The sequence below is a fragment of the Vicia villosa genome, unplaced genomic scaffold, assembly GCF_029867415.1.
Source record: "Vicia villosa cultivar HV-30 ecotype Madison, WI unplaced genomic scaffold, Vvil1.0 ctg.000030F_1_1, whole genome shotgun sequence".
In the NCBI taxonomy this organism is placed as follows: Eukaryota; Viridiplantae; Streptophyta; class Magnoliopsida; order Fabales; family Fabaceae; genus Vicia; species Vicia villosa.
This window is the reverse complement of record NW_026704964.1, coordinates 842,006-986,184: the sequence shown is the minus strand read 5'-3', so window position 1 is coordinate 986,184 and position 144,179 is coordinate 842,006. Positions and strand designations below refer to the sequence as shown.

Here is a 144,179-nt window from a genome sequence, read left to right as displayed (position 1 = left end):
ATTTACGAGCTAAAGTCCATTTTTCCTCTTTCATCTACATTTTCTGAAAACGAGCAAGCAAAGCAATTAAGAGCCCATGGAAAACCATGGATGCAAAGGGTGCCTTACACCTTCCCTTTGCATAAATTACCCCCCGAACTTAGATTTCTTTAAAAGGTTTTTTTCTGTTTCTTTTAGCCTTTCTGATTTAGTTTGGATAAAATAAAAGTCGGTGGCGACTCTTGCTTAACCGCGACATTTCGATCGATTATAAAAGTCAGTTCACCGTATTACAGAACTGGCGACTCTGCTGGGGATTCTCGATAAAAAGAGGGGTTACCTTAAAAGTTTAGGATCACTTAATTGTATTCTATTGTTTGCTTTGTTGCTTTATTTTTCAGGGCTGTTTTGGGAATTAACTGAAGGACGAATCCTACACCCGGATTCAAGTACATCTAAGATAGGAAGTGGCATAGTCATGGCGACCTCCTTCATGTATGTGGAGGATTGGTCAATATGAGAGTTCACGCTTAAGTTAGGCCTCTATGGGTGTTTGCATGCTTCTCTTGTATGAGGGAGGTTCGTGCGGATGTCCGTGGGTGAGTCGGAGCTTAAGGACCTTTAGTTACCTTTAACCCATCTTGACTTTTAGGAACGTAGTGGGGGGGCTACTCTTGATGTATGTTGAGAGCATAGTCGCTACCCGATACTACAACTCAGATAGGTTCTTTCTCAAAGTATCATTGCATGGTATGTATGTATCATGTTCGAGGGTGCTTTAGGAGGGCTGACAATTCTGAGTCACTTGTTAGAACCTGTTGCTGAAATCTTCTTATCCATAGAAATACCCTTGGGAAGGACACCTGATCAGACTCCATGCAAGCCTTAAGCCAAAAATTGTGTGACTTGTGTGACTTGTTTGTGTTTGCTACTAACCTTCATTTCCTTGCAGGTTTTGTTAAAAGGACTTGTTTGTCCTTACTATCTCACACTATGCCAAATGAACTTCATTCGCATAACATCATGACATCATAAGCATAACATGATTTAACTAACCCTTTCAAGGATCTTAGGAATTTAGGGCGCGCAATTTCAGGTACTCTTATCAAGGACTGAATTCCTAATCAATGGGCAAGAGGATTTATTTTCCTCTAGCCACATACCTTCCAATTCAGAGACTCAGTACCTATCAAGGGGCAAGAGGATTTATTTTCCTCTAGCCATATACTTTCAAACTCAGAAACGAGTATCCCGAATCAGAGGCTATGACCCACTGGATATGGTGAGCTTGATTCTCAAAGAAAGACATTCAAAGACAAAAGTCAGAATTCTTCAGACAAAGACGCGACCAAACTATTTTCTAATGTTGCTAACTAAATTCCTAAAGATCCTTGAAAAGATTGCATTTGCATTCATAACATCACATAAAGCTAACTTTTCCTTTCAGGTCAACCAACTGGTCAGAAAAATACCATCAACAAATCAATCCCAATCAGATGAACATTCTGGAAGCTTGACCCCCAGACTTCTGAAACATTCCAATCAGATATACATTCCGGAAGCTCGAACCCCGGACATTCTGAAAGTTCCAATTAGATGAACATTCTGGAAGCTTAACCCCTAGACTTCTGAAACATTCCAATCAGATATACATTCCGGAAGTTCGAACCCCGGACATTCTGAAAGTTCCAATCAGATGAACATTCTGGAAGCTTAACCCCAAGACTTCTGAAACATTCCAATCAGATATACATTCCGGAAGCTCGAACCCCAGACATTCTGAAAGTTCCAATCAGATGAACATTCTGGAAGCTTGACCCCCAGACTTCTGAAACATTCCAATCAGATATACATTTCGGAAGCTCGAACCCTGGACATTCTGAAACATTCTTATCAGATACACATTCCGGAAGCTCGAACCCCGGATACTCTGAATCTCTACACCAGTTCCACAACAACGACGCAAGCCAGATGCACCTAAGCGTCAATTCACCAAAATCAATATGTCGTCGGCTCAAACATTACAACATCTGTTGAAGATCAGATTGATTACTCTGAGGGATGCTCCTAAGAATTCTAACACCTCTGGCTATAAACTCAATACGAGGTGCGCATACCATTCCAACATTCCTGGACATTACACAAACAATTGCTGGACATTGAAAAACAAGATTCAAGACATGATCGATGCTGGAGAAATTGAATTCAACCATCCGAGAATTCCTGTGGTGATCATCGCTCCTATGCCTAGTCACGACAAGACTGATTAATGTCTAAGTGGATGAACTTTTAATCATAAGATTTACTTTCATGCGCAAATGTTATTCTGTTTGTTTAAACATTCAAATCATGATAGACATTATCTGTTTTAATAATTATCATCAGTGCATTGCATATGTTTGTCTTGAATACATTATTTCGTTATCACTCATTTTAAATTACGTATTTACTTTGCATATGTTTCGTGATACTCGACTCCTGCTAAGCTGTTAGCCTTTTGAGGGAGGATGACGAAAACGATACCGCAACCTCATACAGTATGCTTTTGAACAGACTATGCTGACGATGTACAGGCATTGTTTCAATTCCTAAACAGTGGAGATATAAGGATGTTAATCCCTCGTCAACCCCTTTGAGCCTAAGAAGTAGAAGTTTCTTTCTTGTGCTAATTAAAACCCTTGATCATAACCTGGGGGCAGGGTAGTTCTCAGTTAATTTGGTTGTGCATTATATTTTAAGAGAATCATTCAGTACACCTTTCAACAAAGGTTTCAATCGCAAGCGTTCATCCGCACACATCAAAGAAGTGTTGGAGATGTCAATCAAAAGACAATGACGGTTCATCAATCATCAAACAAGGCAGTCAATATCTTTCAAAAAAGAAAAAAATGGAAAAAACATATATACAAAGAAAAGCCTGCTAAGTCAAAAATAAAAAAGAAGACTTAGGCAAAAATCAAGGCGTCCCGCTGACTGTAAGCTCAAAAGAGACAGTTCAGGCAAAATTTAGGGATATCAAAAAGATGAAAAAAGAAGTCAATAAATTCTTGAACAACTCAAAGTTGTGACTACCAAAAGGAAGAAGTGACTGCCATCTCAAAAGTTCTCTCTGCTGGTGAACCATCATCATTATCAAAGGTACAAATCCAAAAGTCTCTCAGAACCTGAATGCATAAGTTGAAATAACTGAGCTTAGGACTGAAGATCATCACGAAGAGGGGTGGGTGCAATCAAATTTTGAGCATTTATCCTTTGTTTCTTAAACCGTGAACCAAGCCACGTTACAACCCTTGAAAGTCCTAACTGAAGCATGGTTAGTTCGAAAGCATACTGTCACCGAAAGGTATCCCGACTCCTTAAGGTTTACTACAAATGTTAAGTTGATATCCTGTTTTTTACAAACGTCATGTTTTTATAAACATCCTGATTTTACATCTCCAGTTTTAATGTTTTTCAAAAACTCAAGACAGACGTATGCATTGCATCTCATGAATTCATTATTAAACATATTCTGCTACATAATTTCAAAATGTTAGCATCAGAATAAACTTGCACAGGGTATGGCTAATGACTGAAGGTTATCCCGACAAACAAAATTACTCCAAGAAGCCATGTCTCTTACGTATACAAGGGGCATGACATGTTTTGTCCAATCAATCTGGGGCAATCAAGTCAAGATTCCGAGAATCTCTCATGGATGCTCAAACAATCAGGGGCATGCATCCAAGTATATCTAAAGCTACTCCCCAATCAATGTGAGACATTGTCATGAGCCTATGACTACTGGGGGCATATCGCCCATAGTAAACATCTCATAAAGTCCTCGCGAGGCGAATCTTTCCAAAGTTCCTGCTAACTGGGGCAAATCTATGCAAGTCCAGTTCAACATCTTGATCAATACTCAGTGGCGTGTCCTGAATCAAGTAGTAAGTTACCATGATACTGGGGGCAACTTTCAAGACACCCACATCTCCTCACAGAGCCACGTTCATAAGATCATATCCCCACAGAGTAATCATTAAGAAGATATCTTCAAACATACTCGTCCCGACAAAGACATGGCTCCCCAACAGAGCTTACATCTTCAACACTACCGGTCATCCAACATGTTGCTCTTCTCCAACATGGGTTATTAATATCTCTAAATCAGGGTACATCAAAATACTGATCATCCCCAAGCTGAAACCATAAATCCCCAGTTAAGCATCTTCAAAACAAGATCGGACAATAAAATCACAAGGATACAGAGATTTATTTTCTCAATCAAGACAACATAAATCATATTCACATATCACATGTCATAAACATATTCATACAATTGCATACACGTTCATACATAATACATAAAGCATCGCGACAAGTGCATACATAACATGCGAGGTTCTCATTTATTTTGAGAATCGCGTCACATAAACGCATTACATGCATCATGACATAGCATAAAAAACTAACTTTACCTTTTTCACGTTACTACTGCAGTCAAATAAACATTATTTACCTTCAGATCTAAGTCGATACCTTGGACGGTTCCTTAATGATCTACCTTTGGAGTTAAGTCGATACCTTGGACGGTTCCTTAATGATCCACCTTCAGAGTTAAGTCGATACCTTGGACGGTTCCTTAACAATTTACCTTTAGATCTAAGTCGATACCTTGGACGGTTCCTTAATGATCTACCTTTGGAGTTAAGTCGATACCTTGGACGGTTCCTTAATGATCCACCTTCAGAGTTAAGTCGATACCTTGGACGGTTCCTTAACAATCTACCTTTAGATCTAAGTCGATACCTTGGACGGTTCCTTAATGATCTACCTTTGGAGTTAAGTCGATACCTTGGACGGTTCCTTAATGATCCACCTTCAGAGTTAAGTCGATGCCTTGGACGGTTCCTTAACAATCTACCTTCAGATTTAAGTCGATATCTCAGACGATTCCTTAAACAATCAACTTTTCAAAATCTAAAAGCAGTTCCGTAACGATCAATTGTTTCTAAAGTCTAATTCAGCTACTACGAACGGTGCTGACACGACAAGAGATCTAATTATATCATCACGAACAGCAAACAACTACTTCTCAAACACTCCAAACATAATCTAATGCATGATTTACTGGATGTCATCTTCAAGCCCATCTCCGACAAAGGTCCCTACTTCAGCTAGGGCAAATTTCTTGGTATTCTAGTGTTCAATCATCTTCCACCTTCAGATATCGACTGGCATACAAACCACTCTACATCTTCAGGTTTAAGATAATTGAACAGGGGCAGCTGTCATACCCCAAAATTTGCCCTCATATATTTGCGAATGTCATTTTATTCCTAATAAGTGACATGGTCCAGTCGGTAAGACTGTAAGACTTGCAAGTACAAGGTCCTGGGTTCGAATCCTGCTTTTCGTATTTTTTTTATAGTTTTATTCGAAAAAATCACGAAAATACTTTTTTATCATTTTAATTGTTAATATTAATTTTTTAATTTTCCCATTTTATTCATAAAAAATATCAAAAAAATCATAAAATAATTTTTGAAAGATTTTGTTCTCCTTTTCTTTTTTAGATAGTAATCTTTATTTTAGGAGAGAATCCATATAATTGGTTAAAATAATCATAAATTTAAATCAAATAATGTTTGATTTTGAATTTTAATTATTTTAATTGATTATTGATTTTATTCCTTTTAATCATTCTAACCTAATTTTTTTCTCTTATATAATAACAACAATGAATCCTTATTTGGGAGAGACCACTCTCTCACGTGAACACAACAACATCACCATTGTTATCTATTTTTCACTTTCACCAATTCTAATACATCATTACAAAACCAACAATACCATCAAGAATAACACCATTCTTGTAAATCTTTTTAACATCACACAACCTGCAAAAGTATTCATCATTATATTGTGTTGTTTGTATTTGGTCCTTGTGTTTTGTTTTTTGCAGAAAAAAGAAGAGCTGGAAACGGAACAGTGAAATATAGTCATCTCCGGCGACACGGTAGTTGTGATTCAAAGCTCACAAAGACATTTTCATTCACATTTATATTTGCAGGGAGGAAAGTCAGATTCGAGGAGCGGAATGGACAAGGTTTGGCAGCCAAGAACACATAAATGAAACTCAAGTTTTTTCCATGAAAGGTGAGATTCGGATTCAAGGATTGAAGGCAATTCAAGGGGATTCGAAGACTGAAATCCATTCTTTGGTGTTCCCTGAAGCTATCTGGATAATCCCCAAGGTCTCAAGCACTCGGAATCATCACGCATACGGTTACGGTTTGGTCCCTCTAACTTAAAACCGTTTTCGATAATTCGGGCATGATGAATGAAATTTGAGTATGTATTCGTGTTATTGATGTTGTTGCGAAGCTTTCTGTATAGATCAATTGGAGTTTGAGTGCAGGATGGAGATTACACCATGGCTAGGTTTCGAAAGCTCGAAATTGGGGATTATTGTTACAGGCGAAATTAGCCCCAATAATGGACACCGTTGCGTTCGGTAGACAATTTTACATTGATTTATTGTTTTACCTGAAATTTATTTGCACTATTTTATGAATTGGATTGGTGCAGGCCTATAGTGACGGAAAGAAACTGTAGGTAGAAGTTCTGGGTTTCTCAGAACATTGATGGGGAAGATGAAGACTCCTTGGGGCGCGCGCATGGTTGTTTTAAAATTTCTGGAAAAAAGTTGTTTTTAAATATTATATCATTAAGTTGGTTAAGTTACAGCGAATACAACATGGCTCGATGGCAAAAGAAGGACTTATAAAGTCTTGACCCGTAAAGGGGTGGGATCGATCCCCAACTCTGGCAATTATTTTTCACTATTTCTTCCTTAATAACTTTCACTTGCAAATCAGGTACGCGCGCCTCCATGCAGGATCACGATGCATCTTCAAAATCTCACCATCGGATGGACGGGTGATCATATCCAAAGGCCCAGAAAGCGCTGCTGCACCATAGGCACTCCTGGATCTACCACACCCAAGCAGAAGCTGAGTTTTCTTCTTCTTTTAAATTCTTTCTTTTTTATTCTACTTGTTTTTATTTTTCTTTTCAACCACTAAACTTTTCTTTCTCAATTTTTTTTTCTTAAACTCTTTTAAAAAATTAGATAATTAAAATTAGCTTTTTATTATTAGATTAATTCTTATATATTCTTTAAATAATTAGAATAGGTAATTTAATAATCAATTTAGGTTCCAGTTAATAATTTTTTAATTTAGATTTTAATTAACTAGTTGCTAGGTTAAATAATTTAGGGTTTAATCGAATCAGGATTAATCAAATTAATTAGGTTCATAACCAATAGTTAATTTTTAAGATGTGTTAGCCTTAGAACCCTAGTAGCCATAGATGTTTGAGGTAGGTGTTGTCCACTAACTTAGCGTGTAGCCATAGATGTTTGAGGTAGGTGTTGTCCACTAACTTAGCGTGTCGATATTTCTCATAAAATTCATAAAATTCATTCCCTAAGAATCAGGGTTTACGAGAATTTGCTATACATTAAAAAATACACTTTACTTTCTGTGTCTTTTCAGGGTCGACTTTCCAAATACCTTCCGACTACGCGCCCGGTCAAGACTCAAAGCTAAGTACCCTATTTTATTTTGTTTTCCTTTTGATTTTAGGGTTTGCCCTTATATTTCTTGAACTGTGCATACATTCACTCCCTGTGCATACATTCACTCCCTCTATTTTTCTGCCTTTGCCTATTTTCAGGGTTAACCTTAAGGCATCCTCCGACTATCAATCACGTCAGATCAAATGTAAAAAGATAAGTGCCCTTCATTTAATTACTTATTTCAAATTATTGTCTCGACCTTCTTATTTTAGGGTTAGAAACGTTCGCCTCTGAATTAGCCATACACTCACCCTATTTTTGGTTTGTTTGCCTTTTCAGGATTCGTTGATTGCCAAAGCTACGAGTTTGGTATCCCTAAACTCTAATCTTTTATTCTTTCTGTTTAATTATTACTTATGTCAAACCCTATTAAGGGATCCGCTGGTTTCATTGTCCCCTCCCCCATATTACTGTTTCTTGCCTTATATTATCTGCGTGGTTAGTAAAATAGGGAGTGATAACTATTAAATTGAATTAGCCTCATTAATTTACAAGATAATATAATTGAATATAATCACGTGATTGGTGCACACACGCACGCTTTTGGGTAACCCTCTCTGTTGCCTTGTTGCCTGTTGCCTGTTGCCTGTTGCCCGCTGCCTGTTGCCTTTGTGTTTTTTGCAGAATAAGCCACGTCCCTCGAATACGAGGATACCTCAGCCATGCTGCCTCGATAAATAAAGGTCATACGACCCTAAATGATGCTGCCTTCGATACACAAATATGACCTCGACCCTCGGAAGTTGCCTACGGAAAAAGGCTGAGGTATCTTCTGGCTGCCTACGAATAAGGCTTATTCCGATCCTTGCCTTAGACTACCTGCCCTCCTATGACATGGGACAGTCTTATGGCAAAGGATATTTCGATGACCCTTCTACCTCCAAATGAAAGGCTTCCTGCCCTCTTATGGCAAGGATTGACCCTTTCATTCTGAAAGGCTAAAAAGAGACTTATCATCTGAGTTTAAGGTAATTGCCCCTAATTGCCTTGCCATGCTCTATTTTCTATATTCTTTCTCAAAATTCTTCAAAAACTGGCTACGCTCATTTACGAGCTAAAGTCCATTTTTCCTCTTTCATCTACATTTTCTGAAAACGAGCAAGCAAAGCAATTAAGAGCCCATGGAAAACCATGGATGCAAAGGGTGCCTTACACCTTCCCTTTGCATAAATTACCCCCCGAACTTAGATTTCTTTAAAAGGTTTTTTTCTGTTTCTTTTAGCCTTTCTGATTTAGTTTGGATAAAATAAAAGTCGGTGGCGACTCTTGCTTAACCGCGACATTTCGATCGATTATAAAAGTCAGTTCACCGTATTACAGAACTGGCGACTCTGCTGGGGATTCTCGATAAAAAGAGGGGTTACCTTAAAAGTTTAGGATCACTTAATTGTATTCTATTGTTTGCTTTGTTGCTTTATTTTTCAGGGCTGTTTTGGGAATTAACTGAAGGACGAATCCTACACCCGGATTCAAGTACATCTAAGATAGGAAGTGGCATAGTCATGGCGACTTCCTTCATGTATGTGGAGGATTGGTCAATATGAGAGTTCACGCTTAAGTTAGGCCTCTATGGGTGTTTGCATGCTTCTCTTGTATGAGGGAGGTTCGTGCGGATGTCCGTGGGTGAGTCGGAGCTTAAGGACCTTTAGTTACCTTTAACCCATCTTGACTTTTAGGAACGTAGTGGGGGGGCTACTCTTGATGTATGTTGAGAGCATAGTCGCTACCCGATACTACAACTCAGATAGGTTCTTTCTCAAAGTATCATTGCATGGTATGTATGTATCATGTTCGAGGGTGCTTTAGGAGGGCTGACAATTCTGAGTCACTTGTTAGAACCTGTTGCTGAAATCTTCTTATCCATAGAAATACCCTTGGGAAGGACACCTGATCAGACTCCATGCAAGCCTTAAGCCAAAAATTGTGTGACTTGTGTGACTTGTTTGTGTTTGCTACTAACCTTCATTTCCTTGCAGGTTTTGTTAAAAGGACTTGTTTGTCCTTACTATCTCACACTATGCCAAATGAACTTCATTCGCATAACATCATGACATCATAAGCATAACATGATTTAACTAACCCTTTCAAGGATCTTAGGAATTTAGGGCGCGCAATTTCAGGTACTCTTATCAAGGACTGAATTCCTAATCAATGGGCAAGAGGATTTATTTTCCTCTAGCCACATACCTTCCAATTCAGAGACTCAGTACCTATCAAGGGGCAAGAGGATTTATTTTCCTCTAGCCATATACTTTCAAACTCAGAAACGAGTATCCCGAATCAGAGGCTATGACCCACTGGATATGGTGAGCTTGATTCTCAAAGAAAGACATTCAAAGACAAAAGTCAGAATTCTTCAGACAAAGACGCGACCAAACTATTTTCTAATGTTGCTAACTAAATTCCTAAAGATCCTTGAAAAGATTGCATTTGCATTCATAACATCACATAAAGCTAACTTTTCCTTTCAGGTCAACCAACTGGTCAGAAAAATACCATCAACAAATCAATCCCAATCAGATGAACATTCTGGAAGCTTGACCCCCAGACTTCTGAAACATTCCAATCAGATATACATTCCGGAAGCTCGAACCCCGGACATTCTGAAAGTTCCAATTAGATGAACATTCTGGAAGCTTAACCCCTAGACTTCTGAAACATTCCAATCAGATATACATTCCGGAAGTTCGAACCCCGGACATTCTGAAAGTTCCAATCAGATGAACATTCTGGAAGCTTAACCCCAAGACTTCTGAAACATTCCAATCAGATATACATTCCGGAAGCTCGAACCCCAGACATTCTGAAAGTTCCAATCAGATGAACATTCTGGAAGCTTGACCCCCAGACTTCTGAAACATTCCAATCAGATATACATTTCGGAAGCTCGAACCCTGGACATTCTGAAACATTCTTATCAGATACACATTCCGGAAGCTCGAACCCCGGATACTCTGAATCTCTACACCAGTTCCACAACAACGACGCAAGCCAGATGCACCTAAGCGTCAATTCACCAAAATCAATATGTCGTCGGCTCAAACATTACAACATCTGTTGAAGATCAGATTGATTACTCTGAGGGATGCTCCTAAGAATTCTAACACCTCTGGCTATAAACTCAATACGAGGTGCGCATACCATTCCAACATTCCTGGACATTACACAAACAATTGCTGGACATTGAAAAACAAGATTCAAGACATGATCGATGCTGGAGAAATTGAATTCAACCATCCGAGAATTCCTGTGGTGATCATCGCTCCTATGCCTAGTCACGACAAGACTGATTAATGTCTAAGTGGATGAACTTTTAATCATAAGATTTACTTTCATGCGCAAATGTTATTCTGTTTGTTTAAACATTCAAATCATGATAGACATTATCTGTTTTAATAATTATCATCAGTGCATTGCATATGTTTGTCTTGAATACATTATTTCGTTATCACTCATTTTAAATTACGTATTTACTTTGCATATGTTTCGTGATACTCGACTCCTGCTAAGCTGTTAGCCTTTTGAGGGAGGATGACGAAAACGATACCGCAACCTCATACAGTATGCTTTTGAACGGACTATGCTGACGATGTACAGGCATTGTTTCAATTCCTAAACAGTGGAGATATAAGGATGTTAATCCCTCGTCAACCCCTTTGAGCCTAAGAAGTAGAAGTTTCTTTCTTGTGCTAATTAAAACCCTTGATCATAACCTGGGGGCAGGGTAGTTCTCAGTTAATTTGGTTGTGCATTATATTTTAAGAGAATCATTCAGTACACCTTTCAACAAAGGTTTCAATCGCAAGCGTTCATCCGCACACATCAAAGAAGTGTTGGAGATGTCAATCAAAAGACAATGACGGTTCATCAATCATCAAACAAGGCAGTCAATATCTTTCAAAAAAGAAAAAAATGGAAAAAACATATATACAAAGAAAAGCCTGCTAAGTCAAAAATAAAAAAGAAGACTTAGGCAAAAATCAAGGCGTCCCGCTGACTGTAAGCTCAAAAGAGACAGTTCAGGCAAAATTTAGGGATATCAAAAAGATGAAAAAAGAAGTCAATAAATTCTTGAACAACTCAAAGTTGTGACTACCAAAAGGAAGAAGTGACTGCCATCTCAAAAGTTCTCTCTGCTGGTGAACCATCATCATTATCAAAGGTGCAAATCCAAAAGTCTCTCAGAACCTGAATGCATAAGTTGAAATAACTGAGCTTAGGACTGAAGATCATCACGAAGAGGGGTGGGTGCAATCAAATTTTGAGCATTTATCCTTTGTTTCTTAAACCGTGAACCAAGCCACGTTACAACCCTTGAAAGTCCTAACTGAAGCATGGTTAGTTCGAAAGCATACTGTCACCGAAAGGTATCCCGACTCCTTAAGGTTTACTACAAATGTTAAGTTGATATCCTGTTTTTTACAAACGTCATGTTTTTATAAACATCCTGATTTTACATCTCCAGTTTTAATGTTTTTCAAAAACTCAAGACAGACGTATGCATTGCATCTCATGAATTCATTATTAAACATATTCTGCTACATAATTTCAAAATGTTAGCATCAGAATAAACTTGCACAGGGTATGGCTAATGACTGAAGGTTATCCCGACAAACAAAATTACTCCAAGAAGCCATGTCTCTTACGTATACAAGGGGCATGACATGTTTTGTCCAATCAATCTGGGGCAATCAAGTCAAGATTCCGAGAATCTCTCATGGATGCTCAAACAATCAGGGGCATGCATCCAAGTATATCTAAAGCTACTCCCCAATCAATGTGAGACATTGTCATGAGCCTATGACTACTGGGGGCATATCGCCCATAGTAAACATCTCATAAAGTCCTCGCGAGGCGAATCTTTCCAAAGTTCCTGCTAACTGGGGCAAATCTATGCAAGTCCAGTTCAACATCTTGATCAATACTCAGTGGCGTGTCCTGAATCAAGTAGTAAGTTACCATGATACTGGGGGCAACTTTCAAGACACCCACATCTCCTCACAGAGCCACGTTCATAAGATCATATCCCCACAGAGTAATCATTAAGAAGATATCTTCAAACATACTCGTCCCGACAAAGACATGGCTCCCCAACAGAGCTTACATCTTCAACACTACCGGTCATCCAACATGTTGCTCTTCTCCAACATGGGTTATTAATATCTCTAAATCAGCGTACATCAAAATACTGATCATCCCCAAGCTGAAACCATAAATCCCCAGTTAAGCATCTTCAAAACAAGATCGGACAATAAAATCACAAGGATACAGAGATTTATTTTCTCAATCAAGACAACATAAATCATATTCACATATCACATGTCATAAACATATTCATACAATTGCATACACGTTCATACATAATACATAAAGCATCGCGACAAGTGCATACATAACATGCGAGGTTCTCATTTATTTTGAGAATCGCGTCACATAAACGCATTACATGCATCATGACATAGCATAAAAAACTAACTTTACCTTTTTCACGTTACTGCTGCAGTCAAATAAACATTATTTACCTTCAGATCTAAGTCGATACCTTGGACGGTTCCTTAATGATCTACCTTTGGAGTTAAGTCGATACCTTGGACGGTTCCTTAATGATCTACCTTCAGAGTTAAGTCGATACCTTGGACGGTTCCTTAACAATTTACCTTTAGATCTAAGTCGATACCTTGGACGGTTCCTTAATGATCTACCTTTGGAGTTAAGTCGATACCTTGGACGGTTCCTTAATGATCCACCTTCAGAGTTAAGTCGATACCTTGGACGGTTCCTTAACAATCTACCTTTAGATCTAAGTCGATACCTTGGACGGTTCCTTAATGATCTACCTTTGGAGTTAAGTCGATACCTTGGACGGTTCCTTAATGATCCACCTTCAGAGTTAAGTCGATGCCTTGGACGGTTCCTTAACAATCTACCTTCAGATTTAAGTCGATATCTCAGACGATTCCTTAAACAATCAACTTTTCAAAATCTAAAAGCAGTTCCGTAACGATCAATTGTTTCTAAAGTCTAATTCAGCTACTACGAACGGTGCTGACACGACAAGAGATCTAATTATATCATCACGAACAGCAAACAACTACTTCTCAAACACTCCAAACATAATCTAATGCATGATTTACTGGATGTCATCTTCAAGCCCATCTCCGACAAAGGTCCCTACTTCAGCTAGGGCAAATTTCTTGGTATTCTAGTGTTCAATCATCTTCCACCTTCAGATACCGACTGGCATACAAACCACTCTACATCTTCAGGTTTAAGATAATTGAACAGGGGCAGCTGTCATACCCCAAAATTTGCCCTCATATATTTGCGAATGTCATTTTATTCCTAATAAGTGACATGGTCCAGTCGGTAAGACTGTAAGACTTGCAAGTACAAGGTCCTGGGTTCGAATCCTGCTTTTCGTATTTTTTTTATAGTTTTATTCGAAAAAATCACGAAAATACTTTTTTATCATTTTAATTGTTAATATTAATTTTTTAATTTTCCCATTTTATTCATAAAAAATATCAAAAAAATCATAAAATAATTTTTGAAAGATTTTGTTCTCCTTTTCTTTTTTAGATAGTAATCTTTATTTTAGGAGAGAATCCATATAATTGGTTAAAATAATCATAAATTTAAATCAAATAATGTTTGATTTTGAATTTTAATTATTTTAATTGATTATTGATTTTATTCCTTTTAATCATTCTAACCTAATTTTTTTCTCTTATATAATAACAACAATGAATCCTTATTTGGGAGAGACCACTCTCTCACGTGAACACAACAACATCACCATTGTTATCTATTTTTCACTTTCACCAATTCTAATACATCATTACAAAACCAACAATACCATCAAGAATAACACCATTCTTGTAAATCTTTTTAACATCACACAACCTGCAAAAGTATTCATCATTATATTGTGTTGTTTGTATTTGGTCCTTGTGTTTTGTTTTTTGCAGAAAAAAGAAGAGCTGGAAACGGAACAGTGAAATATAGTCATCTCCGGCGACACGGTAGTTGTGATTCAAAGCTCACAAAGACATTTTCATTCACATTTATATTTGCAGGGAGGAAAGTCAGATTCGAGGAGCGGAATGGACAAGGTTTGGCAGCCAAGAACACATAAATGAAACTCAAGTTTTTTCCATGAAAGGTGAGATTCGGATTCAAGGATTGAAGGCAATTCAAGGGGATTCGAAGACTGAAATCCATTCTTTGGTGTTCCCTGAAGCTATCTGGATAATCCCCAAGGTCTCAAGCACTCGGAATCATCACGCATACGGTTACGGTTTGGTCCCTCTAACTTAAAACCGTTTTCGATAATTCGGGCATGATGAATGAAATTTGAGTATGTATTCGTGTTATTGATGTTGTTGCGAAGCTTTCTGTATAGATCAATTGGAGTTTGAGTGCAGGATGGAGATTACACCATGGCTAGGTTTCGAAAGCTCGAAATTGGGGATTATTGTTACAGGCGAAATTAGCCCCAATAATGGACACCGTTGCGTTCGGTAGACAATTTTACATTGATTTATTGTTTTACCTGAAATTTATTTGCACTATTTTATGAATTGGATTGGTGCAGGCCTATAGTGACGGAAAGAAACTGTAGGTAGAAGTTCTGGGTTTCTCAGAACATTGATGGGGAAGATGAAGACTCCTTGGGGCGCGCGCATGGTTGTTTTAAAATTTCTGGAAAAAAGTTGTTTTTAAATATTATATCATTAAGTTGGTTAAGTTACAGCGAATACAACATGGCTCGATGGCAAAAGAAGGACTTATAAAGTCTTGACCCGTAAAGGGGTGGGATCGATCCCCAACTCTGGCAATTATTTTTCACTATTTCTTCCTTAATAACTTTCACTTGCAAATCAGGTACGCGCGCCTCCATGCAGGATCACGATGCATCTTCAAAATCTCACCATCGGATGGACGGGTGATCATATCCAAAGGCCCAGAAAGCGCTGCTGCACCATAGGCACTCCTGGATCTACCACACCCAAGCAGAAGCTGAGTTTTCTTCTTCTTTTAAATTCTTTCTTTTTTATTCTACTTGTTTTTATTTTTCTTTTCAACCACTAAACTTTTCTTTCTCAATTTTTTTTTTCTTAAACTCTTTTAAAAAATTAGATAATTAAAATTAGCTTTTTATTATTAGATTAATTCTTATATATTCTTTAAATAATTAGAATAGGTAATTTAATAATCAATTTAGGTTCCAGTTAATAATTTTTTAATTTAGATTTTAATTAACTAGTTGCTAGGTTAAATAATTTAGGGTTTAATCGAATCAGGATTAATCAAATTAATTAGGTTCATAACCAATAGTTAATTTTTAAGATGTGTTAGCCTTAGAACCCTAGTAGCCATAGATGTTTGAGGTAGGTGTTGTCCACTAACTTAGCGTGTAGCCATAGATGTTTGAGGTAGGTGTTGTCCACTAACTTAGCGTGTCGATATTTCTCATAAAATTCATAAAATTCATTCCCTAAGAATCAGGGTTTACGAGAATTTGCTATACATTAAAAAATACACTTTACTTTCTGTGTCTTTTCAGGGTCGACTTTCCAAATACCTTCCGACTACGCGCCCGGTCAAGACTCAAAGCTAAGTACCCTATTTTATTTTGTTTTCCTTTTGATTTTAGGGTTTGCCCTTATATTTCTTGAACTGTGCATACATTCACTCCCTGTGCATACATTCACTCCCTCTATTTTTCTGCCTTTGCCTATTTTCAGGGTTAACCTTAAGGCATCCTCCGACTATCAATCACGTCAGATCAAATGTAAAAAGATAAGTGCCCTTCATTTAATTACTTATTTCAAATTATTGTCTCGACCTTCTTATTTTAGGGTTAGAAACGTTCGCCTCTGAATTAGCCATACACTCACCCTATTTTTGGTTTGTTTGCCTTTTCAGGATTCGTTGATTGCCAAAGCTACGAGTTTGGTATCCCTAAACTCTAATCTTTTATTCTTTCTGTTTAATTATTACTTATGTCAAACCCTATTAAGGGATCCGCTGGTTTCATTGTCCCCTCCCCCATATTACTGTTTCTTGCCTTATATTATCTGCGTGGTTAGTAAAATAGGGAGTGATAACTATTAAATTGAATTAGCCTCATTAATTTACAAGATAATATAATTGAATATAATCACGTGATTGGTGCACACACGCACGCTTTTGGGTAACCCTCTCTGTTGCCTTGTTGCCTGTTGCCTGTTGCCTGTTGCCCGCTGCCTGTTGCCTTTGTGTTTTTTGCAGAATAAGCCACGTCCCTCGAATACGAGGATACCTCAGCCATGCTGCCTCGATAAATAAAGGTCATACGACCCTAAATGATGCTGCCTTCGATACACAAATATGACCTCGACCCTCGGAAGTTGCCTACGGAAAAAGGCTGAGGTATCTTCTGGCTGCCTACGAATAAGGCTTATTCCGATCCTTGCCTTAGACTACCTGCCCTCCTATGACATGGGACAGTCTTATGGCAAAGGATATTTCGATGACCCTTCTACCTCCAAACGAAAGGCTTCCTGCCCTCTTATGGCAAGGATTGACCCTTTCATTCTGAAAGGCTAAAAAGAGACTTATCATCTGAGTTTAAGGTAATTGCCCCTAATTGCCTTGCCATGCTCTATTTTCTATATTCTTTCTCAAAATTCTTCAAAAACTGGCTACGCTCATTTACGAGCTAAAGTCCATTTTTCCTCTTTCATCTACATTTTCTGAAAACGAGCAAGCAAAGCAATTAAGAGCCCATGGAAAACCATGGATGCAAAGGGTGCCTTACACCTTCCCTTTGCATAAATTACCCCCCGAACTTAGATTTCTTTAAAAGGTTTTTTTCTGTTTCTTTTAGCCTTTCTGATTTAGTTTGGATAAAATAAAAGTCGGTGGCGACTCTTGCTTAACCGCGACATTTCGATCGATTATAAAAGTCAGTTCACCGTATTACAGACGCCCTTTCTAGTACAATATAATCATAGGGCAATCCGTTTTGAATATCCTAAGAGCCTCTCTGTGAATGTTATATTTATGTATGAAGTACCAGCTTCCCAGCAGCCGTGTGGGGTTTGTCTAGGATGATCAGGATACCGTAGAGAGGTGCTACCAAAATAGCTTGGGGTTGAAGAAGGCATCTGTAGGTGTGGTCCACGCTTAGCAATCAGATATACATAAAATGAACGTTATGGATTTGAAATCAGGAGCACAACCCCGAGGAGAGAAGATGGTGCCTCTAGGAGAACGCACCATCAATAAAGGGGGCAACGCTTCAAGAGTTGAAGAGGAATAGTTAAAGGGGGAACCACTCAAGGTTAATTTTTTATTATCTATGAATGATAGCTTGAACATGAAACTATTGCTTGAAGTTTGGTTTTATCAATTATTTTATCAAAGCAAGTTAATGAAAATCAGAATCATAAAAAGTCTAACAAAGTATAATTGTGTGAAACCTCATGCTTTATATATATATATATAATGGTAAAAAAAATACAAGTGTGCATGTTCCCTTGCAAGGGCACGGAGACTCAAAGGCCTTAGTAGGTTTATAACACGATACGGTGGTTAGGGCTTGCCCACGACGCGGGAAGCCCTATATGGTGGTGTTTTAAGATATTTTAATAGACTAGCGCATGTGAGATGAGAAGCTTTGATGATAATCGTTGGTGCTTTATAGAAAGCGTATAGTTACAAGTAGTCGTGTGTTAAGAATGTAGTTAGAAATGTGCTCTTTAAAGTGTAGAAATGGTGTATGACTTAGGGTTTGTCTCTTCTCCCCTTCAAGGGAGATATATTTATAAAGACCTTTAGGACTTAGGGTTTGAGTCATCCTTAGTGAAGTCAATTGTTTCCTTCCCATCACAAGAGCTTATTGACCAACTATATTTCAGAAGTTAGTGGAGACTCCTTCTTTCTTGACCCACACGTCTGGGATACTCCTAGGCGAGTCTCTGGATCATCGCCCGACGACACAACTCCTGGACAAGTGCGCCCTGACTTAGGACTTTTATAAGCATGCATATAACTTTATTGATGTTGCATAAGAGAAATGCTTGCGTCAAACGCTCAAACACACTCTTTTAACACCCTCAAATAATAAATGAACACATCGTCCATTTTTTATCACTTTAACCAGCAACCGGTTGTACAAGTTAAGTTGGTAAAAGTTGTAAAATAAAATTGGCACTATTTTTTTGTTGCATTGTCTTTATTTCCTTTCCAACAAAAACAGAAGTCAATTAGAAAGCTAAAAATGAAACCGTAAGATGGAACCTGCAACAAAAAAACTAATATGGAATCCAACTTTAAATATCATGGTTAGATAGCTATCTATAGAAAGGTTTTACGCGACTTAGAATTCAGATCGTCAACATCTGGTTTTGTATACTATAGCAAAATCTATATATATATATATATATATATATATATATATATATATATATATATATATATATATATATATATATATATACATATATATATATAGAGAGAGAGAGAGAGTGTGTGTGTGTGTGTGTGTGTGTTTGTGCGTCAATGCCGCTTTGCACTAGTGGCGGAGAAGAATGCAACTTATTCCGGCAACATCAAGCTTAAATTTTATATTTCATGTTATTTTTGTTAATGTGTTATACAAAATTGGAGATTGGTTTTATTATTGAATATACTTGTGAATTAGTTTTGGGAATTTTTATCTAACTATGACTTCTATAGTTGGATTCCATTTTAGTTTTTGTTGTAGGATCCATTTTTATTTTTTCAATCGAGTTACATTTTTTATGTAAAGGGGGAGAAAGACAATGCAAAAAAATAGTGCCAATTTTATTTTACAACTTTTACCAACATAACTTGTACAACTAATTGCTTATTAAAGTGATAAAAAAATTGATGATGTGTTCATTTATTATTGGAAAGTGTTAAAAGAGTGTGTTAAAATGTTTGACCCAAACATTTCTCTCTTTTTTAATTACATGTTCAACATGCTCAACATTTGTCAATATTCTCCAACTATCTTGGAATTCTGTTATTCGGGATGTGAGTGGATATGAGATTTTTCTTTTGCTATTGGATTGGAGCATATTATATTCTTGATATTTTTCCCTCTTTCGAGGATGGTGGACTTCAGGAGGAGTGTGATTACTTCTTCTCTTTTGGAATTAAAGGAAGCATTCGGGTGCTGATGATGTCATCGACGACTCAAAAACTTTTGGATCTCTTTCGACTCAGTGAAGGATGTTTGGCTCCTATGTGAAATTGCCTCTTGTACAATGTTGTTCCTCGAATTGTCATTGTGTAAGTTTTCTTCAATCTGGAATACCATTTCTACTAAGGCCTAATATTTCTATTGGTGCACCATGTGGTAAACATTATTCACCAAGTCATTGGCTCTCTACACACCAAGGTTAGCATGCAGCAGTTGAATGGCCTATAAACATTTCTTGTGCAGGCATTGTAGACAGTGGTGGAAGTTTGAGTGAAGGCTCACACTAGTGAAACTGTGGCATAGATTCGAGGAATGGAAGAAGTTGAAATGCTTCTTTATTTGCCCTAGGTTGGACATGATCTTGTGGTGAGAGTATGGATGCAGACGTTACCAAAACTTAATTATCTAATCTTTCAGGATGAGGTGGGGGATTTTTGACAGCTTCAGCGGCGACGGGTGCATCGGGTTGGCACTGAACGAAAAAACAAGTAGTCTTGGATGTTGCCATAATCGACACATACCCGATGGAGGATTTGAAAGGGGAGAATTTGGAACTCGAGAGAAGTGATCAAAAAATGGAGATTTTCACTTCGAGTGGATGAGAAATGTATTTCTGACAAAGGAGATTCGACTGAAGAGGTTCAGTCGTGGAAGATAGTAGGAATCAAAAGTCGATTCTCATAGATAGCGACAATGTTCCATTGTGGAATTGGAGTTGGTCGAAAAGTAAGACTGCATGGTTGATTGTGGTGATCGTAGACTTTTGATGCGGTGAAGATGTGACTAACCTACAAAGTTAACATTTTAACGCTCAAGTCACTATGAGAGTGAAAAGTGATGTTGGAATGTGGGAGAATTTGAATACCTGAGAAATGACGCACTTTATTCTTTAAATAGGAGAAACAATTGACAACATAATGTGTGACAAGGCGTAGATTGTGGTCGACCGTCAGATTGATCTGAACGGTTGGTAAGGTCTCCGCGGAAAAAATTATCCATCAAATAGATAAGATGTAGAGTAAGTTACACTAACTTACTCCTGCAATAAAAATATCGATCATTCTTCATATATATATATATATATATATATATATATATATATATATATATATATATATATATATATATATATATATATATATATATATATATATATAAAAGATGTGAGATATTTTAGACTTTATAGTTTTTTATAGATTTTGTAGTTTTTACATGGGAAAAAGTGCACACTTGAGTTATAAAAATAGACGAGGTTGTTTATATGGGAGTTGGTATTGATGCTATAAGTGCCAGCAGGTATGACTATTTTCTTATTGAAAAGTATTAAACATCGTCTAACTTGTTTTTTACGCCAACAACTCTATCGTGTTTTTTAGCGTCTTCTTCTTTACACGAAACACTTTTTATTATATACAACTAATTGTAAGCCATATTTTCTATGATAAGATGGAATATAATTAAACGTATACGTTGATTTTTGTTTGAAAATTATTATAACATAGATATTATACTTTTTCTTTAATTTCAAAATACTACTTTTTTTTATCAGCCATTCAAAAAAGCAAAGAAAGAAAATTCCACGTACTTTAAATAAATTTCTAACCACCAACAGTATGAACCTTGAAAATGAAAAGGACATTGTTGCATTAGTCTTCTGACTCAAACTATATAAAAGCCCCACGTTGTTGCACATAATTGCAAACATTAATTGTCGAAACCAAAAGGAAAAAAAATGAATCCACTTGGTGTAATAAGTTCAAGAGCTTTTTTTTGTTGTGTGGTTGTGTTTGTTCTAATTGGAGGAGTACCTTTCTCTTCAAATGCACAACTTGATCCATCTTTTTACAGCACAAGTTGTCCAAATGTTAGTTCCATTGTTCGTGGAGTTCTAACAAATGTTTCTCAGACAGATCCTCGTATGCTTGCTAGTCTCCTCAGGGTTCACTTTCATGATTGTTTTGTTCAAGTATGTATTAATTTACCTTCTATATTTTCCTTATGTCATTTATGTAGCACCGACACGACACATGTAATTACATTTAATTAATTTATTATTATCGGTTCATCGCGTCCGTGTTGGTGTCGTGTTACAGAGTTCAAGTATATAATAATTGTTGTGAAAATTTTGATGTAGGGTTGTGATGGCTCAGTTTTGCTGAACGATACAGCTACAATAGTGAGTGAGCAAACAGCACCGGCAAATAATAACTCCATAAGAGGTTTGGATGTGGTGAATCAAATCAAAACAGCAGTGGAAAATGCTTGTCCCAATACAGTTTCTTGTGCTGATATTCTTGCTCTTTCTGCTGAAATATCCTCTGATCTGGTGTGTATATTACCTCCTTCTTAGTCCTATACTTTTAAATTAATTTCATAACTTCACTAGTTTGTGGGGAAAAAATTGATTATATTAGACATATACTATTTTGTATGTATAATATTTCCCAATAAATAGATAAATAATAATATAATAAAGATTATACAGAAGAAAAAAAATAGAAATTAAAGCAAACAGTTGGGTCGCTATAATTTTTAGATGGTGAAATTAATTCTTTAAAAACAATATTTATACTAAGGAGACACAACATTGATATGCATGAGTTATTAACTCTGTAAAATGTCTACGGTTACTTCTAGTGTTAGTAAATCAAAAGTGTCAAGACAAATGTACGAAAGAATTTTGATTGTCAGGACATATTTTTTCATTTTTACCACTTTATCTGAAATGATTTTAAAGATTGTCTGTTCTACCGTAAAATCTTCGATTTTCAGTCTTACATATATGTTTCATTCTATCTACCCATTCTGAACATTTGGAAAATAAATAATGCATAAAATTATTGGCCAGTCTTTAAAAGAATTATTAAATTTAAAGAATTATTATTGTTTCTAACAATTGCTTAGTTGGTGAGTCTTTACAACCTTATAAACCCCATTTTTGGGTAAGGTAATGCTTTCAAATTGTGTGGTCCTACATTAATCAACTTCTTATCATTTTTGTTTGGGCTTGGATTGGTTTGAATAATTGATAATTGCACCCCTATGAATTTACTAAACTAGAATGAAAAAATAACTTGTCTGTTTTTCAATATGCAAAAACATTGCAGTCTAATGGTCCTACTTGGCAAGTTTCATTGGGAAGAAGGGATAGTTTAACAGCAAATAAAACCCTTGCTACTCAAAATCTTCCAGGCCCCAATTTCAACCTTACTCAACTAAAATCTATCTTTGATATTCAAAACCTCAATACAACCGACCTAGTTGCACTCTCAGGTATAAAATCTTTGTCTCATAAGAACATGTTACATATGTTAGAACAAAAAATACTCATAACATGATTGCATTAACTTGTTGTTTGATCATTTTTTAAGGTGGTCATACAATTGGAAAAGGACAATGCAGATTTTTCGTCGGCCGATTATACGATTTCAACAGCACCGGAAACCCTGATCCAACTCTCAACTCAACCTATCTACAAACATTACAATCAATATGTCCAAATGGTGGAGCTGGTACAAATCTCACAGACTTGGACCCTACCACACCAAATACATTTGACTCAAGCTATTACTCCAATCTACAAGATGGAAAGGGTTTGTTCACGAGTGACCAAGAGCTTTTTTCCACTACTGGTGATGATACTGTTGCTATTGTCAACAGTTTCATCAACAATCAAACTCTCTTCTTTGAAAACTTTGTGGCGTCGATGATAAAGATGGGAAATCTTGGTGTTTTGACTGGAACTCAAGGTGAAATTAGGACACAGTGTAATGCTGTGAATGGGAATTCTTCTTCTTCTTCTTCTTCTGGTTTGGCTTCTGTTGTTACCAAAGAATCAGCAGAAGATGGCATGGCTAGTTCATTCTGAATATAATGTAAACAAATATGATATGTGCATGTGGTGGATCATTATAATCTACTGCTACCTCTTTATTACAATATACTACTATATGGCTTGAGTCATTATGCATTTTCAAGTAAGAGCAAAGCAATTTTCAGGTGTCAAATGGGTGTATCAATATATAGTGTACATGTATCACACTATATATTTAGAAGTGTCATTTTGTTATCATATATTAATGGAATAATAATATCAAATGGAGTTTTTATCTAACTTTTCTTCTAAAGAGTGTTAATTATAGTGTTGAATTTTAGTAGTAAAAGTAAAGTAAAAATATTAAGGATAAAATTTGATAGAAAAAATAAATGATTTCATTCTGTGTGTTTGTGAATAAAATATAATGTGATATTAAAGACAAAACTAATCTTATACCAGCTAAAATATTGTGGTACGCAGAATTTAGTTTTGTTTGACTATTTTTTGGAGATAATGTGTGATACTTCTAGTTGTTATTGGGTAATGGAAAAGAATTTTGTCAACTTCATTTCATATTGATTAATGGAAGTTTGTTGTCTACAATGTCATAGCATTTATATATAGCTTTTCATGTATGCTTGATTTCACTGCATACGTACATGATAAATATTTTACATATGCATATTTTGTAATTGTTAAGAAATGTGTTAGCCTAACTCAACCCTACAAAATCGGCTTGTAGGGTGAGGATTGTCCCCATTTATAAGGACATGTTCAGGCCATATATTGTCCGATGTGGGACTCTTAACACACCCCCTCACCGGATCTTAAACGAGACTCTTGATACCATGTTAAGAAATGTGTTGGGCCTAACTCAACCCTACAAAACCGGCTTGTAGGGTGAGGATTGCCCCCACTTATAAGGACATGTTCAGGCCATATATTGTCCGATGTGGGACTCTTAACAGTAATGCATGCTATACTTCGCCATGCTTACTAGAGTTAAGTCATGCTGCATGATACACTACACTCTATTACTCCCTCACAAACTTAAGGAGGATTGACTTGCATGACTTAGGCTTTGAGTTTGGTACGCAAGTCTTGAAATGCCCTTGTACCAATGGCTTGGTGAGCGTATCAGCCATCTGAAAAGAGCTAGGAATGTGTTGGATTTTCATATGTTTGGCAATCACTCTTTCTTGTATAAAGTGAATATCGAGTTCAATGTATTTTGTGCGAGCATGGGTAATGTGATTGTGTGAGAGAAGGATTGCACCGAGGTTGTCACATAGAAGAGATGGAGGGAAGAGTGTCACATCAAGTTCTTTAAGTAGAGACTATAGCCAAAGAAATTCTGATGTAGTGTGCATTAATGTCCGATATTGAGCCTCAATACTTGTTATTCCTTATGGATTGGCTGCATTATACAAAACAACTTGGAGTATATTCAAGTTGTTTTTGGTGCAAAAGGTACCCATGTGAAACATGATGTTCTAACATGTGTGCTGCAACATCTGGTATCTGGAAATAGACAGATGTTATTGTAGTTTTGGTTCACTTATTCTATCCAAGATTCACTCTACAAAGAAGATATATGAAGAGAGTAAATTTGGATGTTATAGTGCAACATGTGGAACATGATGTTCCAGCATGTGTGCAGTGCAACATCCGGTCCTTTTTAGCAGGTCATGATGGATGTTGCTAGGTGCGAAATTTCTTATTGAGATTTAATCAGAGTTGTTGCAAATTGTTTAACAATATTTGCGTGATTTATTTGATAGTTGTGAAGATCAAATCAAATTTAAATGGACATTTAAATTTGAATTTTTGAAATATAAGAAATCATATCTTTTGTTGGAGATTTTTATGGAGCAAATCAAATCCAATAGATTCAACTATTATTCTAGACGAAATTAATTCAGAAATCCAAATGAGAAAAGCCCAGAATGCATTATTATTTAAAGGGACTTAAATCTCATGTTTAAGACAAGTTTTGTGCGCTGGGATTAAGTTCTTTGTGCTAGGATTTTTCAGTCTGTTTGTTACTTGTATTCCACGCTAATTCCATCACTCATATCATAATAATTAGTGTTTGATCTTATTTGTTTACACCACATTATTGCTTCAATAATTTGACATGGTTGTTGGTTTGTCTTACTTGAGTTGTAAATTCAACATTCATTATTGTTGTTATTGAAGTTGATCACTTGGGATTAGTGATTGAGAGAAAGTGAGAGGGGTTCTCATATTTAAGGGGAGTCCCAAATAGAAAGTCACTAGGATTAAGAAGATGCATTAAACAACATGGGGTTGTTGTTCTTATAAGACTAATTATACTAAATTGAAGTAGTGAATTTCCTTTCTTGGATAAAGTTTCCTCCATATGTGGTTTCACCAAACGAGTTACCAATATCTAGTGTTCTTTATTATTTTAGTTTGACTTTGTGTTGATGTTTGTCATGTTGTGCTTAAATCTGGTTTAACTTGTTGGACCAGATGTCTCAACTTCGTGTCCAACATTTGTCCCCTAAAGAATAAAATTTCAATTGGCATAAGAGCATACACCCTGTTCTATTTGGGTGAGCTCCAGGGAAGATATTTTTTGTTCAAATGGACAACACGAAGGATGGAGGGTCAGTCAGCATACCACCTGATTGGATGGCACCAACCATGATTATTAAAAAGCTAAGACGGTTGCCTTTATCAAATCCATAGACGGTAACTTGAAAGGTTGTGATTAAAGGTTGGAAACACCGTGTGATCACTGCACAAGATGGTACTACAAGATTGATGCCTGAAGTTGATTGGTCTAAGGATGAAGATGATGAAGTTCTTGGAAACGACAAAGCCTTGAATGTTATATTCAATGGTGTTGACAAGAACATGTTCATACTAATCAACACATGTACCGAAGCTAAAGAAGCTTGAGAGATTCTCAAGACTACTCATGAAGGCACTTCCAAAGTGCATATGTCAAGGTTATAGTTCCTCACAACAAATTTTGAGAATTTAAGAATGATGGAAGATGAAACTATATCTAACTTCCACATTCGTCTTTGTTATATAGTCAATAGGGTGTTCACGGGCCGGTTTGGTTTGATTTCGAGAGAATCTGCTGCCTAAATCGATCAAAATTATAAGGATTAGTTTAGATTGAATTTGTACTTTTTTTATAAAAATCCAAACTGAGAAACAATGGGTTTGTTTGAGTTGGATTGATCGGATACATTACAATTAATTGTGCCACAATATTGAAATAAAATATCTAATTTACATCACTTAATTTTCCATAAAAATATAAAATCCCTAATTTCTTTGTACTTCTATATAGATTGTGAATGTCAAAAATGACTTTTCATTTTTTTCTTATAGTTGAATACCTTATACTAGTTTTTATGGTAGTGATGATATAAATTATACAAATTAATTATGGTTGGTTCAGGTAGATGGGCTCACAGGTAGAATATAAGAAAGTCATTGCTCGAACAAATTAACATTATGTTTCATTAGTTTGACTCGGTTTTTTCCCGAACTAAAAAATGCTCAACCCAAACACCATGATTTGGTTTTGATTCTGGTTTGGTTCAGATTTTCCTGAACCAATGAACACCCTCATAGCCAATAATTCTTTTGCCTTGAGAGAGAAGATGTTAGAAGAGAAGTTGGTCATAAAAATCCTCAAATCTCTACCTAAGAAGTTTGACATGAAGGTTACATTCATTGAAGAAGTTCAAGACTTAAGCAACATGAAAGTTGATAAACTCATTGGGTTTTTATAAACCTTTGAGATTGCTCTAAGTAATAGATCTTAAAATAAGAATAAGAGCATTGCCTTTGTATCCAACATTGAAGATGATGGAGATCAAAGTGAAGAATTTAATCAGATGCTATAGCTTTGGTTGGTAGAAAGTTTAACAAATCCTTGAGAAGGGTGGACACACAATGGAAGACAAATCTGCAAGACAAGAGGTCCGACATCAGTTCCCAGAGTAAGAGCAGATATGATGACAAACCTAGCTAAGGCTAAGGTGTCTAATGTCATGAATGTGAAGGGTTTTGTCACATCAAAGTTGAATGCCCTACTTTTCTAAGTAAACAGAAAAAGGGATTGCCTTACTTTAGTTTAACCGATTAGAAAATATCAAACTTACACCCCCAAGATATTTCTACAACTCCTAAATGATTGGAACGGATCTTTATCACAACCTTCCATTTTGAAAATCATAGCACGAATATTCATTTAAGTTAATCGATCCAATCAATCGATTAAATATTTAATGAGGCCTATAGATTATTTCCTTATTGAGTGATGTTGACTACTATGTAAAGGGGTGACTTCCTCCTTCGAAATCATGCTACTTTCCAACATTTCATATTTGTTTGAAATTTATCTCTATTCTCTCCTTCTCTCTCTAGAAACTTTCTTCATTTTTTGGTTGCCTTAGTGCTTTGGAGTAAAATTTTATTTGTGAGGAGAATGTCATTTTGTAAGTGGTTGTGCTGGTCATTGATAGTCTTAAAGGTTTGATACCTTTAAGAGATTTAGTTTTGGTTCTTGAGATCAACCATAAATATGTGTTATTGGTTTATTAAGCTTAGTCGGTAAAAGCTTTGGTTTTGGTTAAAGAGATCATCCTTAAATCTCTAAACAGTTTCATTAGAATAAGTTGGGGGTAAAAGTCATCCATAGGTTAAGAATATGCTTGTTCAAATTCAAAGGTCAGATTGTATTAAGGTTCGTGGGCATAACCGATAAAAGCTTACAAGTCTATAGTGAAAATTTTCAAAAAGAACTATTGGGGACAAGACTAGGCCAACGTTTAGCCAAACCTGGATAACTCTCTCTATCCTTACTCTCTTTAATTTTTTCAATATATTTTATTTACTTTACTTCCGATATGCTTTACTACTCAAAAACATTACTAACACGGTCTTAATCGAGAAAGAGAAAAATATCCACACTTTTCAAAAACCACAGTTCACCGCCATCTTGTGCTTGAGATCACTTGTTCAACAAATGACATTAGAGCCTAACTCTTATTAAGTACTAATCATCTCAGGAGGAAGGATGACTTCAAGCTATTCACTAAATAAACCTTCATCCTTTATTTGAGAAGGGTATGGGTTGTGGAAAGAGAAAATGAATTTTTTATAGAAGGAATGAATCGTGGTATTTGGAAAACTGTGGAAGATGGACCATTTGTTCCTACACACACAATTGATGGTGTTGTAGTAAACATACATGAGAAGGATTGGTGCAAAGAAGATAAAGAGAATGTGCAACGTGGTTTGAAAGCTAAGAATATCATCACTACCGCATTAAGTCTTGATGAATTCTTGTGCGTTTCTCATTGCAAAACTGCTAAATAAATGTGAGACATCTCCAAATCACTCATGAAAGTACTATTGAGGTGAAGAGGGAAAGGTTGGGCGCATTAGCCCTTGAGTATGAATTTTTCTTAATGAAACCTGAAGAGAACATAAATCAAATGCAAACACGATTTACTCATATCGTGAGTCATACGAGGACTCTAGGGAAAATATTCTCAGATGAAGAATTAGTTGTAAAAATTCTAAGATGCCTGAATCACGATTGACAGCCAAAATTCAATGTGATTTGTGAATCTAAGAATTTTGAGACTATGGACACACACACTATTTGGAAAATTGCAGGAACATGAGATAGAGCTAAAGAGATTGGCCATGGATGAACAGGAAAGCAAGAAAACTAAAATTCTAGCACTCAAATTAGTATAAGCCTTCTCAGACGATGACGTAGCTTTCGTAGTAAATAATTTCAAAAGATTTAAGAAGAAAGAGAAAAAGGAAGCTGAAGAAGAAGAAGAAGAAGAAGAAGAAGAAGAAAAATATGAAGAAAAGCCACTCATTCCAACTTGCTACAATTGTGAAAAGAAATGACACATAAAACCTAATTGCCGCATACTCAAAAGAGCTAATTAGATACCAACAAAAAATCAAAAGAAAAAGAAAGCATATGTTGCATGGGAAGATAATGATACAGAATTGTCAGATGATGAAGAAAAGGCCAACATCTGTCTAATGAAAAAACATCAAGATAACAAGGTAACTTCCAAATTCTCTTACAGTGACTTATTCAAAATATGCAAGGAATTATCCAAAGAAACAAATAAATTAGAAAAAATCATTTTGAAATCAAATGATAAGATATCTCTTCTTGAAACTAAAAATATAACCTTAGAAAGAGAATTAGATCATCTTAGTAAAAAGAAGAAGAACTAAATCCTTCCACTTCCAACACATGTAATGACTGCAATATCTTAAAAGAAGAAGTTTGTAACCTTCAAGAAACCTTGGTAAAATTCACCGATGGAAGAGATAATTTGGAAGTACTATTAGGAAATCAGAAAGCCTCTTACAATAAAGCAGGATTAGGATATGATCCAAGAAACAAAAGCAAGAAAGTAGAAAGTATGTGTATGAGTGAAACAACATCACATTTCACAAACTTTAAATGTAATTATAGTATGAAGGAATGCCATCTAGAAAAAAATTTCGTCTTAAAGAAAAGTCATGAAAGCAAAGAAGGACACTCCCCTTCATATTTCTATAGGAAATATCTTGAACATAAAAATAAAACATCATCTGAAAATACATATACACTGCAACCAATAAGAAGAAATGCTTATGATACTAACAAAAAAGGACCTAAGATGTTATGGGTACCTAAAGTTAAGAACTAACCCTTCGTTTGCAGGAAAGCTTTACAATCTCATACACTAAATGATATCTTGATAGCGGTTGTTTAAAGCATATGATAGGTGACAAAACCCTATTTTTCACCTTTTTCCCAAAAGAAGGAGGATATGTCACACATGGAGATAATAAGGGAAAATATTATATTATCGAACCATTGGTAAGAACCCTAATCCAAATATTGGGGAAGTCCTCTTGGTAAAAAGACTGAAATATAATTTACTCACTATTAGTAAACTGTGTAACAAAGATAACAATGTAAATTTGATTCTTCTGGTTGCAGGGTTATAAAATCAAAATCAAATGAAACTTTATTTACTAGCTCAAAAAGTGGAAACACCTACATAGTAAATTTAATCAAAATTCCTTTAAATGATTTATGTCTCTTTAGCAACGATGATGAATCTTGGCTATGGCATAGGAGAGTAACACACATACATATGGACCACTTAAATAAACTGGTATAAAAAGAGCTTGTAGATGGTCTGCCAAACTTACGTACAAACCATGTGATGCGTAAATTTTGATATTTAAAATTCATGATTAAATTTAACCTTTCTCGATTAAGATCGTATTAGTAAGTTTTTAAGTGGGTAATCGCAACGAAAGCAAAATGTGGAAAAGTAAATTACAGAAAATAAAGAGATAAGGTTAGAGAGATTGTACCATAGATTTATACAGATATGGGCGAACATTGACTTAGTCTTGTCCCCAAGAGATCATCTTGAGATTTTCAGTATAAACTTTGAGCTTTTAAAAGGTTATTCCCATGAACCATAATACAATCTGATTTTGAGGTTTTAACATGCTTATCCCCAACCAAAAGACAACTTTTACCCCAGGCTATGCTATCGAACCAATTAAAGATTTATGGTTGATCTCTTTAACCAAAAAAAAAGCTTTTTTCAACAAAGCTTAATAAACTAATAAAAAAGATTTTACCACATGTTGATCTCAATTACCAAAAACTCAATCTCTTAAAGGTATCACTCCTTTAAGAATTTAAATGACCAGCACGACCACTTATAAAAATATCTTCCTCACAAATAAACCTTCATTCAAAAGCACTTAGGCAACCACAAGTGAAATATGAAAAATTTTAAGGAGAGGAAGAAAGATAAATTCCAAAGAAATATGAAATTAGTGGAAAGTGGTGTGATTTGAAGTGAGGAAGATCCTCCCTTATATAGTAGTTGGAAACTCCAAGAAAAGAAATTATCCATAGGCCAAATTTATTATCTAATCGATTATCAAAATGCTTTAATTGATTAAACAATTCAATTTTAATCGATTGTAAAGTCCATTTAGGAAGGTTTTGATATAGAGTCGTTACAAGTCTTAAATGTGTTATCTTTGTTGATTTCACAAACATTGATCAACCTGTAAATCGATTATGCAAGTGTCCAAATCGATTAAATATATAAAAATTTCGCTAATCGATTGACACATTGTTAATCCTCATTTTGTGAGTTAATACATGTTTTAGTATTTTCAGTTATTAATAGATAATTGCTTTTTAATTATTAGTTTATTGCATTTTAGTTGTTTTTAAATGAATTAGCTTGGAGCACGGGATCCCTTTTATGTTTTAATGTGTTTTTGTTTGAATTAAGGGTAGTTATATCGAGCTAAGGCAAGACTGCAGTTGTCTGTAATTAGAAGCGCAAACTAAAGAAAGAAGATGGACTTAGTAAGGGAAAAAGAATGATAAAGTCAGTTGGTTTCTAGGGACAACGTGAAAAAATGGAAGCATTGGAGAAAATTTTGTTGTGCTTAAAGAAAAATTCATTTGAATGAAAGTGGATAAAGCTTGGAGGCGCTAGAGGATAAAAATAGCAAAATAGTACTTTGAGCAACCTGCACAGCGCCATCTGCACCTGCTATGGTAGTCTGCCACAATACACATTGTCCCCCACCAATGTTCCCTTGTACCTAATTCTTTGTTGGCCAAGCTGAAAAATGAGGTGATGACGTTGATTATTACAAGGGCTTGATGTGATTTCCTCATACTAGGCCCGTGATCCAAGAGATCACAAGAAACCTTAATAAAGGAATATATATAGGACCTTGAGGAGAATGAGAAAGAAGTTCAGCAATTCCAATAGAAAATACAAAATATATTAAGTGTGAGGAAAGTGGGGAGCAGAAAGAGTTTTTCTTCTTCTCACCCAATCTATAATATTTCCACTCAATCATAGCTCATATTAACTTTCATAATATTAATGGATCATAGCTCAACTCAATCACTCTTGATATGTTTCCACTCTCAACTTGCACTATTTTAAGATATGTTTACTTGAACACTAAACTTGATACCATCAACTATTATTTCTCTCTTTGCTCATTCTCAATCTCAAGGATAGTTATTTGCAAAATCAATCTCAGTAACAATTTCACTCCCTATGGGTATGATACTCTTATCTTTATCACTTGCTGCAATCAAACATACATGTATACTTGCATGTGACATAAATTACAAAGCAACACACATATATTTAATTGATTAGATAGTTTTAAAAAGGTTTGGATAACTTTGGATTACTTGTTTTTTGGCTTAAGAAATTATTTGAAAACATTTTAAAGTGTGTGTGTGACTTGCCTTGGTACTGTGAAGTTACTACCTTACTTTTACAATACCGAGTTCACTCAAACTGACTGATAGACATGACCTGGCGAGCTTTCATAGTTTTGACCAAAGTAGCTTTAAGATTTTGCTGGATAATATCTTTTTGTATACCCACTTGATCTTGAGTTCTCTTATATGATGCTTTGGTTATCATTAGCGTTGATAAGGTATTTGTCATGCATTATCATCATCAAAACTTCAGATGTCGACCTTCATTACCTGCAAGCACATAGATCCACAAGGGCTTTTGGTTCCATCTCACCCTCTCGAGTTAGATTTGTTTGGCGAATGGGAGAAGTCTCCCTTCACATATTTCTTGAGGCATCCCCCCTGTATTAGTCTCCCGATTTCCTTTTTGAGCTAATAGCAATCCTCGGTGTGGTGCCCATTGATTCTATGGAACTTGCACCATCTTCCTGGTTCAGAACACATCACGCCCATCTTAAAAGCAGGCGACATAGGGATGATGTGTAGGTGGAGGACTGTTAGAATAAGATTTGGTTCTGCATTCAATCTTTAAGTTTTGATGATAAGAATACATATATTTTTTATGTAACAATTTTGTAATCTAATAGTTTCTTAAGTGTGCAGATTCACTATTTTGATTGATTAAGGATTATTGTCCAGAAGATCATCAGAATCAGCGTTAACACACGTGAGAAGAACTATTCATCCTTTTCTAAAGTGATATCAGTAGTTCTGAAGAATGTTGAATGCTCAACAGAAAAGGTTTCTTGAAAATGTTTCTAAAGATAAGCTTTTATCAGATCAGGAGTCAATATTTCAAGGCTTAGATAAGCTTTTGCTTTCAGCTTAAAAATCAAGATTCGTCGTTTAGATAAGCTGCTGCTTCAACTCTAAAGACTTCATTTTGACTCTGAAGAGTCAACTTTCTTAGGACGTCTATGTTACCTGATCTTTTCCATGCTTTCTTCACTTCAAATCAAAAGTACATCTCAAAGAAGAATGGTCAAAAACTTGCGCTAGAAGCTAAATTTTGTACAATAGTACACCATCTTCTCCACTACTACAAGGACGTATTTTACGAACCCAATTTTAGTGTGCTTCTTATCCCCCATGATCATTTTGAGCCGTTACATTATGTAACACCCCTCTAATAACCCGCGGCAATAGAATAAATATTAATCAGAGTTAACATGCAAGAGGTGTCACAATTCATAAATAAAGAAAATACACGTCGGTACATGTCATGCATTCACTGAAAACATCTGTAATTATAACTCAATAAACAAACCATGTCTACACAGCGGAATTAAAATCATCAAGTCAACATCCATCATTAATGTATCAGACTTTAACAACAAAACAAATAGAGTTATAATCGAACTCTAAAAACAACGCGTTCCCAGTGTTACATCTACCAGAGCATGACACCGACACAATACTAAAAACCGACTTATGAGCTAATCCTCACCAAGTCGCGCCGCTATCCTCAATCTGAAAATGACAACAAGTAAGGGTGAGTCTCATCACAGTTAACCAATGTTATTGCATCACAAATAATAACATATCATAGTGATATCATTCACCAACTGTTTCATATTCAGACAAATCATCGTTCACACATCCACAGATAAACAGACAAGTCATCTTAAAACATACACCATCATGTTATAAACAAATCATGCACATGTATGAAACTGACACTATGCATGTGGTACCAAACATCACCAGTGGACATCATCCACCGACCGATCTATCATCATCCAGATACGGCCCTGCCAGCACAGATTCCACACAATGGGAATCCTGCCCTTCACTGCATCCTCTCATCTTTAGGATACAGCCCTCATACTATGACTATGAATGCATGCAACATATATATAACATACCATCATCATCATCATCACACAATGAGTAGCCTCGTCTATACTCATATATCATCATTCATCATCATCATCATCAACAAGTATGTTCATATATATATAAATTAGATTGCATCATTCAAATAATCATATAATAATAAATCATACAGATATACCAGCTCGAAAGTTACACGCCATTAACCTTCCAAAAATCACAAAACAGCAAAATCTGTCAATCACGCTGGCCATACGCGTACCATACGCGTACCAACAGGGCCAGAACTTCACAAAAACACGCCCCATACGCGTATCATACGCGTACAGGCAGAAGCACAACTTCAGACAAAACATACACACCATACGCGTATCATACGCGTATGGACAGAACCATATTTCCACACAAAACAACATCATACGCGTATCATACGCGTACCAGCAGAAGGGCACATTCTGATGCACCATGGGGAGCGTACCATACGCGTACCACACCCCCCATACGCGTATCATACGCGTACCATACGTGAATGGACAGCAGTTCACAGAAACCTGCAACTTACCATTCATCTTCCTCGCGATTTCACCTGCACAATCTGCGATTTGGGTCTAAAAACCAGAAAATTCATCTCATAACAGCATACGAATTCACCTAGAAACTACAGTATATGATCCAATAATCAATTTCGTTCATCATACTCTAGATCTACTCAGTCATTAGGGATTTATCAGTCCAAAATTTCAATCCAAAAGATGAACACAATACAGAACATAGAAACCATTGATCAAAACAATACTACTAATCTATACTATTACCTATAACACGATAATAGAGATTAAATGGAGAGTCTCCCCTTACCTTAGACAATTGTTCTTGATCCTTGGTCTCTCCCTCTACAGTTCTCCTTCTCGTTCTTCGTGTTCTCAACCCTCTGTTCTTTCACGTTCTTCCTTTCTTCCCAAATCCAATTGTTTTATGAAAAATAATAATAATTTAGTAAAAGGATTATAAAATCACCCTCCCCCTTTTACTATTTACTCACATGGCCCAAATGCCCTCAACCATCATTTATTCATTATTTTCACAAAATCCCTAATAATTCTAATTATTAATTCAATATTCCAATTAAATTAATAATAAAATTATACGGGTGTTACAACTCTCCCCCACTAAAAGAGTTTTCGTCCTCGAAAACATACCTCAGGTAAAAAGTTCTGGATAAGAGTCATTCATCTGACTCTCTAACTCCCAGGTAACATTGCCTTCAGCTGGTCCTCCCTAAGCCACTCTGACCAAAGCTATTTCCTTGCCTCGCAATTGCTTCAGTCTTCTATCTTCAATCCTCACAGGTAAAGTCTCAACCGTCAAGTTATCTTTCACCTGTACATCATCTACTTGGATCACATGGGACGGATCCGAAATGTATTTCCTCAACTGAGACACATGAAACACATCATGCAAATTTGCAAGCATCGGCGGTAGAGCGATACGATAAGCCACTTCCCCCACTCTTTCAGAAATTTGAAATGGTCCAATAAAACGCGGAGTCAACTTCTTTGACTTCAATGCTCGACCAATCCCCGTCATAGGAGTAACTCTCATAAACACATGATCTCCCTCTTGAAACTCAAGTGTTTTCCTCCTTTTGTCGTGATAACTCTTCTGACGACTCTGAGAAGCCTTCATCTTCTCCTGAATCATTTTAATCTTCTCTGTAGTCTGTTGTACAATTTCTGGACCAATCACAGCACTCTCACCAGATTCGTACCAACACAACGGCGTCCTACACCTCCTACCATACAAAGCCTCAAACGGAGCCATACCGATACTCGAATGATAACTGTTGTTGTAGGTAAACTCAATCAAAGGCAGATAACTATCCCAAGTACCTCCTTTTTCTAACACACAAGCCCGCAACAAATCCTCTAATGACTGAATTGTCCTCTCAGTCTGTCCATCAGTCTGCGGATGATAAGCAGAACTCAATCTTAGCTTAGTACCCAAAGCTTTCTGCAAACCTTCCCAGAACTTAGACGTAAACCGCGGATCTCTGTCTAACACGATACTTGAAGGAATACCATGCAGACTCACTATCTTCTCAATATACAATTGAGCCAGCTTTTCCATCGGATAATCCATTCTCACCGGTATAAAATGTGCAGACTTCGTCAACTTGTCCACCACGACCCAGATAGCTTCACAATTTCTGACAGTTCTTGGCAAACCCGACACAAAATCCATTGAGATGCTATCCCACTTCCACTCAGGAATAAACATCGGTTGCATCAACCCAGACGGTTTCTGATGCTCAATCTTTGACTTCTGGCAAGTCAAACAAGAATACACAAACTCAGCAATTTCCTTCTTCATTCCAGGCCACCAAAACAACTTTTTCAAATCATGATACATCTTGGTAGCACCAGGATGAATACTCAATCCACTACGGTGTCCTTCTTCCAAAATACGCTTTCGGAGTTCATCAATATCAAGAACACAAACTCGGTCACCAAACCTCAGTATACAATTCTCGTCGACTCTGAATTCACTACTCTTGCCTTGATTAATCAAAGTCAACTTATCAATCAATTCCACATCAACTTTCTGACCTTCTCTAATTTCTTCAAGAATGCCACTAGTCAGCTTCAGCATACCCAATTTGACACTAATAGGAGTACCTTCACACACTAGACTCAAGTCTCTGAATTGTTCAATCAAATCCAATTCCTTCACCATTAGCATAGACATATGCAAGGTCTTCCTACTCAAAGCATCAGCAACCACGTTTGCCTTACCCGGATGGTAATTCAAACCAAAATCATAATCCTTCAGAAATTCTAACCACCTTCTCTGCCTCATGTTCAACTCTTTCTGGTCAAAGAGGTACTTCAGGCTCTTATGATCACTGAACACCTCAAATCTCGAACCATACAAATAGTGTCGCCACAACTTCAACACAAAAACCACAGTTGCCAACTCCAAATCATGAGTCGGATAATTCCTCTCATGCACTTTGAGTTGTCTCAACGCATAAGCGACCACTTGTTGATTCTGCATTAATACACCACCTAAACCCATTAGTGACGCATCACAATAAACCACAAATGATTCTGTCGGATTCGGCAAAATCAAAATAGGAGCACTAGTCAACCTCCTCTTCAGCTCTTGGAATCCCTCTTCACACTTTGCATCCCAAATAAAAGCTTGTCCCTTCCTGGTTAATTTAGTTAACGGTAATGCTAACTTTGAAAACCCTTCAATGAACTTCCGGTAGTAACCTGCAAGACCAAGAAAACTACGAATCTCTGACACTGACTTCGGAGCTTCCCACTGAGACACAGCTTCTATCTTTGTAGGATCAACATCAATACCATTCTTAGAAATCACATGTCCAAGAAAACTGACTTCTTCCAACCAGAATTCACACTTCGACAGTTTGGCAAAAAGTTGCTTCTCTTTCAACAGCTCCAACACAGTTCTGAGATGTTCCGCATGTTCTTTCTCACTCTTAGAATATATCAGGATATCATCTATAAATACCACCACAAACTTGTCGAGATACGGATGAAAAATCCTGTTCATATATTCCATAAAAACACCAGGTGCATTAGTAACTCCAAACGGCATTACAGAATACTCATAATGTCCATACCTCGTTCTAAAGGCAGTCTTCTGAATATCGTCGTCTTTCACACGAATCTGATGATACCCAGACCTCAGATCAATTTTACTAAATACACATGCCCCAACCAACTGATCCATCAAATCATCAATCCTCGGCAATGGATACCGATTCTTGATAGTAACCTTGTTCAATTGTCTGTAATCTACACACAGCCTCATCGAACCCTCTTTCTTTTTCACTAGTAACACAGGCGCACCCCACGGAGAAACACTAGGACGAATGAATTTCTTCTCCAGCAATTCTTCTAATTGCTTCTTCAGTTCGGACAACTCAGACGGCGACATACGATACGGTGCTATCGACACTGGACTAGTTCCCGGAACCAAATCAATAGAAAACTTCACTTCTCTTTCCGGTGGCAATTCATTCACATCTTCTGGAAAAACTTCTGGGAACTCACACACAACAGGCAATTCGCTACTCGCCACTTTCTCCTTCACATTCATCAATGCAAACAACATAAACACTGTTGCACCATCTCCGATAGCCTCATTCACCTGTCTAGTTGCCATTTCCAGACTATCAGAACTAACCTCTTCAGGAAAAATCACCGTCTTCGTAAAACAGTTGATATGAACACGGTTGAATTCCAACCAGTTCATTCCTAGGATTACATCGAGTTGTTTCAACGGAAGGCACACTAAGTCCATCCCGAATTCTCTACCAAAAATATCAACCGGACAATTCAAGCATGCAGACGAAGTAGTTACTGAACCCGATGCAGGAGTGTCAATAACCATACTTCCATTTATGTCAGATATCTCAAGATTTAACCTCATAGCACAATCCAAAGAAATAAAAGAGTGAGTTGCTCCAGTATCAATAATTGCAACCAAAGGTGTGCCATGAATGAAACACGTACCTTTAATCAACCTGTCCTCTGGAGTAGTCTCTGACCCGGTCAAAGCAAAAACCTTTCCTCCCGATTGGTTCTTCTTTGGCTTAGGACAATTAGGACTGATGTGACCCTCTTCTCCGCAGTTGTAACAAGTCACAACCCTCTTCTTGCAGTCAGCAGCAATATGACCCACTTGGTCACACTTGTAACACTTCTTTTGATCAAGCTTGCACTCATTCCTACGATGTCCGATCTCACCACAATTGTAACATCTGATACGAGCACTGGAATCTCCCCCACTGGGTTTCTTCCAATCAGCAGGTTTACCTCTACCATATGGCTTACCTCTATCCATATGTTTCTTCCCTTTTCTGTCAACCAACTCGCGAGAGTGAGATGACCTCAGCTTGATGTTATCTTCTTCGAAAATCCTGCTACAATCTACCAGATCGACAAACCTCCGGATTCTCTGGTACCTGATACCCTGCTTGATCTCATCACGAAGACCATTCTCAAATTTGACACATTTCGAGAACTCACTGGCTTCATCATCATTGTAGTGCACATAGTACCTTGCCAGTTCCACAAACTTGGCAGCATACTCCGGTACTGACATACTGCCTTGGACCAGTGCTAGAAACTCAACTTCCTTTCTGCCTCTGACATCTTCAGGAAAATACCTCCTCAGAAATTCCCTTCTAAATACAGTCCAAGTAATTGCTGTACCACCAGCATCCAACTCAGTTCTGGTTGACATCCACCAGTCATCAGCCTCCTCAGATAACATATGAGTACCATACCTCACCTTGAGGTCCTCAGCACAGTCAATGACTCTGAAAATCCTCTCGATCTCCTTAAGCCATTTCTGAGCACCTTCAGGATTATGCGTGCCCTTGAACAATGGAGGATTGTTCCTCTGAAAATTGTTCAGTTGCCTGTCAGCACCAATCGCAGCTCCATTGGCATTCCCCCCCAGCACACCAGCAATCATGCCCAGAGCCTCAATGATAGCATCATCGTTTCTTCCTCCTCTTCCAGCCATTGTTCTGCTTAACACAAACAATCCAGTCAGAACAAAAGTATCGACAAATAACTCGTATTAGTCGCATACACGGAAAGACTGACACTAAGACTCTGATCACAACGATCAACTATGCTCTGATACCACTATTGTAACACCCCTCTAATAACCCGCGGCAATAGAATAAATATTAATCAGAGTTAACATGCAAGAGGTGTCACAATTCATAAATAAAGAAAATACACGTCGGTACATGTCATGCATTCACTGAAAACATCTGTAATTATAACTCAATAAACAAACCATGTCTACACAGCGGAATTAAAATCATCAAGTCAACATCCATCATTAATGTATCAGACTTTAACAACAAAACAAATAGAGTTATAATCGAACTCTAAAAACAACGCGTTCCCAGTGTTACATCTACCAGAGCATGACACCGACACAATACTAAAAACCGACTTATGAGCTAATCCTCACCAAGTCGCGCCGCTATCCTCAATCTGAAAATGACAACAAGTAAGGGTGAGTCTCATCACAGTTAACCAATGTTATTGCATCACAAATAATAACATATCATAGTGATATCATTCACCAACTGTTTCATATTCAGACAAATCATCGTTCACACATCCACAGATAAACAGACAAGTCATCTTAAAACATACACCATCATGTTATAAACAAATCATGCACATGTATGAAACTGACACTATGCATGTGGTACCAAACATCACCAGTGGACATCATCCACCGACCGATCTATCATCATCCAGATACGACCCTGCCAGCACAGATTCCACACAATGGGAATCCTGCCCTTCACTGCATCCTCTCATCTTTAGGATACAGCCCTCATACCATGACTATGAATGCATGCAACATATATATAACATACCATCATCATCATCACACAATGAGTAGCCTCGTCTATACTCATATATCATCATTCATCATCATCATCATCATCAACAAGTATGTTCATATATATATAAATTAGATTGCATCATTCAAATAATCATATAATAATAAATCATACAGATATACCAGCTCGAAAGTTACACGCCATTAACCTTCCAAAAATCACAAAACAGCAAAATCTGTCAATCACGCTGGCCATACGCGTACCATACGCGTACCAACAGGGCCAGAACTTCACAAAAACACGCCCCATACGCGTATCATACGCGTACAGGCAGAAGCACAACTTCAGACAAAACATACACACCATACGTGTATCATACGCGTATGGGCAGAACCATATTTCCACACAAAACAACATCATACGCGTATCATACGCGTACCAGCAGAAGGGCACATTCTGATGCACCATGGGGAGCGTACCATACGCGTACCACACCCCCCATACGCGTATCATACGCGTACCATACGTGAATGGACAGCAGTTCACAGAAACCTGCAACTTACCATTCATCTTCCTCGCGATTTCACCTGCACAGTCTGCGATTTGGGTCTAAAAACCAGAAAATTCATCTCATAACAGCATACGAATTCACCTAGAAACTACAGTATATGATCCAATAATCAATTTCGTTCATCATACTCTAGATCTACTCAGTCATTAGGGATTTATCAGTCCAAAATTTCAATCCAAAAGATGAACACAATACAGAACATAGAAACCATTGATCAAAACAATACTACCAATCTATACTATTACCTATAACACGATAATAGAGATTAAATGGAGAGTCTCCCCTTACCTTAGACAATTGTTCTTGATCCTTGGTCGCTCCCTCTACAGTTCTCCTTCTCGTTCTTCGTGTTCTCAACCCTCTGTTCTTTCACGTTCTTCCTTTCTTCCCAAATCCAATTGTTTTATGAAAAATAATAATAATTTAGTAAAAGGATTATAAAATCACCCTCCCCCTTTTACTATTTACTCACATGGCCCAAATGCCCTCAACCATCATTTATTCATTATTTTCACAAAATCCCTAATAATTCTAATTATTAATTCAATATTCCAATTAAATTAATAATAAAATTATACGGGTGTTACACATTAGCTGCAAGAAAAGATACAACTTGTCCTTCTCAACGATCATCTTTATGGGACTATATATATGAGACACTATCCTTTGAAGAAAGTTGTCAATTCACTACTAAAGCAACTCAAATGTTTCAAACATATTCAAACTCAGCATACGAATCTTTAAAGAGAAAAAGAAAAAGAAAATCATTAAGAGATTGTTTCTAAACACTCAATTGTGAGAAATCCAATTCTTAGAATCTCTAGAACACCAGAGTTATTTTTCATTAGTTGTGTTATCTTTTGTTCTTAAGTTTTTTGTTTCAATCTTCTTATTTAGAAGCAATATCTTGTAAACATTTTCATTTGTAAATCGGTTGAAATTTGTATTCCAGGAGTGACTAGGTTGTTAGTCTGTATACTTAAGAGGGGTAAGGTGTCTTTCTAGACTCTTAGAGGTTGTGTGTAATCTTTCAAGATTAGTGGATTATGTCCTTTTCTAAGGTGAAACCACCTTGGAGAGTGGATAAGATTATCCTTTTCTAAGTTGAACTTGTATAAACCAAACATGTCAATATTTCTTATCTATATCATTGATTGCGGTGAATAGTTTTTCTAGAAAAAAAAATGTTTAGAAAACTCAATTCAAACCCCCTTTCTTGTGTTTTTCCCAACCTTCAAGGACCTCGCGCCTGATCTTCTCACGACGGGTATTTAGAGGCGGGAAGTTCTCATCCGTCTTGCCTACCATTTTGAACACAGACTTGTCCTTTATGGGCGAGGTATATTTGTTCTTCCTTTGGTGTTACGAGCCCACGACGTAAGGAACGCGCTCTTTGATGTCGCGCACCTTCTTTTCGGCGTTGCTTTCCTCACCTTTTATTAAGCACTCTACTTTGGTGATCACTTCTGCCAACGGAAACATTGGCTTATGGGCGAGGTATTCGTTGAAGTGTCTCGCCTTAAGCATATTTTGGAACGATATCATGAATATTTCTTGGTTTGGTGGAACAAACCTGGTAGTGGCCTCGTTAAAGTAGGTGAGATAATCCCTCAGTGATTCTGATGGACCCTGGCGTATATTAAACATGTTAAATATGGACATCTTCATGTGGCAACTAGCAGTGAATTGATGCAATAGCTTCTTTACCAATTACTGACAGTTGTTGATAGAGGCACGAGGTAAACCCATATACCATCAAAGGGTGACATCCCTGAAATTGCCAAATAACAACTTGCACTTCAAGGAATCAGGCGCTCGTATGATGACCATTTGTGTGTTGGTGGAGGCGACATGCTCGTAGTGATTGTTGCGCCCATCAAACTTGGCCAAGGAGGGAGGTTTGAAGCCCTCGTGAACAGGTTCCCTTCATATCTCGTATGAGGGGGACTGAATTCTTGTTGGCGATGTCTGATGTTGTGGACGTCATCCTCTATTGTCTGGTTATAGTGGCGTAACTTGTCCATTGCAGCATGCATCTCCTCCAGGGCGTCGACACCAGTGTTACCGTCGGTACCTTATAGAGTAGAGGATGAAGCTCTCCTATTAACCATGGTTGAAGATGACTAAGTGTAATAGTGAAGGATAACAACGAGCAAGGTGATGGTGATGAAGACGTGGACCCACGGTGGGCACCACTGTATTGGTCAAAAAGTACAAGTTGCATATTCCCCCTGAAATGGTAGGAAGACTCAAAGGCCTTAGTATGAATATTATGTTGTATGGTGGTTAGGGCTTGGTTTTAAGAGTCATGCTCACGTGAGGTGAGAAGCTCTACAGATGAACAGTGTGCTTAGGTATAAATGTATGTGGGTGTGATCAATATAAGTTGTGATCTTATAGAGGTCTACTGGGCCTAGGATTTAGGTAACCCTGGGTGGCGACAACTGCTCCCCCTGTTCAGGAAAAGTTATTTGACCACCTAACCTTTCAAGAGTAATGACAGACTTCTTCCCTTTTGATTAACGACTGCACACACGTCATCAACATCAAGAGCGAAAAATTAGATTATCGCTTAGTCAATATTGCTCGCTATTGGGCAAAGGCACTCTAATTTATAACTCTCATAAATATATAAAAAATATAAATAAAAAATATATAATTGAAACTAGATCTCCATTTTAGAGAATTTTTAATTAAAATTTTTTTAATTTCTTTAATTGTAATTTTAGTAAAATTTAAGATATAAGTAAAAAATATTGTAAAAAAACATTTGTAAATTGTGCAGCGTTCAGCCGATAAACCTAAACCCACTCATCTCTAACGTTGTTGAAACTTAAACCCTAGCAGCAACCTCAGTCCCTTCTCACCAAAAACCCTAAAAATCCCAATCTCTGCAAACTATAATCATTCATTCGTTCAACCATGCCCCCCAATAAGACCCGCAAGAAGAAGTTCCGTGACCCTTTTTTCGATGACGACGATTCTACAAAGCGCCGCAAAGTTGCCGCCGACGAGGATCAGGATGCCGAGATTGACAGTGACTCCGACGAAGACGGTAAAATCTCTTCCGGAGATGAGTCAGAACAGGAATCCGATAAGGAAACCGCTGATGAAGCTAGGAAGAGACTCACTGATGACTTTAGGCGAAAGTATCTTGAAAGTGCTAAGAAAGAGAAGGAGCAGAGAGATGAAGATGGTGAAGGAAGTGATGATGATGAGGATGAAGGAGCGAGAGATTCGCTTTTAGTTCAGAAATTGATAAAGGAGCAGCAAGAGGAGAGTGGGCGCATCAGAAAAAACATTGCTTCAAGGTCTGATTTTGGGATTCAATTTTATACATTGTTAGTTAATTTTCTGTGTTTGTGTTATGAATTTTGATTTAAATGTGACCCTTTTGGTTTAATTGGTTAGGGTTGAATTGGGTGGTGATGGTGGATTTGAAAATTTAGTGAAGCATAAGCAATGTGTTACTGCGGTGGCTTTGTCTGAGGATGATGTAAAGGGGTTTTCGGCTTCGAAAGATGGAGGGATTGTGCAATGGGATGTTGAGAGTGGGAAATGTGATAGGTATAAATGGCCTAGTGATTCGGTTCTCAAGTCTCATGGCTTGAAGGATCCGCAAGGTTCTGCTAAAAAGCAAAGTAGACAGATATTGACTTTGGCTGCGAGTTCTGATGGTCGTTATTTAGCTACTGGAGGCCTTGATCGCCATGTTCATATTTGGGATACCCGCACTAGGGAGCATCTTCAGGTATTTGCCTCTTTGGTCTCTTATAATTTGGAATAGATAACCAATGTTATAATGTGAGCATATTCAAGAATAGAATTGTTGGGTGTTCTTCTGGAGATGGGACTAACTAGTAAAGATCTTGGTGCAGTGTGAGATGATTTATTGTTTATATCAATTGGTCGAAGGGAATTTTTTTCACTCTTTTAACTTGTTTGGTTACATTCATTCTTTGATGTAAATTTCACATGGCTGTTGTTATATCTATTTGTTGAGAATTGTGTTAGTGGTACTTGGTTCGATTCAAATTGAGCAATGTAAAGCAATTAATTTACTTTAATTTGTATTTTGTATTGCTTGACAGTTGCAATATTACAGCCCTATTAATTAATGGCCAAATATTTATGATTTTGAACTGTTTACATGGAAACTTGCTATTGTTGGTGTTTGACTTTGCCTGATGTCTTTTACAGGCTTTTCCTGGTCATAGAGGCCCTGTTTCTTCTCTGGCTTTTAGAGATGGAAGTACTGAGCTATTTTCTGGTTCGTTTGATCGAACAGTTAAGATATGGAATGTTGAGGATAGAACTTACATGAACACTCTGTTTGGCCACCAAAGTGAAGTATTAAGTATTGATTGTTTACGCAAAGAAAGGGTATTAGCTGCGGGACGTGATCGTAGTATGCAGTTGTTTAAGGTAATCTAATCATGGTTAATTAAGTCTTAAGTATTTAGCTACAAAGCTACATTGTATATTTCTCGCAGTTGCTCTATTTGTGGAAAACAATCAAGTGATCAATTAATGGGATACTCTATCATCAAAAGCTGTTTTTTGGTTTTTTCCATTTCATCAGTTGGCTTGTTTCTGACTATTTACTGATGTATAATCTCTATTTTAGGTTCATGAAGAATCACGTCTTGTATTTCGCGCTCCTGCATCTTCCTTAGAATGCTGCTGTTTTGTTAATAATGAGGAATTCTTGTCTGGTTCGGATGATGGAAGCATTGAGCTTTGGGGTGCAGTACGGAAGAAGCCAATTCATATTTTGAGGAATGCTCATGCCTTACTGACAGATAGCAAGAAATCTGACCTCAAAGACAACGGAAAACTCCCAAACGGTAACCTAGGTAAAATTTTATATACTTGTTTATATAAACCTTTCAAAACAGTGTTAATATATTTTTCTACTAAGTCTATTGCATCTAAATTTTTAAATTTATTAGTCATAGCAATTACATAAATATATGTTAATTTGTAGCGTGGCTGAGTTAATAGTTAGCATCACTTGTTTGGATCATAAAATAATAACCGTTATCTTCATTATGCAGAAAATGGTTACCACCATCTCGAGAATCATCATTGTTCGTCAGTACACTCTTGGGTCAGTGCAGTTACTGTTTGTAGGAACAGCGACCTTGCTGCATCTGGTGCTGGTAATGGTTTTGTTAGATTATGGGCAATTGAAAATGAGACCAAAGACATTAAATCTCTTCATAATGTACCGTTGGTAAGTTAACAGAATAGCCGCGTAACTCAGTTATGGGATTAACATTCATGCTTAGTTTTATTTGCAGTTGAAAACTTCACTGGTATTTAATAAACCTTTTGTATCACAGGCTGGATTTGTTAATTCTATGGCTTTTGCAAAATCAGCAAAGTTCCTAGTTGCTGGAGTTGGGCAGGTACTTAAACTGCTATATTCTGCCTCTATTACCTGCTTATTCGGTTAAACTCTATTGACAGAAAAAGCAATATAAGCCTAAAATATTTCTGACATCTGATTTTTTTATAGAACTACTTTGTATGTTAGCATGACTGAAGCAACACTTTCAATTAATACCCGTCTAGTTTTGTGTTTCTTCAAAATTTCCGCTTGATTAATAAAATGTCTGTTTACAGGAACCTCGTCTAGGAAGGTGGGGAAGAATACAGGAAGCTCGGAATGGAGTTTCAATCCTTCCACTTAAATTGTCATGAGATGTGAGGCAATGAGCATTGTACCTCTTCAATTTTGACTGTAATTCCTAATGCAACATTGAGTTGAAAGATATATCTCTGTTCGTGATCTTAATTATTTGTATCAATTACATTTGTTATTATCAGTGCCCTATTGTTTTAGATTTTTGAATCATGAAATGCCATTCCTCTAAAAAAGTTTGAATTGTGTTTAATTTATTTGGATACAAAATATCACTCATCTTTACTTAACCTTCAGGTGTGTTTGGATATAGTGAAAGCCAATGGATGGAAAGACCAAAGGATAAAAAGTTTATTGAAACATGGGATTCCATTGTTTGGTGTCCATGTTTGAAAGAGGGTGAAATAATGAGTAGGAGGTTGCTCATAAAAAATAAAAAAGGAAAATATCATTTTTTGTCCTTTAACTTTGCCTCAGGATTCATTATGGTCCCTTAACTTTTAAAAACTTTAAATCAATCCTTTAAGTATAAAAAATGGAGCACGTAAGTCCTTTCTGTCTATTTATTGCAAATGGATGTATGGGTCTGCAGATGACATGGCATGCCTCCTTTTTCCTTTGTCTATTTTACCAACATTGTCTTATGCGTTCGTATCCACTATCTAGAGTTAAGTTGATTTTGATTTTCAAAAATTGAAGATTAGGGTTCATCCTCCATGAAATCAGGTTATGCTTCTTGTGGGAAGCTTGGGATGGTTGGTTTGGGGAAGGTAGAACGGTGGTTTCAGAAGAAAATATGGTGTTCATGATGGTGATATGTTGTGGATCAGAAGTTTGTTGTAAGGTGGTTGGATATTGTTATGTAGTCACGGTGGCGCGGTGATCGGAAAAGATATGAGGGAGACGGGGAGAAACCGAAGTGGTGGTGGTGCTTGGTTATTGTTAGTGTGTTATGGTGGTGAATAGTTTTGTGATATGATGTAGTGAACAAATCGAAGTGGTGGTGGTGGTGGTGCTTGGTTGTTGTTAGTGTGTTATGGTGGTGAATAATTTTGTGATATGATGTGGTGAACAAATTGTTGGTTGAAGGGAGAAAGGAGATGTGACGTGGTTTTTGAAGTGATGAAGAAGATTGTTGTACTGTGTGCCTATTCAGCTGTGCGCGTATTCAGCAGGTCCACTATCATCACGAGGAAGAAGAAAATATAAGATGTTTATGTTCACAACTTCTCCATTTAGTTCTTTTTCTTTCTGAAAAGTTAGATTTGGTTTTCTTTTTATAGCTGAGAAAGAGGCTCGAGTTTTGTTTTTTGGTTGAGAGAATATTCCCCTTTGTGTTGTTAAAAAATAAAGGAGTTTTGTTTTTTGGTTGAGAGAATATTCCCCTTTGTGTTGTTAAAAAATAATGGAACAAGAAGTTGTCGTTATACTTTTTTTTTTACTGGAACAAACTTCACTGCTTTCATTAATCAAATAAGAAGTGATGCAAGGAGGAATCTCATCAAACATACAACGTCGAGTCCAAGAATTGGCCGCCTTAGCTAAGGTGTGAGCAACCATATTCGCTTGACGCTTTATAAACTTAACCTCAAAGTTAGGGAACTCTAGTAATAACAACTTAATCGATTTTATAATTGAAATAAAGTCCGGATTACCAGTCGAATTGGAACTAAGGGCTTTGACCATCTGTTGGGAATCTCTTTCAAAAATCACCGGTATATTATAAAGTGTAGTGGCTGATCGGATAGCTTCTGTTCTAGACCGACCCAATTACTCCAATTAGGCCAATCCACTATGTGGCCCAAAGCATTCTGGCCCACACACGCGACAGCCTTCCCTGTCCCGCTCCGGGCAAACACAAGACATAACCGAGCACGTTAAAGCCTCGTGCTCGGCAACAGCCATCTCGCGTGTTTCCTAGCCTGGCGCCTCGCATGGGTCCTCAAAAAGTGAAGTCCTTTCTGCATGGAACAATCATATAAATAGCCCTCTAACCCTAGAGGGCAAGGTAATCTCTTTTTCACCCAAAATCTCTCACTTTGTTGTTGTACCTTATTGTCCAAACACTTACTTTGGCATCGGAGCACCTTGCAGGTACAACCACCCTTTTTCTCCTCCGACCGTACGGATTTCAAGCTTCACCGTTGCTGGCCACCTGTTCTGCTCGGAAAGATCAGCTTCCTTAATGGCTAAGGCCTCCTCCTCCAACACAGAGAAAGTGCAATTATCCCAAGCAGTACCTACAGCTACGAAGTTACCATGATCATTACGAATAAACCAACCTCGATCGTAGTCCTGACACGCTGATTAAAGGCGGCATCAACATTACATTTTAAGCAACCAATAGAGGGTGGGTTCCAAATAACCAAATCCCCGTTATCTGAATGTGTTTCCGGAAGATTTTGTGCTAGAAACCAATCTTGCCACTTATGGAATGCTAGCCAACCAAGCTTAGATGAGTCTTCCTTCTCATTGTGCCAAACAAAGTCGTTCCTATTCTTCCATAAACCTTCCAACATAACCGCAACTCTCCCCGCAATTTTCCTATCCTCCTTAGTACAAATGTCAAGGATAAGGGATTTGATATCATGAAAAGTATGGAGGGGGGTATAATATCGAGAAGTCCTGCCGTCTGCCAACAAAAATTAGTTTCCAAACAATAAAAAAACATGTCAATCGTCTTCATAATTATTACCACAAAGTTGACAGGTTGGAGTACACGGCACATGTTGATGAACAAGGCGTACCTTTGACGGGAGACAATCACTACAAATTCTCCAAATAAGATGTTTTACTCTGGTTGGGGCTGTAATTTTCCAAAAGCTACTCCAATTTAATCTTTCCCTTCCCGAGCTAACCCTTTCCTGACTCTTCCTCCAAATCCTATAACCTGGCCGAACACTATAATTACCGTTAACATTTTCTTTCCAAATCAAGCCATCTTCCGTCACTTCTTCTGCCAATGGAACATGTAAGATAAGAAGTTGTCGTTATACTAAATGCTAGAATTGAGTGCCTTATGGAAGCCGCCGTTTTACTATTCGTTGGAATTAAGTGCCTTATGGATGAAATAGCTATTGGCTTAAAATGAGAGTGGTGATTGTGGTTATTGGTTTCAAGTTGGTGTTTGGCCGGAATGGTAGTGATGATGATAGTAGAGCTTCAAACGGAAAAAAAAATATAGGAGTGGCTTAAGTGTTTCGTGGTTAGGCTTAAGGGTGTGAAGGGAGGATTTATGGTGGAATGTGAAGGGAGTTGTCGGTCGGTTTTGTCATCATGGAAGAAGGGTTTTGGTGGCTCAGTCTCACGAAAGAGAAGACAAGATATTCAAATAAGAAAATGAACAGTATTTAAAGATACATGAGAAATGGTGGAATTAGGTAAAACTACCTTCTTGTGTTGTTAGAAGTTGTATGGTCCACGTGTATTCCACTTCCTATTGTTCACAAAAGTTAAAGATATAACATGTAAATGTCACGTAACACACCAACCATGCCATATATACACTCATTCTGAATCCTCGCCAACGGAGATAGACGGAAGGACAAATGTGCTCCGTTTTTAAGATAGACAAAGTTAAGAGATGAAAAGGATATTTTTCCATTAAAAAAACCAAATTGAATCCATTGTTATAACACATGTGCTAATGGATCATAACAATTGGTTTTACAATATGTATGATGCACCTTGACTTCTCAGTTCAATTTCAATAAAAGAAGAATTTGTTGGATAAATTGAAAATTAGCAACACCGATGTTTCTATTATTGCTTAAATTAAAATTAGAGGGAAGAACTAAGAATTTGGTGGAGTTCATCTTTTTTTGTCTGTCTCCTCTATTTCTTCACTAATTCAATTAGAAGTTGTTTATTTCTCTCTCCCGTCTATTTCTATAACAAGCATATCGTATAATACACTAAAACCAGAATACATAGCCTTACGACTACCTAAGAATTTTAAGAAATTACATAACCATTCTCATATATCGCATCATCATAATTGATTTTAACAAATTCTATCAGGGAAGGCTTTCAACCAATAATACAATGGTGTCTTTTCGGCTCTCTTCAGACACAAACTAAAGATAGATTTCCTATAGTGCTTCATAGTATGAATAATATGATGCCACGAATGTCAGGGCCTCTTAAAATCAACGCAATGGGCCTCTTGAATATAGATTTCCTATACTAACAATGTTACTATTGGAAAAAAAACAAATGAAAAAAAGAAAAACAATTGAAATAGAATTATAAAAAATCTAAAAAATACAATAAAAAATCAAATTAAGAGTCTACAAAATTTTTCGGATTGGATGATTTTCTGGTGTGGATCATCTCTCACTTTTCTCGCATATTCAGGTGGCAACCTGAGATGGCCTACATTGAGTATTGGCCAAGTGTTTGCACCTTTGCCCCATACAAAGGGAATCAAGCCATAGAGTCGCTTCGTATGTTTATTGATCGCGCTATAGTAGATGACATATGCTTCTGCCTTGGTTTGTCTCTCTCAGTATGCCTCTGTTTATTAATTTTATATATAAGTTTCAAAGTTTAGTAGAATTTTCTCATTTTATAATTTGTATGTGCAGTTTTGTGTTATCTAAATCACACATATATAGGTTATAATGCTATTATTCTCAACAAGGTCTTCTATTCTACAACCTTTTATTCATCATTAAAGTTGTTTGTATGTATGTCATTTGATTTGTCTGAAATGTTTGTTATACTTATGATTCTAGGTTTCATATAAGACATATTCAATATACCACTCTATTGGAAATTTAGAAAGTATAGTCAGCCAAACACCTGGCTTCAAAATTGGTTAACAAGAGAAATTCAAGCCCTTACCGAGGTTAGTTGATTTTCCTTATTACCTATTAGTGTATTGTTTGTGCATTCCCTTGGGTTATATATTTGAATCTCTTGGTTTTTGCCTGAATATCATCTATATCTATTTTTATGCCTTACGATGGCAAATGTCTTGGTTTATTCCTTGCTCAATGCACTGCCCAATTTGGCGGGTTTATTTTATTGTCATCATAAAAAATAACAATTTGTTTAAATGACTTCTTCAATGGAATTTAATTCTAACTTAACGTAGAGGAGTTTACTTTATATTAGTTAGTATTTAGATCCAATTTTTTTACAATGTAGAATGTCATAAGAGTAATTTATCAGTACAAATATTTAGGTACAATTTTAACGAATATGCTCCAGCAGTGTAACCGTCCATTTTGTTCTCCATTTTTTCTTTTCTTTCTACTAATTGAAACAATCTTCTTCATTAAAAATCTTCAATATCTTATGTGAAGTGTTTTCTTTGTATGACATAGTGAAGTTGTTAAAAATAAATTCACTTATAAATATTATAACATTTTATTATAATGACAAATAAAATTTGGTTTTTATCTTTATAATATAGTATAAAATGCACTATTTTTTATTCTTAAAATTTTATAATATAATGAAAAAAATTATGGATGATCTTTTTCTATATATAATATTTATTTTAATTAATTAAAATACTGATACAATTATTGTTGATACAATTATTTTTATGAATGAGAATAAGTTAAAAATATTTTTATAATTTATATTTGACGGAAAACTGTTATAAATTTTAGGCTTAGAAAAATTGACTAATATCTAAAAAGTAAAGTTATTTGAATTGGAAAAATGATTTTATTCAAATATGTAGTTTTAAAATTTACTCATCTGGATTAAACTGAGTTTTGTTAACTCATCTACATTCTCAGGTAGATGTAAATGTATCTATGAGATACCAGATGTAGTGTAGATATTCATTTAGAACTAAAATTTGACGGGGAACTGTCATATATTATAGGTTTGTGAAAATTATAAATATGATATAATAAGAAGAAATTAAAATTGATATTTGACGGGAAACTGTTATAAATTTTAGGTTTGAAAAATTTGACTAATATCTAAAAAATAATGTTATTTGAATTGGAAAAATAATTTTATTCAAATCGTAGTTTTAAAATTAACTCATCGGGATTTTGAAGAATTTTGTTAACTTATCTAGATTTACAGGTAGATGTAAACATATCTATGAGATATCAACTGTAAATTGTTCATTTTAATGTCCATCTTATAAATAATTCTCTTGCGGTTGTTTTATATATTTAAAGCTAGAGAATCAACTGTACAATTTATTGTAAGTACGAATCAATGCTTAAAAGTTGGGTATATTATTAACATATATCTATCATATAAGAAAAGTCTACCATTTCCTATTCAATTGGCCTATCCACATCAGCAAGTCACTCCATAAAATTCCACGTCAGCCTCCATCTGCTTCCATTCTATTTGATTTCTACAAATCCTTCCGCACAGTTACAGTTTGTCTTTCAGTGGTAAATCAAAGAATGTTAATCTGATTGCCCCACTCCGAAGCCAACGTTCAATTCATGCAATAGAAGAATCAACATAATTCAGCAGTGAAGTCACAATTGATGTTGCAATTGAATACAAATTGATTTGGCAATGTTTAATGGAGAAATCCTGTGTCAGGTATATCGAATTCCTTTTCAACCGGTGTTCATATTGATTTCAAATTTTAATACCTGATTTCTATGGATTTGTTGGTTGTTTATCATTTGTGTGGTTAACATCAAATTCAATCTTCCTTCTTCTGTAACAAAAAGAACATGTACTGCTCAATCAACGGGAACTGACGCTGGTGTTTCAGAGGATGATTCTTCTTTTGATGACTTTTTTTAATGTTGGCAAACAGTTTATGTTACTTCAGGGGATGACATTGCTTCCGCAGGGAAATCATGATAGAACTACAGAACCAATTCTCTCTTCAAATTCAGTTTTATACTTGACATGATTTGATTTATTGTAGGTTTACAGTCTCCAACTTGAGGCCTTTTCAGTTGCCATTAAGAGATTAGATCCCGGCTTGCCGAAACCTAAGCTCCAGTTTGTCAGCAGATGTAGAAATAAATCAGATGAAGATAGACTACGAATCTTAAAAGAGAAATCAATTGAGTTGAATGTGAATGAACAAGTGGAATTCCACAAGAATGTAACATACAGGTTAGTCCAATTGGCTTTTTTTCTTCCATATTTTAATCACTTCCAAATGGTAAATGATTCCAAATGTACAGAGGATTGTTGGAAATTGGATTGTAATATAAGAAGAAAATATTTAATCATCAAATCTGACTTATGTTTTCATGTAAACATGTTTTGTGTCATCTCATTAAGTCATGAATGATTTATAAATATATACACAATCACACACTTCCTACTTGCGGTTTCAAAATTGGAATTTTCTCATTCCAACCCTTCTGCCTCCCTCCCATTTGCAAACCGTGAGATTTCATTTGAGAAGGCGATCCTCACTCATTACAATCACTATTCTCTCTCTTTTCCCATGTCTCGGATCAATCTCCTCACTCATTAACACCATGATCCTCTCTATTTTTGTTCTTTAGACTGCTGAATGTGTTTAATTTTTGTTATGCAGGCTTATAAATGGGAGGAGAAGCTGAGTTGTAACCTGTTTTGTGCAGGTAGCACGTCCTGATTCTGTGCAGTTTGTTGTAATGGATTACCGAATGAATGTGATGATATGGAGTTATTGGATGCAGAGTTTATAAGGGTTAATAACAGTTGGGGAAAATGAAGGTTAGTTAGAGTTTATTTTCTGAAATGGTTAACTGTTAGTTTAATTTAGTTTTGAAACTGTTATTGCTCAAATCAGGGATTCAAATAAGGTCTAACTCAACCTGTAAATGGTGTAAGTTCTGTTGAAACAAAATTTCTTTTTATATCTTGTGATTATGAATGCTAGCCATCAAAGGAAAAATGTTCCAGTTGAACTTTTCTTCATTGAAATAGTAATACTTTATTTAACCATCGTTGTCTGATGTCCGATAATGTTCATTCCCCAAACTTGACAGATTATGCTGCACGACACATGGTCCTCGGATTACGGTAAATAATATTTGAAAGATTTCTATATTGAAGGAAGCATGGATTTCTAATGCTTAAGTTGCAAACGAGGTATGACGGTGACAAAGGGCTTATGATAGATCAAGGGGAAACAAAATGAATTAATAATGATATTTTTGTATATTGTTGTCATCATGTGGCAGGAATGAGGAGTTCTTTTATTCCTGACTGCCGTGTTAATCTATTTCTGAATGTGAATGCAGTTTATTTTATGATCCCTTTGCCAATAAAATTTATGATTATGCCAATGGAATTGCTGCTTTGAGGTCTTTAAAGGTAATTCTTTTTTTATTTGTCAAAGTATTTTTGGCCTTCATGATTGAAAGTATGCTGATATATGTGTTCTGCTTGGTCATATGTATTCAGCTAGAAACCATGATCCCAGCTCAGCTGTCATTTAAAGATTATCCTGGTAGGTAGGATCATACTTTAATCAGAATTTTGAAATTAGGACCTCTGAACATATTGATAAACATAGAATTATATTTCTACTTCATTTGTTATTATTCTGAAGTTCTTACACATACACACAAACGCGATGTTTTTGATTTTTAGGATACTCTACCTTGATAGTTCCATCAGCATGTCCATTTAAGACATGGCCATTGAGGTAAAGCAAAGAAAGCACCTCCCTGTTTGAGGTCAATGCACAATGGTGATGTCATTATAAAATTTTTCAAAAATTCAGCTGACCTCTTAATTCTTCCCTTTCCGCCTTTTTGACAGTATTCAAATTCTGATGTTGTTATTTACGTTGGCTGTGGAGAACGTGTGGAAATGAAATGGCTGAGGTATGCTTCCTTTTAAGTTATTTCTATGAAATATTTGTACTTGGTGATATTTGAAACAAATGGAGGATAGCAGCAGACCGAATTTCATCAGAGGGATTATGGTTAATTGGGTTAAGAAATTATTGGAGTGAGGTATGCTTCCTTTTAAGTTATTCTCATTTTAAGCTTAGAACTTTTTTTGTTGTTCTCATGGTTTTAGATTAAGTCTGCTTTGCAGTTGCAAGTGAGCGTGCAAGTAGATAAGCTCAAATAATTGATTTCAACGTTTCTCATTTTAAGCTTAGAATTTTTTGTTGCTTCTGTTGTCATGGTTTTAGATTTAGTTTGCTTTGCAGTTACAAAAAGTGCAGAAAATCACTGCAATTGTTGCCACAGTTGTAGTTGTAAGCTTGTGATGTGATTTTGGAAAATGTTGCTTTTCTAAATTGTAGAAAATAACTGCTATTGTGGCTAAGTTAAGGTTGTAATGTGATTGTGGAAACTTAAGAATCATGACATGGTGGTTGTATCTGTTATTTAGAACTTCTGTTTACTACCAGTGCATCTTTTATTTCTAATGGCATTGAACAAAATATAGTTATAAGGTTTTGCATAATATACACAAAGATGCGTTGTGCTCTCATTTGTGAATGTGTAATTGCTTATGAGCGATTTTTCTCTTCAACATGTTACTTCTAAGGAACATCTTCAACATGTTACTTCTAAGGAACGTCGCTCATCTTTTAGTTAAAAATTTTGCTTTGTGAAATTGATGGACAGGTAAAATGTGAAAAGTGGATTCGCGATGAAGATAGTCATTCAGAGGAGTCTAACGCAACATGGTGGTTACCTAGACTGATAGGGCAGGAACACAACATCACTTTAGATTGGCCATACCCTTTCGCAGAAGGAAGATTATTTGTTCTCACTTTAACTGCTGGCTTGGAAGGTTACCATGTTATTGTGGACGGAAAGCACGAGACATATTTTCCCTATCGCACGGTATGTACAATCGACATTTTTCTACATTTATTTTTCAAATGCAGAAGAAGTCTCTAAATCGTTTTATGTTATATTCTCAGGGCTTCTCTCTTGAGGATGCTACAGGTCTATCTATAAAAAGGGATATCGATGTGCACTCTATATATGCTGCTTCTTTACCAACATCACATCCAGTTTCTGCACCACAGATGCATCTAGAATTACTTCCTCAATGGAAAGCTCCACCTATTCTCGATAAGAATGTTGAGCCCTTCATTGGAATACTTTCTGCCGGCAACCATTTTGCGGAACGAATGGTAGTAAGAAAATCATGGATGCAACATAAGCTAATCAAATCTTCACATGTTGTAGCTCGATTCTTTGTTGCTCTGGTAAGAGAAGTCTTTAAGCATCTGCTCAGTGAAGTCTTTAAGCATCTACTGAGAAAAGTCTTTCCCTACAAAGATCCGTAACAATAAAGATGGTTTATAAAATCTTTCATCTATGATAGAAACTGCATGGATAATATGGGATTTGGAAATGACATCCCAATTTTTTATTGATATATCACATTCAATGCATGTTCTACTAAGATGTAATTGATACTTTTATAATAGAAACATATTTTTTTCAATTTAAAGATTAATTGTACTATCAAAGTTAAATTATCCCACAACTTTTGTATTCAAAAACTAACTATTATGTTATGTTCAGTAGAAATATTCTCCTACAGACAACCATCTTCATGTTGTAACAATTCCACTGTAGGGCTTAAGTTAACCCCACATCGATATGATTATGTTCTGCCCCTAACCGACTTACGGTACACTTAATTTTAAGACTTTTTTTTTGGTACAACTTAAGTTATCAAACTTTAGTCAATATATTTACCACTTTGATGGAATTGGTAAATATAGAATTCAGACATATCAAATAAAAGCCTGCGTAAATTCGCAACTTCAAGATAAAATAAAGCAAGTCAATAGATTTGGTACATCAAATTAACCAATGGATAATACCTTTAATTTAAGTTTTTAATATTGACATATTTGAATGGATATGATATCAACTTCATTTTGGATCTTAACTTTATAATTAATATTTTAATTTTTTTTCAACTTCATTTTAGATCTTAACTCTATAATTAATATTTTAATTTTTTTTTCAAGCAATGATATATTAACGGGAGAACTAAGGATTCTCCAACCTACACCCTAAACCCTAAAATTAAAATTAAAATTTAAACGGGTCAATTTCATCAAAATACAAAATAATATAGTACGGATACACACGGGTACTTATATGGTACGCGTATATGGTACTGATATTAACACATTTAATTAAATATTGAATAATAACAAGAATAAATTTACTATTGATTTAAATATTTTTATAGATATTGACGAAAACATGAAACTACTTATCAAAATATTGTATATTAACAGGAACATGAAATTATTCATCAAACTATTAAAAATTAACGCGAACATGGAATTATTAATTAAAATATTAATTATTAACGGGAAGCGATGTTAATATGTTGAAAGTAAATGTGACTAACTTTATTGCATTGGACAATCGACACTGTGTTGTGTATTCTTTATGCAAGAACATGAAGTTACTGATCAAAATATTAATATTAACGGGAACGTGAAATTACTGATCAAAATATTGAATAACAACGGGAATATGAAGTTACAGATCAAAATATTGAATATTAACGAAAACATGAAGTTACTGATCAAAATATTGAATATTAACGAAAACATTAAGTTACTGATCAAAATATTGTATATTAATGGGAACATGAAGTTATTGATCAAACTATTAAATATTAACGGGAACATGGAGTTATTAATTAAAATATTCAATATTAACGGGAAGCGATGTTAGTATGTTGAAAGTAAATGTGACTTATTCTGTTGTCCATTCTTTATGCTGGCCACATTTTGTTATACCGTCGGTAAAACAATAATAATTTAAGTCGAATATATATTATTCAATCTAAAACAATATAAACTTTATTTTCTTAATTATTTTTTATTTTCAATATTCAATTTTTTTAATATTAGTATTTTTGTAACTTTTTTCATTTTAACCAAAATCTAATCTTTTACTAATACCTTTTATTTTTCTCAATCTCAATGCGCGAAAACGACGGGTACCCGTGCGAACGCACGGATAAGACACTAGTTTGTAACTATGTGAATGTGAACCAATTGAAGAATCAATTTATACTTTATAAATGATGGTCTGACGTGTAATGTAAATCCAGACGTGACCTCTGCGACAGCACGGGTTTCTTACTAGTATGAATAATATGATGCCACGAATGTCAGGGCCTCTTAAAATTAACGCAATGGGCCTCTTAAATATAGATTTCCTATACTAACAATGTTACTATTGAAAAAAAACAACTGAAAAATAGAAAAACAATTGAAATAGAATTATAAAAAATCTAAAAAAATACGATAAAAAATCAAATTAAGAGTCTACAAAAATTTTCGGATCGGATGATTTTCCGGTGTGGATCATCTCTCACTTTTCTCGCATATTCAGGTGGCAACCTGAGATGGCCTACATTGAGTATTGGCCAAGTGTTTACAAAGGGAATCAAGCCATAGAGTCGTTTCGTATGTTTATTGATCGCGCTATAGTAGATGACATATGCTTCTGCCTTGGTCATCGTCAAAAACGTCCTTTGGATGACATATCTTTCTACTCTGGATGATTGGCTTGTGGTTCGTTCCAAATGTATCAACATCTTCCTGAGCGGATCATGTGTTAATTCTAAGTTCTTTAGATTATTCCAAGACATCCATTTGTGTCTGCTCCTCCGACAATCCACCGCAGAGTTCTTAATGCCATACTCGATGATTTCTATAATCATTTGGTACCTAGCGGGGCACGCAGTGAGCCAACTCCTGATTCATGGTTTTATATACAGGGCTATATCTAATGATTCTATTGAGTGTCACATCCTTACCTGACACCATATGTCATGGGAGCACCACTTAGACCAGCTCTTCAGAAGATATTGGAAGAACAACGAGTTAGGGATGGCCACACAACAAACTTATTGTCAATCAGTCATCTTATTGTGACGATTGCGACAGATGCCATAGAAAGAGAAGACATTGCAAAAGACAGTCCTAGTATAGTCGTCTTATAAACAATCTTACTCGAGACACAGAATGCATCGGGGTACACGTTGTGGCAGAGGGGAAGTAAGGTGGTTATAAATACACAATATTTTATTTTGATAACAGTTATATTTTCTAAACAAATCATGTATCGTGTTAGCGTTTTTTATTAACTGATTAATGTTTGGATTTGAATTTATATATGCCATATTTGAATTACATTAATATACTTAGCATGGTGTTAATATATCTTTGGTGTAAATGGCCTAAAAAATATCAATTTGGAACACTTATGGCCACGTGTCAATAACTAACAAATTTTTCAAGAGTTATTCTGGAAATGCATCTACGAAATCACCCCTAAACAATTACGGAGATATATCTTCAGTCTAATTTTTTTGACAATTTTGGGGTGGATGGTTCACTTGTGAAGCACAAAGTGCTTTCAGGAATTAATTCGTAAATGCATTTTCGTAATTTTTATGAGTGATTTTGTAGATGAATCTTTGAACCATTATTTTGACAAATGAGGTGCGACTCACTTATGAAGTGTTGTGTATATTTTAGGTACTTTCGGAAATGCATTTCAGAAATATTAAAGGGAAAATTTGAGTTTTCAACTTGTTCACCTCATTCCATGGGATGGGTAAAGTAATGCCCATTAAATGAGGCAATATTGTCCATGCAAATCATAATTAGATAAGAAGATATAGAGACATCTTGTTTAATTCCTCGTCCAAAAGAAATTAGAGAAATTAACCTGCCACCCCCACAATTATGCCCCCCCCCCCTAAGTGTATGAAAAGACTAAAATACCCAATCCAAAAATTTTACTATTTTACAAAATTTACAGGAGAGTACTGAAATTTTCAAATTCTAGGGGTGATATCAGAAATTTTGCGAAATAGTAAGAATTTTCGTTGATTTTAAGAAATTTCCGTAGAAATTTCAAGAATTTCCTATCAGAACTATCAAAATTTTTTGTGCTTTTTAAGGCATTGGTACCAAAAATTTTGGTAGTTTAATTGTTTTTGAAAAAATACCGGAAATTTCAAAATTTTCGATAATTCATACATTTTTTTAAAATACCAAAACGTTTTAAAATTTTTGGTAGTTCATTTTTTAACATTTTGCCTTATTCATTTTTTCAGTGAGGACCAGGGCTAAAGACGATTTTGTTGCGGGCAGGCTTGTTGATAGAGCGGAAGCTGAGGCCCGAAGGGATGAGGCAAAGGCTTCCTAGCTACGGGCTGGAAGACATCCTCCGACCGGTTCTCATCAAAAACAGTTGGTTGAGCAGGCGTGGTTCTGCACACCCGGAGGCCAGACTGCTAGAGTTGCTACTATGAAGGAGGCACCTGTACTTGTCTTCATGGCTGAGCAAGTACTTGTGGAAGAGCCAGTTGTGCATGTATACTCTTTGTAGGAGCCAATTGTGGAGGTACCCGCTGTGCACGAGCAAGTACCCGATATGGAGATGGTTGTTGAGGAGGCTCCTGCGATAGTTGATTAGGTGTCTCCTGCTGATACAGACACCACAACATGTGCGTCTATAGAGCCATCAGTTCACACTGATGGAGCTCTTCTAGAAGGACCCACTAACTGGTCCGTGCTCACGTGATATGTTGACCATGTCGCATTCCGTATATGGCAGGACGAGGTATATATGTTATATTTTTTATTGCAAATTATTCATTATTGCTCGATTGACTATCTGAAAGTTTATTAATTCTTTTCTTAATTTTGTTTCTTACAATAGCGTTTGACGCTGAAGGTCGAATCCCATGGCTCGAAGTTAAAGAACTTTCCAGAGGGGGGTTCCTGAGCAGGTCAGGCATTTTGTTACTGACTTTAGCCTGCTAGAGTTCGTTGAGTGCTCACTTACCATGCTCGACGCCTCCCTCCTCTCAGATTTTGTTGAGTGGTGGCATCCTGAGGCATCATCCTTTCATCTTCCATTTGGGGAGATGACTATCACATTTGATGGTGTCTCTTCGTTGTTTCTTATTCCCATCATTGGTACATTCTTCATTGGTCCTCATATTAACTAGGGGATTTAGAGGTTGATGAGGGTGTGGTGCTTGAAGATTTTACCTTTAATAGGGGCTTGCACCTTCATATGTCTTGGTTGAGGGATAGGTACAATAAGCTTGTGGCGGCAGAGATGAATGAGGTTGCCGCTAGGGCGTACATGCTACATCTAATGGCATGTACTCTCTTTGCGGACAAGTCAGGTATTTATATAGATGTTCGCTACCTTTGGTTGTTCAGTATCCTAGACACTCCAAACTGGGCTTGGGGAGTGACGGCATTGACTATGCTATACACGACACTTGGAGTTGCTTCCTAGTTTGAGACCAGACAGCTAGCTGGTTATTTGACCCTATTATAGGTATACTAACATTTTTTTTATTTTTACTTTGTTATTTGAATCTATTAGTTATTTTTTGGATAAATCATTTTTTATTTCTTCAGTGCTGGATATACGAGCATTTCCCACGTATTTGTGATAGAAGATTGTAGCGTGTCCCAACGAGTGTTCCACTGGCGAGGAGATGGAAGGGCAGACAGACAGTTCGTGGTGGTGTTATGGAGTACATGAGAAGGTTTGATGCTTTGACATTAGATGATGTCGTCTTGATACGCTGCTCGGTGCACCATCCTCGTCACCCATTTGACGATGCAAGATTGTAATCATGGCATATGAAGTGGGAGAACCACGTGGCTAGACACCCCCAGCCTGAGAGGTGATTGCGACCATGTGGTTTTGTCCAAGGCATCCCTCGTCTAGTACCTGAGGCTCCAACTGGTGGGATTGACAGATGGATTCAGAGTCACACCATCAACTCTGCTTGTAAGATTAGAGCTAACATCGTTTCGATACAGTATCCTTCAGAATGCGAGGATGGTTACTTGGAGTGGTACCACAGTATATCACACCCTCGCCTCATACCACTGACTGCAGGGTCTTTTGATTTTCTAGGACCTTGTGGTGCTATGGTTTCTTATGCTGAGGTACAGGCTGACGACGTGCCACCACTACCACATCCACCTCTCACAGAGGACCAGGATAGCCGCCTCTAGTTGATTGTCGTTCTTACAAATAACCTCACAGGTTTGATAAACCAGGATGGTGAGGTTTTTACAAGATTATCTAGGATAGCTGACATAGCCTGTGGGAGGCCGATGTAAGTGTATTATATTTTTCCTGTGTATATGTATATTTTATGACACTTCTTATCACCGTACTTATTTATTGCATAATATTTTGGGGATTACATGATTCGAAGATGAACACAACATAAAACAATACAACAAACATAAATTAAAAAACACTAAACATGAAAACCTAAGTACTACCAATTGATTATGCATGGCCTTGATTGGGCCTTTAGTTATCCGAAGGGAAAATGATTGTCATGTGGCCTTGACATCTTCGTCGATCTTCAACTCAATCAAGTTGTATTTCACCCTCTCGTTAATATAAATCCAATCTTCACGAAACTCGATCTTTCTCACCCTTCTGTTATCAGTATTAGACAGTAATTCATTCAACTTGTCTGTCAAATCGGCGAGAGATGTGGCGCCATCTGGAAGCTTGAATTCAACCGGAGGATTGTTTCTGTTGAAATACACTTCCGCCTTAATCAAAAATTGAGGAAGAGACATTTTTTAAATGTATTTTTCTATAACATATGCCTCTATTTATACAAATGGTGATTTATTCTAGACCACACAAATTTGTCGGTGCAATCAGAACCCTCCACATATGTCGGCAAAATCCTGATCGTTAAAAAATTCCAAATGAGTACACTACGAGAAATTTCAGTATACCACTAAATTTCCGGTACTAAGAGGTAAATTTGAAATCTCCGGTAAAACTTTACCAATACTGAAAATTTCAAATGCACTACCGGAAATTTTAACGTACCGGATATTTCGTCTGAACTACCTGAAATTTAGTCAGTGACGAAAATTTTGTTTTCTCTACCAAAATTTTTGTTTGGAAAAACTGCTCCCCCTTTACTAAGGGCATTTCTGGAATAATGAAAAATGGGGGTGCCAGTATAATTTGGGAGATGGCAAGTAAATTTCTCAAAAAATTACTGCACTCACCATTTCAAAAATTACTGCACTCACCATTTCGCTTCACATTTGAGCTAACACTTGTATTGGAATGCATAATATCTGAAACTAACTCTCCTGGAAATCCCACCTCATATAAAGTGTTCAACAATTAAGCATATCAAAAACCTTAGTAAGATTGATATTGTATAGCATTTCTTGAGCCACAATAACACAATACTAAATCCCAGAACAAAACATGTTTGGAACGACGACATAATAATTGAAGCAGTCTCTTTAAATCTATGGACAACCACCTTCTCACTACTTAGGGAGATAGAACGAAACTGATTCATTTCGGGATACTTACCACAGAAATAATACAAATATTACTCCACTCTTCTCGAACAAAATTACAAGCATTTTTACCAATCACATCTCAAGCTTGTTTATAAGGAAAACTACCAGGTTCTGGAGCCTTCCAAGAGTTCAAGCTAACAATTGTCTCTAACTTTCTTTATCCGACCAAAATCTCTTGATCAATTCCAGGAAAAGTTCGTGGAGCAAAATAAATCATGGAAAAACTTGTTTACCCCTTCAAGGGCTCTAGATCTTCCACCCAGCTACCATCGCTATTTCTATGCATAATTATTCTATTGCACCGTTTTTTATTAAGGGTTTTTAGATGATAATATGTGGTATTTCTATCACAAATCACAATCTTTCAACCATTGAGCTCCTTCTATTAATGGTTTTTAGATGATATTCGTGGTATTCCTATCACAGTCTATCAACCATTGAGCTCGAGATCTCTGAAATCACAACTTCTCCTAAGAGAGCATAACTCAACTTCTTTGGAAAACTTGCTTCATCTTTCAATAAATATTTATTCGCATGTCCTTCATACACTAAATAATTATAATGCATATTTTTACTTTCCGTTATGACTTGAGTAACATGCCATTACCACCTCGCTGTACTCTATAATCTCTAGTTACAATATCTGAAAACTTAGTTACATAACATGCCACCTCGCCATACTTTAGTTATTACTCTCCTTTCAGCATGATTAAATAAAATCATATCAGGTCAGTTTGAGAGATCTAATATGCCGGACAAAATAATCATTTGCATGCTAAAAAATTTAGAAAAGACGTACTTGTATGAACATGAATAATTAAACAGTAAAAACGAGAATATTCAGTAGCACCTAATTGGGCGAGCTAAATATTGATATGAACAGGTGAAGAATTCAGTAGCACCTAAACAGCATGAGCTAAAACATCATCAGGCATTGGATTTCTAGCTTCAGAAGTAGGCGGGAATAAAAGAATCAATATTATTCCTATAAAAAATATAGCAGCGTGCAAAGAGGTACTAAATACTCTTGCCGAGCCAGACTCCAAATTTTATCTTCCCACCTGGTTAATTTTGCATAATCACCCAAGCCAATTCAGAGGAATTTACATTAGCTACTCATTTCTTCAATACCTTTACTGTCATCTGTCGTATCCTTGTTACTGTCTCCTTCAACTTCAGCCGTTGCCTCATCCTTGTTACTGTCTTCTTCAACTTCAGCCGTTGCCTCATCTATAGAACTAGACGCAGACGGAGTTGGAATTTCACTTTCTGTTTGAGTTGGATCAGGGATACTGAGGTTTTCATCCAGTGATGCTAATGGTGCAGCATCGATCTGCTCATCCTTCGTTAATGCAACGTTGGATGCCGGAGATGAAGAGTCGGGAGCATTAAGATCATTGTTCCCTGATTCTGACTCAAGTTCTCCATTGGGAAGAACCTCTGAAGGGTCACTGGCATCTAAAGACTCCCTCCATTCAACCCACTCGACGGGTTTATCAGTTCCAACAGGTTCTAATTTCAGTTCTGGTTCAGGTTCTGTTTCTGGAGAAGAAGTTGCAGTATCAGCCAAATCTTCATCTTCACTAGCAGCCACGTCTCCACTGGCATTTTTAACATCCTCCTCAGCCTTAGGTGATGGAGAAGCAAGAGAGCCAGTTGACCTTTCCTTGGCTACTTGATCTCTATCCTCCTCAAAAGCAAACCAGTTGGAATTTGTGAAGAGAGATCCACTGCTCTTATACCAAGGCAAAAAATAAGGTTATATGTCAGGTAAAAAATAGGATACCAGGTATGACAGTTTACTTTGAAGTAAACTTGACTGACACGAGAATGATCAACAAAGGTACATAATATTTACCTTTCATGGTCATCTCCTAACCGCAAAGAAGATATAACAACCTCCGCAGATTCATCATCAAAATAAACATCCTGCCAGATATATATTATATCAAATGTTTTACAATTATCAACGAAACAATCTCACCTAAAGATCATATGTGATAGAGATAAACATGAGAATGTAGTAATTTGAAATTAGCAATATTTGAAGGGGAAATAAAAGTATACCTCATCGTCACGTTCAAGAGAGTGAACCTGAAACACAAATATAAATCATAAATCCAGAGCTTATGAACACATCGATTAATGTCACCAAATCATTATAAACAACAGTACCAAACCAAACAAAAATTAAAGAAAAAGGCCATAGTCGAAGAATCAACACAATTAAAATGTAGGTCACCAGCAGGAATTTATATTTCAATATAATAATTAAACTCCTAAGCTACACATAAAAGATCAAATAGGCCGTTTGTTGTTGCACAACTTTCACCAGAAATTTGGCATAAAATGTAGCAGCTGTGGCAATAGAATTTGAGAACCGATTGTGTCAATTGTGGATAATAACATCATTCCTATAAAAGGACGTTGAAGCCAAGCAAATTCCCGAACACTGGAAAAACTAGTTATTTTCCTCTCTACTATTAAAACTATTACTTTTTTATGTCTTTTTCAATTCAGACTGAGCCACTCCCTTTTCAGTTAAGTATTTTTTTTTTTGGTTATTATGAAGAAAATTATCAAGAGCTTTTACAGTCAGTGACTGCTAGGACACATCAAGAATCAATTCCAACTGAGACTGGAAAACTAATACTCGTATAAATCCCAATGAGAATTTACAAATGTCTCAGTTTTTCCATCCAGATCCGTAAAACATTGATATTTTAAAATACCATACAGCTGCAGATACAGAGCTGCTTCACAAAAATTATTGTACCTCGTCCATGTCTTCATCATTATCATTATTATAAATGTCATAACGGAAGGCCTGACTTAAGTTATTTGCCAAGGCTGCCACGTCATAATCCCGATCCTGGAAATCATCCTCGTCACTATCCCTATTTCTGTCATGCAATGCTGTCGGTCTCCTATAAGATCATAATTTTAAATAATCAGAAGAATCTTTAAAAGCGCATAAGAAACAGTGTTCTGAGTTTTATGACCAATACAGAAGATGCCCAGTAACAAACAACAATGAAGCTGCCTCAAAATTTAAAAACCTAGACAATCTTAATACAGACACATACAATTTTTTCTTGAAAAACCACTATTAGATGCTTTGGAGCCCAATTTATCATATGGTTGTGTGGGCAAACAGTCTTCGTTTCTAATAGAAAATATTAGTATCAATTGGAGAAGATCAAGACATAGTTTGAAGGTTATATCAATTGCATCATGTTTATTTTTTGGCTCAAGAAATGAGGATAACTTTTTACTATAGTGATAACTCTAAATATATGCTCACCAAAAAAAAATTTAATGCATGATGCAATTCAGAAGGAATATCTATTTTTAATTTTTAAGCTCATTCAGATAGTGCAGACAGAGACCAAGTGATCAACCATGCGATAGAAAAAGATGCAGGTCAAGAAATACCACATACCCACATGCCCACTGAGATACATTTTCCACAGCATTCCGGTTTGATAAAACATTCATGTACCAATCTGTCCATTCACTAATTCCCTGTAGATTTTAAAAGTCTGAAAATGAGCTTCATGACTACACAGTTTTCTAACATGAATTTTCTATAAAATATTGAAACAGATGGCAACTATCGGGATTAGGGAAGAGAACAAAATTGATCGACAGATAATAAATAGCAGTATAGCAGTTTGAGTTTAAACAGTAATAAGTCATCACAGAATCGTAATAGACCTGCAGATGCTCCTGAATCACACTGTTGTTATTCCCTAACTGGATGAGTTTGTTAGATATCCGGGTCAAGTGACCTATGATCCCTATCCTAGGTGGTGATTTATCCTCAGCTGGTGATGTCGGCTGCATAAAATATTTTGCAAAAAATAATTTTAAATTAAAATATATATCATAATAAAATACTAGGGAAGTTGAGTCATTATTTCACTCATGCGGTTACAATTTTATTTTTCGGGAGAGTGGAAGGGATCTTGACCTTATTTGTACCGGCTTCTAATGTTAATAGCTTTTCTGCTCGAATAATTTTCCCAACAAAATCACAATCACGGAGAATATGTTCCTGAAGAGAAGATCTCTTGCTCTCCAAGCATGATATTATAATGTTTTCCACGTGGTGATGCAGAAAGTTATTGTAAGGATACCTATGACATTCAAATAGTGTATCAAGGCACGAGATCAAATTACTTCAGCACAAGATGATAACAGAAATGTTGAACGTACTCGAAGAACAAGTTTATAATTCTTTGTACTGCTCCAAGATCAATCAATTTCTCCTCAGCAGCTTCGCTACCAATAGTTAATAAGACTGATATAAACTCTACAATCTGAAATAACCAATGTTCAGTAAATACAACAGAAGTGCTGCAATATAAATTTCCAACAGTTATGAAAGTAAATTATAACTGTTATGACAAAAAACATTCAAAACTCGACAACCAATTGTCAATAGAATTAAATAGTCAAATGCAGAAAATCCCGATTAATTTGTTAACCTTCAAACGATGTTTTCCAAGAGGTGGTTGTAACTTGCCATAAGTAGTAGGCAAAAAATTTTCAGCTGAAGAAACGTCTAAAAGCTTTAGTAGATCACCTGCAGAAGAAACATCTTTATAATTACTCAGAGATTAAACCAATATAAAGATGCATATGAAAATGCGAGTTAAACAGCATATTGTTCATTGACAAAACTATCCTCCCTAATTACATAATGTCAAGCTGCTCAGATATGCTTCTATAATCAGCAATTGTGCACATATTAGAACCATCTTCAACCCAAGAGGGCATAATATATTTGCATAGGTCGTCTGTCTAAGCAATCATGTAAAAAATGAAAACCTGCTACTCAATACTTCTCAAATACTTCCTCAAAATTCAAATAAGGGAAAGGCTCTTAAAAGGAATTGGTAATTCAGAGATCAATGTAGCAGGTATGTTCCATGTTTTAGACCTTAAAACATTGCCAAGTGCCAATTGTAAATGAACCTGCTCCTAAGGGATATGTTGAAGCTACAATTCAAAGCAGTCATGAAACTCTTGGTAAGTTTCCTTGCCTTAATATAGAACGTATTAGCCCCTACATCCCTCCCAGAAAGTGTGATAACCATATTCATGACTTGATTGTTGAGGATTCTAACAACAGTTTAGTTGTTGTGAGTGATTATGCAAGTCAATGTCAGATGGCAACGAAAACCAAGGTTTCATTGGAGCATGTACCTAATCCTAATAACAAGCACCCTAGTCCAGTCATCAATTATATGAATCAGGGCATGTGTGGACAGGTATGGCAGCTGCTAGCCAATGTGGGCTGCTGCATAACACTAGTAATGACTCGGATGACGCTATTTGTGAAACGTCTGTTCAAATGTCAGTCATGGAGATGGTATGAAAGTACTATCTAAGCTTTGGGGAAATGGGGATGAGGAAGATAATATCTCTCTCTGCAGAACAATTGAATAACGACAATTCTACTGAGGTTGGTAATTTTAGTGATTCTGTCCAATGCCTCAAAAGCATAACTTGAGAAAGAATAAAATACTTAATTATATATTTAAATGACTCTTATTTATTTTGCATGAGTTTTGGTTTGTCTCAACATGATTTTATTTTCTCTGTTTTTCTTCCTTTTTTTCAATAACCTTATGGTGAAAGTGGATCACCTTCCCTAAATAAACGCATCCTTATTATGGATTGCTAACTACGGATAGAATTATTACTCGTCTTAGATATTTCTCAAATACATCCGAAAATTTTGTATCAAGACTGGTGGTATCTTGACAAAATTTTGTATCCAACATAATTGTGCCCATATGTGTGTGGGTGTGTGCTAACTTATTTAGGCCGTGTCTCATACCTTGACTTCATAGAAAAACTCCAAGCCCGTGTATCAATAACTCAACATTAGTATCATACACATCGTATTATGCATCTGGCATACTTATATGCTATATAGAGCCCATGCATGATAATACTAACCAAATGATAAAAGTTAATGAGTTTAATTTTCATACACTAACAGCATAAAAAGTTCTACAGTATCAGCACATCACAATCATTCATATGTGTGACTTTAAAAGTATTATGATAAATAAAAGTCAATATTATTGAGGATCTGATGGTTATGACTGATTGACAGTGTCGAAACTCTTTAAATTGATAGTGTATATGAATTAAATCCAATGTTTATTTCTAATTTCAGGCCAAAAAGTAACAGGTTATTTGAAGGTCATGGTTGATGGTGGAGTTTACCTAAGCTTTCTAGCATGCCTTCAACAATCTCGGGCTTTGCAGTAACAGTGGATTCGTTAGTCATTTGACGGTTATAGGAATGATAAGCTCCGAAAGAAATTCTTCTCGGGTCTAGCAAAGATATGCATATAGATAACGAGTTAACGAGAACAGATTTTGGCCGAGAAACTTCTAGAGCATGACAGAATAATCTTCCTATAAAGCTGCAAATAGAATATGATATCAGTTATCACTCGGAGAATAAATGCATCAACATCAAGTTATGAGAAACTAATGCAGCGTTGTATTGGTAACAAGAAAATCTATAAATGTTTTTACCTTGGACTGGAAATTTTGGCAGTGAGCCCCGCTGGAGCAAATCGTGTAATGGCACAAAGAGTTTCTGCTGTATTAGTATGCACTTCTGGAGAATCCTATGCAAGACACACCAAAGGAATGTACAGTCAATGTGAATGTATGGTCTGGCCTTCTCAATAAAGAGGATCTGGTTATGCACAATGTATGTTCTGGCCTTTATAGATTGGAGTAGGTTTAAAGGAGAAGTTTTATCATAGGAAAGTGGTAGTATAAGTAACACTGATAAGATATCATCAGTAGAAAAAACAAAAGTTCAACATGAGTGAATATGCTCAACAGTGCAATACAGTTATTAAATCCTATAACCTTGGAAAGCTAAGGACAAAACCATGACACACACACACACACCTCCCACAAAAAAAAAAATCTTCACAACCTCATTACAGCAGTAAGGAAAACAAACTGTACTCAGTACACGAACATTCCAATTTCTAATCCAACAAAATACATCAAATAGCATATTACGCCATGAGTTTTCCCACCATCACTACTGTTAAAATCACTAAAACTAATCTAAAGAATAGTTCCAAACTCAAATGACTAATATTCATGAAAAAATCATCTGTTCTCTGATTATGAGATGTGTATCACATATATGATTTTAAATTTGATCTACATGATTGTTTGCTCTCAACTAAGGATTTTCTACAAGCTTTCATAATCCTGTTTGGCACTTCCACTATTGTTGGAATTTTCGCCTTAATTGTGGTCCGTCCCAAATCGCCTTAATTGTGGCATTTGGCTTGCCTTAGTTGCAGCCCCCAACACCTTCATTGTGTTGGATTTGAAGGGGTGGATTTAGTCCCACATTTCTTAGAGATATGGCATGTGTTGTGTTTATAAGTGGGGAAAATCCTCACCCTACAGGCCGGTTTTTTGTAGGGATGAGTTAGGCCCAGCCCAAGTTCTGAGATGGTATTAGAGCCTATCCTAGATCACTTGTTGGGCTTCTTGCATCGTCCACGTTTCGGGCTCATCAAGGGCCAACTGTGAGAGGGTGTGTTGGAATTTTCACCTTAATTGCGGCCTGTCCTAAGTTGCCTTAATTGTGACATTTGACTTGCCTTAATTACAGCCCCCAACACCTTCATTGTGTTGGGTTTGAAGGGGTGGATTTAGTCTCACATTGCCTAGAGATATGCTTGGGGGCAATCCTCACCCAACAAGCCAATTTTATAGGGATGAGTTGGGCCAAACCTAAATTCTGAGAATTATTTTCAAGCATTCATTGCTTGGTCTCTACTTCATTCAGACTTGGTCAACTAGTTATTCCTCACACATAACTTTTAAAACTAGAAATTAACCACGTGAATAGAAGTATATATCAATGAAATCAAAAACAGACGAGAGTATAACTGAATCATTCAGTAATAGAACAGTTATTATTTATTAATATCATTATAATGTATGTATTGAAAATAGGCAGCAGCAGATAAAAATTATATAGCATCAATGCATATTCACATACTTGTTCTATTTTTAGTATTACATGTGAACTTAATATAAATATTAATATACTCAAATCCTGTAGACATTCTAAAAAAATAAAAATACTCACTGAAGAGCTAAACTTGTCCACAATCATCTCAAGCACATCAGTATCTTCAATCCACTTCATTGCATCCACATGATTTACATACATATGCTCATCTGCGCCAATCAAGCGAATCAAAACCTGGTTTGTCGAAGAGAAAACTCACCATTAGAATCAGCACGCAGGCACACACATAGATGTACATGGAGATATCTAGTTTTTTATTTAATGAGGGTTTTTTAGTTCCTATTAATTATGGTTTGGATTTGAGATAAATCATTTTTGATGGCATGATTTGTACACCATAATATATGTCCTCACAAGGACAATTTGCAGACATTCTCACCAAAGGTTGAGCAGCCCAATTTCTGAGCGAATTGTATTCAAGTAAGAAATGAAAAGCATCTGTTGAAAAGCTTGAAAGGGGGGGTATGGGAAAGTCTGTTTATTTTAGAAATGAATATGTTAGGGGCTGTAACTATACTTAATATATGTTGTAAGTAGTGTAAATTTCACTAATCATAACATTAACATTATTATTAGAATTAATTATATAATACTAAGAATCCTATATAAGTATCAATCAAATTTTATGAAGTGAATATTACCTTTTAATTCTTTAGTGTTTATATCAATCCTTAGGCACCAAATTACGTAATTTTTATAGAGTTGCCAAAGGTAGGGAAAGGGAAACTAGACACTTGAACCAACAGACGTGTTCAGGATGAGGAAGAAATAGCTTTTATCATAAACTCTTTAATGAAGGAAATGAGTAATCTTTTTCTAATAGACTTCAAATACAAGAGGAGGGTCGAACATACTCCTACTAGAAAAGAAAGTGATTTTCTAAAGATAAAAGAAGCAAGGTTATTTCTCCTTGCCAGCCTATCGCTCCCGTGCCTTTACCCCTTTTTTAAAACCTTAGACTCTAAAGTCTTTCGCTCCCAAATTATTTACCGACGGATTCAAATGAAAGCTCTGTGCAACTATAAGCTAGCGTCAATGTGCATTGTGCTGCTCAATCTTTAAATGTGGGTGACTATGTTACAGTGCGTGTTTGATCAGAGATTGTTTATTGATGTTTGATATTTAAGATTTTTATTCTATTTTTGAATATCTTCTTCCAGATTACAACAGGCTTATCTTATTAATGCCATTGGTTTGTTGATCTATAAATAGTTCTTAGTGTAAACATCTGGACATTTTTTATTTGATTGTGCTTGAGTTATCTTCCCGCTAAAAGTATCTAGCATCAGTCACTGAAATACTACCCTAGAGAATCCATCGACTGTATCTGGGGTGGGACCCTGGGAAGGAGTAATATTGGATTGTGTTGCACCACACTCACACATGCACTCACATTAAAAGAGAATACAAAGAGGAGCAAAAACTCAGTCACCAATGGAAGTAAACAATTATTTAATTTTTAAAAATAATAATTCCAACACACATTATTGACAATGAATATAGGTAAAATGATACTATAAGCTAAAAATAAATGTTTCCAAAAACCAACCTCCATGATAGATGTAATCCCAATCAACTCAACTAGGTTCTTCACAATTTCCTGGTGAGCCTGGATAAACATTTAAAAAATTGATAATTGCAACTCAATGAAAGCAAAATACAAAATAAACAAGAAAAATATACCAGTCTGTTAATATAATATAGATTACAATGAAATAGATTACAATGAAATCAGTCTGTTAACATAATCTTTTAGGTCATATCATATCCAATGTGGAACTCTCAACACACCCTCCTGCACAGGGTTGGACGTGTAGAATGTGGCCTAATAATGGGTGGCCCAACAGCTCTGGAATAGATTTTGATACCATCTTCAGATTTGGATTAGACCCAACTCAATCCCACAATATTGACTTGTAGTGTGAGGGATGCCTAGTATAAATAACCCTTTTCAGCCCATATCACATCAAACAAATAAAAAAAGTAGAGGAAAGGATATCTACTTTTCAATTTTCCATCCAAATAATATAAATAATTCATTTATTTTCTTTTCATTTATCTTTCTATCATTTCCTTTCTATCCTTCCATTTTCTCTCCACGTCCAAAGAGAGTAATAGTAAAGCATAGGCCACTCGTGCACCAACAACACACCAGATAAATATATCAAAAACGCCCACTCATACCAACAAACAACAACTAAAACTTAAAGTTCTAAACCGCCCAATCCTTGCCAAAATGACCAATAATAAAGGGAGACTGAATTCCACATTTTTGTCTGGGCCAGCTTATCTTCTGAGAGGGGAAAAAGACTTGTTTTATTTCATATGTTTAGACCTCCCATTATCCGAGTCTACACTATAAAAAAAAAAAAAGGACTACTGAGACTCAACTCAAGGACCTCCCATCATTTGAGTCTGCACTAAGACGAAAAAAAAGGAATACCGAATTCAAGGCATATGTACCTCAACTGAGAAAATGGAAATGATAATCCGGGTATAATCCACAGAAATGACAACAACAAACATTGGGCCATCTAGTTAGCATTATGTAAAAGAATATGCATTTCACTCTGCAGTGATAATTCACACACTCTATTTCAATGTGATGACTACATACTATCGCAAATAAAGGTGCTTCAGAATGGAGAAAAAAATAAGTGTAGATGTTTTTGAACTTACTTGAACATATTGCATGAAAGGAACTGTCTTGCGCAACAACAGGCATACAACTACCTAGCAGCATAAAAACTTAATAAAAACAAGGGCAGGGATCATTTATAATAGAACTAAATAAAAGTAAGAGTGGGGCCTATTTTTAACCAATCTGATTGATTTGTAACTACATAGATTTATGCTGGTTTTGTCAGTAACTGTTTTTGTCAGTTTGACTTTTGTCGTAACTGCCCATGGTGTGCCTATTTAAATAAAGTAGGGAAATAGAAGTTTGAGGAGTTAATTGTTTCAGTTTGATGGTTGTTAGGGAGAAGGCAGGCTCTCGGACAACCTATGGTCTTTTGTCCCATGTATTTTCATTTCAATTCAATAAAAGTTCATTTGTTCTTCAGTTATATATTGTTGGTACCAGTTTCACTTTGGTGGTTATTAGGTAAAAAGGTAGAAAATTAAAAAGAACTTGAGTTCTGATTTCACAGGGTAAGTATTGGCCAAGTCAAGCAGGATAAGTTTTCACTTCAAGTAATATTGTCAGGAAGCATGAGTAAGTCTCGAGTTGATGGGTTTTTTATGGGCAATATCAACTGTCCACATCAAAATTAATTCTAGCCATAACCAAATATGCAGTGAAATTACGATTTTTACAAAAAAGTACCTTGCTAAAATATCCAGCTAGTAGGTTACAATGGGAGTGATTTGGCTCCAAAAAGGAGAATAACAAATTCATCGACTGCCAAGAAGTAATGCAGTCAGTTCCATCAAAGAGTAATATCAGTAAAAAAAAGTTGAGAGAAGAAATTATTATATCTTACTTCCTCATCTTCTACCAGAGCTCTGAGTATGCTATCAACTTCACAGGTAAATATCTCACAAGCAATAAAAGGAAACCTGTTACAAAACAATAACAATTAAGATGCATCACGGTAAAAACACAGCAAAACAGGAATTTAAATCAATCACCAATTTGTGCAAGCAACCTACTTAAAAGTCCGCTTCTTTTCAGCATCCTCAGAAGCCTCTTCAACAATGTATCGTACCAATTGTTCAACTCGTGATTTTCCAGACAAACTACAATAGATCAAATAAAACAGCAATAAGTGTGATATAAAAAACAATACTAATGTAGTCAGCCAATAAGCAAAATTAGGAAATAATGTCATCCCAAACACAAAATATGCTGTCGGTATCCGAGCCAAAGAGCTACGTAACTAAAATGCGAGCAGCAGAAAAAAATATTCCAGAGTTTATTTCATGAAAACTACATTTTTCCACCAACAACCTCCTACAGGGCGGAAAGAACAGTCCACCTAAGCATCCATGGATATTTTAGTAAGTAAAATATGGAATTTTACTTGCATCTTTATGAAATACGTTCTTACTCAAAACAGCTTCTCATTTGAAGCACTTCCTAGATTTCTTTCAAATTTTCATATTTTCAAAATTTGTAACAAGCAGATGAAAACTTGTAAAAGTGATTATTTTGTTTAAAAAACTGTAATACATGGGCTCTAGGTTTTCTATACATGTTTTCCTTCTGTTTAGACATTCCAATAATTTATCAATCAGCAGAACATATTTAGTGTTAAACCAGATGACAGTTTCCCAAGTCCTTAAATCAGACAAACAAAACTTATATAATTGCTAACATTCTGAGTTATGCGAGACTCACAAGTCAACAAAATGGAAACTCAAATCTAAACTTTGTTCCCAAATCTAATCAATTAGGATGTAGATGCAAAAGTCTGATTTGTTAAAATATAAGGGATCGTTTATTGATTTAAGCAAGTATCTTAATTTTGATTATAATATTCTTAGGTCTCACCCCTGATTCCAGAACAACACGTTGAGGTCAAAAGTAATTATCCTCGAGACAGTTAATACTTAATAAACAGGTCTGACGAATAATATTATAGTTCCCTTCATAGGAACAGAACAGTAGTCTCTAATAAGAAATAAATCTGATGATGGAAAAGAAGACCATTACAAATTTATAAGCCGGCTATTAAGAGCCTTGCATTCTTGAATAATTTCATCCTCATCAAGTAGTTCCTCCAAAGTGAAATTCTCCCTATCCAAAATGGTCTCCACCTGCAGGATAATTATACACCAAATAACAGTCAAATCAACCCACCAAGAGGTATCTAAATTCCATATTAAAGTTAAAATCAAAGAAACATAAGGGTATTACAGCCCCCAAAGAAACATCAATCAATAAATATAACCCGTGTTGCGGAAAATAGCAAAATGCCAAAACTTCCCTATGTGAAAACAGCAGTGTTCTGTGAAAATAGTGGAAGTCTCATAATCATAGCAGTAGAAATAAATCAATTATAGAAAATACATGCTGCATACAAATAAAAAAGGGAATAGAGGCAACGATGATCTTACATATTGAAATATTTCCTATTTCGGTGAGTATATGAGTAATACTCGCTGACCCTTCACTTTTCCTATTTCAAAAATAGGTCATGCGTACATGCAGACTCTAATGTTTTATTATTTTTAAAAAGTCTGAAGTTCTCCTTTTCCACTATTGCTGCTACATCCGCTAGCCAAAACTAGCATTGCGGCCACTACTGTCCTATACTGGAATGATGATAGTGTTGCGGTTTTCATATCGCATTCACCAAAATCCACGATGCAAAAGCCTCGCTATTTGACAACACTAACATAGAATTCGGTCTACTCTAATAACATCCAAACTTCATTCGCGGACAAGGAAATGTGATTTTCAAGCACAACTTAACCACCCAAGTGACAGATAGGGGAATTCTTTTTACAATTTTATGGTTCTCAAATATGCTTCATCTTTTCTATTACAGAGGATTTCATATCCTCTTAATAGAGTATTTTCCCTCTTTTTTCTAATAAATTCAATTTTACAATAGAACATTTTGTTTGCATGTAATTTACTAATCTATGGGAAGGGGGAAATAAAGCAAGTTAATGATATTTGGAGTATCAGATAAGACGTTAGAAATGCAAGGGGTAGGAGTGCGTGTTAATTCAAGTGTAGGAATTTTGAGGTTAGGAACTACAACAACACATCTGGCAGAGGGTGATAAATCCTCCCAAATAGAAATCATAGATAATTGAGTCAATAAGAAAACCCTCCAAATCTCTTTTGAATATCAATGAAGGGAAAAAACATCTAAAGTAACTGTTAAGAGTCTCACATCGGACAATATATGGCCTGAACATGTCCTTATAAGTGGGGGCAATCCTCACCCTACAAGCCGGTTTTGTAGGGTTGAGTTAGGCCTAACCACACTTCTTAACATGGTATCAAGAGCCTCGTTTAAGATCTGGTGGGCCACCTTCTATGGTTTCCGCTATCGGGCCACCCGCCATTTATTTCCACGCTCCAGTTGTCTAGTCCTGAGCGTGAGGGGGTGTGTTAAGAGTCCCACATCGGACAATATATGGCCTGAACATGTCCTTATATCCTCCCAAAATATCCATCACCCAAATATCCTCCCAAAATTTGAAACAAGAACGGAAAAGTAAATACCATTACCAAATTTTAATACTGGAATAAAACATACAGATTATTGCTAAAATCAAAGTTAACAAAGCAAATCTCCTCATTTATATACACCAGAGAAAACCGTGAACAACGTGGATCATACTAGTACTACTGCCATTTATCCACCCAAAAACAACAAGAACACTAAGCCTTTCACACTTATCATTGCCATTCATTTACCCAAAAACAAAAACGCATCCTAAACCCTCCACACTGCTCCATTCATCATCTATGTACACTTATCCACCATTATTTATCTCAACTACCACTGTCCAATAGTACATATAAATATAAAAATTAAAAAATTAAAAAAATCTCAAAAGCATATATCAATTATCATCGACTTGATAAAGCAGTAACTACAAACTAGCCATAATACCAAAACTTATCGCTGTATAATCAAGCAGATAGGTACAAGCACCAATTAACAAAATCCTAATCTGAAAATCAAGGGGAAAATAACACTGTGCTAACTTCAGAGCAAATCAAACACAAAACAACACTCCATTTTCACCATTTTCCCTATAACCAAGCGGAAATTCAAATCCTAGTAAATACTGCGTCAGAAAACACACAATTCAGTATCCTAGCAGCTTGGACGTAACAAAATGAAGAGAATCCTGAGATTGTGGAACTCACCGGAGACGCGGTGGACAAACCAGCCATTCGCCAAAACATGATGAATTATTATCTGAATAGAAGAAAAAAATGGATCTGGCAACGGAGAAACCCTAGAAACGAAGCGAATTGAAGGAAATGTTGCAATTGGATGGGAAACCCTAGAATCGGGAACGATGAGACTCAGGGAGATCCAATCGAGAGAGAGAAGAACACAACCTTCAATCGCGGGAGAAAGATCGTATACAAGTGTACAAGAGCATTACAACCAGCATAATAAATAAATATCATATAATATTATCTCAATTTTAAGTTATTAATTATAAATATATTATTATGCTGATTTTTAATTTTAATATTCTTCAATGAGTCAAAATAAATATTTAATTTTCGTCAAAAGGAAATATGGATATTTAATTTATTACAACTATTTTATTGGTGGAACTTTTTATCACGGTTTATTGAATCAAAGACAAAAATTGGCACAAATTTTAAAAATAAATAAATAGAAATGATGTGTAACTAATAAAGTCATCATTTGTCAATCATGATAATATAGAAGATATTATTAAATTAACATTATATTCTCTTCGGTTCTTTTCATAAAGAACACTTTGCAAAAATTTTTTAAGATTTTTTAACCCACCCATCGGTATGAGGCGCACCATCGAATTGACAAAATTGTTCTCGTGTTTTTGTGGATGCATCTTCAGAAGTTAATTTTTTTTGTCTAACGTTGTTTTGTTCCGTAGATGCACTTACGGAAGACTTCCGTAGATGCATCTACGGAAAGGTTTGACGTTATAACTCGCGCTAGACCTTTCCTCTCCCTCATTCTTCACATTTTCAAACTCAAACTCTCTTAACCTTCAAATTTTAAATTGAGGTATTTCTTTATCCCGAGTTCGAAAGACGTTGTCAACTCAAGTATCAGCTTCCATCAAGTTCCTATATTTATTTAACCGGTAAGTTTTTTATATTTCGATTAATTTTAGAGTATTTATAAAATCGAATTAGAATTCGATATTTAGGTGTAGAAATGAATTGATAGGTTTAGCAATAGTGTTTAGAGACAATGTAGGGGTTGTTTGAGGTTTTAAACGGACGATCAAGCCACAAAAATATAGTTTGTAATGGATGGAACAGTACTCAGACGTCATTGTTGCGTTTTTGAGTTTCAGTGGCTTCCGTAGATCCATCTACGGAAGAGATGTACGTTAGGACATTCTGCAGATCCATCTACGGAAGCACCCAATGTTTTGAAAACACGGTACTTCTGTAGATGCATCTACGGAAGAGTAATTTTCTATTTTTATTTTGATGTTTATTTATAAATACGCAGTATCTAACTCGAGCTTTTTTGCATTATAATGTAGACATCATGGCCCACAACCCGGATAGGGACATTCATGGGAGGACCGCACAGCACGCATTCGTCCGGCGAGAACGGATGCGTGTAGTATCTCAGGTCACTGATGGAGCAGTTGTTCCACATGATGCACCTACGACATCTGATACACCCGTCCCAGCCATTCCTTTTTCATCACCGCTTCAGCCGGGCCCACTCCTTCACCCGCCTGAGTCATTCCTACTATGTCACCCGCTCTAGTCGAACCTTCACCATTTCCTTCCTCCTCTACTACTGCACCACGGAGGCCTCGGGATGATCCTGAGGGTTCCTCACAGTTGCCACCCTCCCGCAGACGTCGTCGGGGCGCTTCTTCTTCCGTCGTGCCACCTCCGGATCTGCACGAGGATGATTCGATGTTGAAGCCTGTGCCTATGCCAAAGCCTGTATGGTACCCAGGAGGGCCTGTAGATGCTTCTCTTCTGGCTGGATATGCAGATCATGCAGCCAGACGTATATGGGATGGAGATGTAAGTTTTATTTGATAATTACTTATTTATTTATTTTCTTCAGTTTTGACCTTGTGTAATACGGTGAACTGACCTTTTATCGAAATGTCGCGGTTAAGCATGAGTCGCCATCGACTTTTATTTTATCCAAATTGATCAGAAAGGCTAAAAGAACAGGAAAAAACCTTTTTAAAAGAAAACGGGTTCGGGGGGTAATTTATGCAAAGGGAAGGTGTCAGGCACCCTTTGCATCCATGGTTATCCATGGGCTCTTAATTGCTTAGCTCACTTTGTTTTCAAAATGTTTGAATTGTTTGAAAAGTAGGGTGTGAATAGAAATTCGAATAAGGACTTTAGCTTGTAAATAAGTGTAGTCTTTTTGAAAAGTATTTGAAAATTAGTGGGAAACAGAGTTTGAATTTTGAATTTGAATTGAGCAAGCAATTAAAAACAACCGACCCTAAGTTTGAAAAATCGTTCTTTTAGCTTTTCGGGCGAAAGGGTCTATCCACACCACGAGAGGGCAGGAAGTCTTTCAATTGGATGTTAAGGGTCATCGAGAATAATCGTTCGCCATAAGACTGACCCTGCCATAAAGAGGGCAGGTAGTCTAAGGGAATGATAGAATAGTCATTAATCTTTTTAGGCATCATGCGAGGATATCTTAGCAATAGGACAATCATCTTTATTTTTCCGAGGCAGCATCGAAGGACTGGATAATTTTTATTCTTTAAGGCAACCTTGCTTTGGGTATCCTCGGAATCGAGGGACTTGACTATTTTTAGGTAACAAAACTAATAAGGCAACCAGGCAACAATATAAGGCAACAGGCAGCATAAGAAGGGTTACCCTAAAGGTGCGTGGGTGCAACAATCACGTGATTCAATTCAGTTATTTATCTTATAATTAGTGAGCTAATTTGTTTTAAACAAGGCTTGCACTCCTTAGGATTACTAACCATGCAGTTAAAAAAAATAAAGGCAGAAAAACGTAATGTCCTTTTAGAATAAACACCTGCGGGGAAGGGGAAATAAAAGACAGAAAATAAGAGGGAACAATAATTAAGGTAAACCCTTGAATGCCTTGATCTTCCTCAAACTATCAATCGACTCTTTTTTCGGTATGGCGAGGCGCGCGGCTGAAAGATCTTTGATTAATTAACCCTGAAAATTGGGCACAAAGAAGAGGAATGTTAGTGCATGAAAGTTCTATTTAACAAATCCTAATTTAACTATCACAAGCCACAAGGGCAAATCAGAGGAAAATTAAAAGACGGATTAAAGAGGTTTTTTAAAATCAAGGTTAACAAACCTAAAATCAATTATTGGTTATAAACCTAATTAATCAGTTAATTAAAATTACTTAATTAATTACAACCTGAACCCAATTTAAATCAATTAAAATCATTAACTAAAACCTGTAATTAAATTAATTCAAATTAATTATATATATTTTTCTTTTTAAAAAATAATTTGGTAAGAATTTAATATTATTATTATTAGAGTAGTAAAAAAAAGATTATTTTAATAAGAAGAATTGTTAAAAAAAAAAGAAGAGAAAAAACAAATAAAAAAAGAAGTAAAGAAGACTTAGCGTGATATCCAGTGTGGCTGAGCTCTGGACGTCCATGGTATACCAGCATCTCCATGTCCTTTAGATTTGGATTCGCAGAGATCTGATGATCAGAACCGAGGGTGCATCATAAGCATCCAAGAAGGACACGCGTTGGATCCTTCAGAAATAATCTGGAAAAAACAATACGTATGGGGTGGGAATCGAACTCGTTCCCCCATGGTGATAGCATTCACACGCTTGCCAATAAAGCTGCATCCAGTTTGTTGTTAACAATGCAAACACCAAATAATATATAAAAAATTATGTCTAAATGGTATAATTCAAAGGCCGAGTCAAACTGGGACCAAGGTGGTATTGACCAACGAATCAGAGTAGGAGAGAGAGGCGGCCGTGTTGACTGGCGAATGGCAGGGGGCGCATGTAATGAGAAGGATCCAAGAAGACTATTCATCGTCTTCCTCTTGCCTTTAAGCCCAGATTTCCCTTTTGCTACGGATTCTGGGGTTTTGCTACGAATTAGCTACCCCTTTTTCGTAACTAAATCTGAAAAATAAAAACAACTCAAAATCATGTTAAACAACAGCAAGTAATGCCCAGATTTACTAAACAAAGTGCCACGAATCCAATGGTGACGTTGTTTTTCAGTGAATCCTACTGCATCATTAAATTCGACGACAAGGTTTCTCAACGCCCTAGCCATGGTGTCTCACAGTTCCCACGTAAAAACTCATGCTCAAGGGTTCAAAGCTGCTCTAAATAACACTAGAAACTCATACCAAAGGTTAGTTTGTATTGAAGAATGATAAAATATGAACCACAGAAAATTTAATTTATGCATGAACATGGAGAATTTGATACGAGCATTATAAGAGTTATCAAGATCATCTATTGATTCAAAGCTACTCTTTTTTACCTCAGAAGTTGAATGGGATGGGTGGGATGCTTTGAATCTTGTTGAATCACGAATTGACTTATGCCCTAATTCTTTATATTTTTTCACTTTTGAAGCCCTTGTTCTTCAGCCCTCTTTTCCTCCTTTTTTCGTCCTTTGAGAGGCTGCCCTTGTTGGCCTTATATAAGAGGTGAATTAGGGTTAAATATCTTGGAGAGAAAGCATGAGATTATTTGAAGAAAATATTTGATTGATTTCTTTTATTCTTGCATGAGATCTTTCTAAATGTATCCCATGCTATTTTCCAAACCCTTTCACGTGTAACCTTAGCCATTTAAACTTACCAAATTAATCTCATAACATTTTACAATTAAATCTTGATTTTACTTGATTTAATTTTGAATTTAAATGAATAAATTCAAAAATAAAATAATAAAATCATGAATTATTGCATGAGATAGTCTTATGGGTCCCAATCATGATTTTTGAATTGATTAAAAATAGGAAGAATAAACATGTAGATTTTCATCATTTAATTATGATTTTATTTGATTTTATTTTGAATTTAAATGAATAAATTCAAATTAAAAGAAATAAAAATCATAAAATAATGACAAATGCATTTTTAGGCCCCCCATAAGCTTGGAATCACGTGGATAACATAAAAATATGAGCCCATTACTTAAAAGTTTGAACTTTGTTATTTAGGGTTTCATGCTTTTCTTCAAATTTCTCCAACTTCTGACAGTCATAGGTCTCTCAATTTTAACCCATGAAGGTGTTCTAAGACTTTTTGGAAAGCTCAAGATGTCCTCTATAAGCCACTTTGGAAGATTTTTTGCATTTGAAGATTTTATCTTGAAGATATGGTCCCTCACAAAAAATAGCTTTTTGCGAGCTTCTTGAAGGACCTGTAATGTTTTGGCTTATATCTCCCAAATGGTGCATTTCTGGCCTTGGCTCGTGAGAGACAAAATTGTAGAGAATTCAATTTCCTTCAATGTAGGCTTTGGTTGGGAAATTTCTGATGTTCCATGTGAAAGTTATGGCTAGTCAAAGTTGGGTTGACTTTCTCCTTAAAAACCCTAATTTAGAAACTTAGGTTTTTGATGATTTCAGAGATTTCTTTGATGCATCATGATCACTCCTTGATCAAATGATGAATGATACTTCATAATGAGTATGTTGACCAAAAATCAGGAACTTTGACTGTGATTTGACCATAGTTTGACTTTTAGGTCAACTAGTCGATTATTGATCGCTTGGGTCATTGAGTGAGCAATCTTTTGAATCAGGGCTTGAAACTTAGCATGAGGATCCTTTGAAGCATGTGAGAAGCTATGAAATCCATTTAGGGTGTTAGAACCTGATTTCTTTTATAGAAGAACAAAACCCTAGTTTGAGAGTAGCTGATTAGGAGAGAGACTGCATGCTTTCTTCTTGTATATCTTTTAGCATTTGAAAGCCAGAGGGACTGAAATATGATGGGAAAATTTTGGGGTATGACAGCTGCCCCTGTTCAATTTTCTTAAACCTGAAGATGTAGAGTGGTTGGTATACCAGTCGGAATCTGAAGGTAGAAGAGGATTGAACACTAGAATACCCAGGAATTTGCCCTGGCTCAAACAGGGACTTTTGCCGGAAACGGGCTTAAGGATGTCGTCCAGGTGTATGAGACGGGCTTACAGATACCATCTGATCTGATAGATACGAAAGTCAGAATAAGTCGCACGTTAGACTATATCCGAGCTCGGAGTATTGAGGAGTATTTGTTGGAGATGGGCTTAAAGATGCCATCCGGGCGTTTTGACAGGAAATTTATCGACAATGGGCTTACAGATGCCATCTGGATGTTGGGAATGTGAAGTGAATTAATTGTAGTGACTCTATTGTCATGACTCCATTGTCGTATTGTTGTGATTTGATTGCCGTGACTCCATCGCCGTGACTACATTGCCATGATTGTTTCCGAACTGAATATCGGGATTAGATACGTGACTCAATTGTCGTGACTTCATTGTCATGGCTCGATTGTTGTGATTCCATTAAGGTGACTCAGTTATCGGGATTCCATTATCGTGACTCAGCTGTCGTGATTCCATTATCGTGACTCAGTTGTCGTGATTCCATTATCGTGACTCAGTTGTCGTGATTCCATTAAGGTGACTCAGTTGTCATGATTCCATTATCGTGACTCAGCTGTCGTGATTCTATTATCGTGACTCAGTTGTCGTGATTCCATTATCGTGACTCAGTTGTCGTGATTCCATTATCGTGACTCAGTTATCGTGATTCCATTATCGTGACTCAGTTGTCGTGATTCCATTATCGTGACTCAGTTGTCGTGATTCCATTATCGTGACTCAGTTGTCGTGATTCCATTATCGTGACTCAGTTGTCGGGATTCCATTATCGTGACTCAGTTGTCGTGATTCCATTATCGTGACTCAGTTGTCGTGATTCCATTATCGTGACTCAGTTGTCGTGATTCCATTATCGTGACTCAGTTGTCGGTCTTTTCTGAATTGAGTGTCATGATTAAGTCTGTCTCTTTTTTTTGATTGTGTCGGCATCGTTCGCGGTGGCCGAATTAGATCTTGGAGAGATGATCGTGTCAGTACCGTTCGTAGTAACTGAATTAGATCAGATATATTGTTCATCTGCTGGCACTTGTATCCTGAAAGAGTAGAGTTAGTCTTTATGCAATGTTATGATGCATGTATTATGAATTTCTCAAAATAATTGAGAAACTTGCATGTTATGTATGAATTTATTATGATGTAATGTATGCAATGTATGAATATGTTTATGATATATGATGTCAGAAGATGATTTATCCTTGATTGAGAAAATAAATCTTTGTATCATTGTGATTTTGATGTTTGATCTTGTTTTTGAAGATGCTCAACTGGGGATTTATGAGTTTTGCTTGGGGATGACCAGTAACTTGATGTACCCTGACTGGGGATTTAGAAATATTAATAAACCATGTTTGGAGAAGAGAAGAAGGTCGGGGAAACGACGATGTCAAAGATGTGAACTCTGTTGAGGAGCTCTGTCTTTGGTTGGACGAGTACGTTTGAAGATATCTTCTGTGAGGATTACTCTGTGGGGATATGATCCTGTGAAGTCGACTCTGTGGGGAGGCATGGATGCCGTGAACATTGCCCCCAGTGTTTATAGTAACTGTCATTCCTGGACTTGTATTGATTGGAACACAACGATGAGTATTGATCGAAGCGTTGAACATGTTTTGCATAGTTTTGCCCCAGTTATTAGGGAAATTAAAGAAATTCGCCTCGCGAGGACCTTATGAGATGTGTACTATGGGTGACATGCCCCCAGTAATTATAGACTTAGGATGATGCCCCATGTTGATTGGGAAGTAGCTGTAGATCCACTTGGGTGTATGCCCCTGATTGTTTGGAATCTTGAGAGATTCTTGAGCTTTGACCTGATTATCCCACATTGATCGGGAAATAGTTTGAAACCCACTTGTGATGTATGCCTTTGAATTTTTGGCATTTGAGAGATTCTTCGAATCTTGACTTGATTGCCCCAGATTGTTTGGACAAAATGTGTCATGCCCTTTGTATACGTAAGAGACATGGCTTCTTGGAGTAATATTGTCTGTCGGGATAACTTTCAGTCATTAGTTGTACCCTGTGCAAGTTCTTCTTGTTGTTAACATTTGAAATTATGTAGCAGAATTTGTTTAATAGTGAATTCATGAGATGCAATGCATACGTTTGTCTTGAGTTTTTTGAAAAACATTAAAACGAGAGATGTAAAAGCGTGATATTTGTAAAAACATGCTATTTTTGTAGAAGCGAAATATCGACTCAGCATTTTAGTAAACCTTAAGGAGTCGGGATACCTTTTTGGTGACAGTATGCTTTCGAACTAACCATGCTTCAATTAGGACTTTCAAGGGTTGTAACGTGGCTTGGTTCACGGTTTAAGAAACAAAGGATAAAGGCTCAAAGTTTATTTGTACCCACCCTTCTTCGTGATGATCTTCAGTCCTAAGCTCAGTTAATTCAACTTATGCATTCAGGTTCCAAGAGACTTTTGGATTTGTACCTTTGATAATGACGATGGTTCACAAGCAAAGAGAACTTTTGAGATGGCAGTCACTTCTTCCTTTTGGTAGTCACAACATTGTGTTGTTCAGGAATCTATTGACTTCTCTTTTTTCATCTTTTTGATATCCCTAACTTTTGCCTGAACTGTCTATTTTGAGCTTACAGTCAGCGGGATGCCTTGATTTTTGCCCAAGGCATCTTTTTGATTTTTGACTTAGCAGGCTTTTCTTTGTATATATGTTTTTTCATTTTTCTTTCTTTTTGAAAGATATTGACTGCCTTGCTTAATGATTGATGAACCCTCATTGGCTTTTGATTGACATCTCCAACACTTCTTTGATGTGTGCGGATGAACGCTTGTGCTTGAAACCTTTGTTGAAATGTGTACTGAATGATTCTCTTAAAATAGAATGCACAGCCAAATTAACTAAGGACTACCCTGCCCCAGGTTATGATCAAGGGTTTTAATTAGTACAAGAAAGAAACTTCTACTTCTTAGGCTCAAAGGGGTTGACGAGGGATTATCATCCTTATATCTCCACTGTTTAGGAATTGAAACAATGCCTGTACATCGTCAGCATAGTCCGTTCAAAAGCATATTGTATGAGGTTGCGGTATCATTTTCGTCATCCTCCCTCAAAAGGCTTACAGCTTAGCAGGAGTTGAATATCACAAAATATATGCAAAGTAAAGGCATAATTTAAAATGAGTGATAGCGAAATAATTTATTCAAGACAAACATATGCAATGCACTAATGATGATTATTAAAACAAATAATGTCTATCATAAGTCGAATGTTTAAACAAACAGAATAGAAATCAGCAAATGAAAGTAAAACTAATGATCTGAAAGTCCCTCCTTCTAGCCATCTGTCATACCCCAAAATTTGCCCGATCAGATCTATATCTTCTAATTCATCAAGGGTCAAAATTAAGAGTCATGGGGTTTGACATTCCTATTGTCAAACTCACCCTCTTATAAAATATCCTGAGAAATAAATGGGGCACGATTAACAGGTGTTTCAAGGGTTTCATCATTTGTTAATATCATTTTCCTTTTACTAACATTTGCATTTTTTTAGATTATTATTAGTAATTTTTATTACTTCTAACTATTAGTATTTAATATTATTAATTTTATTATTAATATTAATATTAATATTAGGTGATATTATTATTAATATTATCTAGGGTTATTATTATAGAATTTGTATTTATTATTATTTACTATTATTATTATCTAGGGTTATTATTATGAATTTGATTCCAAATCAAATATCTTGGCATTGAAAAAGCAAGATTGCTGATCAAATTTGGAGACCTAATTGATAGTGTTATAAAAAGCAGAATTGGTTTAAGGGATAGGGGGGCTGGCCGCGGAACTGCTGGCTGAAGAACAGAAAAAAAAATCACATTTTCTTCACATTTTTTTTAATTTCGTTTTCAAGGATTCGCGATTCATAAATGAATTTTGACTATATAATCTTATTGGCCGTGATGTGGTGAGGAGTGCTGGATAATTTAATTTGAGTTACATTGCAGGTTCTGAAGAACACCATTGTTAGGTTTTAGAAGCTCAAAATTGGGATTCGTTCATAGAGGCAAAATTAGGCAAAACTAAGGGTGCCATCGGATTCGTGGGGCTGTTTATAATCGATCTGGAGCATTTGTTTGTATTTTTCGGTGACAATTTGCAGGTTTTGATGGCAAATATATATGGCTACAAGAAAAAAAACGTGGTTGAAGCTCCATCATGTTGCAGAAAAAAAAACATGGAGATGAGGACGCATGAAGGGCTGGGCGCGAAGCGAACCTTTTTTTTTATTTATTTGCGTTTTATTATATTTAATGTGCAGCGCATTTTAAACAAAGAATCGTGTACAGTCTGGATGGCAAAAGGGCGTGGCTGCAACCTGAAGGTCCTGGGATCGATTCCCAGGCTATGCAAGTTTGTTTTTATTATTTGAGTTCCATAGATCCTGTGCACCCACACTCAAGGAGCCTCGTCATGAGCTTTAGATCTGAACCATCAGATTGTCAGCAATACAAGATCCAACGCCCAGGAGGTTGAAGGCACATACTATAGACTCCCAGCCTGCCCACACACAATAAAAACCAGTTTCTTCTATATATTATTTATTTATTTATTTAGTTATCTAGATTTAAAATTACTCAATTATATTTAATTTCATTTATTTATTTGATTAGGATTAGAAATATAATTAGGTTTAGAATAATAAAACTAGGATTAGGGTTAGGAGTATCATATTTTTCCCGATTATTCGATTATTTTGATTAATTTTAATTTTAATTAATATTTAAATCACAAAAAAACCCTATAAAGGTTTATTCGTCCATTAGGGTTCGCCCAATCCCATTGGCCAGTTTTTAGGATTTAATTTGTTACTCGTTCCGGCTAAACCTATTGGTCGCAATGATTAACAATCGATTAATTTAATTAATCAAATACAATAATAAAAACATCAATTCCAACTTCCCTTTTAACGGATAAATGGCGGATGAATATCTATTTCATCCCGCCTTCGAATTAGTCGACTCTCTATGTCGTTCTGGTCAAATATCCAAATAAAGTAATAAAACCCTTAATTAATTCTCTTCTCGACCCGACTAAATCTATTAGTCACATTAGACGAGAGATAAAAATATACATAAATTAAAATACGTTTAATTTGCTGCCCGCGACGATCAATCTATCGATCCGAGTAACCAGCAATGCCCATTAATCCTTTAACTATAATGATCAAACCTATTGATCACTGCAACTAACGGTGACATATTAAATCAGGTTTGTACGCCCAAATCTCAAAATACACTAAACCACGACACTACAGAAATTCACCTCTTCAAATACTGCGATGTTCAAATCTACGACAAGGTAATTCAAAATACCTTCGAACTTCGCATTTCAAAAACGGCGATAAGGCAACTTAAAAGGCCTTCAAATACATTCAAATCAAATTCAATTCTAAGGCGTACAACCCTGTGCCCGAACTACGTTGACTCTGATTCTCCATAAGGAGATACGTAGGCACTTGGATAACCAAGGCGAGTCCCCTTCCCTAAAATCTCAATTCATTCAAATCTCAATTTTCACCCTATTCATTTTTTTAAACCTCAATGATTTAGCCACAAACCTTTGCCTTTAAACACAAAACCTTAGGAAAGGGTTGAGGGTGCCTAACACCTTCCCTCAACCTGATTATAATAACTTACCCCGAATCTCTTAACTGCGTAGGGTTTCCTATTCGCCCTTCAGAATAGGTGGCGACTCTAAAATCATAATTTTTAGGGCAGGTTGCTACACTATCCACAGCATTAGCAGTTACGTTAGGAGTCTCAGGAGGATCAAATTCAATTTCCCCAGCATCGATCATGTCTTGGATCTTGTTCCTCAATGTCCATCAGCTATTCCTATCGTGACCAGGACTATCAGAGTGATATGCACACCTCACATTGGGATTATAGCTACGAGCAGAAGTACTAGGATTCTTAGGGGGATCCTTTAAAGTGATCAACTCTGACTTCAATAGGTGCTGTAATGCTTGAGCCAGTGACATATTGATCTTTGTCAATTGTTTCTTCGGCATGTCTTGCTTGTTTTGACGCCCTTTTTGAGGCGCCGGTGTGGAGATCAGGACTGCCCCAACAGATTGGTCATGGTTACTCCTTTTCTGACGGAAGATTAAGGATCTCGCGCAGCCTGACGAGTAGTGGTTTCAGGAGGTACTGGCAGCTTCAGGCATGAGGGACCTCTGTATTCTCGGTTACCATACTATACATAATGGTATGCTTGCGGCCTTTGCATAAAAATAACATCCTGAGACCTCCTCATTTCATCTACCCCTCGGTGAGATTACCATCATCCTAGATGATATGGCATGCCTACTTCATCTACCTATCAGGGGTACCCTCTTCCGTTTCGGTAGTATGACAAAGGTAGAAGCTCAGGAGATGCTAATTGCTGAGCTGGGGGCTGATTCCGATGACGCCCTTTAGGAGGTGGAGAGGACACGAGGGGCCCACGTTAGGTTTAGCTTCCTATAGAGACAGTATGTTGCGGAGCTCACTGCGGCACAGTAGGCTGAGGGGGACGAGTTGGAGCAGGCTACACATAGAGAGCGGACGTTGAAATGCTACTTCCCATATTTGATAGGCACCCAGCTCTTTGTGGACACGAGCTCATTTTACACAGACGTCGTCTACCTGACGAACTTATCGGATATAACACGTATCCGTGAGTACAACTAGTGAGCGGCTGTACTGGCATACAATTACCACAGACTTGGAGAGGGATGCCTGTAGAAGGCAAGGACAGTTGCGGGCAGCTGTACTCTTTTGGTGGTAACAATCTTATACTCTTCTACTTTTTTATATTTTTTTTATAGTACTTTAATATAACCATATTTTTTTTCAAGGTTGGATACTACAACATTTCTCAGACATTATTGGCTGGGGAGAGGTGCCTACCTACACGGAGGTCATGCCGCGTGTTAGTGCTTTCACCCCCTTATAAGGAACCACATGTCGGATCCTTACAGGCGCGGTCTTGACCGCATGGCTGCCGAGGACATCAAGTACTACTGTCGTGGTGAGCACCGGGAGACGATTCCGTTTGACGAGATAGCTTTGTATTCTGGATGGTTGGCCGCCACCTCGACCATTGTTGTACGCTATCTTCCAGAGCGCGTCATGCGTCAGTTTGGGTATGAGCAGACGATACCTCGCAATCCTACTATCTCAGCTCCTATCGCCATGACTCGCTGGCAGTTAGATGAGGTCTTTGCAGACTGGGAGCATCATATGGTCCCTGAGGAGGCACAGGCGACGCTAGCAGAGTATGATTAGAGCTGTGCCGAGGGATACATCTCCTGGTACTACAGAGTCTCACACCCATACATGCTTCCAGTTGCAGAGGGAGGTCCGCCCAGACCAGCCCACGAGGAGATTCTCCGTGCGCATCAGGCTTAGTTGGACCACACTCAGGATTTTCTTCCTCTGTGTCGTCAAATAGCTGACAATGGCCTCGGAGCCATTGTAGATGATTTATTCCCTAAGGGGACTGCTTATAGGCGTGTGCTGGATGGTATGATCAGGCTGGCAGAGAGTGCATTTCTATACTGTCGACATCGTGCCAGGACCCGTGAGACACTTGACGCCAGGGGTAGAGCCAGCAGAGCCTTTGGTGGACGCGGAGGTAGAGAAGATGCGCAGGATGGTACGCATGATGATATCCGACATACTCAGTAGTTATAATTGATGATGTATTTATATTTCATTTTTGTACGTATTTGATGATGTACTGGACACTTTGACCGACATTATTTATATATCGTATTTTTATTGGTCTACCTATAGTTGTCTTTAAAATGCATTATTGAATCTGAAAGTGTATGTCTCTAAAAATGGAGTTTCTGAATGAAAATGACATGAATTCAAAAAGTAACACTGTTTCGTAGATGCACCTATGGAACACTCTATTTTCACCACATTCCGTATATGCATCTACGGAAGTATTTTTAAACTGAAAATAAGGTGTATTTAACTATGTTTTCTTTTATTTTATACGCTTCCGTAGATGCATCTACGGAAGTAATCAATTTTTTTCAAAATATGGGGTACTTCCAAATGGGCATCTACGGAAGCAGGGGACAAAATTGGAATTTTGCGTGGTGTATAAGAGACCTACGGGGTGGGATGAGAAACTTTTTTTATATGTAGTGTTTAACTAAATTTAATTTTCCACTTTAGTTTCTTAAATAAAAATTGTTACAATTTAATCCTTTAATTTTATTACAGTTATTTTATTTGGTCTCTTCTATTAATTTTTGACAAAAAATAAGGTGATATGGATGTACAATAAGGTTTAAAATTTAAATATGATGAAGTATTTGTACTATAAAGTAAAATTTTCACTTAAGTATGTGCCATAAATATGGTCACAGTAAGATTATATTAAGTGGAAACTCTATTTTAAAGTACAAATGTTGAGTCACATTTGGAACATGAGTGTTACTAAACATCCACGACTTCAGAACTTAACGTTTTTTTGTCAGAAATTGACGGAATGAACCAAATAGAGTAATAGAAGTGAAGTTAAGAGACTAACTTGTGACATTTTTAGTCCCTGAAATATTAAATTAAGTTACGGGACTAAAACATGTATTGAGCCTTTTTTTAGTACATTTATAAGAAACACTCTGAAATTTTATTAAATACATAATTTCGTTTATACCTTTATTAAATAAAATCAGATAACCCATTTCAATGTAAGTGTATTAGTTACATAGACATGTTTCCCAAACAAAAATTTGGAGGGAAAGTTGCAAACACACAAACAGCCACAGACAGTACCTAAAATCTATATATTCACATTTTCTTCTCTTTCCTACATAATTCATATGTTTCTCCCATTAGCATGAGCATGGAATCTCATAACTCTAATAAAGATGACTTCAAGTCATATGCTAGAAAACTGAAATTTCATATTGATTCGAACAAGTTTTCAGAGATTGAAGATTCTTTTGAAATGGAAAGCGAAACTATTGAACATTCACTTGATGCTACTGCAACTGTTAAGAATTTTTTTAATTCTATCAAGATTGTCGAGGAATAAGATATTGAGAGTGAGGAAGAAGGTAGACAAAGAATCATTAGAAATAAAAAACAAATATAGAATGAGAATACAAAGGTGAATTCTAGAGACTGTGTTCACTTAACTTTTAGTGCCTTGTACAGGACTGAAAACCTTCATGAACTTAACAAAGATGCAAAGAAAAAATATCTTTTCAGCCATAAACTTGAAGTTGTGAAGAATGAGGTTATGAATGTGTTGCAAATTTATTAAATATTTTTCAAATATAAATATATTAAATCTTTCATACAAATATTTTAAAGGGGGGGGCAACAAGGGTTCCTTCGTGAGGAACCAATGTTTTTGTTACCTCAAATGGCGGCGAGGATCCCACGTAGGGCAACAACATCTTAATCGTCTCAAAGGGAGGCAAAGATCCCTCGTGGGGATCCAGCGTCTTAATCGCCTCAAGGTGAGGCAAGGATCCCTATATGAGGATCCAACATTTTGATCGCCTCCACGAGGCGGCAAGGATTCCTCATAGGGATCCAACATTTTTTGGTTGCCTCTGAAGGAGATTTTCTTCAGCGACCTTAGGTTTCTTTTAGAAAGAAAGAAGTGACATTAATGCAAATATTTAAGAAATAATAAAGTGGGGAACCTCGTTCAAAACCCTCGTCCCCTCATGAGGTGCAAGGGAAAAGAGCGTGTCCGTAAAAAACAACTTGTCCTTACAAAAGACATAGATATAATACCCGTTTGATAAAAAATAACAGCAAAGCAACAAACAATGATAAAGTAAAAATGCAACACGGGGCAATCCTACTGAGACTTCAGTCTCTAGTCTTCTTGCTCTTATGAGGGGGAGTTTTCCCATTTTGGCGGGCTTCTCCCAAAGACTTTATTCTCGAACCAACCTTTTTGTTATTCACGCCTAAGGTTCAGACCCTCCTAAGCTTGAGACTCTCCACGTATCACTTCCTGGCTATCTCGTGAGCTCCTTGGATGACTATAACTAGCCCGTAAAGGAACGAGTATTTCATGCACAAATATAAAGTAGACAAAGCAGCACCCATGTGATTGAAAATTAACCGCCCTATAATTATATTATAAGAAGATGAGGTGTTTATAACCAGATACAATACCTTGATCTTTTTGGCTTGTTCTCCCAATCCAAAGGTGGTCTTGAGTGTTATGTGAAGGTTTGTATTTCAATCAGATGTATTAATCTAAATATAATTGGATAATTTAGGGAAATAAAATATTCACTAATATTAGGTAATCATAATGCTTTGCTATGAGGCAATTATGTTTTATTGGACAAAGATATTTGACCAAATACTAGTATTACCGGATCCTATGAGATCACATATATAGTAACATAAATATAAAATTGGGAGGTTGTGGATTAGAAGAGAAATTGGGAGGTTATCGATTGGAAAAAATGATCTTAAAAGGGTTGATTAAGTCACATAATGTATGACATTATGGACTTGGTCAATCCTCCTCCCTTCAATCCTATAAAAGATAGAGGTTACATGGGAAACATTCAAAGAGATAAATTCTAATTTTGGAGAGTGTCTCCTTGAATTCTCTTCCTCATATATTTTGATTCTCTGTAGCCATAAAAGTAAGGAGAGAAACTTATTCCCTCCTTCTGTACTGACATACATGGTGATCCAGTTGTTGCTTATGGACCAACACTAGAGGAACGATGCTTGACGTTCTCGAAAATCTCCATTGGAAGTTATAACCTTAGTGGATTCACGCATCAAAGGTATATAATTTTATACTTAGTCCGATTTATATTGAAAAAAGCATGATGATCTAGGGATTAGATGTAAAGAATGTGATTATTAAAATTCCACCATAAGCATCTAAAATCCTACAGAGTGTAGCTTTTCACTAATACTTTCTCCCTAAAGAACCCAACTAGTGATCCCTTGAAATCTTTTAGGTTGTTTGGGTCAAGGCAGAGCCTTTCGAATACATCCCAATAAAGGAGATTTACAGAGCTCCCTTGATCTACCAGAACTCTTCTGATTTCCCAATCATCACACCTCATAGTGATGACCGTGGGATTGTCATTGCGGGGCTGGATACTTGTTGCATCCTTATCCGAAAATGTGATCTCGAACTTTGGCGTCATAGCCTCGCCTTCCTTTAGCTCCTTAGGGAGATCCTTTATATTCGTTGTTTGGTAGGCGTACCTTTTTCGGACAGATCTGGTCTCCCCACCTCCGTCAAATCCTACTGCAATTGTATTGAGTGTATGACGCATGCCATTATCACCCTCTTCCTTGGATGGCTCGTTTCCTTTTCTGGGCCTGGTGCTTCTTGCATCGTCCTGCCCATGGGAGTTACACCCGCCTGACCCTTGGGAGGAATCTCCTTTGACATACTTCTTAAGGTGTTCCTCCTAGATAAGTTGCTTGATATCCTTCTTGAGCTGATGGTAGTTTTTTGTGTGGTATCCTTTAACATTATGAAACTTGCACCATTTTCTAGGCTCAAGTCTAATAACATCTATTTTTGGGACTGAAGGCGTAGAGATATCATGCAAGTGAAAAACTCTTGCCATATTTGTCCACGGCGAGTGTTTAGGGGCGTGAAGTTATCCACAATATTTCTTCTCAGGTCTCATAACCTCTGCTAACGACTATGTTGGCCTTTGGACGTAAGACTCATTGAGGTATCCTGCTTTGAGACCATTGTGAAACACCCTCACAACACATTTCTTTGTTCGAGTGGACGGCTCTTATGGTGGTTTTGTTAAAACAAACGAGGTATTCCCTCAATGACTCTAAGGGGCCTTGTCGAATGTTAAACATGTTGGCGGTGGATATCTTTTTGTGTCGACTGGCTGTGAACTGATGCACGCATTTCTTCAACAACTCTTGATAGTTGGCAATGAAATCTCAAGGGTAGGCCCATGTATCATCACAAAGCCGCATTTTTTAAAGTGACAGACAATAACTTGCACTTCAAGGAGTTGGGCCCTCTGTTGATAGCCATCTGTGTATTGAAGGAGACGACATGCTCATAGGCCTGAGATACTTCATTGACTTGGAGAGAATTCACGAGTACAGTTAGGGGGCCTTCTTGTTTGGTTTACCTCTACTCTAAGTTAAGTGGAACTTGTTTATGGAAGACTAGACATATGACAACAAGCAACACCCTATTTACAGTAATATATTTGCACCTTTACTATTACTAGTATTTCATAACACTTGTGTTATGCTGTTACTAATATTTCATTTGAATCATTTTCGAGCATGGATCCACCATCACTTTCCACGTATCTCTGATTGGGCCTATATGGATGACTATGACGAGACTTTGCCATGTTAATGATCCTTAATCCTACTCAGAGGGAATCCGGCGAGCGAGACATTTCAAGTCTATCTTAACTGCATCGCTATATATGTTATAAACTCCTTATCGTACGAAGATCACCATGAGTCATGCCCATTCAATGAGATATACTTCTACTTCTGATAACTATCATGTGGGTCACGACTAATATAATCACATCTACCTGAGCTAGTCATTCACTGGATTGGGTATCTGCAGGTATTCCTAGAGCCCCCCACTATTGTTGCTCCTCCTTTACTCTGCCACGTAAATGTTGATGAGATATTTGCGAATCATCTAGTTTCAGAGGATATTGTTGTACCCCAAAATTTGCCCGCATCTTTTTTCAAAGAGAAGGCAACAGACTTCTGTCTAAAAATAGAGAGTTTCATATAATCTTGGATTTTATTTCATAAACATCCTGATTTTTATGAATACTCGGTTTTTAGAATTTTTCTTATACGGTATTTTGGTTCGCTGTTGAATTTATTCTTATACAAACGCCAAGTACTGTTTATCACTTCACACATGCTGTTTATTTGAGATTTATTTGCAGATAAATAGTACTGACGCAATTGGTACAGAATTAAATTTTTTGCAGGCGCAGAGTCCGGGATTCAGACTGTACTGGTAACGAGTAAATTATTATTAGTTTTTTGTTTCCCACTAATTTTTGTACTATATTCTATTATTTTCAAAATCTTTTCCCTTCTTTTCAAATCTCTTTCTTTCAAAATCAAATCCTAACTTTATTCTATACATCTCTCTTTTCAAACCCCACCATACACTTTCTTTCAAATCCTACTACCACTCAAATTTTCCTTTTTTGTACGGAATCACTTCATTCCCCAACGTCTCTATCCTTCTTTTCACTCTATAAATACCTCTCATTTTTTCCATAAATTCTCACATCAAATTTCAACTCATCTCTCAAATTTCTACCTCATATTTATTTTCTCTTCTTCCCCGGCAAAATGGCAAAGTGGATGGATACGTGTTTTCTTATGGTCATCACTGTCTTGGTGGTGATCATGTCCTTTTTCTGTCTGCACAGTCCTGAAAAATGCGGACCTGGGTTGTTTACACTCCCAATCATCTATATGCTGTTGTTTATAGCATGGGTTTTTAATCGTCATTTTTAAAGTTTGTCGTATCTTTTGTTTTCAAATAATGTACCGTTTATTTGTCGTACTGTTCATTATATTATGTAATATTTGTACTGTCAGTATTAAATGTCGTACTATCTGTCGTACTGTAGTTTAATTATCCAGATAATATTTTGTGTGTTTTCTGCCAGTTAAATATTTATTTTTCTGTGCCTTAAATATTTTTCAAGGTTATTATCGGTAATTTTGTTCGCGTACAATATATATTATTTATTTATTATGTCTGTGTTTTTCTAACAACTCATGTAAATAAATTTTCACCATTAACACAACAAAAAACAAAAAGAAAAAATTAACTTTAAACTGTTGAATTTTCACTTTAACTGTTACGTTAATACCCGAACAGCCAGTTGACAGTCAAACCTGCTGACAATGCAATTCTCTGTGTTTTGTACCATCAATCAAATCAATCTTTTTGCATTTCAAAATTCCAAGATTTTTGTTCTAGAAGTCTTTTGATAATCACATGATCAGCAGAGACTCAGCACTGCACAAAAATCAGGTACGCTTAACTATCTCCTACACAAACAATCCTTAACTAGGGTTTTTGTTTTTTTCAGGAGAACAAGTTTTTTGAGACCTCAAATGGATTTCATGGACCTCCATATATCTCAAAGTACCACCATACAAATTTTCAAACTTCAAATCGCTCAGACGCACAATTAGCAGCTCAAACAGTCAACAGACGACCAGTTTGACCGTAAAGTCAACAGACAGTCAAAAATGATTTTTTTTGTCAACATCCATATTTTGTCAAAAGATTCATCATTTGATCATTGGTTGATCATAATTCATCAAGGAAAGATCAAAAATCAACAAAACCCTAAGTTTCAAAATTAGGGTTTTCTCCTAAAAAGTCAACTGAACTTTGACCGGCCATAACTCTCTCCTCGTTCATTCAAAAAATTCCAACCAAAGCTTGTTTTGAAGTAAATTCAATTATCTTTCAAATGCAATTGGTCCCATGGTCATTGGATTCACCATTTGAAAAATATGAGCTCAGACATTACAGGTCATTTTCAAAGTCAACAAAAAGTGGTTCTTTGTCAAAGGCCATAACATCAAGATAACTTCTCCAAATGAAAAAAAGTTTCCAAAGTGGCTTGTAGAGGACATCTTGAGGTTTCTAAAAAGTACAAGAACTCCTTCATATGATAAAAATTGAGGGATTTATGCCTTGTTGAAGTTGGCTATATTTTGGGAAAATGCATGAAACCAACATTGATCAAAAATGTTTTTTTTTTCCAAAAAGGGCCAAGTTTTCATGATCCAAACACGATTCTAATGTTGCTAAGGGCCTCCCACGACCAACCTAAGGCCCATAACATTTTTATTTCTTTTTTGGTTTAATTTTATTACATTTAAAGTTAAATTAAAAAAAGAAATGGTGCAAGATAATGTTATGTTGCTTTGATATCAAGCTAAAGCCCTCAAAATTGATTCAACTCTGCCACAAAGAGATGGTATAGCAGGCCTAGAGCAAGAGGGTGAAGAAAATCAAGCCATGGTTGCTTGAATTCAAAGTTTTATATTATTAAAAAAGTCAAAAATTCAACAAAGCAATCAATGCTTCTTAGCTTCAATTTGCAGCACTTCCTTGCTCATAAATAGCTCAAGACACTTCAACAAAAAGGGAGACACGAAATCATTCCCAAAAGAATAGCCACAAACATCAAAAAACTCACAAATATCTAAACACTTGTAATTTTCGTTTCCTTTGTAAAAGCTATTATCAATCAAAACAGATCTTTTCAATCATCTTCTGACACCATTTAGAGGAGATTGAACGTGCTATATGGAAGCCATAAGCCCTGAACCATGGTGTGCCATATTTGAAGCTCAAAGCTTCAATCTTTTCGTTTTCATATTTAACATGCTTAAATGAAGAAACTAACCCCATATTAATGTTCAGGAGGAAATTTTAAGTGGATCTGGGCTGGTTTTGTTTTTTGTTGATTCCATTTTTGCAGGTTATAAGTTCATGCAAATTATGGCGTTTCTGCGAAGCAAATAACGACGGTTTTAACCGCCATAATTTGCATGAAGAAAAAAGCTGCATGGGACGAAGGAAGAAGACGACCACGCGTCCAAGCGTGGTTCGCTGGTCAGACTTGGTCTCTCTCTCTGCTTGCGTGGCATGGTTTGGCTGGCTGGTCAACATTTCAACTCATTTTCTCTCAATTATCATTGGTCCATGCAGGATATGGTGGGCCCAGTCTGACTTTGGTCACCACACAAATCCAATGATTCTCTCTTTCCAAGACTATCATGTGACCTACAATCTGAGCCACTGGATTAATCTAATAACACATCCAACGCGCCAAAACACACAACCACACCATGCTCCCTCAGAATAGCATCACACCAGATTACATATATTAAATATTTTCTATTTTGTTTTTTTTTCTTTAAAAAATTAATTTAAAATAATTTCAAAAATCAAAAAAATATAATAAAAATATTTTTAGGTTGATAAAATATTGTTTTAATTTTTGACATAAAAATATTTTATTTTTCTTAATAATTAAAATATTTTGTTTAATTAATCAATATATCTTCAAATATTTCATTTTAAATATTTTTAAACCATCAAAAAATCAGCAAAAAAATATTTTCTTTTTATTAAATTAAGTTTATGTATTGTAAGCTAATTTTGTACATATTTAGAATATTTTTCTCTTCAAGTTTAATATATATGTATAATTATTTGCATAATTATATGTTAATTAACTTAACAATTTTCAAAACAACTTCAAAAAATCCTAAAAAATTAGTTTTACTTTAAAATTAATTAACAAGCAATATGAACATATTTTAGACTTGATTTTTAGGTTTAAATTTTATTTCTATCTTTTCTCATTTTAATTAAATTAATTATGCATTAATTCTAATTAAAATCAACCATACAAAAAATTCAAAAATACTTCCTTTTATCTTATTGCAATTTAAATTCATAGATAAATGTATAGGTTGTCAAAATCATGTAAATAGCGTAGTTTACATTTCCCGCACAATCGATGTAATAGCGTAGATTTACTTTCCGCATTTTACATTCCCGCACGTTAAATTCCGTACATATAAAACTGCGTGTATGTCAAAGATAATAACTGAAGCGTTAGGTCACTAACTTCAAAGATAAAAATACCTGAATCAAAACACAATCACACTTGCACCTCTTAGGGTAATCCCTCTGTTACTCTTTTCCAAAATCAAAATTCTACTGTTTCAAATACAAATTCAAACTTTTGTTTACATCCGGTAAAAGGAGAATTTTCTAAAAGAAATAGGAAAGGACCTTATAAACTTAGGGTAGATCTCCTAATTGCTTGCTCAAATCAAAACAAACAAATGTCTCATATATCATTGTTTTTCAAAATAAAACTTTCAAAAAAAACAATACTTGGTATATATCCAAACAAGGATCATTACGAAGTTAAAGCTCTTTTTTCAAAACATCTTTCGAAAGATAAAACACTTTGTATACATCTGCACAAGGATCATTACAAAGCCAATTTACAAAGGTATTTTAAAACCACATACAAGCATTTCAAGGCAAGACAAATGATTCAAAATAAGTGAGCTAAGCAATTAAGAGCCCATGGATAACCATGGATACAAAGGGGTGCTAATACCTTCCCTTTGTATAACTTACCCCCGAACCCAAAATCTCTTAAAGGTCTTTTTCTGTTTCTTTTATAAACCTTTCCTTAATTGGATAAAATAAAAGTCGGTGGCGACTCTCTGATTTTCAAAACTCAAAAGCAAAAGAAGAGTCAGTTCGTATCTCTCTCACGAGAGATGGAAAAAACCGAGGGCGACAGATATGTATGTAGTTTGTCAGCTACTCAACCACGTAGTACTAAATATGACTACATTAAATGGTTTCTTAGAGTATCACATCCTTACATGCACCAGATGTAGAGAAAAAGTCACATTGGTCAGCTCATCAAGAGATATTAGAAGAAGAACAGGTTAGGACACACCATGTCGTTGATGTGTTGTCAATTTATCAGTGTATTGTAGTTACTGGGAGTGCAAACATAAAGAGATGAGAGTTTTAAAAAGACATTTTTGAGGAGCCCACTATAGAGACCATGATAGTCGAGACACAATGTGCATTACAATAAAGGAGTTAGAAGATGAATAACAAGGTTGGATATACTCAATAATTAACTTTTTTTTTCCTTATATTTTGATTTGTATTGTGTGAACTAGGGATGACAATTTGACCCATCCCCAATGGGTGCCCATAAAAATACCCACATCGGGTAGGGTAAAAACCCGCAAAATGGGTACGGGCACGGGCACTGATAATTACCCATTTAAATATGCGGGTATGGGTGCGGGCACGGGTACCTTACTACCCACCCCGCCCCATACCCGCACTACATATTTCTATAATGTCATTTATATTATTATGTAAAAAATGCATGTTTCTACATTTTTTAAAAATAATCATTACACAGTTTAATAAAAGTGTTTATTTGTTTCTTAACTCAACAATAACATGCATAATGTTTTTAATATTGTTAAAAAGACTTAAATTATATGATATTTTGTAATTAAATGGTTTAATTTTCCTATAAATGCGGGTAAGCGGGTATGGGTATGGGCATTGAGGTACCCACAGGGTAAGTGTATGAGTATTGATACCCACGCGGGTTTGGGCTCGGGTACGGAGATTTTTTTAAACTGCGAATATGGGGTCGGATACTATAGTACCCTGCCCAAATCCTGCCCATTGCCATCCCTAGTGTGAACGATTTATGATTTAAATTTTGACATAATATATCGTATTTTAATTGAATTTCCATAAGTATACGATTTAATACGATTTAATTGAATAACAATTATAAATACTTTATATAAATAACTTGAAATATAAGATTTATTAAAAAATGTAAAATTACACTCTGATTACTGTCCATGTTCATGCCATGTCTATTGGTTGAATTGCAGCAGCAGCGGCAGGTTCAGGGTTTTTGTTGGGTTTTTGCTTTTCCACTCCATTTCTCCTAAACTCATTTCAACAAACACCTTCAACTCAACTCAATGCCCTGAGCTCAACACAATGCATCGACACCGTCTCACTCTCTTCACCCTCCAACTCCTCGCCAACAACAATCCCCTACGCCCACACCCCACCTTAACCTCCCTACACCCTCACCACCGTCACCTCTCCACCACCCCCTTCCGCCGTCCACCACCAGACCCAAACGACCCTTCCATCCTCCTCAAAGAAGACGGATTCTCCCTATGTTCCCAAATGTGGATCGACAACTTCCGCCATCCCGACAAAATCATCACCAACCTCTCTTCCTTCCTCCGCCGCTTCGAACTCTGGCTCCTCGCCTACCAAAAAGTCACCACCGATGAAACCGGTTCCTACACGCCTCGTAGTTCAATTCAACGGCCTCAACTCGAAGACCTTCTCGCCCTTCGTAACGCTGTTATCGATGGTAATTTCAAATGGGGTTCGCGGCTTAAATTTCATATCAAATCACCTATTGATAAAACCGATTATGAATCCCTTTCCAAAAGAAAAATCAAAATTATATTAACTACCACCCAGCCTACACCTTTTCAAGATAGAATTGTTCAGGAAGTTCTTTTGATGATCCTTGAACCTATTTATGAACCTAGGTTTTCGTCGAAGAGTTTCGCTTTTCGTCCGGGGAGGACGCCGCATACTGTTTTGAGAATTATTAGGAGGAATTTTGCTGGTTATTTGTGGTATTTGAAAGGTGATTTGAGTACTTTGTTGGATGGGGTGAAAGTAGGGTTAGTGGTTAATGCTGTTATGAGAGATGTGAGGGATAAGATGGTTGTTGATTTGTTGAAATCCGCGTTGGTTACGCCGGTTGTAACGAGTAAGGTTGATGATAGAGAGAAGAAGAAGACAAAGAGGAAGTATCAGAAGAAGAGGATTTTGAATGAGGATGAACCTAAGCCGGATCCTTATTGGTTAGACACTTTTTTTGGATTTGCACCTGAGGAAGCTGAGAAGGTTCCGAATTGGGGTCATTGTGGAGTTTTGAGTCCTCTTTTGGCGAATATTGTTTTGGACGAGTTGGATCGTTGGTTGGAAGGGAAAATGAAGGAGATTTATGTTCCTTCCAAGAGTGATGTTATATGGAATAGTCCTGAAGGGGAAGCTGAACAGGGAAACACTTCTTGGCCGGAGTTTGTGCCTACCAGTGGACCTGATAAAACTAGGAAGATGGATTTTATAAGATATGGAGGTCATATATTGATTGGTGTTCGGGGTCCTAGGGCGGACGCGGCTACATTGAGGAAGCAGTTGATTGAGTTTTGTGATCAGAAGTTGATGGTCAAGCTTGATAACGAGTGCCTTCCTATAGAACATATAACCAAAGGTATAATGTTTCTCGATCACGTTCTTTGTAGGAGGGTTGTTTATCCAACTCTTAGGTACACTGCAACCGGTGGTAAGATCATTAGTGAAAAGGGTGTTGGAACACTTTTGTCGGTCACGGCGAGCTTAAAGCAATGCATTAGGCAATTTAGAAAGTTGAGTTTTCTAAAGGGTGATAGGGATCCTGATCCCCAACCTTGTTTTAGGATGTTTCATGCCACTCAAGCTCACACCAATGCTCAAATGAACAAGTTTTTGTCAACCATGGTTGAATGGTATAGGTTTGCAGACAATAGGAAGAAGATTGTGAACTTCTGTTCTTATATCATAAGAGGCTCACTTGCAAAGCTTTATGCTGCTAAATACAAGCTTCGCTCGCGTGCAAAAGTGTATAAGATTGGTGCCCGAAACCTGAGCCGTCCACTGAAGGAGAAGAAAGGACAGTCTCCTGAGTATCAAAATTTGCTTAGGATGGGTCTTGCCGAATCAATCGACGGGCTCCAGTATACAAGGATGTCTCTCGTACCTGAGACAGATTACACCCCATTCCCTGGTAATTGGAGGCCTGACCATGAAAAGTCGTTGCTAGAATACATAAAGTTAGAAGATCCAAAGACTTTGGAGGAGCAACAGAGCGGCATCAGAGAACAAGGTCTTGTTACACCTCAAGATTACATTTCAATGCTTGTTTGGAATTACAAAAGGAATTCTCTTCCTATGGACCATCTCTCCGTAATTAAGAGCAATGAAAGTGTCTTAGGGAGTCAACATTTGCTAGCTGGGTCAAACCAGGATGACCATGGGCACACAAGCAAAGAGGAAGAAACTGATGCAGGGGTGAATGAAGCACAGATGTAACAAAAGGGTTCGTAATGTGCACTCACATATAAATACTTCTTTTTATACTTTTTTATTGTATTTGTTTTTTGAATAAGATTTTTCAAGATTTTTTTGTTCTCTTACCTTCATCTCTTCAAGTGATTTCTCCATCTAACGTGAGATGTGGTAATTAAAGTGTCTTAAAAGAATGGCCACTTTACAAATATAAAAATCTTTCATGTGCTTTTACTTAATAGCTTATGCTTTCAAGAGACTTAGCCTTTGACCTTATATTAGAACATCTATGGCCAAGAGGTAAAGATTTAGATCCTTGCCATCCACCATTCGGCTAAAAAGAGTTAGCTTGCTGCAAGCTGATAGTAACTTGGGTATTGTGGGGTGCTCAAGTCCTGCATCGAGTAGTATAGGATGCTTGATGGAGTAATTAAATGGCATGGTTCTTAACCTTGATAGTTAATTTTTAAGGGAGGGTTCTCCAAGTGCATCATGAATACTATCACAAACCTGAGGGCCTTTCATGTGAGGAAGTATATTAGAGATATTGAGATTGGATTATTCACGTGGTTTCACCTAATAGCGAAGTTTTTAGGAGAGTTGGTCTTGACCTTTACTTCTATTTCCCCTGAGGGATTATCAATTCACGAGCAAGGCTAAGTTTTTCAGAAGTTATCATAAACTTTAGTGCTCTGTGTAATTTCAATTCTCGACTAAAATGCACAAGAGTACCTTGCTGCTATACAATTCACACATGAGGACTTCTGCTTCAGTTTTAAGATTATTTGGTGCATGTAGTGGTTCATCTCTGATTGGTAAGTTCTTGGTTTATCAATAGAAGCCAAAGGAAAGTTTTGCTCTAATTCTTAATTTAGTACTTTCATAGCTATACACCATGATGGTTGATGGTTCACTTGAATGACAGCTACTGTCGCTATGGTGCTATTAGTGACGAATAGTTAATTATATTTTAGTTGATGCCACAACATTCTTTAGCAGTGGTATGATCCTGTTATCACTAGAGGAATTTTCTCTTTGGTTGAGTGCCTCAATCAAACTGGGAGGGGTTGACTGCATAGATTCTAGCATGTCATTGTGCCCAATTCACAGCGGATTCATGAATAATGAATTTGTGTCAGTTTCACTGTGTTGTTCTCTGTAAATGCTTACCAGCCTTTCCCTCCTCTAGTTAGACCTCTCAATCCTTCATCATTCTTTATTTTCTTTTGTCTTTTGGTGGTTCACATTTTATCAAATATCCTTTAGTTCCCTCCTTGTTTTCCCATTGAGACTTGAGATTCTTCAAAATCAGGATGCACACATGTTACTGATTTTGGTTTTCCACTTTCTCTGTTAACAGTGTACCTATCAGTTACTGATTTTGTCATGTGCTTTTGTGGCTTAAATAATTTGTGTTGTCATATTAGTAGCATCCTCATGTCACGATTGACACGATTTCACAATCACATATAATCATGTAACTGCAGTTGTCTTTCATTATTTAGAATTGCAAGTTTTGGAATTAATCAATGCAAAATGCTACACTTTACTCTTTTTTTTTTACATGTTCAATATCCTATACACTTTTTTCCACCCTCTTTTCAGGTCTGTATTACCCTTCACCTTTCCACCAAATTCATGGATGCTTGCCTTGCCAGAGAAAGGACAGAATATCTGAAGACTGGAGTTTTTTGTGCAAGCATCTCATCCTGACTCAGGAAAAATGCAGGGATTACTGCAATCCTTATGAACAGGGGCTAATACCTGATGCAAATGTGAAAATGTGAAAAATTTCCGGTGTAATGTTTAAGAGTCCTACATTGGTTGTTCGACAGAAAGGAGTATTCAATTTTGTATGGAAAATCCAATAAAGTTTGCTCCTTGTGGATTCATACGATAACGCAAGAAGGGAAATTGAACAACTCAAGCAGTATCATCTAATTGGTTATTTGTTCATATGTACTTGTCCCATTTTTTAATGAATTGAGTACATCCTCAACCCTTGGTTCTTGACTATACCTATAATTTTGTAAACTTATTTCTATACGAATAGTGTACTATGAGAAAGAAGCTTACATTATTCGATCTTGTTACTGATCCACCCAAAGGGGAAAATGAAGGAAAGAACATGATAAAAATGCACAGTTTTTGTTTATATATTGTTCATTTCTGAATGTAATCGTCATTATATGCATATACAATGCATTGAACTTGTGTCTTCTAGTTAATTACTTCCGATTAAAGGCCAATTTTACTCCCAAAATCAGGACACATTAGACTCTTATTCATGAGCTATTTTGAGTGCAGTTTTTTTTTTACGAATTAATGTTTTATATGATTTGCTATGCATAATCGGTTCAAAGATTAGATAAAAGGAGATGATTGGGTTTGGCAGATGACATCCGCGTAACATTTTATCGTATCTCTATAATCTACTTACTATAAATCCAACATTTTATCGTATCTCTATAATCTACTTACTATAAATCCAAGGTTGTCATGATGACAACCTTTGGTAACAACCCTAAACCTAATGATGACATGTCATTCTAATATAACACTAATGTTGATGTGTCAACCTCATAAAATTTTCAATATTAATTAAAATTGTCATTATTTATAAACATTCTTAGAATAAAATTTTGAGGTTTAAACATAATATAGACCAATCATGTTGTAACAATTCTAAGTACAAATCCTATATTAAAATAAATAATAATAATAATATAATATTAAAACATCACTATTAATAATTAATAATAATAATAATTTAATATCTAGCTAATAATAATAGTATTATAATAATAATATCGATTATTTTTAAAAATGAGCGATTTTTAATATTCATTATTAATTGGGATATCTCTACATTAAAAAAATCTCTTATTTCTAAAAAATATATAGTCAACTAATAATCAATTATAATTAATAAATAAATATTTTGTTTAAATAATTTATAATCAAGAAGAAATAAAATAAACAATAATAATAATAATAATAATAATAATAATAAAAAATAATAATATTAAGGATAATGATATTAATAATAATAAACTTAATAATTATAATTAAAATAATTAAATAATAATAATAATAATAACAATAATAATAAACAAAGTAATAATAATATTAATAATAAATTATGATTTAATACTCATATAATAATAAATAATAAAATAACTATAATTATAATAATAAAAATAAATATAATATAATATAATATTCAGCTACTATGATTAAATTTTTTATTATTTATAAAAGTTATAATTACTTATCTATTTTGCAATAGTAGAAAATATAAAAAAATCTGAATACAATTTTAATATATATTAATTAAGAAGAAATAAATAAATATTAAACAAAATAAATATTTATGTATATAAATAAATATTTTTTATAAATAATTTATAATCAAGAAGAAATAAAATAAATAATAATAAGGGTTTACTGGATATGTACTGACAGTGTAAAACAGTTTTACACTGTCATCCAATAGAAAACAAACAATTTACCATGTCATTAAATTTTTTTAAAGATAAAAGTGTGATGGAATTGGATACATGGTTGTGATTGGTTGACAGTGTAAAACTATTTTACACTGTCATTGCATCACCCATTTTCTCTAATAATAATATATTAAACTTTTATTTCTATATGTTCTATATTCTACAAAAAATATTATCCATTTTTATTTCTATATGATGCAATGTCAACTAATATATATATATATATATATATATATATATATATATATATATATATATATATATATATATATATATATATATATATATATATATATATATATATATATATATATATATATATATATATAAAAAATCATCAAATATATTATATTGACACTATATTAATTATTAATAATTACTAATAATAATAATAACAATAATAACAAGAATAAAAATAAAAAATAATATAATTATATCTCTATATTTTAAATAATATTATATTTTATACAATTTATTATGTAACCAAAAAAATTGTCAAATTATTATTTTTAATTATTTTTTAAAATTTAAATCTCAATTCACATAATAAAAGCATTTTAATACCATTATAACTTCTATTATTATTGAATATTACAATTTGTTAAATTGTTTTTTTAAAGAAATTAGTAATAATATAAAATTCATATAGCACTTTAAAAAAAAACTATAATAATAATAATAATAAATATTTTATGAGATTAACTTTTTTATACAATTCAATATTTTAAATATTGTAACTCATATTATCATTAAATATTATAAATTTTAAAATACTTTTCTATTTTATAAATTAGTAGTAATAATAATAAAATGTTCAACTACCACTTTAAAAAAAATAATGATAATAATAAATTATACATCTAATAATAATATTAATAATAAAAAAATGTGTACAATTCTATATTTTATACAATTATATATTCACCTTCCAATTTTCTTATATATTATACAATTCTATATTTCTTTCAAATGTAACTCAAATAAATTTTACTTAAAAAAAATTCTCAAATAAATTTGCTGTTAGTTTTTATAATCCAATTAAATAATATATTTTACATAAATAATTTACACATCCTTATAATAAATACAACTTATTAAAATAAAAAATACATAACTTCAAAAAATATTATTATTTTGATATTTTAAATTTATTTTTCATTTAAATATTACTCTAATTCTAATAATAATAATAATATATTTTGGTGTAAATGATTATAAATCTATATTTATCTCTTTTCTATTCCATAACTGATAACCACCTACCACTATTTAATTTTTTTGTTTTGTTTTTTTTATCTCTTTAATTCATCGTTAAAATTGTCGTAAGATTTTTATTTTTTTTAATACTTTATTTATGTTTTTCGATTATCATTTTTTCATTGATTGATAGAATTAAAGAGTTTTAAAATATAATAAATCATAATAATTATATTAATAATAGTATATGAAAACAGTTATAAAATATTATGTCATTTTATATTCGTACACACATTTTTTTTTGAACCAAATATATATTAATTAAAAAAATCACAATACAAACAAGGCAATCTTAACAGATTCAGCCATCAACCAAAGGACCCTATACCATTAGATTTGCAATGTGCAATCTAATTTTCCTATCCCTCCAATTTCTATACACTATACTATCAATAATTCTTTCCACTATATTGTTCTTGTAATTATCATTATTGAACACACAAGCATTCCTATACAACCATGTTTCATGGACAGTTTCTGTAATAGCCATTTGAAATAACCGGGCTCTCCAACCTTTACCTTTTGCTCTAGCCATAATCCAATGCAAATCCGTACTCCACGCTTGGGGAGTGTGATCAATTTCAAGCGAATTTAAAACCTCTTTCCAAACACATGCAGTATTGATACAGGAAAAAAATATATGTTCAACACATTCCTCCTTCTTGCCACACATACTATACACAGTGTCACTTATAATTCCAAACCGAAAAAGTTGATCCTTTGTAGGAAGGTGCCCATGACATAACAACCATAAAGTAATCCTAGCCCTCGGCCTTGCTAGGTTATGCTTCATCAGATTATGCCACTGAACAGTACTATCCTCTATCAAATTATAATAGACTTTCCTCATAGAGAATTTACCTATAGCAATCATATGATTCCAATCCTGTTGCATTTTCTCAATCAGCACCCTGCCTTTAATAATTTTCTTCAGAGTCCAGGTACAGCTCTGACCAATGTCCATATTCAAGATATTCTTACCTTTAAGATAGACTTTATGAACCCATTGGATCCATAGACTATCACTCTTTTTGCATATGTTCCAAAGACACTTCAATAAAGTCACTTGATTCCAAACTGTTAGGTTTATTAGCCCTAAACCACCATGCTTTACCGGGCTACACACTCTACTCCAGGCTACGGGGCTTTTCCTGCTCATATCCGATTTCCCAGTCCACAAAAAAATTCTACATATGGAGTCAATTCTGCTAATCACACTGCCTTTGGGAGAGGAAAGTTCAACATCCAGTATTGGGTGATAGACCCAATAACACTTGATCTTCCTCTTACTGTTCTCATCCACACTTCCATAGAAAGCATGACACTTCCTTGGATTAAAGATCAAGCCAGTTGCTTCAGAGAAATTGCTAAATGTTTTCATCATCAAATCCACTGAATCTACATCTCCCCTGCAGAACAACAAGATGTCATCAGCAAAAGCCAAATTTGTCAGAGCCAACGGTTTACACTTAGCATGATGGTGGAAATTTGGTTCCTTTTGCATCTTTATCAAACATCTATTGAGGTACTCAATCATGATCACAAATAGAAGTGGAGAAACCGGGTCACCCTGTCTAATCCCTCTTTTTGCCCTCACAGTATTTGTTAAATTCCCATTCACCTTGAATACATAAGAAACAGTAGAAACCAGGTTCATAATCCACTCAACAAAGGTGTTTGGAAACCCCATTTCCTTCATAATATCCTCCAAAGCTCTCCATTGAACCATATCATAGGCCTTTTGAAGGTCTTTTTGGAACATACATCTTGGTGTGCCATTCTTCCTTTCATAGCCTTTTAAAAGTTCATAAGCTAGGTGTATATGATTGTGAATATCCTGCCCAGCAACAAAAGCAGCTTGATTCCTATTTATGATCTCAGGCAGAACAGTCCTCAATCTAGCTGTTAAAATCTTTGATATAATTTTTAGGAACACTGTACACCCTGCTATAGGCCGATAGTCTTTGATACTTTTAGCACTATCTCCCTTAGGAACAAGGGTTACAACTGTTTCATTGAATTTTCTATACATTATCCCTGTTCTGAAATACTCATATACTGCAGCCACAATCTCTTTTTTCATGAACAGCCAACAACTTTTAAAGATTTTCGCACTGAACCCATCAACACCAGGTGATTTATTATCACCAATATCTTTGATGGCATCTTCAATTTCCTTATGAGTAACCTGACTCACTAAGAATTGCTTGTGATGCACCCCAATTTGGCCCCCCTCTCGCATAGCTTCAATATCAATATGTTTCATGCACTTTGCACTATCTCCCATAAGGCTGCTATAAAACTGAACAACCTCTTTCTCCATATCTTCCTGGTCAGTCACAAGTTCTCCCTTATCATTCTGCAGGTATTTTATACAGTTTCTATTGTATCTAGCTTTAAGGTAAGCAAAGAAATACTTTGAGTTCTCATCTCCATGTCTAATCCAGTTTATCTTTGCCCTCTGTACCAATCTTGCCTCCTCATGATCATGCAGTTTGACCAACTCTTCAGACAAGGTCTTTATTCTTCCAATAATGTTGTTGTCCTGCCTATTATTCATTAATTCACTTTGGGCTTTGTGCAGACTGGCTCTTGTATCATTAAGCTTAATCTTCACGTTTCCAGCTTGCTTGCTAAACCTCTTTACATCTATTTTTAATCTCTGCAGCTTCACCCATAAAACATGCACAGGAGCACCCCTCACTGGTTTTTCCCAAGAACCTTTTGCCATCTCATGAAAGCCATCAATATCCAAAAGGTAGTTATTGAATTTAAACTGGTTATTCCTCTTCAGGTCATTAGGGCCAGTAATGGAGAGCAAGGAATGATCAGACAAGTTAGGAGGAAGGATACTTAGGACATGATTGCTATATTTCAAGAACCACTCAGCATTACAAATTGCTCTATCAATTCTGGAAAATATAGTGCCAACAGCCTGCCTATTGGACCAAGTAAAGAAATCACCCACACTATCCATCTCTGACAAATTAGTTTCCTGCATCATATTAGTAAGATCACTATACTCATTAATATGCACCAAATTCCCTCCAATTCTGTCTTGAGCAGTAGCCACATTATTGAAGTCTCCTATGACACACCAAGGTCCTGTTTGAGTTTTATGGATACTAGCTATGGTCTTCCATAAATTCCTCCTTAAATCAGGTTGATTATGAGCATATATCCCTGTCAGCCAAAACAGGAATTCCCCAGCTACAGTGTAGACACCACAATGGATATGCTGGCTAGAGCTATTACATAACCTCAAGTCAACCTTATTATTGTCCCAATATATCCATATTCTACCATTAGGATGAGAACTATAATTGTCAATATAACTACCATTCATGTTGAGCTTATCCCGAACCTTATTAGCTTTACTATCCTTAACTCTTGTCTCAATCAAAATACTAATAAAAGGATGGAAATTAGAGAGATGGGAGCTAACCTCTCTTATTTTCCCATTCTTATTTAGCCCCCTAACATTCCAAGATGTTAGCATGGTCCTCTATCAAAATCTACTAGTGGCTCATTCAAAACCCCTAGTACCCCATAGCCATTCTCACAATGAACCTGAGTTGATATCCCAACATGCTCACTCATTTTTCCTCTCCCACTACCCTGTTTACCTATTACAGTCCAAATAGTCTGATCAAATAATCCAGAATTATCAGTAGTAGGGATGCTTGGTGTGATAGTTACCTCTTCAATTGTGTCCTTCTTTATTTCTGGCTGCACTGCACTTGTGTCAGGCTGACTCTTTGGCTGCCATTGCTTCCTCTTGATCCTTGTTTCACAATTATGCCCCACACGTTGACATTTATCGCAAAACTTTGGCCTCCATTCATATTCAACTTTCTGAATGACAGTTTGTCCATCCTTATCCTTGATTGCAATCTCTTCCAAGAGCTTCTGAGTAATATCTACTTCCACAAGCACTCTAGCGTATGATATTCTCAATTTGTTAGCAGTGCACTCATCTGTCACGATTGGAGTTCCAAAAGCACTTGCCAACTTGCTCAAGTTTGATCCTCCCCATAAATGCAGAGGCAGCATAGGAAATTTTATCCAAATAGGTATCGTTCTCATCATATCCTTCTTTAGATCAAAACCTGCTCTCCACTCCTTAAGAATCATCGGCACTCCTCTATAGGTATAAGGACCTTTCATCAAAACCACATCCATATCATCATCAGATTTGAATCGGAGGATGAAGTAGCCTTCATCATGGAAAAATATATCGGGAAGCTGCACATAGTTCCAAGTTTTCACCATGAAATTCTTAACCGCATTCATACTAAGATCCTCTCCTAGCACGTACATGATTAGTGAGTTCTTCCAGTACTGCATTTCACGAACTGCATCTTCTTCATCTACCTCAATTTCCACTTTGCCGTCAATTATCGTAGGTGGGATGTAATGCATAACCAATCCCTTTGCAGGATTGCGATTCTCTGATAACACATCAACCCAAAGCTTTCGTTCCTTGATCTCCACATTCACAGTCTTCAGGGATTCCTCAATTGATTTCGGCGATTCTAGGGTTTCATTATGTCGAACCTGCTCTTTCTTCTTCTCCATAATAGATGCATCTTCAATATTCAGTCCACTAGTAGTCTCACTCGCCTTCGTCGTGTGAGGTGACAGAGTTGGATGGTTCACCGGAATCAATGGCCCCAGAGTTTTCGGAGGCCGCCCTCGATTCCGCTTCTTCGCCCTGACCCAGTCATCGTTTTTATTCGTACACACATTTATAACCACCTTTATACACCTACCTTATTTATTTACTCATTGTTTTTTCTACCCATTTCACATATTTGCTATTTTTAAAGATTTTTCACAATGTCTCTTATTGATAACAACTTCATTAGTAAGAATTTTTTTCTTTCTAATAACTATTTGCATATTTGTTTATCTTCTTATTAGATTATTGATAACAACTTCAATCAATTAGAGATTTTTTTTTCTCTAATAATTATTTGCATATTTGTTTGAGATTTCATACAGAATTATTCACCTTATATGTTTTTGCAGGCTTACCGAAGATAAGATATTGCCAGCATAAATAATAACAGTTATATTTACTTTGAAACAAGCACATGCAAGAGATTGTGACAAAATTTAGATTATGGAACACTACTGTGTTTGAAACATTTACATAAAACTTTTTGGGATCTTAGGATTAGTAGTATACACTGACAAATTGACAAACCGGTGACATATTCTACAAAATATAATCTAATAGAACTCACTATCACATCTTATTCCGAAATATTTCTCAAGAACCGTTTTGACCTCCGTGATTTAAATTTTTATTTATAATTTATCTTTTTTGCTTTTATTTGTTTTCTTTTATTTTTGTCATTATTTTTATTTTCTCTTTTGTTAACTTAGTGTGATAGGACTTTCCACTATTGTAATTTTTTTAATTAAGATTGAATTTTTAATAAAAATATAATATATATTTTGTTTATAAGATGTGATTGATTTTATAACTAATTTAAATTTAATTAATATTGATATGAGTATAAATCAATTTAATGGATAAAAATTGTATTATGAAAATAAATTCATAGTATTGAAGTTGTTTATATTATTTTAATTTAAAAATTTTAATTTATTTTTTAAGTTGATTGTTATAAAGAGAATTATATTAATATTTATTTATATTATGGACCAAATATATATTGTGTGAGATTTGGATGTCTGCCCAGTGAAACACACGTGATATAAGAAAACAGATGTTTTTCAAAATGTCCAATATTACTATAATACATTTATGGCAATGAACATATTTAAATGATATTATAATAAACTATATTTAAGATTTTTATTCACTTTTTCAATTGATTGCATCGAACATTATAATAAAGATCATATATTAAAATACAAAATAACGTAATTCTAGAAAATACTAATATTTCTATATTTTAACTTTATTTTTAAAAATATAATTACATTTTTTTATTTAGAATCATAAACACTACATAAACCAATTAAATAATTTAAATTATATAAATAATTTATATAAATAATTTATATAATCCTTAATATATCCTTAATTTATATATCCTTAAACAATTTATTTTAACTTTATTTCTAATTTTAATATTACTCTAATTCTAATACTAATTCTAATAGTAATAATATATTTTGGTGTAAATTATTATAAATACATAACAATTCATTTTCTATTTCGTAACCACCTATCACTTTTTATTTTTTCAGTTTTTTCCATCTCTTTAACTTTCCATTAAATGTGCCATAAAAATACAATTTTAATACAATATTTTTGTTTATCAGTTACAATTGTTTATTAATTGATAGAATAATCAACTTTTAGAAAATGATAAATTTGTCATTAATTATTATTATAAATATATAGTCATCTTTTTTCTATTCCATAACCACCTACCACCTTTTATTTTTCAAATTTTTCCAATTGTTTTAACTCTTAATTAAATGTGTCATAAAAATATTATTGTTTTATTAATTGATAGAAGAGTCAACTTTGAAACACACTTTCATATTTATTTGGAAGAATTTCTCAAAATTCATTTTGACCTCCCAAATATATGATTTTCTATTTTTAATTTATCTTTTCCATTATTATTATTATTATTATTATTATTATTATTATTATTATTATTTGTTTTGCTTTTCTTATTTATTTTATTTTTTCTTTCATTTGAAAATTTAGTGGATTAGGTATTGCCCTCCCACTATTGTAATTTTATTTTTCTCCGTTAATTTAGATTAAATTTATAATTAAAAAATATTATATATTTTATTGATAAGATGTTATTTTGTTTTATTATTAATCTAAATCTAATAGGAAAGATGACAACAACTCATGAATAGGGGTGGAAATAGGCTAGGCTAGGCTAGGCTTTAGAAGGCCTGAGCCTGGCCTACGATAAACTTTAAAGGCCTAAGCCTGGCCTAAGGCCTATCATAGGCTCAATTTTTTGGCTTGGCCTGGCCTTTTTAAAAGCCTGGCCTGGCCTGAAAGCCTATTTAAAAAGCTTGTATCTCATTAAAGTTTTCAATTAATCTATATAACTTAAGAAGTCTTGTATGTCGGCATATATGTACATATATAAATGAACCTATTTAGCATTTGTTATATATATATATATATATGGTAGCCTATTTAGTTTTTTTTAATATATATGCATACATGAACCAACTTATTTAACATATCTCTAATATATATGAAAATATAGGCCGGCCTATAGGGCTTCATAGGCTTTTTTAATAGCCTAAGCCTGGCCTATTTAATAAAATAGGCTTTTAAAAAAGCCTAAGCCTGGCCTCTTTATTAAATAGGCCTGGCCTGGCCTAGGCCTATGTAGGCTGGGCCGTAGGCCCCTGTAGACCGGCCTGGCCTATTCCCACCCCTACTCATGAATAAAAATTGTAATACCTTAATAAACTATTTGTATTGAATGTGTTTATATTATATTAATTTAAATGTTTTAATTCATATTTTAAGTTGATATATTAATATTAAAAAGAATTATATTAATAATGGTATTCTTTTTCTTCAATATTATGGACTAATAGATAATATAGGAGATTTAGACTTCTTCCAAGTAAAAGATGTGGTATAAGAATAAAAATATTTATTTAAAAATGTCCAAAATATTACTATAATAAATTATTAATATTGAATATATATTTGTAAATTATAAACTATTAAATTATTGTTAAATTTTTATATAAAAAACAAACTCAATATAAAATATCAATACAAAATATATTTATAGTTATCTAAATAATAACTTATGGATAATAATTTAATAAAGCTTTCCGCGTATTGCGCGGGTAGACGTCTAGTATAGATCAAATCAAGGTTGTTAGAATCAGATTTTTTACCTTGATTCTTTTTGCTTAGGTAAAATTGAAACGTAAAATCGAAATGGTAAAATCTTAGAGTTTGACTCATTAAAATATTATTAATTATATATATATATATATATATATATATATATATATATACTTTAAATGCATCAATAATTTAAAATTTTAATTTAATTATAAAGCAAAAATATACCAAATAATCAAAATAAAGTGTAATAATCATAAAATTGAATCAAACTACATAATTTACCGACCAAATCATAAAAAGTAACACCTAAAAGATTATCTAAAAAACAAGAGTTTTCATCTCCATCTTCAACTTAATTGAAAGTCCAATCTTTCGACAACATCATCTTCAACTTGATCAAATTCATCTCAAGATTCTTCAATATTACAATCAAAGACAAAATTATTTGAAGATAGAGCTGGAGGATTGTTTGAATGTGAATAAAATAAAAAAACGTGGGAGAAGTTTTCATGAGCCCAAATAGAAAATGAGATTTTTAAAATTTGACCAAAAAAAGAAGGTAAAATCGGGTCAAAAAGTAAAACGCAACGATTTTACCAACGGTTTTATATGATTTCATTGATTTCAGAGTGGTTTATCCAAGAATATTTCACATAAAAAACATTTTTACCTACGATTTAACACGAAATGTTGATCTAGAAACGTGAAATCTATAGAGTTTAGGTTTTAAATACAATTTTAACAACTATGACTCAAATAGTAATAATGAGAATGCTAGGACGTTGTCCATAAGCAATGAATTGTATCAAATACAATGTCAAATGATAAATGATCGTTGCATCTCCTTTTGGATGTAGTGAAAAATAAACAAGGGTTTCAACTTTTTTATGACTGGCCTTGGGTAAAGAAGTTACTTCGTGAGATAAGATTCGTTTTGGAAAGTGGAATATATGCGCGCTTATTGAAAAATTTATGGAAACAATGGAGATTATCAATTTCTTGCGCCTACAGAAAACTAAGTGGATGAGTAAAAAGACAAAAGAATTAGACATCTCAAAATTAAAGCTTTGGTACACTAACAAAGTTATATCGAGAAATGGGACGTGGTTATTGTAAACAAGGAGTAGAAGAAATATATTGTGGACATCAAAAGAGTATGAGATCATATCCCAACGCTGAAATTTGTAGTGAAATAAAACCCATCTAATGTTAACAGTGCTTACACACCTTTGACTGAGAGAATTTATGAGGCTTGTTTCATGATATACTTCAAGGAGATCTAAATGGACATGTAGGGAACATACAAGAGGTTTTGAGGGCATGCATGAGGGTGTGGTCTCACATAGGTAAATGTATAGGGTAAATCAATCCTAAATTTTTCAAAGACATTTGATCATACTATAAATAATAAATTTTTTGGAAAAAAAATTAACATCTTATCACATATAAGAGTGGTGTTACATTTTCTCAGATTGATTTTTTTCTTCTTATTATAAAATCAAATATGAAGATTTGCTTGGACTGTTAAGTTACATCTGGATAGAGTTTGACTACGTACCCAATATAGAGTATTAATTACGAATGTAAGAGTCTATGTAAGAGTAAGCTGGGAGTGGAAAGAAGAAGTCACATGGGAGCTCCAAGGAGCAACTGGTGGCATTTGAATGGTGAAAAACAAAGGAGTTTTCAACACAAATTTTAGAAAGGGTTTCAAACAAATATAAAAGGGTGCAAATGATATGTGGAACAAGATGACATAGGAGATTAGAAAGGTAGCTGAAGAGACGTTGGTAGAATCAAGAGGTTATGGACCTATGGGTAAATAATCCTGGTGATGGAATAGGGGTGTTCAGAGTAAAGTTCGAGTAAAAAATGAATGTTTTAAGCAATAGTCTAAGTGCATGAATGTCGAAATTAGAGAAAAGTAAAAGATAGTTAAGAAAAAGATCAATAAGGCGATGAGTGAAGTAATAACTCACACTTTTGACAGATTATACCAATCTTTAGAACCAAGCTGATTAAAGGTTGGCCACCCTATAATCAAATTGTAAAAAGATGGGGCATCAAGAAACAAATACTGAACCTTAATTTTTTTGGCTTACTCCTGCACTTCAAAGGTGGTCTTTAGCATGATGTAGCCTTTCACTTGCACTTCTCCCTAGAGAATCCAACTAATGAGCCCTTAAACGCGTCCTAGTATATGACATCTGCAAAACTTCCTTTATCTACGAGAACACTTTTAATCTTCCACTAACCTAAGGTAATGACCATGGGGTGGTCAATGTGAGGGTGGATGCCGATTGCGCACTTCTTGGAGAAGGTGGTTTCAGTTTCTAGCGTCTTCATATTGCCTTTGCTTACCTCATTAGTGAGGTCTTCTATATTTATTACTTGGCATATATATCTTCTACGGTCAGAACTAGTCTCACCGCCTCCGACTAATCCTCCTGCAATAGTGTTGAATATGTGACACACAACTTTACTGTCTTCGCTTGTAGATGCCTCTTTTTCTCTATTGGGCCTGGGGCTCTCAGCTTCATCTCGCCTGTGGGAGACATAGTCCTCTGAACCACTAAAAATACAAGAGTATTATTATCTAGATGATCCAAGATGAGAATTTTATAGATAAACAAAGCTACAATGCAACTAAGCCGTTGTTTAGTTTTGAAGATGACAACACTTAATATCAAATGATATCCAGTGAACTCAGTATCTTTTAAAGATAGCTCAAGTGATCGAATATGCTCAAGATGATTGACTAAGCTTTCCTCCTGAATCAAGTTATGCTCTTGAAGATCAAGACTTCTATTTGAAGTTAACATTGTGTTCAAACTACATTCAAGTGAAGACTTTTCTTTCTAGGATCAATTATGGTTTAACCTATTAGTTCTTAAATAATGGTATTTAACATAAAGATTCCTCAAGAAGAGTTGATGCTCTTATATGATGCTAAACTCAAATAAATTATGCAAAGACTTGAAGCTTCAGAGTTGTGAAAGAGAGGATGTGTGAAATGGTTATGTTCGTCTAAGTGACCAGTATCTTGTAAAAACACAAGAGTATTTGTAGAAATATTATGGAAAACCACACAAACACTAAAAAAATTTAAGAAGCCTCTCATATTTTATTTAAACCACAAAAAAATATTTTTTTCAGCCTAGCTTGATTAAGGGAGTATATGATTGATTGAAAGAGTTTTTCTAATTGAATATTTAGATTAATGATCCAATCGATTAACTCATAGTGGTTTAGTCTAAAATCGATTGGAACAATCTCTTAATTATTGATAATAGCTAGATATTAAAACATTCCATTTGTGACCTTAAAAATTGATTATTTAGAGTGTCTAATTGATTAACCTAATTGTTTATGACATTGATTTGGCCCATGAATTATTTTCAAATTTATACCACGCCCGGGTCTATAATTAGAGAGTTTCTCTATCACTTTTTCACATATAGAAAACACAGTGATCCTACTTTTTCATTTCTCTCATCATATATTTAAATCTTTCATTCTATTACATATATTTAGTCACGGTGTTTCAAGAGTATTCTTGAGTCTAACTGAGGATATTTGTTTTAGATGAGAGTAAAATTGTAATTTACCAAGAGCATAATTATCTTTTTAGTAAATATTTATTTTGTAGGAATTTATTGTTTGTTTCGAGCTAAGCCAGTAAAAACTCTTGTATTTTTGGGAGATTGTCTTATGAAGGCTCTGTTTGGTTCATGAGTTTCTTCTTGAAGAAAAAACAATCTTTTGGTTAGTGAAGATTATCTAGTAAAATTTTCACAGCGGTTCTTGAGCTTAGTATGGTTAAAAGCTCTATCGGTTCGAGATCAGCCCGGCTAAAATCTCAATTGATTTTTGAGTTCAATCTGGTATAAAAGCTCAGTAGGTTCAAGATCAGTCCAATGAAAATCTCAACTTGATTTTTGGTCAGCCTGTATGAAACCTTAGTTCAATTCAGAAGATAGCCAACTCAAAACTCTATTTTTGATTCAATATCATCCTTAGAAAATCTCTATTTGGTTTGGAGACTAATCATACTAAGCTTTGTTCGGTGTCTAGAAGTTAGCATGGAAACTTCATTTCTTATATAAGGAGATTAGTACGCATATCCTTCTGAAGAATAATTCTCGGGGACAAGAGTAGGTCATTCTTAGGCCGAACTTGTATAATTCCCTGGTGTTCTTCTATTTCCTTGATCTCATTTACTTTCCATTAATTATCATTTCTTTAGTTTTCGGTTGCCTATTTATTCATTTATTTTACAAAATATTTTCAAAGACTGATTTTACAAATGATATTATTTTCAACCAAAGTTTTCCTAACCTTCAGAATGCATCCCCCCTCTTATTTATAGAGTCACATATCCAACAAGGTCGTCTAAAACCAAAAGGAAGACTGTTTGTGAACAACATGACAAAGTAGAACATGGCGCCGAGGTACATAATAGGTGAACTGAAAGATATGAATGTTGAGAGTCTAACAAGTGTCAGGAGAATGTATAGAGCAAGAGCTACACATTGATCTACTATTAGAGATTCGTTCACAAAAATGAAATATTTGTTGAACTTAATTTATACTGAAAAGTAAAGAAGCTGAAGGAGTTGCTCACACCCGAGAAGTTGTTTTTCAAGGTCGTGGTGACTGATCGGGAACTTTCCCTGATGAATGCCATTGAATTTGTTTTCCTATATTTAGTCCACATCTTATGTGCATTCCATGTTGCAAAAATTGTTGGTGCAAGGAGTTTGTCGAGGTTAATAGACAAGCTTGTGATGGAACTATATAATAAGACCATATATTCAAATAAGGTGTTAAAGTATGAGAAACACTTGTAACATTTTGAGCTAATATGTGTTGATATCTCTTCGTTTGTTAATTATATTAACCAAACATGGTTGTTACCCTATAAGATGTCATGGTCATTGGTTGAGAAGCAATTATATGGTGAAGTTTTTCACAACAATGATTTGTATTCCAAAGTGTTCTACAACACAGTTCCAAAAGTTAGGAGTTCATTAAGAATCTTTAGCTTAGGTGTCCAATGGGGTAACAAATGAATGAAGATTCTTGATATGGGTTATCATATTGCTGGGTCTCGTTGTCCCGTAACCTTAACATCAAATTCTTCCCACTTATGTTATCTTCATCTAGGTCTGTGAGTAGAAATTAATTTATTGAAGTTGGTTTTGTCAACAACAATCATTGAATTCAATTGAAATTTAAGTCCGATTGTCCATTGTCTCCTGTCACTAATCGTTGAAGAAAGAACTGTAGTGAAGGTGCAAGATATTGAGATTGAGATTGCACCGACACTTTTGTATGGTCGAGATTGTTGGGAAACACGTGTGAGTTGTATGAAGAAACAAGTGTGAGTTCTAAGTCCCACATTGCTTAGAAAAGTGGAGGTTAAGCACTCTATAAATGAGATGACCCATACACCTATCACTTTAAAGTTTTTGGGAATATGTAGTGTTTGTCTCATTTGTTTGGGTGAGTCTTTGATCTTTAGGTGAATGTTTGACACAATGTGAATGTTTCCCCCTCATGATGACCCATCAGAGATTTCACTAACACTTTTGTATGATCGGAATTGCACTGACACTTTTGAATGTTCAAAATTGCACTGAAACTTTAATATACAACTACTCACTCCGTCCCATAATGAGTGACTCATTTAGAATAAAATGATGTCCCAAAATTAATGTTCCATTTCAATTTTCAATACACTTTTTCTAACATTATCCTCTAATAAATAAAATTTTCATCATTCTTAATATATAGTAAGGGTACTATAGTAAAAATACTTATCTCTCTTATTTTTATTTACATTTCTTAATCTGCATGAAATGGTGGACTAAATCACTCATTGTGGGACAGAGAGAATATATTTTTCTCTTTGTCTTACTAAAAACAAAACTAATCAAACAACTAAAAAAACCTTTCCCTGTCGGATGAATGAAAAAATCCAATGTCACCCTTAGGCTATGTTTGGGAGTTTGGAGGGAAAGGGAGGGGAGAGCTTTGGAAAATATGAAGAATTGAGTGAAAAGGATAAAAAGATTTTGGATATGAGGGTTTTGGAGGGTTTGAGTTTATTCATAACACCAAAAACCCCATAAAATGGAGGAACTCAAAAATTGTATTGAACGAGGTTTTTAGAGGGTTTTGAAGGGCTTACATAAATTTTCCAAATATCTTTTAGGTTGTTATAGTATTCTTAAAATTAAAAATTTAGTAATGATAATAACTCTTTTATCATTCTAAACAAAATCATTTTTTTTAAAAGTGTAAAATATTTTTCTATATGTTTTTAAAATTTCGTTTTTGAAAGTCTTTCCCTTCCCTCCCCTCCAAACTCACAAAGATAGCCTTAAAGATTCACTTTCATATGTGTTGTATTTATCGGATATTTTAACAAATCCGTCCAGTATAACTCTATGCATTTGATATATTAAAAAAATCCGGTATACCTCTATGCATTTATATATATTTTTTAAATATGGTATGATACAACGTATTTGACATCGGATATTTTGCAATTTCAAATTTTTTTAATTAAAAGATATTTTAGTTATTTCATCTAAGATGTAGTGATGTCATCTCCAATTTGAGAGGAGCCAGATATAATTATCTATTTTCTCATCTAGAATCTATGGCCTTTAAGAGGCTACAAATATAGATTATGTTGAAAAAATTTAGGCAAACTCAACCAACAATTAAATGAGGGTCGTAGGCTGTTTAATTTTAAGGAAGACCTAGGGACCATACAAATTATTTTGTAAAATGGAAAATACTGTAGTTAGGAGAACCAAAACGTAAAGAAAAGAAAGAGAGCCTAATAATAAAACTATGAAAATTAATATGGTTGGGTCGGAAAGACGAATCAATTAGTATCGGATTTCTTTAGTTTGGTTTAATTTTTGTCCGAACAAGAAATACCCTGCAGATAAGTATATATGATCTAAACTTTAAATATATCCAACGGCTCTCCACAATCTACGGCTCTCGCAAATTCGAACTTGCGCCCGACATGTCCGTGGATAGTTACCAACTGATCTTACCTTACGAAATTATCTATGGCTATTTTAACCACAACGAAAAAACATCTCATAAGTGAGACAATTTTTCCAACTAGTTTCTCCCTTAGAATGTAAGATTCTTTGTCATCAATTGTTCTTTGGTTTAAGAATATCATTTTTTGGAAAAAGAAATGTTGAATGAAGAAGTAAACATCACTTTATTAGACATGCCACTTTCTAAATTATGGAACTCACATAGATTTCCCAATACGGTGCTAGAATATATTGTTAATCTTAAGTCATAAGTACTCTTTTTTGGGTGATATGCTTTCTTAAGTCATGTCATGCATATTAAACTTCACCAAAAGGCAACCAATTCATGAAGCCTAAACTCAAGAAAAACAAATAAATTATCTGTATATGTACTGAAAAAAAATGTCCTAATTCATGAATAATAATGTCATAATACAATGAATTCGACTAAAATAGGACTAATCTAGGAAGTATTCCAAGTTAGTTCTCTAGCTTCCAGCTCCAATAAGTTCCCATAAACATACATTGCTTAACCTATCAAAATTATATGTAGAGACATATTAAACATAAGAATGTTATGTTGATGTAATACACTTACTTGTGACTCAAGTAACAGTCACAAACATACCAATTAAATACAAGCTCGTTAGTAGCGTCGCCATGATGGTAACTATACAAGCCCTTACAAATTCAGCAGTTGAAGTTGACCTGCACAATAAATAATATCATAGTTCCATCAGTATAAAACACTATCGTATCGCCGAGGAAATTTTGTATAAGAAATGTCGACGAATATTTATTTACCTTGTTACTAGGTCTCTGACGGATTCGGAGGTTAGGCCGAAACCAAAAGGAAAAAGTGGATCATAGTGAGGATCTCCGACATTCATTGGGAGTTGATCAACAGATTTGAACCATGTCCTTGCAAGTTTGCCAGTGAAACCGTAGTCGCCGAAGAGAACATCTGCCACACCTTGTCCCTCGGTGCCCGGTAACCATGCTGCAACCAATGCGTCTATGGATGAAAGATATGGTTCGATTACAATAGGTCTGCCTGTGATGGTGACAACCACGCACTTGGTAGCTCCGCAAACATTGTTGATGATATTTGGACCAGGATCCAACATTGTAAGTGATGTGCTGTCCCCAGCAGTCTCGGCATAAGGAGGCTCGCCAACAACAACAATGGCAAATTCAAAGTTGTTGGATTTAACAAAATCGGCGTCCGGGTTTTCACGAAAAACAACTTGTGTGCTTGGATCGACTGTCGAGTTTATAGCACTGAGAATAGTAGTTCCTGTCCATCAGAAAAATAAAATGCCTTCAATTCAATTATAGTTTACTAGCGGAAAGGTAGACACCGTCATGTTCTATATGAGTGTCTGAGTGACTAACCGCTCGTGTCGGTATTGCCGATGAATCCTTGCCATTTGATTGTCCATCCGCCACATTGATAACCTAAATTATCAGCATGAGTGCCAGCTACTAAGAGTTTTGGGACTTTCTTTGGAAGAGGAAGAAGTGGAGCACTTTGACTTTTCCCATTCTTAAGCAAGACAAGAGATTTTCTCACAGCTTCCCTTGCTAGATCTCTGTGTGCCTAATCAAACAGCATAATCGAATATCGCAACTCTCAATCTCTTATTTGTGATAGGATATATTATAAATTACACGTAACAGATAGGTATATTAACAAAGAATGTCGATTAATAATGCTTAGTTTCGTAATGAAAGTATGCTTCAAGACTTATTTTCATTGAATTCGAATATACTATTTTCATCCGATGAAAAGGATGGTCATTTTTTCATTGTTCCGATGGATTAGAAAAAATAAATCAAGTTTGTTTCTGAACATCCATTTTATAATTGGGATGATGGTTTGAATGATTCACCTGGCTTCCAAGTTCATTGACTAAACTGAAATCGGCTAGAGGATTCTCGAAAAGACCCATGGTGAACTTTACAAGCAAAATTCTCCCCACGGCATCATCAATACGATCCATTGGAATGATATTATTCTTGACCAAGCTTGTAAGGTCCTGAATGAAATCTTCGAATAGCATTGGGACCATCACCTAAAATGATTAATCGGCAAAAAGAAAAGCTGAGTTCTATAATTCTATTCTTCAATAAGCATTACATTGTTTCAGCATAGAGAACAAACTAACCATATCAACACCAGCTAGAATGGAAGCCTGAACTGAGTAGGTGTAGTTTGAACCGGGAGGTGTCGTGATTTTATCAATTCCTTGCCAATCCGAGATGACAAATCCCTGGCAAATAAGTGAATAATAATTGTAGTTAGACTTAGTATTTAATTTAATAGTTCTATAATAGTTGATTGATGCTGAATATTTCTTTCCTAACATAGAACTACACCTGTGTTTATTACGTAGTTACGTATAAAAAAATAAATAAAGAGAGTCGAATCACCTTAAACTTAAGGGTATTCTTCAGGAAGCCAGTGACTAGATCACGATTTGCATGCATTTTTACACCGTTCCAACTTGAGTATGAAACCATAACGGTAGCAACCCCCTTAATAATGGCATCAGAATACGCAGGCATGTGAATGCCCAGCAATCCATGCCAATCAATGACCGCATTGTTCTCATTTACTCCCTTGGTTGTACCACCGTCTCCAACAAAGTGCTTAGCACAAGCTGCTACCTTTGTCCTAAAACAATAATTTCACGATTTATAAAAATACAAGACAATTATGCAACTATGCTTTTTTTTTCATGATTTATAAAAAGGCTTTTCATCGAATAATGTCATACTTGCCACCGACATAAGGAAATCCTTTCTTGACATGGGGAGGGATCTCTCCTTGTAGCCCCGGTATGATCTCTGTCATTAGTTGTACGATTTTATGATCCTCGCTATAGCTTTCATAACACCGACCCCATCTTGGATCTCTACAAACCTATCAGTAAAATTTAACAAAAATAGTACATATCCGACAAAGGACAACCTCAAATGCCCAAACCCATCCAACAATCTATTTTACAAGTTTATCGTTAGTATAGCATATTTACCGCAATGCATGGAGCAAAAGCATAAGGAATCCCTGTCGCTCTGACTTCAAGAGCAGTTGCAGCACCAATTCTTTGTGCCAAGGAAGCATCCCTGTTCGTCAAAGATTATTAGAACATAGCAAATAGAGGATGCATCCAATCCAATAAATATACATGCAATATAAACAGATATCAAGTTGCACTAAAATTTTGACATCAAATGTTAATCCTAATTCCTATAACAACCAAGCCTTATCCCACCAAGTAGGATCGGCTACATGGATCAACTTTCGCCATAATATTCTATCTAGGACCATGTTTCTATCCAAATCGATACCAAACAGACAAATAATAAGCAAAAAAACACAACTTGCCTGGTACATCCAAGCCCGACATTATGCGGAAATATGGTGGCATTGTAGACATTATTGTGTCCGTGAACCGCATCAATACCATATATCATTGGAATCCCCAATCTACTTGCCAAAGCTCCTTTCTGAAACTCATTTATCATATTCACCCAATCTTCAGCGCTAGCCTTTGGAAGCGGCTCACTACCGCCGCCACTCAATACACTCCCTGCACATATACAAATGACATTAATATGTAAACTCAAGAAACATCACATACAGCTATAAGATCTGTTACAGAATATGAAAGTATATACAGTTTCAATTCAAAATACAATAATAACTATGAAGGTAAAATGAAATTCTTAATTCTCACCAATGAAACTGTTTTTCATAACATTGACATTGGCAACACTCCTATCAATCTGAGTCATTTGACCAATCTTCTCCTCCAAAGTCATTCTACTCAACAAGTCCTTAACCCTGGTTGCAATTGGTTGCTTTGGATCTTTGTATTTCATCTCATCCACTTGAGCTTCTCCAGTCAACATCAACCAACAACATAACCATAAGAAGCCCAACTTATGAACAAACACCCTAGACATTTTGAATTTCCCACCTCTTGCTTCACCTTCAGAATAAGACATCATATATAAGAACCAAGAATATAAACATTATAAGATAACACAACCAAGAATAAAGAATAAAGATTTAATTTTGGAGTTATACCCCACTTGGTATCTAAGGCAAATGAATAAAGAAGCAAAAGAAAAGCATATCCAATGAAATGGGTTGATGAAAACTAAAACTCCATTACATAAAAAAGCAATTTTTATATTCAACAACAAAAAGGGTAAAGAATATAGTATCAAAAAAAACAATGAAGCACACGTTTTTATTAATGGTTAGTTTTGCAGGAAAGAAGAGATTGTAGGTGAAGATGTGTGTGTGATGACTCACAATGAAAGTAAAAATGGTGGGTTTTGCAAGAGTGTAGTTGGAAAAATGGTAACTTTATGAGATTGTGAATGGAAAAGTGATTGAAATGGTAAATTAGAGGAGAGAGTAGTGGGGGACACTATGCACTGGTTTCGATATTTTCTGTTTGTGAAGTGGCGAGGTTGCTAATTAAACGGAGTGGAGGAAGAGGACAAAACAACCCACGTATATCAAACTAGGAGAACTCTTTTTTGTTTTGTTTTATTTTCTTGTCGATATTAATAATAATTAAAATAATAATATATTAAAATATGTAAGATTTCGCATAGTTACCAGCAAAATAGATTCAATCATAATTTTGGTAACCGTGTGATTTAGATCGAACGGTTTTAATTAAGAATTAATAATAAAAAATGTATAAATTTAAAATATATATATTTTTTTTCAAATAGTGCGGTGAAAATTCAATGATTTATAATGCTCTTTTTCAGTCAAACTGGAAGGTCGGCAAAAACGACGTGTGGCCGTTTTCTTAATGCTCACTTTCAAGATTTTTTTAAAAAAAATTTCTCACTACTAATAAATGTAGTTGAGTGTAGTCGTGGTCCAATTATAAAAAACAATTTCATCAAAAGAAAAATTATAAAAAAACAGCATATTTTATATTGATGATATGATACACTATTATTATAAATTACTACTAAATATTAATTATGATATTATTCTTACTTTAAATTAATTCTAATATTTTCGTACTATTCGTTTTATGACTTTAAATTATTAAGAATGGTAGGCTTTTAGTTTTTTAAAATATTATTTATAAAAAAGTTCTTAATATATTTTAAAATTATAATTAGTAATATTAAAATTAACTTGCTTAAATATGGATAAATATGAATCTAGTGAGCTTTTTTAATTAATTTTACACTAATAAAATAAAATAATTATAAATGTTAGTGTTATTTAGGGTTTCATATTTATAATATTTCATTTCAAATAGGTGAATCAACATCAATCATTTTCATCTTGTAAGTAAATTTGCAAAATTGTTGGGTTGGTAAATTTTTTGTTAACACATCTAATAGTTGATGGCAAGTAAACATGTAAGTGATTGCTATTAGAGTTGTTAAGTGGGTCGGCCCGGTCTAGCCCGCTTTGACGTGGGCCGGCCCAATATTTCATGGGCTGTCAAAATTGAGTCCGACCTAGTTCCTTATGGGCCATAAAGCCCGATGGGCCAGGCCCACCTATATATTTAAATATTATTAATTTTAATTTATAAATATAAAGACAATAAAATACATTCATTCAAAATAAATTAATTACTCATGTAACAATTCAAATTGGATAGCAAAACAAATTATAAAGGAGACAATTTTGTGGTCTAAGTCCCATGAACACTTGGTGAATCCAACAATTGTCACATAGTATAACTTAAGAGATAATAGAATACATTCTTTCATACATACATAACAAATTGATTAATCATCTAACAATTCAAAATAGATAACAAAATAAATTATAAAATAGACAATTTTATGGTCTAACTTCTAAGTCCCATGAACACTTGGTGAATCCAACAATTGTCACATAGTGTAACTTTAGAGCCAATAGAATACATTCATTTATACATAACAAAATAATTAATCATCTAACAATTCAAAATAGATAACAAAATGAATTATAAAGTAGACAACATTGTGGCCTAAGTCTATTGAACACTTGGTGATTCCAACAATTATATCTCCTCCACTTTTACTATATCTGCAATCCATAATACATGATAAGTCAATAGCTTAAAAGAAATGCTAGGAAATAAAACTATGATAATATTTTCGAGCCTATTTACTATGAATGATTATATTTACAAGTGTAAATTGAAAATAAAATACAAAGACTATTAGCTACAATTTAAAACTTACCTGAAGGTCCAACATCTTTAAAATCATGCAACCAGTTACGTGTACAGATTAAAGCTTACACAGTGTTGGGAAGTAAGCAATTCCTATACTTATGCAAAATACGACCTCCGATGCTAAATGAAGATTCAGAAGCCACTGTTGTGATTGGAATGCTTAAAATGTCACAAGTCATTATAGCAAGTTGAGGAAATCAGACACTATTTAATTTCCAATATTGGAGAATATCTACATCATCATCCAAACATTTTTCATCCAAGTATATTTCAAGTTCGGATTTGCCATCATTTGAAATCTTTTGTATCTTTTCTTGACGGTATTCCTAAAATTAGACATGCAAGAAACTATTTAAACTAAGATTGAATAGAAAAATAAAGTAATGTAAGGAGTATAAATTTTATTATTAAAACTTACCTTCAAAAATGATGTCTTGCCTAATGGTTGGCCAAAAGAGTGAGATTGAGTATTTCTTGATGAACTTGTTGCAACCATATTATTTTGATATGCATCAAAGAGATCATACAAGCCATCCTTCACTTTATCTACCTTGTCTTCGAAGCCAATTGGATCAAGTTTCTTAAAGCAAAAGTTCAAAAAGTCCAACTTTGATGTTGGGTCAAGAACATTTCCAAGTGCAAGAGTAATTGAGCATTCACTCCAATACTTATCAAACTTTTCCTTCATCCTCTTAGCCATATCTTTGACCACTTCATCTTGACTTTTCAAATTTCTATTCAATTCCATCTCTATAAGTGCAACTTGCATGAAGTATAAGTTTGAGGTTGTGTAAGATGATCCTGAAATTAAGTTAGTAATATTATAAAACGGAGCCAAGAAATTACAAATGTTCTCTGCTCTATCCCATTCTTCAATGCTTGGACAAATCTTGTAGTTTTTATCATTATAACTCAAGCTAATGAATGCACGTCGATATCTAATAGCACTTTTAAGCATCATATATGTGGCATTCCATCTAGTACACACTTCCAACCTTAAGAATCCACCTTCTACATTATTTAAATGCACTTCTTCGATACATTTTTTAAACTCCCTCAATCTCCCTTCCGAAGCCTTCACATATTTAACACTTTCTCGAATTTTACACAAAGCACCCCCCGCTGCCTTCAAACCATCTTGAACTATGAGATTTAAGATGTGAGCACAACATCTCACGTGAAAATATTTACCTTTACATAGCAAAGCATCTTGCAAATTGAGTCTCTCTTTCAAAATGTTTACCATGCTGTCATTCGAAGAGGCATTATCCAAAGTGCATTCTCCAAGTGACAAAATGAAAGCAATTTGCTATTTAATTTCCAATCTTGATCAACATAGTGAGCGGTGACAGTCATATAACCTTGTGTTGTTACAGTTGTCCATACATCTGAAGTTAGACAAACTCTTCCAGGAATGGATGCTAACACACTCTTTAGCTTTTCTTTTTCACATGAAAACACACTCATGCAATCAGCTTTTGCAGTGTTTCTACTAATGGAAACAAAATCAGGATTCAATATTTTGTTTGTAGCCAAAATCCCATCATACTCAGCAAAGCTAAATGGAAGATCATGTCGGATAATGCTTCTCGAAAGTGAATCTCTGTAAGCGGAGGAGAATCTAACATTACCAAATCATCATTATCATCCATAGCTGCAGTATATAGGCATAAAATTCAAATCTATCAATTCAAATATATCAAGATAAATATATCAATTCAAATCATCATTATCATCAAGTTAAATGTTTCTTTGCTTCTACATTTATTTAAGAGATAAATATGATACAGAAAGTGAAAAAGTGTTAATGCACTCTGTAAAAAGATTAATATTCATTTTTGTAATATTTCTTTGTAATATGGCTCACAAAACTCAAACTAGAAGGGACAATATTTTTGGGCTTATTTATGTTTTTTTATTCATCAAATCCATATCGTTCCACGGGATATACTCTATTTGTTTCGTAAGTTGAAAGAACAACTATATTTGTCATGGTCAAATTACTAAAACTAGTACTCACAGTCCTTTTGAGTTCAGTTTACCCCTTTTTGAATTAAATGGTTTCATTCTATCAACTGAGATCTAACCAATGTATTTTCTTCCTCTTTTTGAAATCAGTTTGACATTTTCTAAGGTTTCTTCAACTCATTGTATTGCTAGTGTACTGATATATTAATAAACAAAGAGCAAAATATTGAATGATACATAACAAGGAAAGACACACTTACCCACGAATCCACGATGTCACTGTGCGGCTAACCAATCGTTGCCGTCGGAGTCACGAATCACCGTCGTCGCCAAGTTAGAAGAGGCTTTTTTCACGTTGTTGCTACTACTGTGACTCAAATCTCACAATGTCTCTATTTTGCTTTACTAACTTCTAACCCTAAAATAACATTGAATGAGAGGTTAAAAAATAAACTTAGTTATTGAGCCTTCTTTAAAATACATTACATTGAATGAGACGTTAGAAAATAAACTTAGTTATTGGGCCTTCTTTAAAATATATTTTAGCCCTTTTTACGTTTAAAATGAACAAAAATATTTTTTTTCAAAATAAATTATTATTTTTTTAGCGGGTCAGCCCGCTAGGCCGGCCCGACCCATAAAAATCACAGGCCCGATGGGCTGGCCCAAAAAGATAGCGTTTTATTTTTCCTACTTTTTTACGGCCCGACCCGTGCTAAAATATAGGGCTTATGGGTCGGCCCAGTGGGCCGTGCCCATTTTGACAGCTCTAATTGCTATCAATCAATTATACAATTTTCATTTGATGAAATGTTGGTCAATCTCAATGTTTGTCGCGTTATGCTAAATAGGATTATGTGCAATTTTGATAGTCGATTCATTGTCACAAATCAACTTAATAGGATTTTAACATTGTATTTTCAAATCTTCTAACACTTGTTTCATCCATAATAGTTCATAAATTTCTAGTATCATAGCCCTGAATTCAACTTCAATACTTGGTTGAGCAAATGCACTTTGTTTATTACTCGTCCAAGATTTCTATACGAGAAGATATCATAGTCTGAAGTAGATCTTATATCAATCACTGAACTGACATAATCAACATTAATTTAAGCCTTCATAGTTAGACTTCCACCTCTTTTAAACAAGAGTCATCTTTCTTAGGTGGCTTTGAGATATTGTAGAACACAATTTACATCTCGCAAGTAAGTCACCCTTAGATTGTGCATAAATTGACTCACCACACTAATTGCATATGCCAAATTTGACCTAGTGTGTCAGGTAAATCAACTTTCCCATGATCCTCCAATATTGATTGCATATGCCAAATTTCTTTGAGTTGTTGTCTATCAGTCAAATCATCTTCTGTAACAGTGATATCGTCAATATAGACAAGATGTACAATTCATTTTCCTATGTGTGTATATTTTAAAAACAAAATGTGATCTTATTTACTTTACTTATAACCCAAACACAACATTACCTTTGTGAATCATCCAAACGACACGAGGGAAGTGCTTTAATCCATATAAGGTCAGATTTGATTGACACACCTTGTTGGTTTCACTGATGAAACTGAAATCAGATTGAATCTCGATAAATATTTCCTCATCTAAGTTTCCATGCAAGAAAACTATTTAACATCAAATTATTGTAATTCCCGTCTAGAGTAAGCAACAAGAGATAAAAAGATTCAAATAATATTCCTCTTTGTCACTAATGAAAATTTCGCCTCGTATTTAATGTCATATGCATGAGTATAATTTTTTGTCACTAATATTAACTTGCAACGACCAAGGGTGTCATCTGATTTGTGATTTATAGTATAAATTCATTTGTATTTAATTGGCTTCTTGTCTCTCTGCCTCTCGACAATTTCTCATGTACAATTTTTTTCAAGAGTTTTCACTTCCTCACTCGTAGCGTGAGCCCAATTTTTACATTTTAACGTGTCTTCGATAGATCATGGAATTCTCACATAATCAATAGCTACAATAAAACTTTGATATTGCATGACAAAATGTTTAGAGGAGGCATATTAAAAAATAGAATATCACAAATATCTGAACTCTGAGAGTTATCAAAAGGGAAATATTTTCAATAATTACCTCTGGCTCAAGTAATTTAAATTTTTTATGGAGGAGATCATATTTACTTTTTTGTGTATACACTATAGGCAGACTCAGGATTATGAGTAAGAATATATTCACTCACAATATGTGACAATTCATGTTCATAAATATGCTCAAGGACAAGAGTAAGGCCAAGGTTGTCAAAATCGAGTTTTTACCTTAACTCGTTTTACCTAGGTAAAATCGAAACGTAAAATCGTAGAGTTTACCTCATATTAAAATTATATTAAATTTATATATACGACATATATATACTAATATAATATTCTAAATGTATTAATTATTTAAAATTTTAACTTAATTATAAAACAAAAATATACTATATCATCATAATAAAGTGTAATATTCACAAACCTATTTCAAACTACATAAATTGTCCACCATATCATAAAATATAACATCCAAAAGATTATTAGAAAAATAACAGTTTCATAAGTTTTTCAAGTTCAAAAAAACAAATCTTTTCATCTTCTTCTTCAACTTAATCAAAAGTTCAATCCTTCTACAACATCATCTTCATTAGAATATTCATATTCGACTTGATTAAATCCTTCTCCAAATGTTAAAATTATTTAATATTATAACCAAGGTATGAATGTGAATAAAATTAAAAATTCATAGAGAAAATTTTATGGGGCAAAATTTAAAATGTGATTTATAAATTTTGACAAAAAAAAAGTAATAAAATCAGATCAAAGAGTAAAATCCAACGATTTTACATGATTTTACACGATTTCACCGATTTAAGAAAGATTTAAATCACGTAAAATCGTTCCAGAATACGATTTTACATAAAAAGGTTTTTACCTGCGATTTAATACGAAATGCTTACCTAAAAACGTGAAATCTATAGAGTTTAGGTTTTAAATCGAGATTTTAACAACCTTGAGTAAGGCAATATGACTAGGTGAATATTCACTCAAAATAGGAAGTGAGATATGTGTTTTAGGGAAGCTATGACTAAAGATTATAAACTCAAACCAATAGTCTGGATCATTTATATGCTCCATTTGAGGCTAAAGACGGGTGAAGTAGATATATTTTTCATGAAATATGATATCATTAGAAATAAAGTACTTTATTGCGAGAATGATTACATTTATATCCTTTTGTATTAAAAGGATAACTCATAGAGACACATTTAAGTGCACGAGAATCTAACTTAGCTCAGTGTTGCTCATGAACATGGACAAAATCTACGCACCTATATACTCAATATTCGAGACCCAATAACATAAAAGCAAGTGGAGAACTAGACAAGACTAACATTACATGTAATGCGAGAAATTACACAAGTAGTGGCCAAAATTGCTTTACCCTGATATGATTTTGGGACACATATTTGAAAGAGAAGAGCTTGAGTAACTTTACGTAAATGACAATTTTGCCTTTACACGATACCTTATTATGGGGTGACGACACATATGAGTTTGTGGATGATGCCATGTTTACTAGTAAAGATGGAAAAAATATTATTGATATGTTTTTTACCACTGTCATGACATACTCATTTATACATTTTCTTAATTATGTTTGCACCATATTATGAAATTAAATAAATAATTGTGATACTTCTAATTTATTATTCATCAAGAAAATTTTGGTTACTAAAAACAATCATCAATAAAAGAAACAAACCATTTCGCACAAAAAAATGTTAGAAACGCATGCTCATCCCCAAACATTTGAATGAATAAGATCAAATGGTTTGACACTTTTAGTAAGACTCGAAGGAAAAAATATTCAATTATGTTTAGAAAACTATAAAATGCCGCATTTAAAATACTCAACGGATAGTCTTGAAAATAAGGGTGGAAACATACATTTCATTAATGAAATAGAAAGGTTAGCAAAACGCTTGTGTTGAAGCCATATTTGGGAGACATGAGAAAAATCTAATTGAGATTGAAATGCAGAAGATGTAACACCCCAACTTTAGTTATTTGTTTAATTATATTATTTTATTTTAATTATTTGAGTGTTATATGTGTGCTTTTGGAATTATTATTGTTATTTAATTATTTATTAAATAATTAGAGATAATTGAGAAAATAGGTATTTTGAGTAAGAACTGGAGGTGTAATAAGGATTGATAAAATAATAGAATTAATGAGGTAATTGAATTTATTATAGTGGTTATATAATTATTTAATTTGAGTATTATAATTATTTTAGAGTTTTATTTAATTAATTGAATAACATAAATCAAATAGAAAATAGAGTTTTTTTTAGTGAGGGTGTTAGGAGAATTTTGGGGTGAAAGAAGTAATTGAGACTTTTACGTTAAATAAATAGATAAAGTGAGGGGAAGTTTGGTCAGAACGTGAATTTGTGGGAAAGAGCAAACAGCGGAAAAACTTAAGGAGAGCGATCATATGAAGTAAGAGAGAGGTAGATCTCAAAAGCAAGAAAGTTCGACGATCTTCAATTTCGAAGTAATGGGGAAACTATACACTTGTGGGTGGTTAGACAGTCAAATAGTGAGGGGTCATTACCCTCCTATCTCCTTCTCCTTCTTTGTTATATGTGATATGTTTGTGGCCAAAGGATTTGCCTTAGCCCTTTTTATTTCAATTCTTGAATATTATTGAGTTATTTTGTTTGAATCCCTTTGGGCAAATTCGCAATATTTGTTTTTCTGTATGATTTTATATTGTTATGTAATTGTGTTTTTGGGACTGATGATATTGTTTGGGCAGAACTTTGATAGATCGTAAAAACTTTGAAAAAGCCACGAAAAATCTCAAATGATTTTTTTTTTGAAAAATCCCAATCGTGTCGGGGAGGGGAAAAGGCCTCGCGGTGGTGGAGATGACGCACGATGCACGATTGCACGGGGGGCGCAACGGCTGGGTCACAGTTAGAGTCGGGCACACACGCGATAATTTGCCAAAGCGACACGGGTGCGAGTTAAGCCGGAAGTGGGTTACGACTCAGCGACTAGAAGCCACGATCAGTAGCGGTCGTGCAGTGGGTTGCCCGTGGCAACGTATTGTGCGGTGGCATGGGTCAGTAGGTAGTTCACGGGCCGACGGCGATTCGCAAGTCATCGGGCGGTGTTTCAGCGTTTTCGAGTCTTTTGTCCAATTCGACGAGTTTTCGAGTAATTTTGATTGTGGTGACATTTCACTGTTGTTTCGTGAGTTTATAGTAATAATTGAAAATATTGAGTAAATTGAGCTATTTGGCTAAATTAAGTTATTCTCTTTCATGGCAGAGTTGCCAATATAGTTATTTTAGAGTTGTTATAGTTATTATGAGTCATATTTTTATTTGTTTGAGTAACTTTGATGTGCTTATAGTTGTCATGGATGATTTTGAGTTTTTTTAGAGTTATATCTGATGAACCTTAGAGTTAAAGTTGGGAGATTTGACTATTTAGATTTGTTTCGAGTTATTTTATTAATTGAGAAAGACTATACGAGCTATCAGAGTTAAAATTGAGTAATCCTGACAAGTTTCAGAGCTATTATTGTTATGTTTATGAGCAATAATATATTTTTACTTTATTGATAAGTGTTTATAAATATTTATATAATTATTGAGTTGTAATTGTATAAAATATTTGAGTTGAGTAATTCAGAGAGGAATTACCTTGTTGGCCTTGCATTGACAATTTGCATGCTAACCTAGGTGTGCAAGGAGGATCCAATTTGGTGAACAGTGTTTAAAACTTAGTACAATAATAAAATTCTCAAGCCTTGGCAGGCATGATACTTAGGATTGGAGAGAACGTGTAATGCACTCCCCCGAGAGCCAAAATCAAGCGCGAGGCAGCTTCACACAACAACCAAACAGTCATAATACAATCAAATCTAATAGATGCAGCTTCACTGTATTGAGCAATCACGAGATCACCGAGTCATAATCAAAATAGAGGATATTAAACTCCTCCACACAACTCTAGAGGGATAAGTGGTAGTCATACTCCACCAAAGTTTCTCTACTCTTGTAGCTTGCCAACACACCGCTCATGGAGAAGAGAAAGAAAGGATGCAGATGCACCTACCTCTGAGCAAAAGAGGAACCAATTCTCCTTATGAATTCTTGTTAGCAAGATACCAAGATCCATTGAGAAGCCCCCAAATATAGAAAGTTACGAGGTATGCGGATCTGAACAAACACATCAAACATGTGGACGATAAATATCACTCACAGGGAGTTGTTAAATGCAATCTCTTTTCATTAATACTTAAGGGAACTGCAACGTTCAGGTTTAAAAACCTCATATTCTAGAGCATATATTCATGGAAGGAACTATGTGACTCACCTAACACTCAATTTCCCTCTCGAAAGCTTTAATATAGTTCTATGATTATGCTTAGAAGGATCACGCAGAAGAAGAAATAGACGATGCTTGATTACTTTAATTGATTTACTAAGGTAGAATTAGAATTAGGAGATACAAATTATGGATTAAAATGTTGGATATTCAAAAAAGGGGTTGAGGTCGTATTGCATGTTCCGAGAAAAACTAAGGCTAGAAGGAGCTTCTAGCTTTAGTGAACTATTGAATAGGGCCCATGCCTATGTCGACTACAGGGAAGAGCTTTTAACCAAAAATAAGAATTATGGAACAAGAAAATCATGATATGGTCAGGCACCTTAAAAAGACAGTAACCATCATAGAGACAACAAAGATCGAGGACCCCGAGCCAAATTTTATGCATACACTTCTTTGAACACATAAAAGGAGAAAATCTGGTGAGAATGTGTAAATACTAAATTCAAAAAGTCTAGGATCAATAATACTTATCTAGTAAGATAGTTGGCTAGGACGAATAAGTCCAAATTCTATTGTTTCCACAAAAGTTATAGCCACAACATTGATGAATGCATCCACCTGAATAATGCAATTGAAGAACTAGTCAAAAGGGTCGACTCGGCGAGTATATCAAGAAGGAGGCAAAGAGACAACCGGGACCCAAAGATAGATCACAGGGAGTGGGATGAGTCGCCAAAGAAGAAACAATTCTCTCTTGTAGAGAAAGCATCCCCCAAGAAAACTATCGAGGTTATGAGCGGGGCAAAAGAGAAAAAAATTAATAGTAGTTAAAAAGAAGAAGACCGAAAAGGGAAATTAAACTATACAACTTCCATTACTATAGGCCTCCCAAGATCTAAAAACCATTACAAGGGAACTATCTTCGGATTCCCGAGTTAGTTCCAATCAACAAAGAGGGAGAAAAAACTCCCGACGAGAAACCGAAAAGGCATATCTTCAGATTCCAATATAGTGAAAAGGTAGGCAGAATTCCAAACAATAATTTCCCCTTGGTGATAATGATAACTGTTACCAACTTTGACATATCCAGCATCCTCATTAACGGGGGGCGTCTTGTGATATTATATACACAAATATTTTTGAAAAACTTTAACTAAGAAGGGAGAAGATGTGGTTGTATGAAGGATCCGACCTATAAACCTTTAAGGACACGATAGCTCGCCTCTGGGGGTATATTGTGCTTATGGTTACCCTTGGAGAAGGGAAAGACACCAGAACACTCTACTTATAATTATTAGTAATTCCTTTGTAGAAGTGTCTACAATTACATATTGGGTAACATTGATGGATGAAGTGGCCTCTCTGATCCACTTTAAATTGAAGTATCACAATGTTCTGGATAAGTCGATGACAATATGAGCTAACATGTATGGATAAAGAAGGATACATAAAGCTTTGTAAAAGGATCGGAAAGGGAAATAAAAAGTGAAGGTGATGGAAATCAACATGGACTCTCTTACCAAGCAATTAAAAGAAATGACGATCAAACCCCTAAATAATGGACCGAGGATACCAATAGATATGATATGAATAATTGTTACTTGACAGATGCCAAGGATGACTATGAATAAAGATCGATATCGGCATTGACACACCATATCATTACACCCGAACGACAATAAACACTGGTTACACCATTTGGTTAATTTTCCCTTTTACCGCATGTGTAAAGGATACCTTTCATTATAATGTAATATCCTTTTTTATATCAATAAATAAAATTTCACTAAATTATCTTCCTTGTGATCATAAAGAATATCCACGAATTAAAGGTGTTGTCACAAGCGCCCGAAGCATATTATTGGAGCAATCAAAACCCCGCGACAAATGAATCAAAGGTGTTGTTGCAAACACTACAAACGTACGAATAAAGTAATCAAAATAATGTAGCAAAAGTGACATGGATAAATACAACATACTATAAAGTGGTGAATAAGGTTTAACCCTATCTTGGTAACTAGCTACTCCATAGCCTAGGTGATGGTCCCCCAATACTTCATTCTCGAACAAATTCTAAACTTGGGGAAAGGGAGGAACATACCCTTGGTTGGCCACGAGGAAACAAACATTGAGAACGACCTTGGAAAATGAGATCTTTCCACATTAATGAACTAAGGGCTCAAAGCAACAATGTAACAATTGAAAACAATGGTAAATAAATAAATTAAGATACATACCCCCAAGCAGGAAACATGAAGATTATTTATGCAAAAAATTTACCATGGGTAAGAGCATCCTCGATAAACATAAAAAAGGAGACATGAGACTACGAATCAAAATCATTTCTAACAAATACTTACTTCACATTAACCATTTCTTGATCAAGGCAGATATGCTCTCTTGAAATATGCACCATGGGATGAAATTATACCACATGCTACAGTGCATTTTCAAAATTTACTTGCAGGATGGAGAAATTATCTTCCATCGAATTCATGTACTCTATAGACAATACAAAGATTTCAAGACACATCTTCTGAAGGTCGTCTTCATCCTTTTTCCAACCTTCTTGAGCCTCGCTTAGAGACGACTCCAATGCCTAGTTTACTTCTGTAAGAGCAACCTTATTCTTGGATAAATTTGTTCGAGCAATGGTCATAACTTCATCATTTATATTTATCTCTTGCACATGTGACTGCACCTTTTCGGTCAACAAGTCAAGGTACCTAAAATTGTGTACATCAACCCCTATTTTCGACAAAAAGACTACCTCATTTATAAGCTCCTCGTGTATTGGTCCTTCTCAATGATAAGAGCATTGGCGCATTCTTGAAGAACATCTCTTCCAACATTACCAAATGCCATAACGGCTGACGCCCGATGAGTTTGATACACCAATTCAACCAACTCCTCTTGATGGACGACCTTAACCATGCTTGAGAAATAAGTGTAATTATCCTCCAAAATAAAATATCAAAACTCTCTAGCCATCCGCGAATCGAGACGAGCCATAGGTGAAGTTGGTAATGCATTTGTGGTAGACCTTCTGATATGACTCCTTGTGATTACCAACAACATTAAGCGGCAATCACTTTCCACCATGAATCGGTTCTAAGAGTTCTGGACTTCCATCTTGGTTGATACAAGAAGGTTAGCCACTGCCAAATTGGTAGGGGACTCCGTATGCAAAATTCCTCCATTAGCCAACAAAACAACAACGATTGTAGGTTTGGGAAACCCTAGTGTCCTCTTCATCTAGAGCATCGTATTGTTTCATTTCATATTATATGAAAACTAGATATTAATTAAGAAAAAAGAAATAACAATCACCTTATTAGCACCAAGGAAGATATGAAGTCTCCCACATTACTAACCAAAGATGGTATGCCTACATTATTTTGTAGCAACTTCCACTAGCAAAGGTGTCTCTATGAACCGCTTCTTTCGTTTCCTTGGTGCTGCTCTTGAAGGAGAAACACTGTCAACAAATCCTAAATCTCCAAATAAGGCTACCAATTTCCTATCTAAATAAGCTTCTTCCAGGGATAAGTCATCCAATTTATAGACATAAGATCCAA

At 35.2% G+C, this 144,179-nt stretch overlaps 7 protein-coding genes across 11 annotated transcripts; 4 read left to right on the top strand and 3 right to left on the bottom strand.

Annotated features, from left to right (window-relative positions):
• Window positions 1–21,501: 21,501 nt before the first annotated feature.
• On the top strand, window positions 21,502–23,938 carry LOC131622468 (peroxidase 15-like). The gene is made up of 4 exons (XM_058893505.1): window positions 21,502–21,783; window positions 21,952–22,143; window positions 22,925–23,090; window positions 23,189–23,938. The coding sequence occupies exons 1-4, from the start codon at window positions 21,550–21,552 to the stop codon at window positions 23,683–23,685; spliced, it is 1,089 nt and encodes a 362-aa protein (XP_058749488.1). The 5' UTR covers window positions 21,502–21,549; the 3' UTR covers window positions 23,686–23,938.
• Window positions 23,939–44,585: 20,647 nt separating this feature from the next.
• Window positions 44,586–47,627, top strand: LOC131622467 (U3 snoRNP-associated protein-like EMB2271). Its single transcript, XM_058893503.1, has 7 exons — window positions 44,586–45,107; window positions 45,208–45,547; window positions 45,997–46,221; window positions 46,424–46,652; window positions 46,854–47,032; window positions 47,142–47,207; window positions 47,425–47,627. Exons 1-7 carry the CDS (start codon window positions 44,719–44,721, stop codon window positions 47,500–47,502), a joined length of 1,506 nt encoding a protein of 501 aa, XP_058749486.1. The 5' UTR covers window positions 44,586–44,718; the 3' UTR covers window positions 47,503–47,627.
• Window positions 47,628–53,816: 6,189 nt separating this feature from the next.
• Window positions 53,817–57,842, top strand: LOC131622418 (hydroxyproline O-galactosyltransferase GALT5-like). The gene is made up of 10 exons (XM_058893449.1): window positions 53,817–53,974; window positions 54,109–54,505; window positions 54,939–55,099; window positions 55,375–55,477; window positions 55,570–55,702; window positions 55,793–55,842; window positions 55,982–56,067; window positions 56,153–56,217; window positions 56,977–57,198; window positions 57,279–57,842. The coding sequence occupies exons 8-10, from the start codon at window positions 56,209–56,211 to the stop codon at window positions 57,648–57,650; spliced, it is 603 nt and encodes a 200-aa protein (XP_058749432.1). The 5' UTR covers window positions 53,817–53,974; window positions 54,109–54,505; window positions 54,939–55,099; window positions 55,375–55,477; window positions 55,570–55,702; window positions 55,793–55,842; window positions 55,982–56,067; window positions 56,153–56,208; the 3' UTR covers window positions 57,651–57,842.
• A 7,686-nt stretch (window positions 57,843–65,528) lies between these two features.
• On the bottom strand, window positions 65,529–79,939 carry LOC131622466 (uncharacterized). Of its 2 annotated transcripts, XM_058893501.1 has the most exons (19): window positions 79,685–79,939; window positions 77,504–77,607; window positions 76,501–76,587; window positions 76,332–76,407; window positions 76,175–76,249; window positions 75,526–75,579; window positions 74,396–74,455; window positions 72,904–73,020; window positions 71,307–71,401; window positions 70,989–71,191; window positions 69,236–69,333; window positions 68,964–69,067; window positions 68,719–68,884; window positions 68,463–68,585; window positions 68,188–68,270; window positions 67,522–67,672; window positions 66,813–66,839; window positions 66,604–66,674; window positions 65,529–66,475 (listed from the first exon to the last, which is right to left on the bottom strand). In XM_058893501.1, exons 1-19 carry the CDS (start codon window positions 79,721–79,723, stop codon window positions 65,854–65,856), a joined length of 2,355 nt encoding a protein of 784 aa, XP_058749484.1. In that variant the 5' UTR covers window positions 79,724–79,939; the 3' UTR covers window positions 65,529–65,853. The 2 variants fall into 2 exon arrangements, with proteins under 2 accessions (XP_058749484.1, XP_058749485.1); XM_058893502.1 differs by lacking the exons at window positions 76,501–76,587; window positions 77,504–77,607; window positions 79,685–79,939 and having other exon boundaries at window positions 75,526–75,575; window positions 76,332–76,371.
• Window positions 79,940–96,288: 16,349 nt separating this feature from the next.
• Window positions 96,289–108,549, top strand: LOC131622464 (nuclear intron maturase 2, mitochondrial). Of its 2 annotated transcripts, none has more exons than XM_058893499.1 (3): window positions 96,289–96,441; window positions 104,144–106,425; window positions 108,000–108,549. In XM_058893499.1, exon 2 carries the CDS (start codon window positions 104,256–104,258, stop codon window positions 106,416–106,418), a length of 2,163 nt encoding a protein of 720 aa, XP_058749482.1. In that variant the 5' UTR covers window positions 96,289–96,441; window positions 104,144–104,255; the 3' UTR covers window positions 106,419–106,425; window positions 108,000–108,549. The 2 variants fall into 2 exon arrangements, with proteins under 2 accessions (XP_058749482.1, XP_058749483.1); XM_058893500.1 differs by having other exon boundaries at window positions 96,291–96,441; window positions 104,147–106,425.
• Window positions 108,550–126,440: 17,891 nt separating this feature from the next.
• Window positions 126,441–130,539, bottom strand: LOC131622463 (uncharacterized). 3 transcript variants are annotated; one of them, XM_058893498.1, is made up of 12 exons: window positions 130,380–130,538; window positions 129,796–130,050; window positions 129,444–129,648; window positions 129,091–129,181; window positions 128,833–128,978; window positions 128,486–128,729; window positions 128,221–128,325; window positions 127,945–128,127; window positions 127,448–127,652; window positions 126,857–127,349; window positions 126,681–126,760; window positions 126,441–126,586 (listed from the first exon to the last, which is right to left on the bottom strand). In XM_058893498.1, exons 2-12 carry the CDS (start codon window positions 130,022–130,024, stop codon window positions 126,582–126,584), a joined length of 1,986 nt encoding a protein of 661 aa, XP_058749481.1. In that variant the 5' UTR covers window positions 130,025–130,050; window positions 130,380–130,538; the 3' UTR covers window positions 126,441–126,581. The 3 variants fall into 3 exon arrangements, with proteins under 3 accessions (XP_058749481.1, XP_058749479.1, XP_058749480.1); XM_058893496.1 differs by having other exon boundaries at window positions 126,441–126,760; window positions 130,380–130,539; XM_058893497.1 differs by lacking the exon at window positions 130,380–130,538 and adding an exon at window positions 130,149–130,299 and having other exon boundaries at window positions 126,441–126,760.
• A 1,462-nt stretch (window positions 130,540–132,001) lies between these two features.
• Window positions 132,002–133,519, bottom strand: LOC131622510 (zinc finger BED domain-containing protein RICESLEEPER 2-like). The gene is made up of 4 exons (XM_058893545.1): window positions 132,692–133,519; window positions 132,524–132,599; window positions 132,340–132,415; window positions 132,002–132,122 (listed from the first exon to the last, which is right to left on the bottom strand). Exons 1-4 carry the CDS (start codon window positions 133,517–133,519, stop codon window positions 132,002–132,004), a joined length of 1,101 nt encoding a protein of 366 aa, XP_058749528.1.
• Window positions 133,520–144,179: the final 10,660 nt, after the last annotated feature.

Excerpts from the sequence above, each read along its gene's own strand:
- LOC131622468 (XM_058893505.1), top strand. The coding sequence starts at position 21,550 with ATGAATCCACTTGGTGTAATAAGTTCAAGAGCTTTTTTTTGTTGTGTG. Across the intron at positions 21,784-21,951 it reads TTCATGATTGTTTTGTTCAA|GGTTGTGATGGCTCAGTTTT; the intron begins GTATGTATTAAT and ends ATTTTGATGTAG. Across the intron at positions 22,144-22,924 it reads CTGAAATATCCTCTGATCTG|TCTAATGGTCCTACTTGGCA; the intron begins GTGTGTATATTA and ends AAAACATTGCAG.
- LOC131622467 (XM_058893503.1), top strand. The coding sequence starts at position 44,719 with ATGCCCCCCAATAAGACCCGCAAGAAGAAGTTCCGTGACCCTTTTTTC. Across the intron at positions 47,033-47,141 it reads CTCTTCATAATGTACCGTTG|GCTGGATTTGTTAATTCTAT; the intron begins GTAAGTTAACAG and ends TTTGTATCACAG. Across the intron at positions 47,208-47,424 it reads TAGTTGCTGGAGTTGGGCAG|GAACCTCGTCTAGGAAGGTG; the intron begins GTACTTAAACTG and ends GTCTGTTTACAG.
- LOC131622418 (XM_058893449.1), top strand. Across the intron at positions 57,199-57,278 it reads CATATTTTCCCTATCGCACG|GGCTTCTCTCTTGAGGATGC; the intron begins GTATGTACAATC and ends TTATATTCTCAG.
- LOC131622466 (XM_058893501.1), bottom strand. The coding sequence starts at position 79,723 with ATGTTTTGGCGAATGGCTGGTTTGTCCACCGCGTCTCCG. Across the intron at positions 73,021-74,395 it reads GGATTACATCTATCATGGAG|GTTTTGATTCGCTTGATTGG; the intron begins GTTGGTTTTTGG and ends TCGACAAACCAG. Across the intron at positions 67,673-68,187 it reads GTATCTCAGTGGGCATGTGG|GAGACCGACAGCATTGCATG; the intron begins GTATGTGGTATT and ends ATGATCTTATAG.
- LOC131622464 (XM_058893499.1), top strand. The coding sequence starts at position 104,256 with ATGCATCGACACCGTCTCACTCTCTTCACCCTCCAACTCCTCGCCAAC.
- LOC131622463 (XM_058893496.1), bottom strand. The coding sequence starts at position 130,024 with ATGTCTAGGGTGTTTGTTCATAAGTTGGGCTTCTTATGGTTATGTTGT. Across the intron at positions 127,653-127,944 it reads TCAATGAACTTGGAAGCCAG|GCACACAGAGATCTAGCAAG; the intron begins GTGAATCATTCA and ends CTGTTTGATTAG. Across the intron at positions 126,761-126,856 it reads GTCAGAGACCTAGTAACAAG|GTCAACTTCAACTGCTGAAT; the intron begins GTAAATAAATAT and ends TTTATTGTGCAG.
- LOC131622510 (XM_058893545.1), bottom strand. The coding sequence starts at position 133,519 with ATGGTAAACATTTTGAAAGAGAGACTCAATTTGCAAGATGCTTTGCTA. Across the intron at positions 132,600-132,691 it reads GCAAGACATCATTTTTGAAG|GAATACCGTCAAGAAAAGAT; the intron begins GTAAGTTTTAAT and ends GTCTAATTTTAG. Across the intron at positions 132,416-132,523 it reads AATATACTTGGATGAAAAAT|TGGCTTCTGAATCTTCATTT; the intron begins GTTTGGATGATG and ends CAATCACAACAG.